This window comes from Macaca fascicularis, chromosome 6 (genome assembly GCF_037993035.2).
Source record: "Macaca fascicularis isolate 582-1 chromosome 6, T2T-MFA8v1.1".
Lineage (NCBI taxonomy): Eukaryota > Metazoa > Chordata > Mammalia > Primates > Cercopithecidae > Macaca > Macaca fascicularis.
This window is the reverse complement of record NC_088380.1, coordinates 104,262,061-104,406,239: the sequence shown is the minus strand read 5'-3', so window position 1 is coordinate 104,406,239 and position 144,179 is coordinate 104,262,061. Positions and strand designations below refer to the sequence as shown.

The 144,179-nt window shown below is 35.8% G+C and overlaps 1 long non-coding RNA gene across 1 annotated transcript; it reads right to left on the bottom strand.

The window, feature by feature from the left end:
- Window positions 1-47,153: 47,153 nt before the first annotated feature.
- LOC123573893 (uncharacterized) lies at window positions 47,154-129,193 on the bottom strand. The gene is made up of 3 exons (XR_006698600.2): window positions 128,951-129,193; window positions 88,402-88,539; window positions 47,154-48,508 (listed from the first exon to the last, which is right to left on the bottom strand). It is a non-coding gene; the product is annotated as an uncharacterized lncRNA (long non-coding RNA).
- Window positions 129,194-144,179: the final 14,986 nt, after the last annotated feature.

Here is a 144,179-nt window from a genome sequence, read left to right as displayed (position 1 = left end):
TATTATAGTCAACCTAATAGACTAAACTTTTGTAGTATTTGGAATAATAACTTATCAAAAACCAATTAAAATGTGTTACCACACAATAAGAGAAATTTTAATCTGAATGTGAAGACAATAAAGCTAGTCAAAAGTTATTGATTTTCTTTCAATTTTGTATATTTTAAGTGAATTTTTAATAATGTTTTATAATTACACAACAGCATTCAAGTTTAAAAGACTTTATACTCATGTAAATAAATAAGTTTTCACATAAAAATACAATTGATAAGATTATGACCTCTTGTATTACTTATGTCTACCATGAGAGAAAACATTTAGCCAAAAATTAAATAAAGAAATGAAATAAACAGTACGTGCACGAGAATGCAAATGGAAATCACCTACATAAGTATAGGATGAGGGAGAAAGAACTTAAAAGAAATAATTGTATAAAATATATATTAAAAATGCAACATAAGAGTTTTACTGAAAAGGCAGTACAATATTTATCGAAAGATTGTTCTGTAACTCACAAAATGAGTGTCCTCAAAGACAGTACTTACTAAACTAATTTCTATAGATAAATATGGTGATCTAGACAAGGTCCGTAATAGTATTATAGCGAGAGAGTCAATATCCTTAACTTGATAATATCTATGAAACCTACAGATAATACATTTACTTTTGTTTTACTACAAAAGTAGTGAATGCTTTTACTACTGAATGCTTTCTCCTTAAGATCAGAAACTAGACAAGGATGACTATGCTCACTACTTAGATTTAAAATTTTATGGGTATCTTGGGTAGTGCAATAAGGCTGGAAATAAAAAAATTATACGTATTTAAAAAAAAAAGATTATTCTCAGATGACATGAATATGTATGCAGAGAATCATAGGGATTATAGAGAAGAAACTACTAGAACTTATAACTGTGCTTAGCAAGGTCACAGGATTTAAAGTCAATATTAAGTATATTTCCATTTACTAGCAGTTAAAATATGAATATTAAATATATTTACCAGAGAACCTCAAAACATGTAATAGAAATGAACTAAATTAAACACTATATATTTTTAAAATTTTTGCATCAAAAACACTAAACTATTAATAAGAGAAATTAAAGAAGACCTAAGTAGAAAGATGTACCATGTTCATGAATCTACACAGTTATGTAAAGCCATCAGTTTTTGGACAAATCCATCTATAGATTCTAAGCAACAAAAATTAAAAACCAGTAAGCTCTTTGTAGGAACTGACAAACTGATTCCAGAATTTATATGGAAATGCAAGAGACCTAAGACAGTCAAAATAATTTGGAAACAGTTAGAAGACATATCCTACTTAAGTTCAAGACATATACCTTCATGCATTCAGGATGCTATAACAAAAAGACCATAGACTGGATGGCTTATAAACAACAGAAACTTATTTCTCTCAGTTTTGGAAGCTGGGCAGCCCAAGACCAGCAAATTCTGTGTCTTTTGAGGACCTGCTTCCTAGTACAGACAACTGTCTTCTCCTTGTGTCCTCACATGGTCAAAGGGACTTTGAAGCCTCTTCTGTAAGAGCAGTAATCCCATCCATGAGAGTTCTGCCTTCATGACCTCATCACCTCCCAAAGGCTCACCTTCTAGTACCATCATATTGGGAATGAGGTTTCAACATATGAATTTTGGGGGGGCACAAAACTTCAGTCTATAGCAACATACTAGAAAATGACCATAATAAAGATAGTGTAATATTGTTTTACAGATAGACATAATGTATGCAATAGCAATAAAATCAGATTATAGTAAATTGATTTTTAACAAAGGTGACAAAGTAATTAAAAGATTATTTATAGTTTTTACACTAAATGATACTGAAAAAGCGAAACATCTATATGGGGAAAACGAAATGAGCATAGACCACTACCTTATAAGCAAAAACTAACTTGAGCTAGATCATTGACTAGGCAGCAAAGCAAATAATATAAAACTTCTAGAAGTAAACAGAAGAAAAGTCTTTGTGGCCTTGGGAAAGATATATTGTTTTTATATAGAACACACCAAAAAATGAAGACCACAAATAAATGCTAGATTTAATTAAAATTTGAATGTTTTGCTCTTGTAAAGATACGATTAAAAAAATAAAACAGTAGCCAGGCACAGTGGCTCACACCTGTAAACGCAGCACTTTGGGAGGCCGATATGGGTGGATCACCTGAGGTCAGGAGTTCGAGACCACTCTGGCTAACATGGAGAAACCCCATTTGTACTAAAAATACAAAAAATTAGCTGGGCTTGGTGGCGCAACTGTAATCCCAGCTACTCAGGAGGCTGAGGCAGGAGAATCGCTTGAACCTGGGAAGCAGAGGTTGCAGTGAGCCAAGATTGTGCCATTGCACTACAGCTTGGGCAACAAAGCGAAACTCTATCTCAAAAATAATAAATAAATAAATAAATAAAATTTTAAAAATAAATAAAATGGTAAACCACAGACTGGAAGAAAAATGTAGACATCTGACAAATGAGTCGTGTTTAAAATATACAAAGAATAATTTAATAATAATTTTTAAAACTCAGTTCAAACTTAGAAAATTATTTCAGCAGACATTTCATCAAAGAAGATAAATGAATAAATGATAAGAACATGCAAATGTTCAATATTACTAGTTATCAAGAAAATGAAAATTAAAAACCTTAAGGAGACACCAACATGTAGCCATTAGAATGGCTAAAAAAAAAAAAAAAAAAATAGACAGACAATACAATGTATTAAATTCTCTTATATTGCTCCTGGGAATGCAGATTAGTACAGAGTTTTGTAAAGTGTAGCAATAAAGGAACTAGTTTTAAATCTAACCTAGATTTTCCAATGACCAAAATTAGAATAACTACTGGCAACTCTTTGTGAAGTTGTTAGTCCACATTATAAAATTTTGGGAGGGCTTATTTATAGAGTTGAAGTCTATATCACTCTTTCTGACAGTAAACTGCATATCATAGTATCTATTTGTTGAATATATTTCCTGTCTCTAAAGAAAACTTTATCAACTGATTTCAAGGCAAAGGTACATACCATGCCTAAAGCTGCAGACTAGATAGAAACTGAGCTACTTGATTCCTAATCCTGGCTGTATCCTTTGTGTCCCTGAAAAAGTAATACGAACAATCAGAGGTTTAATCCTTTACATTGCAGAGTAGTTCTAAGAAAAATTTTAAAATCTCTAAAATAATATTTTTATATTTTTTACATCTTGCTGAATAGTAAATGTCAGGCCTCTGAGCCCAAGCCAAGCCATCACATCCCCTGGGACTTGCACCTATATGCCCAGATGGCCTGAAGTAACTGAAGAATCACAAAAGAAGTGAAAATGCCCTGCCCAACCTTAACTGATGACATTCCACCACAAAAGAAGTGAAAATGGCCAGTCCTTGCCTTAAGTGATGACATTACCTTGTGAAAGTCCTTTTCCTGGCTCATCCTGGCTCAAAAAGCTCCCCCACTGAGCACCTTGAGAACCCCACTCCTGCCCACCAGAGAACAAATCCCCTTTGACTGTAATTTTCCTTTACCTATCCAAATCCTATAAAACGGCCCCACCCTTATCTCCCTTCGCTCAGCCTCCCTGCACCCAGGTGACTAAAAAGCTTTATTGCTCACACAAAGCCTGTTTGGTGGTCTCTTCACAGGGACACGCATGACAATAAACACACAATACCAGCTTACTACATACTTTTCAATACTTTACTGGAAAAGGAAAGAAAGATATAAACTAAGAGAAAGAGAACAAGATCAATTCCATTGAAAAATTACCTTGAGATTGTTGCATGAATCATAAAAATCTACTAGTTTCCAATGGCACAAAATTACCACAAAATCTAATTTATTGCACAAAGCAGGGGAAGTAGAGAAGAAAGGGGAGGAAGTTAATTCTACATCTGTGTGTGCCCCCCATTGGCTTAAGCTGAAGCTGGGTAAAGATACTCAAGGCAGGAGACCCCTAATGCTGGTGTCAAAGCCTTTGTTAAATCGTGTTGAAGGCCCACCCACAGATGATCACTTTGCCTTATTTGATATGCAGATGTTGGTTTTGGAATTAAAAACAAAACCAAAAACAAACCAAGACTTATTTTTAAATGAAGAGACCTGCAGCTATTGTTAGAAAAGGTAGAAAATAGTCCTCTTAGTTAGCTAGTAACTTTAATAATTCCCAGGAGCACTAGTAATTATCAAAGCCAAGAATTGTTAACTCTCCCCTCAGTCCATTTACAAAACAGCATCCTATATAAATAAAAATATCTGTAAATAAAACCATAAAATACATTGGTTAATAATATGGCTATTAAAACACACACACACACACACACACACACACACACATATCTAAGGTCCTTGTTTTGTATTTTATAGATCATAAAGTCAATTCCTTCTCCTGAGATGAGGTGAAAAATTAGTATCATAAAGTACTTAAATATGCTGAATTCTATCCTATAGGAGAAAACAGAAATCCATTATTTTACTTTCATTTTGTTCTAAAATAAAATTCAGGCTAAAATTTTTTCCGCTACTTTATAGTAGCATGCTACTACTATATATATGCAGCATTTAACTCATACAGCTGCATGTACAAAAAAAGTCATTGAAAATGAGTGTAATCAAGCACCACTTTAAGAAGAAGAAATTTATTCCCAAGGTGATACATTTAACAATGATAATATAAGCAAAATTAAGGTTTTTTTTTGCTTATAAACTGTCTGGCATATGCTTACATTTATCTTCTATTGATAATATGAAGTCTATTTTGTTGCCTCAAAAAAGGCAAGCTCAGTGGGAATTCTACATGTCATATTAAGGCTTTTATTTTCAAATAAAAATATTAGTTTTGATAAAAAGTTAAATATAAAAAGACTGTCACTGTGAAAGAGGATCTAAATTGACAAGCCATTCCAAGAGATGCACAATATATTTTTTACATAAACTCTAACTGCCAACAATGGATGTTTTTTAAGGAGGCAACCTTTTCTCTGAAAAGATCAATGCAGTATATGCTGCATTTAAGCATTTTCTGATTATCAGTTTGTCATTCATTTAGAGCACATCTAGAGAGTGTGAGGATCAAATAGATGGGAAATGACCCTGCTGACTGAGAGCACTGCATGCTTGCTTAACTGCAATCCATAGCATTGGGCAGAATCTTAGAATACATGTAGAAGGTGGGATGGGACGAGAAACCTCCAGGCAAGAAGACAGTGAGTCATTTATATAGGTGATTAGCTAGTAGTCCGTCATGATTTACAATAAGTACTCTCCTATACAACTACTGCAGCCTTAAATTTTCCAGCAAACCCAACCCAGCAGATAGTTTTTTCTCAAATAAGAGACTGTGTATAGGTAAGTGGAAAACTTCTTTCAAGGTGAAACAGTGATCTCCATCTGTTCATCCCTGGGGAAAAATTTCATATTTTTGTCAGCAGAAGCAATGAACTGGAAAAGTGTGACAATAAATTGGGGCTTACGCCACCTTTGATGACAACAATTTGTGTTCATTTGTTCCTCTGTCAAACTGAGTTCAATTAAAGAACTACAAGGTATAAAACTGAATAGGAATAGGTAGCAGATTTCAAAAATCTTAAAATTTATTTTTCTTAACCAAAAATTTTAAATTTTCTTCCATGTTCTTCAATATCAGATGTGTGTAGTGTACATTTCCTTCCCCCTTCTCTATTTCCTTATCTCCCTACCTACTTTGACCATGGCATCTTATGGCTCATTTATACTTCTTGCTGTTTCTTTCCATTGTATTTGTTCATTCAATTATCTCTCATGTGGCCTCACTCAAATATAAGCAGGCCTTCAATGTAAATATTTTTATTAAGATGATTTTAGCTACAAATGATAACTTTAAAATTTATTATAAAAATAGTCCTTCTGTATTGTGAATTTGACTCAGCAATTAATACTCTTCTATTAAAATAATCTATTAAGAAAGAAAATGCTTAAACAAGTTAATCCATACTTAAAATTAATTTTTCATGAGGTAATTCAATGGGGTAAAGGAATATTATTTTAATGAATGACACTGAAACAACTGGATATCCATATGGGGGAGAAAAATCCTTAACCCATACCTCACACCAAATACAAAAATCAATTTGAGTTGAATCATAGACTTCAGCATAAAAGCTAAATCTATAAAGCTTCTAGAAGAAAACGTTCCTTACCCAGGAGTAGGCAGACATAGAACACAAAAAGCAAGAATCATAAAAGAATACATTAATAATAAATTATGCTTAGTCAAAATTTAAAACTTTACTGCTTATTAAACAACCATTAATAAAATTAATAGGTATGCTACAAATTGGGATAAAGTATTAAGAAATACACCTCACAAAGGATTTATAGTCAGAATATATAAGGAACTCTCTATGTTGTATCTATATAGTAATCATGCTAGATATACTTTATGGCATAACATGTAGTAATAAAATATGTTTTGTTACTATAAATTAATAAAAAGACAATTCAACAAAAATAGGTAAAAGATTTTAACAAATGACAATGAGATAACACACACACACAAACACACACTACTGTCATAAATTTAAAAATCTGACAAAATCAAATGTAGATGAGAATATGGTGCAATTGGAACTCTCACACATTTGGTGGAAGCATAAATGATACAGTGCCTTTGGAAAAGACTTTGGCAATTGATTATAGTGAATCCATCTTGTGACCTAGCAATTCTGTTCCCAGGAATTTTACTAAGAAAAAAGAAAACATCTGTCCATATAAAGGGCTATACAATAAAATAATTTATGTACCTCTGCCTGCAAGTACTATTAACTCTATATAGTTATTCTTTCATTTATTCCACAAATATTTACTGAGAATCTCCTATGGTCAAATTACTTTACTGGCAACAAATAAAGAAATGTAAATCATGGTCTTGCAGATCATGGAGCTCACAATCTAATTAACAAGAAGAGGTTTACATATATGAAAATATTAATATAAAGCAGCATGTCATCCAGTATCAAATAAATGATCCCAAAAAAACAAAATGGCAAAGAATAAAAAGTGATTATCTAGGACATTTCTAAGAGTGTCAAAGATCTGCTAGATTTATTCCCTTTCCTTTACCTCTCCACACAAAACATCAAGCAATAATCTTTAAAAGCACCTCATTTTAATTTAAAATCCCACAATTTTTGAGACGAAAAGGACCTCAGGAATCATCTGTTCTTGCCTTTTTTTTGCAGATAGGAAAATTAAACTTCAGTGAGATTCCATGATTAGAATGAAATGTTACATCCCTGTGTAGTTTGACATAACATTGATGGGAAACTATAGACAAGGTGTGACAGATCACTTCTCTAGTTTTCTGAATTTTTATCTAATATGCACATTGAAGGAAAATCTGGAAGAGAAATAGGGCAGGGATAAGGGAGTTGATGATACATTTGATTTGGGATAGGTGATTTGAGTTATTTGTATGCCATCCAGGAGAAGGCATCTCAGAAGCAGATCAACTCATGGCTAAATGGTAGCCATGTTCAATGGGTGCTTTTATGTCAGACACTGTACTAAGCACTTTGCACAACACTGTCTCATGTAGCCTTCTCAACAGCTTTTTGTGATAAATATTATTACTGCCCTTTCTCATGAGGAAATTGAGGCTCAGGGAATGAAACAACTTGTTGACATTCACAGAGATGTTAAATATTTGAGTCAGGATTTCAATCCATTTCTTTCTGGACCCAGGCCATCATTATTCTCACTGTAAGTTTTCCCTTTAGAAAGCTCAATGTTCCAACTTCCAGCTTAAAGGTGGTTGGCATCATCTAATGTGGTATCCTAAAATTTCTCCTAATTGAAGTACTATAATGACAAGGAGGAAGACAAAATAAAGCATAATATGATAATGTCACAATCAATATTTCAAAAATATGCATACAATCTCTATTATAAACGGTGACATACTGAAATAAAAATTATAATTGGCTGCTCATCATTTTATTAAGCCAAAAAAGAATAGTTAGTATACACGTTTGTTGGCTCTGTTTCAGGAATTTGAAATTTCCACCAATCAGAATATTGAACAGGGATCTTTTTACTGTATGACTGCCTTTGCATATACCATGAACTCATGTGTTCACCTGTATCTGCATCAAATCAGAAATTGCACTTCCAAAAAAAAAAAAAAAAAAAAAGAAAGAAAAGTAAAATAAAAACTACACAGAAAGAAGAAGGAAGCCCAAGGAGGATATTTTAAACTAAATGTGTGGTATCAAATTAAAGTACTTTAAGTAGAATTGGGCAAAGAAAGAGACCTGTTAGAATGCATAATTGAGATTGGATTGTTTTAAATCATTTTCTTCAAGTAAGACAAGAAATACATAAATGCATACATATGCATACATATAAGGATTATGGCCATGTATTTCAGATGTTCTGAATATCAGAGAGCCAAACAATGGAGTTCTATTGCATTTCCATCTCAGGTGAGATGAGCCATAGAGGATAAAGGCTGACCTCTGAAACAAAACTAAGAGTCATACCCACTTGGAATGGGTATGGAAGACATACCCACTTACACACCATTCATCTATAGAACTGTGGAGAGATTTTACCAGCACCTAGGTGGGCAGAGAGGGAAAAAGGCAATGTGCAAACTAGCATGTGACAATCTGTAAATTCAGGATAGATTTCACTTAAATGCTTTTTGAGATACTGGAAAACAGTACAGTTCAAGGAAGTTTCTAATTAAACTCAGAAAAAAAATGATCTCTAAAAAGATCTAAAAAGTTTTGGAAAAACAACTTTTATCTTAATACGATGCTAAATGTTATAATCTCTAGGTAACATGAGCAGATATGCCTAATGCATAGGTAGAGATAAAAGACTTTCTTTTAAGATGAAAACAGTGATACTGGAAAAAATTACAGGGAAATTAAAAGCAAAATGCTGCATTGAAAGTCATGAAAACAAAACAGATTGTAGGAGATTGAATCAAATACATGAAAGACAAGCAAGCTCTCTTTAAAGGTAAGGAGAAAATTATTGACTATCAAATGATTAGATTGAAATAATAGAAATATGGGCTAGATAATTTATGCCAAAATTATAGGTATTTCTGAAAATGAGACTGGAACAATGGAATAGGAACAATAAGATGTTTAATAGAGAAAACTCTTAGTGATAATTAGAGATCTAAATATACAGATTCAAATAATTCATAAAGTTTCAGAAAATATCAAAGGAAAAGCATGCATATCAATATACATCTTGACAATTTTTAAAATATAAGAATAAATAAAAAAGGTAATTTCCAACAAAATAATATTGAAGTTTTTCACAGACTTCTCTGCAACTCTAGATTTTATACAAAAATGGTACCAGATTTACAGTGTTTAAAGTAAAAGGATGAAATTAGATTGGATACTTCAAAATAGCAACACTGAGAAAAAGAATTGAGTGTAAGTAGTTTATTTGGGAGACAATCCCAAAAACAACAACAATAAGTAGTAGAGAATTGAGATGGAAAGGTGGTGTTTGCCTTATCAAGCAAACTTTCTCCGCAGTTTATTATAGGCCAGTCGTTCCAGGGTATACTGAAGTGGTGTAAAACATGCACTTCACAGGTGTACCACTTTATTATTCCATTCTCACACTGCTATAAAGAACTACTTGAGTCTGGGGAACTTATGAAGAAAAGTGGTATAATTGACTCACAGTTCTGCAAGTTGAACAGGAGGAACAGCCGGGGAGGTCTCTGGAAACTTATAATCATGGTAGAAGGTGAAGGGGAAGCAAGGCACAAATTTACATGGCCAGCAGGAGAGAGAGAGAGAAAGAGAGAGAGAGAGAGCAAAGGGGGAAGTGTTAGTAAAGGGGTTACAGGCCCCATGCAAGTCCAAAATCCCAGCAGGGCAGTCATTAAATTGTAAAGCTCCAAAATAATCTTCTTTGACTCTGTCTTGCATCCAGGTCACATTGATACAAAGGGTGGGCTCCCAAGGCCTTGGGCAGCTCTACCCCTGTGTCTCTGCAGGGTACAGCCCCTTCCCAGCTTCTTTCATGGGCTGGTGTTGAGTGCCTGTGACTCTTATGGGCACATAGTGCAAGCTGTCAGTGGATCCACCATTTTGGGTTCTGGAAGACAGTGGCCCTCTTCTCACAACTCCACTAGGCAGTGCTCCAGTGGGGACTCGTGTGAGGGCTCAAACCCCACATTTCCCCTCTGCATTTCCCTAGTAGATGTTTTCTATTAGGGCTCTGCCCCTGCAGCAGAGGGGATATCCTTGGCATTTCCTGCCTGGATATCCAGGCGTTTCCATACATTCTCTCAAATCTAGGTGGAGGCTTCCAAACCTAAACTCTTGCCTTCTACATACCCATAGGCTGAACACCAAATGGAAATGGCCAAGGCTTATGGCTTGCACCCTCTGGAACAGTGGCCTGAGATGTATCCGGGGCCCTTTTAGCCATGACTAGACCTGGAGTGGCTGGGATACAGGGCACCATGTCCTCAGGCTACATAGAGGAGCAGGGCCTTAGGTCAGCCCACAGAACCAATTTTCCCTCCTAGACCTTCAGGCCTATGATGGGAGAGGCTGTTACAAAGATCTCTGCAATGCCTTGGGCAGATTTTCCCCATTAACTTGGCTGTTAACAGTCAGCTCCTCCTTACTTATGCATATTTCCATAGACAGCTCGAATTCCTTCCTAGAAAATGGCTTTTTCTATTCTACCACATCTCTAGTCTGCAAATTTTCTAAATTTTTATGCTACGTTTCCCTGTTAAATATAAGTTCTAGTTTCATGTCATTTCTTTGTCTATGTAGGTGAGCATAGGCAGCCAGGCCACATTTTGAATGCTTTGCTGCCTCGAAATTTCTTCTGCCAGATACCTTAAATCATCATGCTCGAGTTCAAAGTTCCACAGATCTCTTGGGCAAGGGCACAATGTGGTTAGTCTCTCAGAGTGACCCTTACTTCAGTTTCCAATAAGTTTCTCATCTCCATCTGAGAACACCTCAGCCTGGACTTCATTGTCCATGTCACTATCAGCATTTCGGTGACAACCATTCAAGAAGTCTTTAGGAAGTTTCGAAATTTCCCTCATCCTCCTGTCTTCTGAGCCCTCCAAACTACTCCAACCTCTGCCCTTTACCCAGTTTCAAGATTGCTTCCACATTTTTCAGGTATCTTTATAGCAATGCTTCACTTATCTGGTACCAATAATTTTCTGTATTAGTTCATTGTCACACTGCTATAAAGGCATAACTGTGACTGGGTAATTTAAGAAGAGAAGAGGTTTAATTGACTCACAGTTCTATAGACTATACAGGAGACATGGCTAGGGAGGCATCGGGAAATTTACAATAATGGCAGCAGTTGAAGGGGAAACAAGGCACATCTTCACCTGGTCAGCAGCAGACAGAGAGAGAGAGAGAGAGAGAGAGAGAGAGAGAGAGAATGAAGGGGAAAGTGCTACAAACTTTCAAACAACCAGATCTTGTGAGAATTCTGTCATGAGACAGCACTACGGGGATGGTGCCTAAGCCATTAGAAACCACCCCATAATCCAATCACCTTCCAACAGGCTCCACTTCCAACACTTGGGATCACAATTCAACATGAGCTTTGGGTGGGGGCACACAGCCAAACCATACCACCTGCCTAAGAGAAAAGGAGACTGAGGTAGATAAAACCAACTCCTAGCACTCATTGGTGGAGGGTTGCTTCTGTGCAGTGTTACTTTCAAAGAACTTCCCACTTGTTACATACACTGGCATAGTGAGCACGGTGAGCTCTCACAACCAGAGAAGTTCCTCATGCAAAGAGCTGCAGATGCTGACAGCTACAATCCTGGTTGATGTGCCAGAAATGTAATTGCTGAAGGGATATGGGTGGGCATCAACAGCAGCTAATGCAAAGTCAAGAATTTTAGAGTCACTGAAATTGTCTCTTACATTTAAAGATCGCAGGACATGTCCAAATAGTCAAAAGTTCAGAAAACACATCTTTTAATACAGTACTTGAAGTACTTTGTGGTATAAAGAACCGCAATACTGTCCCTTGAAGCTTTCAACAAGTAGTTCTTCTACCTTATTCACAGAAGGAACATTTCTAAACCTTTCCTGTTTTTCTAAATAATACTAATGAAGTTTCAATAAACTTCAATAAACTTTTGGCCTGTGTTAGACTGTTCTAAGCACTTGACATTTATGATCTCATTTCATTCGCTGAACAACTCTTTGAAGCAAACACTATTATTATCCATATTTCATAGATGATGAAAGCAAAGCAAAGTATAGGTAAGTAAGTTTCCGTGTTCTCTCATTAGTAAATAGCAGAGATAGGGTATACAGTCTTTGTACCTTGAAATGTGCTCGTTTCAAATAATGGCCTGTTCAATTCTAAGAGCAAATAAATTTCATCAGGATGCAGTGTCATCAAAGCAGGCACCATGTCTCTCGAGTTCACTGTTACTTCTTCAAGGTCTGGCAGAAAGCCTGGCATAGATTAGAACCTTCATATGTATTTGTCAAAAATCGATTTTCATTGTAACCTGTATTTCCCACCAATACAAAGAATACTATTGGAAATAAGAAATTCTTCCAGAAAAGACTTTTGTTTTCAGACGGTATACCACCACATTGCAAGTTCTAATTAATGTTAAAAGACTATACTAAAAGGAAAGTAAAATAAAACTATGTGAGAAAACAAATCTAGAAAAAAAAGAAAAAAAAAACAACTAAGTCTTAGTGTTGGTGAAATACAGTAACTTTGTAATTTAATTGTGTTTTCCTCAGTGGGTGTCAGAGAGGATTCTGTGCACAATAGAACTGAGAAATTCAGAGGTTCTTTGCAGAGCAATGAAAAAAACTGGTGATCTAACTGTCTTTGATTTAGACTTTTGAATTACAATTAGGTGTACCTGTTGTAGTTTTGGATCCTAGAGGCCGCAGCTCATAACAACAAATCCAGAAAGCCAAAGCAAAGTATAACTGAGTATCTTCGTGTGCACCTGCAGTGGCAAACAAAATCCAAATTTTGGGGGTTTACCATTATTGGGTATCCAGGATATTTGATTTAAATAATCTTGTTTGGGTTTAGTCAGGATTTATTGTTTTTAGAATGTGAATAGTGCCAATACCAAATTTGTTTAAAGGATTTATGTAAGTCTTTCTCAAAGTATCTTTCCTCCTTATATATTGATTCTTAGCTGGCCTGGAACTGAACTTCATTGCACTGAACTGAGGATTGGTTTCACTTGGCCTCCAAGAAGAATGCCAGCATGTAAATCATCTTTTGTATTTAATAAAGTCTATAACTCCCATAATGCTAGAAATTACAATTTTAGCACTAATCCTTAGTTATCAACACTAATATGACTGATACGATATTTTTACATTGTAATGATCCTTTTAGGTGGTATCAGAGAGAAGGTAATTAGACAGTTTCATTCCCATTGCCGACCTCTCCAGGAATCGTGATGTTTGTCCTCAAGGTAATGGGTCATCAAAATTACACAAGCTGCAAGTTGTTCTGTGTGTGTTTTTACATCCACCTTTGTAGGGGGGAACTTTTCACCAAATTTAAATGTGAATTAGCATAATTCATGCTGTCTGAGACTATACTAATAAAAATTACCATAAATTGTAAATGTGATCATCCTATGAACTTTACATCACCAAAGAGATATGAACAAATGGAGACAAAACAAAATAATATGATAATTGGAAATGAAACACATGAGAAACAACGGAAAGCAGTATGAATCAGAGACCAGATGTATTATTTCCAGAAGAAAAAAATTTACAGAATGAAAAATTATTCTAACATTTTAATAGTGATAGGACTAAAGGGAAGTCAAAAAGAGTAAATCACTGTAAATATTAAAGAAAGATTTAGACATAAACAGACACTTTTCAAAAGAGAACATATATGTGGCTGACAACGATATTTAAAAAGCTCAATATCACTGATCACTAGAGAAATGCAAATCAAAACCACAATGAGACACCATCTCACACCAGTCAGAGTGGCTAGTATTAAAAAGTCAAAAAATAACATACTGTTGAAGTTGTGGAGAACAGAGAACCATTACAAACATTCCCTGTTCATGGGAGTGTAAATTTGTTCAACCATTGTGAAAAACAATGACAATTCCTCCAAAAGCTAAAAACGAAACTACCATTCCACCCAGCATTCCCATTACTGAGTATATATCCAAAATAACATAAATCATTCTACTATAAGGAAACATGCACACCTATGTTCACTGCAGAACTATTCACAATAGGAAAGATGTGATACCAACCTAAATGCCCATCATCAGTAGACTAGATAAAGAAAATGTAGTACTTATACACCATGGAATACTATGCAGTCATAAAAAAGAACAAGATCATGTCCTTTGCAGGAACATGGATGGAGCTGAAGGCCATCTTCATTAGCAAACTGATGCAGGAACAAAAACTAAATAGGACATGTTCTCACTTACAAGTGGGAGCTAAATGATGAGAACACATACACACAATGAGGGAAACAACAAACACTGGGACTTAGCAGAACGTGGAGGGTGGGAGAAGGGAGAGGATCAGAAAAAAATAACTGTTGGTTAACAGGCTTAGTGCTTGGGTGATAAAATAATGTGTACAGCAAATCCCCATGACACAATTTTACCTATGTAGCAAATCTGCACATGTACCCTTGAACCTAATAGAGAAGAGAAGAGGAGAGGAGAGGAGAGGAGAGGAGAGGAGAGGAGAGGAGAGGAGAGGAGAGGAGAGGAGAGGAGAGGAGGGGAGAGAAGGGAAGAGAAGAGAAAAGAAGAGAAGAGAGCTCTAATTCCTGTCCCTGGTTCTATTCCAAACGTGGTGAAACCTTGCCATGGTTCAATTCTTTTTTTTTTTTTTTGAAAGGGGTGTGTATATGGTGAGGAGCTTTTGTTTATTACTCTACTAGAAAGTAAAGACTTTCACTACATTTATTAGAAAGTTAATGATCATTGCCTGCAATAGAATTGTCATTTTCTCTCTTAAGTTACATTCCCATCCACCGTTCTGGAGAGCTGAAACAGCGGAGGATCCACTCTCAGCTTTTTGAGGTCCCACCCTTCTTCCCCCAGCACCCCTTCTACACCACCCTGTGGTGATGAGATCAGGTGTTCTGGGACCTGTCAAACTTAGCTCTTTCTCTTAATCTTTCAAGACCCAAACTTCTAAAATTTCTATTTTTTTCCTCACTTTGAATACTTTTTACTATGCAACAAGGCAGGATGAGCATGGAGATGCTTTTCTTAAGAACTTTTACACATTCTTGACAAATATGGAGTGGAAAGCCTACATTAGTTCTGACCTAGATATTTGAACAAGCTTCTTTTTTTCTGTTTTTCTAGTTGGGTGGTATGATAAGATCTTAGGCTTTTCCGTGAGCTTTCCACATAGAAAAGGACAGAATAAGCCATTTGGCCTATATTTGTATTAGGGGTACGGCTGTTTCTAGCAATTTAAAAGATTTTTTGCCTGAGATTAGGCCTCTCTCCTTGGGTTCCACATAATCGTTTGGAACCAAGCCATTGTCCTCTGTACATCTGTTTTTTTTTTTTTTTTTTTTTTTCAGCTCTACTACCTTGCTGAATGAACTGGCAACAAAATTGAGGTATTTCTTAGACCTTTACTCAATAGAATCTTTAAAATTTTTTTTTACTTTTTATAGGTACATAGTAGGTGTATATTTCAATAACATCTTAAAGTCATCTTTTTGTTATGTAACAGTATTTCAGCAAATTAAGCAAGAATAACGCACAGGAAGCATTCAAAGACAAAATCCCGAGTGGAAAGCCAATTTCCAACATTGGGAGAAATATCTAGAGTTTCTGTTAACAAATGACAGGCCCAATGAACCCCATTTACAGTCTATGGGAACAAGCTCTCATTGGCTAAAATAAGGCTGTGTTTGGGGATGAGGGCACAAGGAAGATTCAAATAGCAAGAAGGCAAAGCCTACAGAATGGGAGAAAATTTTTGCAATCTACCCATCTGACAAAAGGCTAATATCCAGAATCTACAGAGAACTCAAACAAATTTACAAGAAAAAAACAAAACAACCCCATCAAAATGTGGGCAAAGGATATGAACAGGCACTTCTCAAAAGAAGACATCTATGCAGCCAACAGACACATGAAAAAATGCTCATCATCACTGATCATCAGAGAAATGCAAATCAAAACCACAATGAGATAACACATCAATCCAGTTAGAATGGCAATCATTAAACAGTCAGGAACCAACAGATGCTGGAGAGGATGTGGAGAAATAGGAATGCTTTTACACTGTCCATGGGAGTGTAAATTAGTTCAATCATTGTGGAAGACAGTGTGGCGATTTCTCAAGGATCTACAACTAGAATTACCATTTGATCCAGCAATCCCATTACTGGGTATGTACCCAAAGGATTATAAATCATTCTACTATAAAGACACATGCACACATATGTTTATTGTTGCACTATTCACAACAGCAAAGACTTGGAGCCAACACAAACGTCCATCAATGATAGACTGGATTAAGAAAATGTGGCACATATACACCATGGAACACTATGCAGTCATTAAAAAGGATGAGTTCATGTCCTTTGCAGGGACATGGATGAAGCTGGAAACCATCATTCTCAGAAAACTATCACAAGGACAGAAAATCAAACACCGCATATTCTCACTCACAGGTGAGAACTGAACAACAAGATCACTTGGACACAGGGCAGGGAACATCACACAACAGGGCCTGTCGGGGGGGTTAGGGGGCTAGGGGAGGGATAGCATTAGGAGATACGCCTAATGTAAATGATGAATTGAGTTGATGGGTACAGCAAATCAACATGGCACATGTACATCGATGTATCAAACTTGCACATTGTGGACATGTACCCTAGCACATGTACCGTAGAACTTACAGTATTATAATAATAATAATAATAATAATAATAATAAAAGAAAGCAAAGTTTAAATCAAGCAGAGCTTCAGAGGCTTAATTTGATTTTTAGTTTATTGGTGTCAAGCATTGGCAGATGGTACTACATTGGCTGCTCTGATATCCTCACTGTTAACTTATTTTGAACAACTGCATCTAGGTTAAGAAAGTCCACCAACCTGGGCAGCATATTAGACCCCGTCTCTATAAAAAATTTAAAAATTAATCACGCATTGTGGTGTGTGCCTCTGTTTTCTGTTACTCAGGAAGCTGAGATGAGGGGATCAATTGAGCCTAGAAATTCCGGGCTGAACTGAGCTATGATCATGCCCACTACACTCCAGTCTGGGTGACAGAGTGAGATCTTGTGTCTAAGGAAAAGAAAAGAAAAGAAGAGGGGAGGGGGGAGGGAAGGGAAGGGAAGTGAAGGAAACAAAGGGATGGGGAAGGGGAAGGGAAGAAAAATTCGTGATAGGGTTGTTCTCTGAGGGCTAATATGTTTTGTTTCAAGTCTTTCTGTGGTGTTCCCTCCAGGTGCTCTTAAGTTGGCTGTGAATTCTTCACTGCATGTCTTGGTCTGTGAAAATTTGACCCTCCAAGATTTTCTTATACTTCATTAAAATAGTCTCTACTTTTGAAATACCTGACTCAGTGTACAACACATCATCAGATGTGTTCATCAGATGGGGGAGGGAGACAGATACTGGGAAATGCACGAGAAATAAAAAGTAAAATCTGTAAGCCTCAAGGACTTGTCTCTGAAGCAGGAAACCTCTGTTCTCCAGGCACTTTCAGTAAAGCTTTCTAATTATCACCAAATAGCAATATTCCTCTATACTTAAAAACGCTACTGTATTATATTTTGAAATTCAGTCTCAGAGTCACTGGGAGAGATAAAAATGTAAGGCTTCCCTGTGGTATGCTCAGGAAATATGGGTCGTGTTCTGCCAGGTGACCATCTCTTTTTTTTTTTTTTAACTCACTCTGTTCTCTGCTCTTGTAGGTGAACAATGTGGTAAAGTAGGAAATAAAAACTAAAAAATATCACTGGATCAATTCTAAGGGATCTAGAATACAATTGAGGCTGCCAGTAAATAGCCATCTAAACTTGGAGCATTTGTAATACCCATAAGCCAAAGTTTGTTTAATCTACAAAACAAGACTAAGTACTTGTAAAAATCGAATCGAAAAACATAATAATTTAAGCATTTGTAAAATATCTGTATATTAAAAGTGATAAAAGAGTCACACAGTTCTTCTGATTTAAGAAATTACAATCAGGTTATTTTAGTGGACATATTTATCCATGACTATAAAATTTTAATCTATTTACTGGTTTGGTTTATAAGGATTGAGAAAATATGGCCATGCTTAGGAAAATAAATGTGTTGATATGTTACAACCCATTTTATCTTGCAGTAATATATTCAAGGTCAGCCAACAGCTATATGCAGAGGGGTTTTGTTTGTTTTACTTATATCAATAAATAAATATCCATGAGGAAAAATATTATCAAATATTAATAAGTATGGATGTTGAATAATATTCAGCATTTTAAAAAAGGTTATAGGCAAAAGAACAATGTCAAGGCTAATTATTTGTGGCTGACACAAAAGGATTAGAGTATAAAAGTAATGCCTGTAAAGAAGCCTAAAATATTCATTCAGTTACTCAAAAGAAACATGATGTTGGAACAGGAAGAGGTTAAATTCATTCATTTAATGAAGTATAAGATTAATGGCTCAAGAATTAAATAAATATAATAATCTAAAAATATGACATTATATTTAAAAGCACATTAAAAATGTAAGATTAACCACATAGTTACTTCTGCTTCCTTCTAAAATCTCACAAAATGACACTAGAATGATTATTTAAAGAGGCAAATTAAAAGAAAAAAGAACAAGCTAGGATGTGACATCAGTAAAAGTTTGAAACCTATAAAGCACAAGGCAAAAGCGGCAACTGACTTGATGAACTGGAGGAAAAACAAAGCTAAGTTCACAGGATTCAGGTATGAAGGTGAAAATCAGCATAGTAGTTACCCCTGTGCAGAGCTGATTGACAAGCAAGGGATGAAAGAACTTTCTAGAGTATGAATATATTCTATATTTTACAGTAATGGTTATATAAATGTTTGGGTTTTTCAAAACTAACTTGACTGCTTAAAATCTATGTATTTTCTTAACTATAAATTTTATTGCAATGAAAAAAAAAACTATATCTTGTACTGCTTGCCTTTTTCTCTCATCTCTAAAACAACCTGGAATAAAGCATTGTGCATTCAAAAAAGAGAATTGGTAATTACTTTTCTGCAAAATTTTCATCACATTTTTATTGAAAATCTACAAGTAATAGCCTCAGAGAGTCTATTACACATTCGGCATCAAGAATAGGATATTATAATGCTGTAAAATGTAGCATGCAAAAAAGAAAAGGTGTTCTTGAAAACTATATATGATAAAATTAAAAGTAAGCAAATAAATCTTAAGGAGGTAATTTATCAAATAAATAATTAAAGAGTATACAGAAAATAATTAATGGAAAATAAATAGCTTAAACTCAACCTTGAAGTATTGGAAAATATAACTAGTACATACTGTGTACTTTCTATATATCAAAAACATAATTAGGTGTCACCCATGTTATATTATTTAATTATAGCAATGACCCCATAAGAGAAAGAATATAAAAATAGGCCTGCATAAGTCACATTGCAAGTAAGCTGGTAAAGTGAAGAAGGTGGTACAGCTGAATAATTCTACTAAAATTTATCATTCCAAATTCAGCCTTTTACCAATATTAAAAGTTATTTTAGGTGATACCATCTCCTACCCAGAGAAAACCCTGAGCTCTTCTAGATGAGGAAAGGAATCTCAGATGAAAGTTGAGGACACTTTTTTTTTTTTTTTTTTTTTTGACAAGTATAGGAGGGAACACTTGATCTGAAAAATTTCAGCTCTGTCAGTATGACCTTATTTTGGAATCACAAGCTGTTGAGACACTGTGAGCTGTATAGCATATATGGAAAATAAAGTGACCAGATTGTAGAGATGCCTAAATACCAGACTAAGGGAAGCATTATCCTATAGTTACTTTAAAGTTACTTAAATAATCAAATTCTAATGCACACCAAAACTTTTCAAATTACCAAATATTTTGTAAATGTGAATGTTTGAGAACAGATATTTTTTTAATGGCTCACCTTTGAAATCAATTGATACAAACGAGTTACTGAATAATGTACAACCAAGTTCTCACAAGAGGTTAAATTTTAAGTAATCAATACAAATTCACTAGGATAGATTTTAAAAATAAAAGCTTTAAAACTACCAAAAGCAAGTGACTCCAATTATCCAGGAATGTAATTTGGTGGTCTTTTCTGAGGATTTTTTGAAAATATGTAGTATATCTTAACATATCATAAGCAATAAGCTAGCAACTTCGAGTGTAGGAAATACTAAACCAAATAAAGATGTATAAATATGTGCACCAATAAACATGTACAAAAATGTTCATAGTGGTATTGTTAATAGTAATGTGATACCAGAACAATCTAAAGGTGAATAATAATAGAAAAAAACAACACATTGTAGTATATTTATATAATGAAATGCTATAAAGTAATGAAAATAATCAAACTAATGCCACATTTTATATGGAAGAGTGTCATTGAAATAATGTTGAATGAAAGAAGCCAGACATAACAGTGAATGCTACGAAATGGAGATTCATTGTAAAAATTCACATTCTATAAAAAGACACCTGGTACTTTGGCCTTTGATTAAAGACAAACAAATATTATAAACAGGCACAAATGAGGTGATATGCCCAACATCTTTCAAATTGTATAATATATTGTGAGCAATTTCCTGTGTGATGTAGTCAAGGCCTAAAAAAATAAATGAGAGAGTCTACAAAATGCAGTGATAGAGCAAATTCTTACAAGCAGTTAGATTCTCTCATAACCTGAAATTGATTAATACAACATAGGCATTATCTTAGGTCATATTTTGGAAGAAATAGCTTTCCCATTGAGCTCACAAAGTAAAATCTACACATACATACATTTTATCAAATGAATTACATATCAGTTCAAAATATCTGGTCACCAATAATGTACCTACTTTATGATACTTTTGGATATCCACAATCTATACCAATATTTTTGGAAGTTTATATTATATCCATTCTAGAAAGATATTTTCAAAAAAAAATGCTGCTTATGAACAATTCTTCAATTCATCTACCTTTTAGATTAACTATTGCTGAAATAGTCATAACTTAGGAAATAATAAATAATGTGGTCTATGTAGTAACTAAATATCATAAAGCTTAAAAACTGAATTAATTTGAAAAGAGTAAGAGTAACATCTCCCTTTCCTCTCAGTTACAAGCAAATGCAACTCAGGGGAAAAAAAAACTCATGAGGTTCTTGAATAGGTAAAAAAAAAAGAAAAAATTACTTAATTTTGTTGTGGAAATATTTTCTTTTATCCCTCAACTTTTGGAAAAAATGCAGAACTTATTCATTTTTCAAATTATTGACATTGAACCCAACCTTAAACAAACATTTTAGAGAAACATAAAATGGAAAATAAATATTATTACTTCACCCATGATTTAATCTGAATAAAAGGAAGTAATGAGATATCTTGTCTCTCACATAAATTATCAATAATAAAAAAGCATACAGAAATCCCACCTAGGTCACAGGAGATGGGAACATTAATACACTTATAGTGAGGGTGTAAGTTGGTAACATCTTTTTGAAAAGGATATTGCCAGTATGTATTATTTTCTAAAAAAGTGTGTTGTCAGAATCAAGGACTTGGTGATTTTGGTTCTGATAATGTTTCCTGAAGTTATACAATGAATACAATTGTCAGAATACTCATCATGGGTTGCAAATAGAATACAGAAAGGCAATCTATGTATGTACTTAACAGTAGAAATTGGTTATGTTAGCCGTGGAACACTATGTAGCCATTAAGTAATGGGGTAGAAATGTAGAAACTATAGAAAGCTTTAGCACATAATTAAAAGAGAAAAAATAGGAAAGAAATATATGTGATATAATAATACTACAATGTAAAAAAATAAAATTATACATGTATTATCAATTTATTTACTAATTATTGAATAATAGACTACTAGGTATATATGATTTATTTATCAGTCAATTAGAAATAATGTTTATTGACTAACATTGATCATATGAATATAGACAATTTTATCTTCACTTTTTAAATTTATCCTGTTCTTCTATAAATGCAACTATTATATAATAAAAAATAAAATTATATTCAAAAGAAATTAATCAAAGAATGATGCTTTTTTCATTCATATAGAGGATATGTATTTGTACAATAAAGTGTCTTGAAATTGTAGATTCATGTATTATGCCAAAATAAATGCATTTCTATAGACATAGAAATAAGAATGTTCCCTATAATAGTCCATTATTTTACTTTTAAATATTGCTCCTTTTCTGCATTCAAAATGTTTTATACATGTTCTCATTAATCATCTTATTATTCCTTTCTGGTAAGTAGGTGGTAAAAGCTATTTAAAATCACTCACTGCAGAATAGGATAATTAGGACATGTATGAACATGAACTACAGATTAGGATAAGGAAATACAAGTGCTACAAAGCACGGTGACCAATTACTGACTTTTTATGAATTGCAAGTCTATTAGTAAAATATTGTTAGCTGCAAATATAAATAAATTTCCTTGTTTTTTTCACCAATATGATCAACTTGAGGGTTTATTAACAGCTGCCTGCAATGTGCAGAAAGTGGGAGGGGAAACTTTAGCCCATTTCTTTTAAAATAATTATACTCCCAATGATTACAATATAATGTTGGCTCACTATAATCTAACACACACACTCTGCCTCTCTTACCTTTCAAATCATCCACATAAGACAAAAAGCATCGGCCGGGCGCGGTGGCTCAAGCCTGTAATCCCAGCACTTTGGGAGGCCGAGACGGGCGGATCACGAGGTCAGGAGATCGAGACCATCCTGGCTAACACAGTGAAACCCCGTCTCTACTAAAAATACAAAAACTTAGTCGGGCGAGATGGCAGGCGCCTGTAGTCCCAGCTACTCGGGAGGCTGAGGCAGGAGAATGGCGTAAACCCGGGAGGCGGAGCTTGCAGTGAGCTGAGATCCGGCCACTGCACTCCAGCCTGGGCGACAGAGCGAGACTCCGTCTCAAAAAAAAAAAAAAAAAAAAAAAAGACAAAAAGCATCAAATTAAAGGAAAGTAAAAGGAACTCTGCCCTTTGAATGTAGTTTGCGATAATTTTCTACGGTGGCCTCTCACAAATAAAATAGTATTGAATGTCTATGTCTGTCTGTCTCTGTTTTGTGTCTGTCTCTCTCCCTTTTTTGTTCTACTTCTTTCACTTTCTCGTATGCAAAAGTAAAAACAAACATATACTGATGATAAATTATAAAATGTTACTTTTAGATGAATACTGGAGTTTCTCAGTGTGCCCAAAAAGAGTGAGAGTTAACATCTTCGTGTAAGTTGTATCTTTAGTCAAGATCTAGGAGAGTGACTTTTTTTAAGTGACAATATTTGCTTCATTTCTCAATAACGTTGTTCTAAATAAAAAGTGCCTAGAATAATTAAAATCTATATTAAGAATTTGATCTTTTAAAAATTAAATTTAAAGAACTTAGAGAAAACGTATACCACAAGTGATACATGGATATTTGCATAAAATCTTTCTGTAGGAAGGGGTGGTGCAGACCTCAGATTTTACGTATTTAGTGTTTAAGTCTGTTTAAATTGAAAAGCTGCCATAAATTATATTGCCCTCAGAGTGTTTTTTCCTTTCTTTTCTTTTCTTTCTTTCTTTTTTTTTTTTTTTTTTTTTTTTTTTTTTTTTTTTTTTTTTAGAGGGAGTTTAGCTCTTGTTGCCCAGGCTGGAATGTAATGATGTGACCTCAGCTCATCGCAACCTCAGCCTCCCAAGTTCAAGCGATTTTCCTGCCTCAGCCTCCCGAGTAGCTGGGATTACAGGTGTGCACCACCATGCCCAGCTAATTTTGTACTTTTTAGTAGAGATGGGTTTCTCCATGTTGGTCAGGCTGGTCTCAAACTCCCGACCTCAGGTGATCTACCCTCCTCAGCCTCCCAAAGTGCTGGGATTACAGGCGTAAGCCACCACACCTGGCCATCATGTTTTTAAAGTAGAATAAATTATCCTTCACAAAGCCTTCCAAAAGAGGGAAGAGGAAATACTTTCCTCAGCTCATTATATTATGAGACCAGTGTTACCTGGACACCAAAGCCAGCAAAGGAATTACAAGAAAGCTATGCAGATGAAAATATCTTGTGAATATGGATACAAAAATCCTCAACAAAAGCTAACAAACTGAATCCAGCAACATAAAGAATCATTATACAATGGATCAAGGATAGGAATGCAAGGTCGATTTAATATTTAAAAAAATATATCAATGTAATATACCATATTCATAGAATAAAAGATAAAAACTCATAATTTTTTTTCTCAGCAGATGCAGAAAAAATATTTGACAAAACCTAACATCGCTTCATGATAAAATATACAATAGGAACACAATGAAGCTTCCTCTACCTGATAAAGGACATCCTCAAACAACTACAATTAACATTAAAATTAATAGTGAAAATCTGAAAACTTTACCCTCATATTAGAAATAAGATAATAACGTCTATACTCATCACTTCTATTCAACAATATTGAAGGTTATAGCCAGGGCAATTAGACAAGAAAAAGACAGAAAACACATCCAGATGGGAAAGAAATACGTAAAACTACCTCCATTTTCAGATAACATGATCTTGTATATATAAAAATCATAAGGAATATACAAAAGAAAAACTGCTAAAATGAATAATAAGTTTATCAAAGTTGTGAAATATAAAATTAACATATAGCTGGGTGCAGTGTCTCACACCTGTAATCCCAGCACTTTAGAAGACTGAGGTGGGAGGATAGCCTGAGCCCAGGAATTTGAGACCAGCCTAGGCAACACAGGGAAATTCCTATCTCTACAATAAACTAAGAATGAGCTGGGCAGGGTGGCACATACCTGTGGTCCCAGCTACTCAGGAGGCTGAGGTAGGAAGTTTGCTTGACTCCAGCAGGTCAAGGCTGCAGTGAGCTGTTTGTGTCACTGCATTCCAGCCTGTGCAACAGAGTGAGACTCTGTCTCAAGAAAAAAAATAAAAAAAGAAAAGAAAAAATAATTAACATACAAAAGCAATTGTATGTCAATATAGCAATAATGGACAACCCAAAAATGAAATACAGAAGAAAAAAATCAATTTATAATCACAACAAAGAGAACAAAATATTTAGACAGAGGTTTAGCAAAAGAAGCATAAAGTGTGCATCCAGAAAACTACAAAGCACTGTTGAAGAATTAAAATTAAAGAAAGATGTAAATAAATGGAAAGATGTCTCATTTTTATAGATTGTAACACTAAATATTAAGATAGCAACACTCCTAAAATTGATATATCGATAAAATAGGATCCATTACAAAATCCTAGCTGGCCTTTTTGCAGAAAGTTCCAACCTGCTCCTAAAATTCATATGTAATTGTAGGGGACCCAGAAAAAGCCAAAACAATGTTCAAGGAGAACAAAGTAAGAGGATCCACACTTTCTGATTTCAAAACCTACTTAAAAATGACAATGATCAAGGTATTGTGCTACTAGCCTAAGGACAGACATAGAGATCAAAGAAATAGAACTGACAGTCAAGAAGTATTTTCTTACATTTCTGTTCAGCTGACTTTTGACAAGGGTAAAAAGACAATTCAATGGAAAAAGAGTAGTCTTTCAATACATTGTGCTGGGTCAAGGGGATGTCCACAAGCAAAAAATTAACTTGGAATGCTACTTCATATCATATATAAAATCAAAATTGATCAAAGATCTAAAAGGAAGAGCTAAAACTATAATATAAAACTCTTCCACAAAAGCATTGGGGAAAATCTTCATAACCTTGGATTTGTCATTGAGTTCTTAGATATCACACTAAAAAACACATCAATGAAAGAAAAAATACATAGATTTGATTTCATTAAAATTTTTAAATTGTGCTTCAAAGAAAACCATAAAGAAAAAAGACAACCTAGAGTGGGGAGAAAATATATGATTTCATGTAATACTGAATATATGGTAAGAACTTGTATCCAAAATATATAACCCAATAATAAAAGAGACAATGACACAATTTAATAATAGGCAAAAAAAATCTGAGTAGAAGTGTCTTCAGAGAAGATATATGGATGGCTAACAAATATTAAAAATGTTCAACCAACATCACTCATTATAGAAACACTAAAAATGAAAACCCCAGTAAGGTATAACCCCACACTCACTCAAATGGCTAAAATAAAAAAGACAAGTGTTGGAGAGGATGTGGAGAAATTGGAACCTTCATATATCACTGGCAAAATTGTCAAATAGTGCAGCCACTTTGGAAAGTAGTTCAGTAGCTCCTCAAAATGTTAATAATAAAGTTGTCATATTACCCTGTAATTCCACTCAAAGGTTTTCACTGAAGAAAATTTGTATTATCCCATTCTCACAATGCTATAAAGAACTATCTCAGGTTGGGTAATTTATAAAGAACAGAGGTTTAATAAACTCACAGTTATGTAGGCTGTCCAAGGAGTCACCACCAGGGGAGCCTCAGGAAACTTACAACCATGGAGGAAGGTAAAGGGGAAGCCAGCACATCTTACATGGTGGGAGCAGGAGGAATAGAGCAAATGAGGAAGTGTTGCACATTTTTAAACAACCAGATCTCATTAGAACTCAGTCACTGTCAAGAGAACAGCAAGGGAGAAGTCCATCCCCATCAGCCAATCACCTCCCACCAGACTCCTTCTCTGACACTGAGGACTATGATTCAACATGAGATCTGGGTGGGCACACAGATCCAAACCATATCATTCCACCCAAGGGCCTCCCAAATCTCATGTCATTCTCATATTTCAAAACACAGTCATGTCTTTCCAACAGTATCTCAAAGTCTTAATTCATTCTAGCATTAACTCAAAATTCCAAGTCCAAAATCTCATCTGAGACAAGGCCAGATCCTTCTGCCTATGAACCTATAATATCGAAATCAAGTTAGTGACTTCCAAGATGTAGTGGTGGTACAGACATTTGGTAAATGCTCCCATTCCAAAAGAGGAAAATTGGCCAAAACAAAGGGGCTACAGGCCCCATGCAATCCAAAACCTAGCAGGGTGATCATTAAGTCTTAAAGCTCCAAAATAATCTCCTTTGACTCCATGTCTCACATCCAGGACATGCTGATGCAAGAGGTGGTCTCTCAAGGCTCTGCCCCTGTGACTTTGTAGGGTACAGTCCCCTTGGCTGCTTTACTGGGCTGACATTGAGTACCTGTGGCTTTTCCCAGTGCATGGTGCAAGCTGTCAGTGGATCTACCATACCACGATCTGGAAGATGGTGGCCATCTTCTCATAGTTCCACTAGGTAGTGCCACAGTGGGGAACTCTGTGTGGGGGATCCAATCCAACATTTCTTTTCTGCACTTCCCTAGCAGAGGTTCTCCATGAAGGCTCCATCCCTGTAGCAGTTTTCCTCCTGGACAGCCAGGTATTTCCATACATCCTCCGAAATCTTGGCAGAGGCTCCCAAGTCTCAACTCTGACCCTTTGCCCACCTGCAGGCTTAACACTATATGGAAGCTGCCGAGGCTTGTGGCTTGCACTCTCTGGAGCAGTGGCCTCAGATATATTTGAGGCCCTTTTTGTCACAGTTAAAGCTGGAATGGCTGGAATGCAGGACACCATGTCCTGAGGCTGTACAGAGCAGTAGGGCCCTGGACCTGGCCCATGAAACCAGTTTTTCCTCCTGGGCTTCCAGGTCTAAGGTGGGAGGGCCTGCTGCAAAGGTCTCTGCAATGCCTTGGAGGCACTTTCCCATTGTCTTGGTTATTCACATTCAGCTTCTCTTTACTTATGTACATTTCTGTAGTTGGCTTGAATTCCTCCAGAGAAAAATGGACTTTTCTTTTCTACCACATGATAAGGCTGGAAATTTTCTAAACTTTTATGCTCTGCTTCCCTTTTAAATGTAAGTTCCAGTTTTAGGTCATTTCTTTGTTTATGCAGATGAGCATAGATTTTTAGAAGCAGCCAGGTAAAATCTTAAATGTTTGGCTACTTAGAAATTTCTTCTGCCAGTACCTTAAATCATCACTCTGAAGTTCAAAGTTCCACAAATCTCTTGGGTAGGGGCAAAATGCCGCCAGTCTCTTTGCTAAAGCATAGTCAGAGTGACCTTTGCTCCAGCTCCCAGTACATTCCTCATCTCCATCTGAGACCACCTCAGTCTGGACTTTCTTGCCCATATCACTATCAGCATTTTGGTTACAACCATTCAATAAGTGTCTAGGAAGTTTCATACTTTTCCTCATCTTCTTGGCTTTTTCTGAGCCTTCCAAATTGTTCCAACCTCTGCCCATTACCCTGCTCCCAAGTTGCTTTCATATTTTCAGGTATCTTTATAGCAACGTCCCATTTCTCTGGTACCAACTTTTTGTATTAGTTCATTGTCACACTGCTACAAAGATATACGTGAGACTGGGTAATTTATGAAGAAAAGAAGTTTAATTTACTCACAGTTCTGTAGGCTGTACAGGCAACATGGCTGAGGAGGTCTGGAAACTTACAATCATGACAGAAGGTGAAGGAGAATCCATCCTGTTCTAAATGGTGGGAATAGGAAATAGAGATGAAAGACGGATGTGCTACAAACTTTTAAACAACCAGATCTCATGAGAACTCACTCACTATCATGAGAACAGCAGGAAGAAAGTTTGCATCTGTGATCCAATTACCTCCCACGAGGCTCCTCCTTCATCACTAAGGATTACAATTCAACATGAGATTTGGGTAGAGACACAGAGCCAAACCATATCACAACTGAAAACATATGTCCACACAAAAACTTATAAATATTCATAACAACATTATTCGTAATGTTCATAGTAGCCAAAAAGTGAAGGAACCCAAATTCCATTATCTGATAAATGGATAAACAATGTGTGGTCTACCGATACAATGGAATATTATCTGAGAAAAAAGAAAATGAAGTACTGATATATGAAATATAAACATTATACTAAGTGAAATAAAACAGTAACAAAAGACCACATATTTTATGATTCCAAGAGTATGATATGTCCATAATATGCAAATATATACAGACGGAAAACAGATTAGTGATTTCTAGCACTAATTAGTATTAGTGATAATGGTACTATGTCCTAACAGTACTACAGGAAAGGAAGAATGGGAAGTGACTGCTAATTAGTGTGGGGAATCTTTGGGGATGATAAAACTTTTCTAAAATTAGGTAGTGATGATGCTAGTACACTTCTGTGAATATTAAACATAACTGAACTGTACACTTTAAAATGATGATTTCAACATATGTGAATTACAGGTGACATTTGAATAACATATTATTAGGGTTAGGGGCACTGAACCCCTACACATTTTGAAAATCCTTGTATAACTTTTGACTTCCCCAAAATTAATTACTAATGGTCTACTGTTGACCAGAAGCCTTATCAATGATATAAATAATCAATTAACTCATGTTTTATGTATGTACTATATACTTTATTCTTACAATAAAATAAGCTAGAGAAAAGAAAATGCTATTAAGATAATTATATAAGGAAGAAAAATGTGTTTACTATTCATTAGATGGAAGTAGATTTTCATAAAGACCGTCCTCCTCATCCTACATTGAGTAGACTGAAGACGAGGAGTCAGTCTTACTGTCTTAGGGGTGGCAGAGGTGAGAGAAAATTCACACATAAGTGGACCTGCACAGTTCAAACCCACGTTGTTCAAGGATCAAATGTATGTCTCAATTAAAAATAATTTTTTCTAGTCCTTTATTTAAACTGACCCTATTTTTGTCTAATTTTATTACTTTGGGGGAGGATATTAGGTCATGATGTCTCTATGCAGACACCATTGAAAGATTATTTCTTTTACTTCAGGAAAATCAGATTGTCTCAAGTCCAGGCTCCCCATCTATGACATAACATTCAAATTATAATAATAAAGGCATCTCACCATGGTCACTCTCTTATATAGCTGGTTTCTTTCTCCCCTTATGTGCTCCAGTGAAATCAAATTACTCAGTTTTTCTCAAATGTACCCACTATATTTCCGTTTGAGTGCATTGATTCACCATGTTTTCTCATGAGGAAGGGTTTCTTTCCTTCTTATCTTTTCTGTTGAAATTCTATTTTCAAGACCTAGTTGAAGTGTCATCTTCTCAATGTAGCTTTTTTCATTTCACCAAACATAATTGTTTTCAAATCCACACTATTATAAACACTTAGTACCACTCATTACACTCAGCAGATTCTGACTTTATTATCATGAGATACTCCGTAAATTTTGAATTAAATGGTAATATTTCTTATGAACACTTAAGAAGAAACTTAAGCAATTTTTAACCCTCTCACCTCAAAATAGAAAAAATACATATTTAAAAGAACACTGCTAACTTTTCTTCATCATGTTCTCACAGTTCCTAAGTGCTTAGGGAAGAAAGGCAGGTCAATTTTATAGCCACATTGACTGAACAATCATGTTTTTCTTCAGTGATAGCCAAGGCAGAGTTTGAGTGTAATTGTTCAGGGACTGTGTGACTGTTGTATTGGGTCAGTCATCTGTCTAAGAAATGAACTGGACAACCTTCAAATGGCAATGACTTCAATTCCTTTGAGATTTGAATTGTCCATAAAACTAACAATAAATTGTCGTGTATGTAGTGATTTCCTGTTGGCAAGTTTCATGTACTTTACAAATATGTCTCAACTTAGATGGAAAAGGTCGTTGTTACTGTTCAAAGATGGAGAAACTCTAACACCAAGCCATTAAATGTATCGAGCAAGGTCAGAGACTGAAAATGAGAATATCTCAGAGGTTCCAAGTTTTGGTCTACCTGCCAAAAGACATAATTCCTTGGTAAAAGTTTATTGCTGTACCCCAGTGTTCTGAGAGCCACAGGCAAGCTCTTTCAAAATGATGTTATGTGCCTAAAGTAAGAAGCTTGAAATTAATCTATAATATACCGGTATAATATTTTTATAAAAGTTACTCTCTAGCAACCAAAACTTACTGGAGCACTTCTGAGAAACCAAAAAAGCATCAGAAAATTAATACACTGAAGTTCAAACCCTACTTAAAAGGAATCCCTCAAACTATCATTCAGTATCCATTTTAGATAGTTCCAACCATCTGATAATCTTAATGTAATAATCCACAGAGAAGTAGTAGAAAAATTGAAAGTGAAAACTTATGCTTTTATCACCAGTTTCTGTCAGTTTTGCCTCCAAAATTTATACTTAACACATCTTGTCCTTCTCATTGCTAGACTAATATAATTTCTTATCCCTAGACTAATGCAATCCCTTCCTGACTGGTCTCTTTCTTCCCACTGTTACTTCTCTACATTACATTCTCCACAAGGCAACCAGGCTTATCTTTTTAAAGTATAAAAGTAATTATGTTATTTCCATGCTTACAGCAGTTTGATGCTTTTTAATTGCAATTGGAATAATATTTATCTCTTTATGGCAGCCTACAAGGTCTGTATGATATGTGTCATGACTAACTCTGTGTGTTCAGTTCTCATCACCCCATACTGCTTTATCAAGCCACGTTAGTCATCTCTTAAATCTTCAGACTTAGCTAACTTTCTTCCTCCTCACCATCTTTCCAGTGATCAGTTTCTGTTTCTGTTTTGCTCCCATAAACTTTGAATATAGTCAATGAAGTCATTAGAATATTTGAGCTGTAATTATAGAATCCAACTAAATATGGCTCCTACAATAGGGTTAATTATCTCCCACAAGTTTATTGGCAGGAGGATGTTTCAGTTTGGTTGGGGAAATGTTAGGAATCTGGATCTGCTTTTCTGTAATTCTCTTATTCTTAGTATGAGGTGGCTTCCAAACCTAATATGCTCCTCCAACCATACCCAAAGGCAAAATGGAAGAGTAAGTGGCTGACGTATGGGTGAGCAGTAGTGCCTCCCACACATAGCATTGAAATTTCTGTTGATGTGTCAATCTTTCTCACTCTTTTTGAAACTCTTAAAGACATATTTCTCATGCCTCTAACTATTATATCCTATGTGTTCAATAAATGTTAATCAAACAGATGTAAAACAACACTGCCTTACTGGAAGTGCTGGTGATATCTATTAGTTTCCTAGGGCTCTCATAACAAAGTACCACAAACTGGGTGACTTAAAACAACTGAAATTTGGCCAAGGGTGGTAGCTCATGTCTGTAATCCCAGCATTTTGGGAGGCAAGGAGTGGGGATTGCTTGATGCCAGGAGTTCGAAACCAGCCTGGGCAACATGGGGAAACCCTATCTCATATATATATATATATATATATACATATACATATTTTAGAGATATATATCTATATATTTATATCTATATCTATCTATATATCTATATATCTCTCTCTCTCTATATATATATGTATGTATAGAGAGAGAGAGAGAGGGAGAGAAGAGAGAGAGAGAGAGAGAGAGAGAGAGAGAGAGAGAGAGAGAAATTAGCCAGGTGTGATGGTGTGTACTTGTAGTTGCAACTACTCAGGAGATTGAGGTGAGAGGATCATTTGACCCTGGGAGATGGAGGTTGCAGTGAGCCATGATCCTATTACTTTATTCCAGCCTGAACAGAGCAAGACCCTGTCTCAAGAAACAGAACCCCAGAAATCTATTGTTTCATTATTCTGAAGGCTGGAAGTCTGAAATCAATGTGTCAGCAAAGCCATGCACCCTCTAAAGGCTTCAAGGTAGAATCCTTTCTTGCATCTTATAGCTTCTGATGACTGCTAGCAACATTTGGCATTACCTAGCTTTCAGATGTATCACTCCAATCCATTCATCTATCTTCACATGGACAGATCTGCTGTGGGTCTATATCCCTGTTTCCAAATGTCTCTTTTTCTATTATAAAGACACTAGTCATAAAGGATTTAAAGATCACACAAATCCAGTATGACCTTATTCTTATTTGATTATATATGCAAATAACCTATTTCAAATAAGTCACATTCGCAGGTTTCACATCCATATGAAATTTTGCAGGGGCAACATTCAACCCAGTATATCATCCATGGACCTAGTTATTAAGGCACTTGAGGGTTGGTTAGCTCATAGTTTCTCTGTGCATCTATATATATTTTCATGTTAAATCAAAAAAAGAATCCTTGGATCATATGCAGAGCAATTTTCTTTATTTGATCTGGAATTTCTGTGTGAGTTCAAATAATTTTGCATTTGATCAAAGTCATGATTTCCATATCATATATAAATAATAATCAGAGCAGATTCTATAGGAGCTAAAGACTTGAAAGAAGCTTCAGAATTCCAAAGTGGTATGGTTAAGCACATTGGTTTATTATTAAAGAGACTAGGACTAGTCATTTTTAGTTTACTTATATTAACGCTATTGAACATAATAGCTATCTAAAATTCTGCTGGATGACCATAAATGAAGAGGAACAAGATAGGGAGAAGAATGAAAATGAAGAAAAGGCATATACATTCAACACAGCCTGAATAAGAATTATGAAGTATTTATAGGCATCTACCAAGTGTTAAGTGATCTCAGAGAAAGTGACCGAAAGGGAATTTTGTTTGGGAAAGAAAAGTGGGGGAGACTACCCCAAGCCAAATAAACGGCATATATAAAGTTTTGGTATGCACTGGAACAAAGGAGGAGCATGTGGGTGCAGAATAGAGAGAAGAATATTGAGAAAGAAAGCATTGTAGCAGATGATGCTTTAAAGTGAGGATGAAGCCACATTGAGCCATATATGTGAAAAGTAAATCCATGGCCATGATCAAATTTTTTCCCAATAAATTGAGAATTCCTAATTTTATTTTTTTGCTGAGATCTGGAAAATGGAATGTTTGTACAGATGGTCTCCAACGTTCACAGAGAAAGAGTTTTATCATGTGTCACAATAATAATTAGGATCTTTGGTTTCCACTCATTTCTCAAATACAATCTCATATTGTTTTTGCAAACAGTGTTCTTTCTTCAAAACAACCTGATGATAATCTATTTCTAGTAAAGTATTGAGCAACAATATAATAAACTTGGTAAGGTCAAATTCATTTTGTTTGTTCGTTTGTTTTTTGAAATGGAGTCTCACTCTGTTGCCAGGCTGGAGTGCAGTAGCACCATCTCAGCTCACTGCAACCTCCACCTCCTGCATTCAAGCAATTCTGCTGCCTCAGCTTTCCGAGTAGCTGGGACTACAGTACAGGCGCATGCCACCATACCGGGCTATTTTTTTTTTTTTTTTTTTTTTTTGTATTTTAGTAGAGACAGGGTTTCACCGTGTTGCACAGGCTAGTCTCAAACTCCTGAGCTCAGGCAATCCACCCAACTCGGCCTCCTAAAGTGTTAGGATTACAGGTGTGAGCCACCGCACCTGGCCAATAATGTCAAATTTCAAGACATTTGAGTCCCAATTCCAACCACAACTAGAAAAAATTTACCTGTTTATTTTGTTTAATATCATAGTTATTTAACTAAAATCTATCTTCGGTATTTAAATGAAAATAAGTAGACCTGAGGTATTGGTGTCAAAACAAATCAAGCCACCCTTGAGTTAAAACTATGGTATTTACACTCTTTGGGTAACATAAGTATAAAATTTAAAAATACTCTATCACTTTAGAATTCTTCAAATTCTATTTTATGTCACTATGAAACTATATAATTTTGTTTTATTAGAAAGTAAGTATCTGCATCCCCTAAATGTTTAAAGAAATAAGCTACACAGTGTATGTACCTACTTTAATGAAAAGGATAAAATGGACAAAGTATTGTATAAGTCTTATTGCAATAATGCTGAGTAAAACTATTAGGTTATAACAAAACATGCTTTTTGCAATCAGAACAAATAATAACATGTCTCATGTAACTTCTGGCAAAGTAAGAAAAGAAAGAAAAATATGGGGAATCAGTTAAATGATTTATCTTTAGTTTAGAACAACATATTTTCTCTCGCTTGTGGAAACAAAATATATATTATTAGTTTTGGTTAAAAGCTAGAAAGTGATGAGAGTTAATTATTAAATTTAAATCTCTTCATGTAGTGAAATCGAACACATAAAGGAAGTAAATCTAGCCAGTTTAAAAGTGAAAATAAAAATGTACAATTCTTACTTTAAAATTATTTTAAGGAAGGATTTGCAATGAACAATTTTCCCATAAGCATACTTGTTATTTTCTGCAATTCAAAAGGCCTGACCCTTTCTCCATAACACCCTCTCTGCTTTTAAATTATATTGAGTCTCTCTCCATTATAGCAATCCAGATTGCTATTTGAGTTGCAAGCATGGGAGGCTTAAATGGCTTGCTCCTCATTTACTACAAAAATATGCTTGGAATTTTTCTTCAAGAAAGCAACAATATAAAAAAATTAATTTGGCATAGAAGAACAATCTATGATCTCTTACCAACACAATACAAAGTAATCATCTTTCTTATAAAGGCTTGAGTTCTTCTTTTAACACACTAAATTACCTAAATGTCATGGGGATTAGAATTTCTCATGCACCTTGGATGAATTTGATGCAACTGACTCATTGGCGTGTTAATGCAAAAGGAGGTCCTGAGAGCATAATATACTCAAGTGAATAGCAATTCCTTACCAACTCTGGGACAGCTGATTGAAGACTTTAAATAATATACATAGGGTCCAATTTACTCCTATGCACCTGTACACTGTGCATTGTCAATTCTCTTTTGAAAAAGCCATTTTTCATAAATGTGTTCTTGTTTCAATTCAAAACCAATATGTGATTTTGAAAAAAAATATATAATTGGCTTCTGGACATACAGATAATCATCACCTACTAGAAGGGACTATTCCATACACATTTTTTAACTTTAAAAAATTGGAAATACATTTTTCTTTTGTGATGAAAAATTAAATAGCACATTATTTCTTCCCAAAAATAAATTTGGAATGAAGCAGCAGAGAAATATAAAAGAAAAATAACGTACTGAGGCAGAGATAGGGAAAGGTGTTTGTAAAACAAAGACGATAAACATATTAATTGTGTGAATTTCCAACACAGGATAAAAGCCTGAAATTATTTTCAATTCAGTATGTCCTAGTAAAAGATAGCATGATTACTTTTTTCAATAGAAAAGCCTAGAATCTTACTTGTCATTAGAAAACTCTTTTCAAATACCTTGGGCATATATAATTATATATAAACATCTCTATGCTTTAGAAAATTAATCTGCACGTGAAATTGATTTAATAAGTGAATAGTTGGCATGCAAGGCTTCGAGTTCTCCAAAAGCATTTTTTTCTTATACTTCAAAGAAGCTTTAGTGATATTTTCTTGAAATTAACTTTCCCAATGGGGAGTTGTAACTGTGAAGTATGCAAACTCATTACATTATAGCTATTGTTTATACATACCAGCCTCATTCTCATCCAAGATTCTTTTAATTTTCTTTGTTTTCTAAAAGAAAATTGTAGAAAATTTTCCTTCTCCCCCTTTCAGTGTTTAATGAAGTGTCACTTTTCCAGTGTAGCCTTCCTTGGTCACTCTAGTTAGCATTTTTTACCTTACCTCCACACTCCCTATCACCCCTACCTGCTTTATCTGTGTTATTAGCATTTATCATTAATATGCCATATATTCTTTATATGTATCTATTTATCTTTCTATCTGAGGTTTTTCTCTCTTTTCCCATTAGAAGGCACATATATTTATCTCTTTTTTACAGTAGAACCTAAAACAATAGCTGGTGGAGTGGACTCACTAAATATTAGTGGCATGAACAGATAGGTCCCCTACTAACTCTGAAAGCACATCTGAGCCCTGGGGCCTCTTGAGCGATTCAAGATATCTTCTTGTGCACTGTTCTACTTAGAAATAGCAAAGTGATACACAAGTGCTTGAATAGTATAGTCACTAAATTTAACATTTCATCGTGCTCCTTATATATAAGGAATTTTTCAATTCTTGGCTTGTATAATTCTCAAAATATTCTTTTAAGGTAATGAACATACATTTTACAAACGAGATAATGAAAAGAGATAAAATAACTTGTGTAAAAGAGTAGTGGTGGAGTATGAATTTGATCTTTGACCTTCAAAATTCAAAAGCCAGTGCCACGTAATGACAATATTCTATTTACAGCTACTATATGACTGATCCAGAATTTGAGCCCCACTTTGGGTTCACAGTCTATGGTTTTTCAATTATACTGTACCACCCACCTAAGAAATGTTTACACATTGAAACTTGTTATAATATTTGTATTTACTTTGCTGGGGTTCTACAGAGTTCAGGAGTCCTCAAGACCTCCATCACTTTTGATACCAACTACAAGCTTGGAGGTCCCCCAAACTAGTTACTTCTGATATCAACTAGAAGTCTGGGCATGCCCAAGACTGCCCTCACCTGCCCTCACTGCTAGCACCTGCTGAAGATTCAGAAGTCTGCCCAACCATCTTGGGTCTGATAATTCACTACAAGAACTCACAGAACTCACTCAAAGCAGTTTTCCTTACAGAAATGGTTTACTACAATAAAGGAATACAAATTCAATGTATTAGCCAAAGAGGAGGCATACAGGCATACAGAGGAGGGTGCAGGAGTTTCTGACATGGAGTTTCCCATTGTCTTCTCCTAGCGGAGTTGAGTAGAGAGCATTTACTTCTCTAGAAATGATGTGTGACAATAAACACAGAGTATTGTCAGCCAGCGATGCTTACTGGAGCCTTGGTGTTTAGACTTTATGGTGGGACTCAGTTATCCAAATGTAGTTGACCACCTGCATGTCTGATCTTAGTCTCCAGCTTCCCCAAGGTCAAATTGATATCACATGATTCAAGGTCCCCTATCATAAATTACATTGTTAGCATAGACTATCTGGCATGTCCCGATGCTCCCAGGTAAACAGACACTTTTATTAAGTAGGACACACCAAGGGCTTAGAAGTTATCTCCCAGGAGTCGAGAGAAAGGGCCAAATCTCTCTTTGGGCAAAATTGTCTTTGTTGAACCGGCCTAGACTTCTGAAATCACTATTCCCAAGATCTGACTCACATTCCAGTAGGAAGATTTTCATGTCAAGTCATCATGAGCTGCTAACTGTTATCACCAGGAGGAATATCTACAATTGCATTATTTAATCTTCATTTGGAGTTTTTATAATATATACATTTGCTATTCTTCTATGGCATTCAGAGGCATGTTTTATAATTCAAATTTTAGAAAATTTTATTTTTCTTAGACCTAAAGACGGTCACAAATTTTGGAACAATTGAAAATTGTTCATATATTTTACAAAAATTCCTCATATATTTTACTATATTTATTATCTTGTATGATATGGCTAAAATAATATTAAGTAGTAAAATTAGGCCAGAATGTATTTTACTATCATTAACCTCTAGAGAGTATATATAACCTGCAGAATATGAGCCCTGAAATAATTAAATATGAAGTGATATAGTTTGAATATATGTCCCCACCAAATCTCATGTAGAATTGTAGTCTGCAGTGTTGAAGGTGGGACCTGGTAGGAAGTGTTTGAGTCATAGGGGTGAATCCTTCATGTTCTTCATGATAGTGAGTGAGTTCTCAGGAGACCTGGCTGTTTAAAAGTGAAACTCAGAGTCCATTAAACCTCTTTTCTTTATAAATTACCCAGTCTCAGACACGTCTTTATTAGAAACATGAGAACAGATTAATACACCCTCCCTTTGTTCCTGCTTTCACCATGTGAATTGCCTGCTCCTATTTTGTCTTCCACCATGAGTAAAATCTCCTTGAGCCCTCCCTAGAAGCCAAGCAGATGCAGGCACCATGCTTCCTATACAGCCTTCAGAACCATGATCCAATTAAACCTCTTTTCTTTATAAATTACCCAATCTCGAGTATTTGTAGTGATGCTAGAATGGCCTAACACAGAAAATTGGTAGTGAGGAATGGGTATTACTATAAAGATACCTGAAAATTTGGAAGACTTTTGGAGCTTTGTAATGGGAAGAGGTTGGAGAACTTTGCAGGGCTCAGAAGAAGACATGAAGATGAGGGAAAGTTTGGGACTTCTTAGAGACTGGTTAAATGATTGTGACCAAAATGCTAATAATGATACGGGCAGTAAAGTTCAGGCTGCCAAGGTCTCAGATGGAAACAAGAAACATATTGAGAACTGGAGCAAAAGTAGTGCACATTATGTCTTAGCAAAGAGCTTGGTTGTGTTCTTTTTATGCCCTAGGGATTTGTGGAAGGTTGAACTTCAAAGTGATGACTTAGGTGGCTGGGCACAGTGGCTCATGCCTGTAATCCCAGCACTTTGGGAAGCCAAGGTGGGTGGATCACTTGAGGGCAGGAGTTTGAGATCAGCCGGGGCAACTTCATGAATCCCATCTCTACCAAAAATACAAAAATTAACCAGGCATGGTGGCATGCACCTGTGGTCCCAGGTACCTGGGAGGCTGATGTGGGAGGATCACTGGAAGGCAGAAGTTGCAGTGAGCTGAGATCATGCCACTGCACTGCAGCTTGGGCAACAGAGTAAGACCCATCTCAAAAAGAAAAAAGTAGTGATGATTTCAGGTATCTCTTTTAAGAAACTTCTGAGAAACAAAGCATTCAGGATGTAGCCTGGCTGCTTCTAACAGCCTATACTCAGATGCAGGAGCAAGAAAATGACTTAAAGTTGGAAGCTATATTTAAATAAGAAGCTGAGTATAAAAATTAGAAAAGGTTGCAGGCTGGGTATGTGGTATAAAAGAAAAGCCCAACTCTGGGGAAGGAATTTAGGCAGGCTACTGAGCAATCAATTGCTAGAGGAATTTGCATAACTAAAAAGGAGTCAAATACTAATAGCCAAGACAATGGGAAAAAGGCCTAGAAGGCATTTTTAAGATCTAAGATGAAGGCTTTCCCATCACAGACTCTGAAGCCTAGGACAAAAGAATGGTTTCAGGGGCCAGGGCCCAGCTGCCCTGCACTACTGCCCACATTCAGGATGCTTCAGCTCTAGCCTCAGCACAGAGGACTCCAGATATAGCTTGGGCCACAGCTCTGGAGGCCACAAACCTTGAGACTTGGCAGCTTCCATGGGGTGTGAAACCTGCAGGTGCACAGAATGCAAGAGTTAAGGAGATGGGGCAGAATTTCAGATATTCAAATTTCAGAGGATATATGAAACAGCCTTGGTGTCCAGTCAGGAGCCTGCTACAGGGGTAGAGCCCTCACAGAGAACCTCCACTAGTGCAGTTCAGAGAGGAAATGTGGGGTCAGAACCGACAGATTCATAGGTAGAAGGAACTTCTCTTGTCTCAGATGACACTTTGAACTTTTGAGTTAATGCTGAAATGAGTCAAGATTTTGGGAGATGATTGGGAAGACATGATTTTATTTTGCAATGTGAGAAAGATATGAGATTTGGGGGTCAGGGTTGGAATGATTTGAATAGTTTGAATAGATGTCACTGCCAAATCTCATATTGAATTGTAATCCCTATGTTGAAGGTAGGGCATGGTGGGAGGTGCTTGGGTCATGGTGGTAGATATCTCATAGCTTGGTGCTATTCTCGTGATAGTGAGCGAGTTCTCAGGAGATCTGTTCATTTAAAAGTGTATGGCACCTCCCGCCTGTCTTACTCCTGCTTTCACCATGTGAAATGCCTGCTCCTTCTTTGCCTTCCACCATGACCAAAAGCTCCTTGAGTCCTCCCTAGAAGCTGAGAAGAGGCTGGTATGAGGCTTCCTGTACATCCTGCAGAACATGAGTCAAGTAAACCTCTTTTCTTTATACATTACCCAATCTCAAGTACTTCTTTATAGCAATAGAAGAAAGGCCTAACACAGAACACCCTTAAAGACTTCACAAGGAGGATTAGTGTTGGTACTACTCAGAAAGTACCCTGGTATCCATACTTCTACTTGCTTTAGATCAATTTCAAGTCCTATCCTAACCAGAAATGTTCTTAGCTTACCGAAAGCTGAGATGGAAATATCCCACCTTTTTTTTTCAGCACAGTGATAGAGAACATCATTATATAATACTGAGCTCTTAGAGAGAAAACTTCAGGGTCCTATACAAAGAGAGGAAGCTGGTCTCAGCTAAAGCATATTTAAGAGTGGATAACTAGAGGTTTTGCTGAAAGTTAAAATATTTAATAAGCAAAATAAAGATGTGAAAATTTGTCTTGGAATTATTAAAAATAACTTGATAAAAGAAAGCAGCATCATAAACAAGTAAAGAAGAGAATTTGACAGTGGTGTAGCTGAGTAGGTCAAGGTGAGATAGAAGAGGAGTAGCTGAGGTGAGATAATATAAGAAAAAAGTGTGCCTCTCTGAACCTATCCTGCCATATCCAGGGGCTTCTTCACTAAAAAATGAATAAATAAACAAATGACATTTGTTTGAGTAGAAGAGAGACAATTCTCTTGGCCATGCCTAGAGAAAGATTTCACAACTTCTTTTATAATGCATCATCTGGAAGCATACTTTAGCTAACCATAGAGAAATGCATGTATATATTCTTGTTGTTAGTATGGCTTACTCATTTACAGTTAATAGGCTAATGGGCCTAGATATTTTATATATATATACATACACACACACACACATATACATATGTGTGTGTATATACACACATAAATATGTATGTATGTATTCAGTAGTATATGTATATATGTAAATATATACAAATATGAACATATACATATATACATATATAACTATACACATATATAATGTACACACATATGTAGATATACATGTACATACATAATATACACACACATTTGTGTATATATTATATAAACATATATTAGTGTGTGTATATATGTATATACTATTGAATCACCTCAGGTACGTCAAAGATGAATTTATTCTGACAGGCTAGTTCTTCCAAGATGTTGTGCAGAGAGGGAAAACAATGTGGAGCACTTATCGAATGTTAATTGAGGTGATATATGTCTATAACAGAGTTCTTGAAATACAATAAGTAATGCACATGTGGTGCATATTACCACTACTCAAAATTTAAAATAGAGAATTATGTTTTTCTACCAAAGAATATCTAATAATAGCTAACATTTGTTTAATCAACAAATAGTTTCGAACATGTATTATTGTTGGATTTTTTTTTTTTTTTTTTTTTTTTTTTGGCCAGGCAGGGTGGGAAGGGAGTTATTTTACTTCCCTTTCCTGCACAAGTTTTATATATTCAAATATTTTAAAGAGTGCTGCTTTACTGTGATCACTGTTGCACCTACTGCTTTCTATGAATTATCTCAGGTAATTATTCCACAATGCTAAGGTGTGGGCTTGAATCCAGACGAAAAAAATTGAACAGATGTCAAAATTATGTATTGTTAGTGGCAGAATTGAGATAAGAAGAATGGATTCCCTAACTTAAGAGCCCAAGCTTCTAACCAAGGAATCAGTGATTACTTCCTCTTTACAATGCCACTTCAGGCAGAAAAAGAGACCTGTAATAACTTTGGGTTCCATGGCATATCAATTACAGGAAAATACTATGTATATGGAAGCTCCCTGCAAAAGTTTGTAGCCCATTACTGATACACACTAATATTTTCACATTAATTTGTTGAATTAATCAAATCCATAAAGGCATAAAGAGACATACATACATTTTCCATGACTAAATAATTTTCTGAACAAGCGAAATCCTTATTCATGTGTTAACAGGTATAAACCAAAATCTGTTTGGTGTGGATAATTTGTAAAGACTTTTTTAGTATTGTTTCTCCATGAAGGCATGGTTTTATGAACCTAGATGCTGCTTTCTGCAAACTCCTCAGTGTAAAAAAGCAATTCAGAAGACCAGATCACAACTTTGAAGCATAAGAATGACAAATTCATTGTTAAATGAATGAGTAATCAGTCTCTTCTTGTTCTGGGCTAAATTGTGCCCTCTCCAAGTTTCTATACTGAAGCCCTAACTGCAGTACCTCAGAATGTGAATATGGAGATAGGCCCTTTAAAGAGATGAGTAAGTTAAAATTAGGTCTATAGGGTGAGTTCTAATATAAACTCACTGCTGTCTTTATAAGAAAAAGAAAATCAGACGTGCAAAGAGACACCAGGGAGATGTACGCATAGAGAAAAGTCCATATGGGGACACAGCCAGGAAGTGGCCAAACTGCAAGTCAAGGAGAGAGGCTTCAGAAACAAACAACCCTGCTGACACCATGCTCTTAGACTTCCAGCTTCTAGAATTCTAAAATAAATTTCTGTTGTTTAAGCCTGCAAGTCTCTGGTATTTTGTTGTGGGGGTCCTAGCAGATGAATATACTTCTTTGCTGTCATTAACCAAAATTAAAATTCCTTATATCTGTACATTTAAAAAAATGGATTGATTAATTAGGAAAAGGTAAAGTGAGGGAGGACATGGTGGAAAAGCCATTGCACTAATTCCATACCATATATGTCAAAAGAATCATTTCCTAGCTAATTGTTTCTCTTTTTTCAACTGGCTTTATTAACCTTTAAAATTGAATCCAGGGAATGTTATTTTGTTTAAAAAATACAAATCTTATACAAACAAAATTTGATAAATCCAGGCTCTGTGAGTGACCAAGTAGGCGAGATATCTCTGCACAATTTTATTAAAATCTCTCAACCGAGCCCTTTAAGGTCATCAGAAACACAACTCTAACAGTTAACTCGATTTTGATTTTTTAACTCTGTTAAAAGCAAAACTTCAGCTGAATTAAATTTAAGGGAGTTGAATTGAGCAATAAACAATTCACAAATCAGGCAGACCCCAGAATCACAGCAGATTCAGAGAGACTCCAGCGGTCCCTTGTGCTCAGAACAAGTTTATAGAAAAGTAAAGTGATGTACAGAAATTGGAAGTGAAGTACAAAAACATCTGGATTGACTACAGCTCGGCATTTGCTTTATTTGAACACAGTTTGAGCATTCAACAGTGTATGACTGGTTGAAGTATGGCTCTTGGGATTCACCCAGACTCAGTCACTGTTACAGGCACATACTTCTAAATTAAATTTTCAATTTTATCTACCTATTATGTTAGGTTGCAGTTCATCCACAAGAACTCAAATATAGAAGTATGGAGTCCTTCTGAGGCCATATTTAATTTGCTTTAACAACTCCTACTGTAAATACAGAAGAGCATGGCACATTAGAACAACCACTACGGAAAACAGTATGGAGATTCCTTAAAAAACTGAAAGTAGAAACAGCCATTTAATCCAGCAAGCCTACTACTGGGTAGAGCTACCCAAAGTAACTGAGGAATGGAAAACCAAATATATGTTATCACTTACAAGTGGGAACTCAACTATGAGATGCAAAGGCATAAGAATAATGTCAAAGACTTTGGGGACCCAGGGGCGAATGTTGGGGGCATGAGGGATTAAAAAACTACATGTTGGGTATGGTGTACACTGCTCAGGTGCACTAAAATCTCAGAAATCACCACGAAAGAACTTATCGACATAACCAAAAACCAACTGCATTCCCAAAAGCATGGAAATAAAAATTTTTAAAAATCAGCCGATGTAATTTTGACATAAATTATCACGTTCTCCTGGCAAGTTTTTTTAAGGCTTCTTTTCATAAATTTGTCAAATGAAAATGTAATGTGATTAGAAGAAACCCTTCTAACTGCAACTAAAATAAGTAAAACATTGTTGCTGCTGTAATAAGGTAAGCCAAAGGGTGATGTGAAAAAACATGTACTCATAATACCCTACGTAGAGAATTAGATATGTATTAGAATTAGATAATGAGAATTAAAATGCTCATTAAACTTATATGTTTGGAAGAATTTTCAGGATTTCTGGGAATGAAGGAGTATTCCAGTGAGTAACAAACAGCCGCCTAAAATATGGTGATGAAACCAATATGAGTAATTGAGGCATAATAAATCTTAAATCATCAAGGTTTATTGAACCAGCCTGAGGGTGCACCTGGGAAAAACTCAAGTCACAGGCACATGTGACTGTTTTGTCCAAAGAGTTTCTCCAGAGGTTTAGTATTTGTACATTTTATTTTAAAAGAGGGGAGGAGGGCAGCAGTGAAAGGAATAAAAACATACGTGTGAGACTTTAGCTGGTGTTTGCTAAATCTACGTTTTGCATAAGATAAAGTGAACATTTGAAGAAAAGGAAATAGAGGAAGTGGACATCTCAGGGAGGGATGAAGGAAGAATGAATCTAGTTTTGTCTTTGTTCTATACCTGGTAAGACTCTTGAAAGAGCTGGTTTCTGTTTAGCCCTGAGGGAAGAAAGCCTAATGACAGGTAGCAAGGGAGTGGGGATATAACGCATGTCTGCTCCCCCATCCCACCATGGTCATGAACTCAGCTTCCAAGGTTTCCATGAGGTTTCCCTTGACAAAGAGAGGCTTGTTTTCATCATCTGGAGGCTTAGAATTTTATTTTTGTTTCTCAGTGGGAAATTTGAAAAGACAAAAAATTGTATTACGTCAAATTTTCTTTCTGGGTGACTTTGAATTCAACAATGTCAAAGCAAAGTCTCTTTTCAAATATTTCTCTATTTTTCAACCTACCTAGGACTTTTATTAGTAAGACTAATTAGATGAATATCTCTGTTTTAATATGCAAGTTTCTCTTCTTTCATTATGTTAAAAGCTGAATAACATTTGGATTTTAGTGTATCAGAATTAAAAATAAATGTTAAATAGGGATTTTAGTCAGTTTTCAAGCAGATTAGACAATGAATATTACTCATCTAGAAATGCAACAAAGTAAAATACTAGAATTAGGCTTTCTGAAAAAGGATATTTTCAGATAACAGACAGCAGTTACAGGATATACACATGAAGGGTCAAAGCAAGTGGAAATTGAGAACCAGGTACAAAAGGTATCTAAGAAAACTTTGTGATCACAACATAGAAGAATTAGTTCAAAAGTTCAACTGTGTGGCAAACACCATTACACGAGCAGAGGTTCCAAAATACAGGCCACACAAGGAACACCACTTACAAAAACCAGAGCAGAGCAGTTAAGAATATAGAGGTGAGGTAGCAAAAAAGATGCAGTTGCCTGAGGGCTGAGAGATAATCTTGCAGAAAATTTCTCTATCAATTAGCTAGTGTCTTTTTTAGGTAAATGACAAACGTAGTTTCAGAATTTCCATAAATCAGTATATGGTGCGGTTAGGTAAATCTTGAGCACAAGGACTATGTCATATGTTCTATTTAATCCCCAGGGTGTATTTAGCAAGGTGCCTATTACATAGGTAGTGCTCAATAAATGCTTGTTAAATAAGTGACACCAACCATGAACTTCTTGATGTCATAGTCCGTGTTATATGCCACTGTGCTATTCACAGCCCCAAGCACTGTGCTTGTCACAGCTCAGTGAATATTTGTTGAAGGGATGACAGTGGTGGCAGTCTTCAAATATTGTCATGAAAGATTAATTTTGCAAGGTTTTCAGGGTGTCAAGCTGCCCTAGCCTGCTCTGAAATTGTTCACAAGGTTTGTAAATTCCACCCATTCTTATAGTGAGTTTTCAGTTCTTAATCTCCTATTGAAAAGCTGCTTGTCAAAAATATATTTATCTTTAACGGGCTTTTTAACACTTGGGCTTATTAGCCATGCTGTTTATCAAATAAGAAAATTAAATTTTACATTAACTCTTTTCTACCAGTAAATTTTTTTTTTCTAATCCACCTGTAATTGCCTTATACTTAGGATTTTTTGGATTCTAAAAGTTGTATTGATTGCAAATTATTTCTTGGATTAGAAAGTAATGCCACTCAGAGCTATATTCAACCACCTTAGACCAAAGTCCAATTTAAAGGCAGTTCTACAAAGCTGAGGTTATGAGTTTTGGGCTCAATTTTCACTTTAACCAGCTAGTTTCACACTTCACCCTTCAACTCAGGCATCTTTTTTAGCAGCTATGTATTGTTTATCATCAACGACTTAAGGTATAAAGTGTGAATGTCAGTAGTGAACATCCATTTTCAGTAAGGAAAAAAATCAAATTGAATGTCCCACTGATGTTAGAGCAATAGCTTCATTTAAATAAATGAAGTGCTGCACAATGTCTTAAAAGCACATTTATTCTGTTTGCACTGAGCTTATCAGTTTATTGATAGACCTTGGTACAATATGAAATACAGGAGGACTCAGCAGATGGGCAAAATAATTAATGAAAAATGTTTTCTTTTACATAAGTAAATAATGCTATAAATCTTCACAGTAAATTGGAAGCACTTTCTCTTTTATATGAAGAAATGAGTAAACCTTGGAAAAGTCATTTTATAAAACTGTTTTCTTTGGTGCTGTTTGTTTTACATTCCATAAAACAGTGCATTTTGCTAGCTAAAGAATTACTAACACTTCCTTATTTTTCAAAGATTCTAATATTCTCCTAAGTACATATTCAACTCACGTGTATGATTATATCCTGCCCAAAGTCTCTAATTAAGATGCTCAACATTATTCCAGTTCCATTATCCTTTAATTCTATATATCATTCTGATTCTTTTCCCTGTGTCAGGACCTATGAGCAGATCTGACAGTGAGATGGCAAAGGCAGGCTGGCTGTACTTAAGTAAGTCAGCTTGTCTATGCTGAGAGCATCCTTTGCCAACCTGCACAAGCATGGTTTGGTGAGCGTTGGACAATCACTTGTCAGGCATTACTTTCAGTGTGCAATGAGGCAGAGATGAGCCACTTTGTAATATAAAAACAAATGATTAACTGGCAAATAAGCCCAGAAAATGAAATAAACCAAACCTGACAATAATACAGTGTAAGTGGATCAGGTAGGAAAGACAGCATGGCATGTCATATTATTGATTTTAATTAGCAGATAGAGTGGACTGAAAAGAAACAAAAGGAACTTTCTTCATAAACAAAAGGTTTTGCTACAATGATTGGTTAAGATTTGCTCCCATTTTGTAAGGCCAACATCTAGGGCACATAATCTATGTTGTCTTTCTTCTTTCTCTCTTTCTTCCCCCTCTAACTTTTCTTTCCCTTGTACTTTTTCAAATATAGCTAATTGGAGGATGAAGTAGTGGGCACGGTCACAGGGGGCTTCGAAGAAAAAGACTGTGCTATGTATCTGGGTGTTGTGGGTTGGTCTTATTCTGTCTCCCTGCCCCTCACAAAATTCATGTATTGACGCATTATTCTTGAATAGTTGAGAATGTGATGGTATTTGGAGATAAGGTCTTTAAAGAGGTAATCAAGTTAAAATGAGGTTATTAGGGTGGTCCCTTTTTCAATATGACTACTGTCCTTATAAGAAGAATACATTTGGAAACAAATACACAGAGAAGACATGAGAAGACACAGAGAGAATACGGCCATTGGCAAGCCAAAGGGAAAGTTCTGGAACAGATTCTTCCTCAAGGTCCTCAGGAACCAATCCTGCCAACATCTTGATCTTGGATTGTTAGCCTCCAGAACTGTGAGAAAATATATTTCTGTTAGTTAAGCCGCTGAGTCTGTGACACCTTTTTTATGGCAGCCCTAGCAAACTCATATACTGTTTTGGTTTTTTTTTACAGAATTATTTATCCATCGTCAGTTAAGCTCTATAGTTTTTTCAAGTGAGATTATCTCCATCTGAGAGTCAAAGTATGTGCTTCCAATGCAAAAAGCACTTTACCCTCTGCTGCCTATATTGAACTGCTGAAGGCATTTTACAAGTGAGGCGTGTGTTAAATTTCTGAATATTAGTTATACCCTCATCCTGGTTGAATATCTCTTTGGAAAAAAATCTGGTCATTTAAACTTGCCAGTAACAAAAATGGAGAAGGTATCCACATAGACAACAAAATCTAAACAATTCTTCTGCCTCTAGGAAAGTAACTAAACCAGGAGTGGTTACTGTGGCAGGTTAAAGATGGTTGCAAATTCTTGACCATCCCTACCACCCAGAGATGGAGATTGCTTGTGTACTTACCAAATCCGGCTGAGCAAATAAAATATGATGGAAGTGACCTTATGCCATTTCCAGCCCAGTCTTTTGGAGGACTGGAGGCTTCCACTTCCTCCTTCTTGAACGGCAGTCACCATGTAAGAAATCCAACTCCCCTGAGACTGCCATGTGGTGGGAAGCCCACCCTAGCTTCACAGGGTGACAGAAGGGCACATGGACAAGCCTGAGTTGCCACATATGTGAGAGAAATCTTTGTGGTTCTTCCTGCCATCACAGTCATTATCCAAGGTCAGGGGAGTGACAGATTGTAGCCAACAGCACAAACTGAGGTCACACATATGGCCCTGCCTTTGTCAGTTCAGGCTACTATAATGAAAGACCTTACACTGGGTGGATTATAAAACAAACATTAATTTCTCACAATTCTGGAGACTGAGAAGTCCAAGACCAAACTGCTGACAGATTCAGGGTCCAGTGAGGGCCCACTTCTCAGTTCATACTAATTACCTCCCAAGAGCCCTGCCTCCAAATTCCATCACAATGGGAATATGATTTCAATATATAAATTTTGAAAAGACACAAACATTCAGTCCATAACAGGCCCCAAGTAAACATTTTAGTCAATCCACAACTGTATGACTCACCCCAACTGACCTCACTTGACTCTATGAGGCAGAGGTGAGCTACTCTCCATGTTTCTGACCCTCAGACTTGGGGGGGAGTACTTTGGTACGCAGAAAAAAGGTAATTGAAACAACTTAAGCTATTGAGGCTTTATAAAGATGTATTTAGAAACAATTTTTATGCCATGCATCTTGAATATAAATAGTTTTGTATCAGAGAAAAAGAAAGCATCTGTGAAACCAGATACATGTTGACAGATTAGGAGCTCTCAAGTAAGTGAGAATTTTTATTTGATTCAGTTTCACTCTTGGGGTTCTACAGTGTTAAATAGAACTTTCTATAGCATTATAGTTCTGTCACTAACTTGGGAACCTCTCCGGAGGGGAAGTTCATTATGGATCCCTTTGGTCATGACCACAGTCCTTTGGACCAGGTGGGCAGCTTGGAGATTAGCTAGCTCAATTTTTTTATTTTATCCAGCATAAAGGAAGGCTCAGAGAGTTTAAGTGACTTGCCTAATGTCATAGGACCTATAGTGGACCTGGGCAGAGCACAGAATCTGCAATACGATTTTAATGAAACTTCTAAATTATTAAAGATGATCCTTTTAGTAATTCCCATATTTTAAAAATTCTACAAAATTCAGCATTAGGATCCGCCAAGATCTTCATCTTTGTCCAGCATCTTACTGCCACTATATGTGTGCATACATACACATACACATATATTTCAACATATACTTGCTCCTAGTTTAACTTTTGCTTGTACATATATAAACATATGAATTGTTCCAATAATATGAACATGTTTTCTGTGCATAATGTATTAGTGTCATGAAGTAGGGTACAAACCTTGGAGAATTTCTGGAAAGAGTTCAATACAATGGAGATTGGTAAGCTATTAATATAATAAAGTCCACTTGTATCAGGCATTACTGAATGGGAAAGACCTGCCCCATCAGTTTAAACCCAGTCTTCAGAGGCTGCCAGCCATGTGCAACCAGAGATGATATGTTCCACTGTGTGGCTGGAGCTCTGCCGATACTGTGATGGGAGTCAGTCGGGACCTCTGTGCAGACAGACTGAAATTACTTCCACATTACAGTGAACACAAAAGAACAAACCTTATTAAACACAGATTTAGCTCATTATTGTATAAATCTCTCACTGAAAACGAAGCTAATCCTTTGTGCCTGAATATTGAACACAGCACTGATATTACAGTGAAGATAGAGATAATACCCTCCTCTATGTCTTGGCTCACCTCTGTCATATCAGTGAGGAAAACATGTAATTGCTGTGGCTAGTGCCTATGAATAAGAGGGACCGCCCACTAGATCTGGAGTCAGATTCCTCTATCTGGTTAGCTACACCCTCTTTCCTGAAAAATCTTTCCAGACTAATCTTCACTCAAAAGGCCTTCAGTGCAAGTTAATCTGGGGTTTCAAGTTGCAAAGGTCTTGGATGGCAAACGTTATGTTTGTGTTCTTCAGTAATTATATTTGACTGAAAACACATTTGCAACTGGCTCTGCACTCAGATTAGGAACTCCCCAGGGCCAGTGTCAACACCTCAGCAAGGCCCCTCAATTCACACAGGATTGGGGAGTAGCTTAGATCTGTGCACATCTGCCTTTTTCCCAATAAATGCATTTGTTCGTGGATATAACAGAATCTTCTCTATTTTTGATGTTATGTGCTTAAACTTTTGTTAAGTACTATTTTTCCCTTTTAGAGACTTGAGCTGTCCAGTAAAACTTAGGACCTGGGTCTCTTCCCAGACAAAGTTGAAAATGGAAAAAGTATAATTCTCATAATAATTAGTAATTGCCTTCATCCCTTAAATATAAAAACAAAATTTTTGATTGATAGTTTGTATAAGTGGTGGAGAGAAAGGAAAATTAATAACAATCAAGAGATAGAGAAAGAGAGCAACAACAAAAAGGAAACAAGATAGAATTAACGAATAAGGGCTAGAAAACCAAGATGTTCTTAAACTCTAACTATGCTTGTTTTCCTGTTGTCAGCTGCTTTATTACTGCCAAACATTTTCTCCATCTGATTTTTTCCATAAAATATAATTGGTAACACAACACAATAGGACCGGACAGATGAGGCTGATTTTATTCCCTTATCTAAATTCATACTCAATGTTCTAACAGCTGGGCTCATACAAGTTAATCAAACAAATAATGGCTCCAAATTTTTATTTATTTATTTTTTCAGATTTGAGATGGAAGGCAGCTTGCTAGAAACCAATCATGGATATTGAAATCACATGTCAGAGTGGGCGAAAATTCCAAGTGTTTTTACTAATGTTGCCTCTTTACCTATAAACCAATATAGATATAAAAGTAAATTCTCCTTATCAGGCTATTGCCATTTTCACAGAAGAATTTTCATTTTATGTTGAATTATGTCCTCTATTTTTTGATACTTATTTAGGAAGAAGGTGACTTCAGTGAAAACTGCTGGTATTTCTACATTTTCCAGGCTCAAGGTTACTGTGCTTTTAGACAAGTGAGATCAAGTAAAGTGGGAAGAGAAAGGCCTCAGTCTGTATGTTCAGTGACACTGCACATGGAGTAGCTATACTCATTCATTCAGTTATCAGTTTCTTCCTGTTCATCTAGTTGGGGCAGATACCTGTGCCATTTTCCCATGTATATATTACCTTTCCCAACTACCTATCTTCCTCTTCTCAGCTACTGTCAGTTTATAAACATCTTATCAGTTTTGAAGGACTATTTTAAAAATAACCTTTTCATTTAATTATGAAAGACTTTTTTTAATCATCTGGATTCTTATAATACGCAATAAAAATCATTTTTAAATTTTTAAAAAAATTCTTAAATGTTGCAAATGATATACCAAAACAATTCAAATCAAATAAAAATGTCAAAAAGAATATCAAATCCAGAAGCTAAAAATCAATAAATTAAAATGTAAAAAGACATAGAAGTTCTCTCTGGAAAGTATATCACGTATCACAAAGTTTCACTTTATTTTTTCTATTGATGTTGTAAAAATTACTGAGAAACTTGAATAATTCAATATACAACTATGCAAAAGTATGAAAAACTAGTTAACAAAAAAGGAATTTGTGTAATGAACAAAATATAAATATTACTTTACCTATGAAAAAAGACCTAACCCAAATTGACCTATTGTTTTCATTTGCCGTATTAGTCAAAATCCAAAAGTTGATAGTATATACTCTTTCCTGCACTGTTAAGCAATATGTTGGGGTGGTTAACACCATACAGCTGAACTGTTTGTGTTCATAGTGTAGCTTCATTATTTATCAGCCACATGACTTTGGCTAAGTGATTTAGCCACTCTACTGTGTTTCAGATCCTTCTGTTTAAAATATGGAACTGGGCGTGGTGGTTCACGTCTGTAATCCCACCACTTTGGGAGGCCGAGACAGGAGGATCACCTGAGGTCAGGAGTTCAAGACCAGCCTGGGCACCATGGTGAAACCCCGTCTCTACTAAAAATACAAAGAAATTAGCCTGGTGTGATGGCACATGCCTGTAATCCTAGCTACTTGGGAGGCTGAGGCAGGAGAATCCCTTGAACCTGGTGGGCGGAGGTTGCAGTGAGCTGAGATCGCACCATTGCACTCCAGCCTAGGCAACAGAATGAGACTCTGTCTCACAATAAATAAATAAATACAAATTTAAAAAAAAAAATAAAATAAATATGGGTAGTGATATAGTGTCTAATGCAGCATGAGGATTAAATGAGTTAATAAATGTCAAATGTCAAGTATAATAAGTTGTAAGTGTTTAGCAGTGACCACTCTGGAAAGTTAGCTAATGCTGTCCACTTTGGGGGACAAATTTTATACAGCATATGTACAAAAATATTAGCCATGTTCATAAACATTTTATATGACAACACTCCCATACCTAAGAACTAAACTTCTGAAAACTTACCACATACATTTGATAGAAAAACAAAAAATGAGATCAGAAAAGATAGATTGCAGCTTTCTCATTGTACAATATAAATCCAGTATTATAGCAAATAAATGAGATGAAATGTTTTGTTTAAATAAGTTGAGACTTTTATGTAATGGAAAACTATGCAGACTGAAGCTTTCAAAAAATGTGATAGAACCATTTATAAGATATGAAAAGAATCCCCAAAGTGTCATTAAGAATAGATGTATAAGACATGTGCATGATCTCTTTTGTGTAAATGGAAGGACACATATTATACATCGTGGTATGTGCCTGTTTTTATTTGGAAGAATAAACAGCAAATTAATCCTAGTTAGCTTTGCAGACAAGTACTAAGAAGGTGACAAAGATTTTCTTTTCATAATTTTATACTTTTCCTAAGTTTTTGAATTCTCCAATCAGTAAAAGTTCACACTTCAACTTAAAATCAACAGAGTTTATCTGGTAGGTGAGATTATAGTCTACTTTTATTTATCATTTTCATATTAAAATATATTTGAAGGCAAAAAGAAATCTACCTAAACAACTTAAAAATTCTGAAAATGTGTTACGTGACAGTACCACATTTATTATTCTCTTTTAGAAACATTATTCAGTCTTTTCAGTTTAAATTTTTATAAACTAAGAATATTATGTAATGTTATATGCAAAAAAGCAATATATAAAGTTACATGTAGACTGATTACAACTAAATGGAATATTCATGTTAAAAAATGAATACTTGTTTAAAAATCATCTTAAGAAATATATAAATATATGAAGAAGTTATATGCAGAGTAAAAATTTATTACATTGGAGTAATAAAATATTTTTTTATTTTTAAAAATAAGTATTTTTAAAATAATTATTGCCACACAAATATGAAAAATTGTAGTTATATGTTCATATAATTTTATTGGTATGTCTAAATTTAAGCCAATTCCTAATTAGAAAATCAATTAGTAAGAATAATGAGGCTATTTTGATAACAAAATTTGAAATCAGACATTATTTGATGACAGATAAGATCTCATATCAACCTCAGCATTTATGAAATGTATGCAACACATTGGTGGTTTAAGCCGAACTTTGATTTAACTTTCATGGAATTGTTGTGTTTTATAAAACCGACTTTAACAATATTTAGTTTGTACTCTTCAGATGGGCTTTTGGTCAATATCACAGTCATCACAGTCAGGATATTTGCATGTTCACTTCTTCCACTGGCTCATACGCTCCTTGAAGAGAGCAGAACAGAATAAATGCAAACATGAACTTTGGAGCCATAGCCAGGTTTGTATCCTGGTTCCTTCCTTTTCTGGAAGGGGTGCGACCATGACCGGATTGTTAACCTCTCTTAGCCTCTCATGGAGGGACATTAAGCCTTTCTCACAGGATTTTCTAAATACTAAATGAAATGATATGTTAGTAGAAAAGCAATTAGTTCAAAATAAAGTACATACCCCCAAAATCTCAAAACCTTTTTCCCTTTAAATATGTTGACATTGTCCCAAAGTCTTTTTAAATTATTAAACATAGTAGGTATTTAATTCATATTCTCCACATGATAGAATTAAGGGATTCTGTAGAGCTTATATCTCTTTTATATTCAAGAAGCATAAAGTTACCTTGGATCAATGGCAAACAGTAAACTAATTTTTTAAAACAAAACACCTATTCCAAAAATTGCTTGGCAATTTGATAAGCTGGCTGAAGAAGAGATGGATTGGATGAGAAAAAAGGAAACTTTCTACAAATTTGAAGAGAAATCCAGATGCTCTAGCCAGTGAAACTGTTGTCAATGATTTTGCCATTCATACTCCACCCCTTTAATGCATACCATAAAATGACAAAATGGTGAATGTTGTTTTCTTGAAAGTAATTAACTGTAAGTCCTGCATTGATGTTTATATTAGATTCCCCAGACGCTAACAGAGGTAATACTGGAGTGGGGAAGGTAAAGAATGTGTAGACATGCTAAGCGTCAGTAGTGATAGCCACATTTTCAGTAATGATCGTCTCAGTTCCTGCATTCACTGAAGCCAAAGCAAAGGAGTATGTGGGATGGAAATCACTGGACACAGTCGAAGTCTCTTTATTGATTGTTTTCTCAAAAGAGTCTCAGCTTTTGGTAATTTTTATAACAATAAAAGAAGTTAAAGAGCGTTAATGAACACAACCAAAAATGCAGTTCATTGCATTGTCTTAAGCACAGAAACTAGAGCCTAGAGACTTCACTAAATAGATTTTCTCAACTAAAAACACCGCATGCATAGATATTTTTTAAATAAAGATTAGTATCCTTCCTTCCTTCCTTCCTTTTTCTTTCTTTGTTTCTCTTCTTTCTTTCTTTTTAAGAAAGGTTTCTCAGAGCATGGGTGTAGACTTTTATTGTGTTTAATCTCCATATTCAGAACTAATATGCTTGTATTGCTATTTTGGATTTACATCTATACTCTGTCACCCATGCTGGAGTGGCACAATCATAGCTCACTGCAGTCTTGAATTTCCGGGCTCAACTGACCCTCCTGCTTCAGCCTCTGGAGTAGCTGGCACTATAGGTGCACACTGTCACACCCAGCTAATTTTTTTTAATTTTTGTAGAGACAGGGTCTCACTTTGTTGCCCAGGCTTAATTTCTATTTTCCAAGCCAAAAAACAAATTTTTATTCTCACTGAAATATCAACTTAAATGTTCTGAAATTATAATTCTGAGTGATTATCTTTCATTAAAATATACAAAATGTGAGACTAAGAAGCAGGAGGCCAAATTGCTGTATTAAAGATTACTCTCTTAATGTTTTTATGATTGAATGTTTAGGCATAGAAGCTGTCTCTTAACTTATCAAAATAGATATTATAGTGATCATTCTGTTTGGAGCTTCATTTACTCTCTTCTCTAGTAGATTGCTATGCATAAATTATTTTATCATTAAATTGTAGAATTTAAATGTTTGAAGGTAACCTGAAGATCATCTATTAAAGGACTCAATTTCAGAAGGAAGAAACTGAGCTCCAAAGTAGGTAACGTTTTAGAACTGTCGGTGGTGTGGCAGGACAAACACCAGGATCACCTCTCTCTTACTTTTATATTATATCTTTCCTCAATGCATTATTTTATTTAATTCTTTGAGACAGTCCTTTCAACTCTTTAAAAAGCCCGACTATAGGCCAGGCATGGTAGCTCACGCCTATAATCCCAGCACTTTGGGAAGCCGAGGCAGGTGGATCATCTGAGGTCAGGAGTTCGAGATCAGCCTGGCCAGCATGGCAAAACCCTGTCTTTACTAAAAATACAAAAATTAGTCAGGCATGGTGGCACATGCCTGTAGTCCCATCTACTCAGGAGGCTGAAGTGGGAGGATCGCTTGAACCCAGGAGGTGGAGGTTGCAGTGAGCTGAGATCACACCACCGCACTCCAGTCTGGGTGATAGAGCAAGACTCCATCAAAAAAAAAAAAAAAAAAAAAAAAAAACCTGATTATAGTTTAGAAAACAGGTTTTATGTGATTCCAACAGAAAGCCCTCTATGGCTATGGATGCTGAGTAAATTAAAGCCTGCCATTAACTTTTCCCTTGTTGAAGTTTGAGAACATAAGGCGACATTTTTGATGAGAGAAGCTCGGTTTGGATCAACCTCACTACATGTAGATGTCTAAGCTAGCCTCCACCTGCAGGCTTAGAAGAATTCCTCCATAAATTTGGACAGAGCCACACTGTTAGCTAGCTTTCACCTCAGGTCATCAAACACATGTTTTAGGCAGAAAACTCTTAAGGAGGTTTTTTAAAAAGAGGAATTTTTAGTCAATATTTTGGGATTTGTTTTCACAGCATTGAGAGTTAGAAAGATACTATGCAGCCATAAAAAAAGGATGAGTTCGTGTCCTTTGTAGGGACATGGATGCAGCTGGAAACCGTCATTCTCAGCAAACTATTGCAAGAACAGAAAACCAAACACTGCATATTCTCACTCATAGGTGGGAATTGAATAATGAGATCACTTGGACCCAGGAAGGGGAACATCACACATCGGGATCCATTGTGGGGTGGTGGAAGCGGGGAGGGATAGCATTAGGAGATATACCTAATGTAAATGAGGCATTAACGAGTGCAGCACACCAACATGGCACATGTATACATATGTAACAAACCTGCACGTTGTGCACATGTACCCTAGAACTTAAAGTATAATAATAATAATAATAATGATAAAAGAAAGAATCAAGGAAAATCTTTCTATCTTTTCAGGCTGTTGAAAAAAAATTAGAGAGTGAATTATTGCTTCTTACCTCCCGAATGTCGCTAACCCTTCAGGTTGCTCCATTTATATCACCACGTGATCTCATGGATGAGTCAGACTTGGGCTGTAAGCAAAAATTGAAAAAGACAAAACAGTCAAAAAAGCACTGCCTAGCCAAATTACAACAGTAAGTATTTCTCAATGTAAGTATCAAATAGAAAAGAAAAACTACAAAAAAAAAAAGGTCACAGAGATATAGAATACCAATATTCTGACTGAAGAAAATTTGGATGTAAGCCTGATTGCATTCACACAATATAAATACATCTTTGGAGATTTAAACTTTGGAAAACAAATTTTTAACAAAATACTATTAACACTGTTAAACCAGGCCATCCATATAGCTATTAAAATTTAATTAATGCAAGAAAAGCTTTAAAGTAATAACAAATATTTAAATATATTTCTCTAGAATTCTTTGATGCAATTTCTACACTAATAGCTCCCTCTTATACAGTACAAAACAAAATTGTTCTCTAAAAAAAGTCATTAGGTAGCCTAATTTGTCTCAGAGACACTTGTGGCATCTGAGAGTTCATTGTTGACTTTTTCTTAGAAATTTCTTTTTAAACTAGGGTTAGGGTATTATACAGTATTAAGAAAAATGTACTCATAACGTAAGACTATGTGCTCGGTATTCCTAAGACACAAGTAGTAGGTAGGCACTGTCCAAATGTTTAGGATTCTAGATGTTGCCCCTTGCTTTCATTAGATTACAGTCTAGCAGGAAGCCTGACATGTAAATAATGAATTCAGTGAAGTCTCATGTCAGAAGTATGCCCAATGGACAATTATGTCTAAAATTAGAGAACAGTTGAATATATCTGTCTTTTAACTTCTCTCAGTTCAATTTTCCTCAACTATAAAATAAGATTAGATTCCATCAATGCTTGACTCTAACCTCAACTCTAGTATCTGCTAGTTTTATGAGTAAGTATTTCCAGTTTTACATAAAATTAGTCCAAATAAAATATAGCTCTTTATACATTAGACATGTCCCTGTGCGGACCAATTTTTCATCAGAATAGTTCAGAAACCTAATATTATCTTCTTGAAAGGGAATGCTTCCTCCATCTATGACTATATAACTTTATTTATTACATATCAGGGCTAATACAGACAAGGTCACAGGTATGTTCTCCACCTTTAAGCCAGTCAGTTTCATTTGGTTCACAATTATAAACCTTTTGTTATCAGCCAACTGACTTACATATGCATGCCCATAGTGTTATAAAAATGACCTTTCAGGGAAATGAAGATGGATTAATGTCACTCTCTTCCCATTTTCAGCAAAAGCACTGTAAGTCATGTCTCTACTTCCAGACAAGTGGAAAGTTCTCCCTGTTGTTGATGTTTTTGTTTGTTCTATTATACATGAAAATGGTACAGAAGAAAAAACTTTGGTGTACATAATTGCCATGATTCTGTTTAGTCTAGAAATTATTTGAGAAACAAGTCATTATGTTAGTCAGTGGAATTCTGTTTCTCCTATGAGTGTACTTTAGAGCAGGCAAATATGCTCTCTAAAATTGATAAGTCCAAAATAGCAATATAAGCATATTACTTCAGAATATGGTGGTTAAACATCATAAAAATCTAGACAGTTGAAATTTGTTTAATCTGTGGGGAGTAACTGGGGCTAAATTAAGGTAGAACAATGAAGTTTTGCATTTAAATATGAGACTTCAGTATTATTTTATTTTAATTGTGTGTTATAATGTAATACAAATTACATTATGACATTGTATGTGCAAATCCACATACACTATCAAGTAAAGAAGTAGAATTTGACCAATAAAGATAGAAAATAAGAAAATACTTGGTCTTGCATAAAAATAACAGAGGTTAATCCTTCCTAAATTAGAAAAAAAAAGGGGGTGCTGTGTGAGGGAATTTAACCTAAACCCCAATAGAAATTGTTTAAAGGCAGGCACTTAAAATATAAATAAGCAGATGAGGATAGCCCACTGTAAACCAGCTTGAGCTATATGAAGGGGAGAAAAACACTTTTATTAATTGTAATGTAATAGGCTATCTCATAATACTGAGAATAATATCAAATCAAGTTTAAGGGACTAAATGATGAGGGAACTCCTAGAAATCTCTACAGTAGAAATTTGTGGATCTTCATTTTACAACAAGCTTGTCTATCCCATGTCCCTTGGCCGGCACGTGGCCCAGGATGGCTTTAAATGCGGACCATCACGCATTACTAAACTTTCTTCTAACATTATGAGATTTTTTTGTGTATGACTTTCTTTTTTTTAGCTTATCAGCTATCATTAATGTTCATGTATTTTATGTGTGGCCCAACACAATTCTTCTTCCAATGTGTCCTAGGGAAGCCAAAAGATTGGACACTGCTGCTCTGCAGCCTTGCCTTTACTTTGATTTAGGTACAAACAAGAGTTGTTGTGAAAGACAACCAGAGAAAGAATGAGAGAACACAGAATGAACAATGGCCCAAACTTTTACTCAAACCTGCTTAGGACCCAGATTGAAGCAAAGCAATTCAAAAAGATAGACTGAAAAAAATGAGAAAATTTTTAATGCTATCTAATATTAGATAATATCAACAAATCATTTCTTATTTATTTGTTTATTTTTTATTATACTTTAAGTTCTACGGTACATGTGCACAACATGCAAGTTTGTTACATATGCATACATGTGCCATGCTGGTGTGCTGCACCCATTAACTAGTCATTTACATTAGGTATATCTCCTAATGCTATCCCTCTCCCTACCCCCACCCCACAACAGGGACTAAATGTCCAGTGTGTGATGTTCCCCTTCCTGTGTCCAAGTGTTCTCATTGTTCAATTCCCACCTATGAGTGAGAACATGTAGTGTTTGGTTTTCTGTTCTTTCAATAGTTTGCTGAGAATGATGGTTTCCAGCTGCATCCATGTCCCTAAAAAGGACATGAACTCATCCTTTTTAATGACTGCATAGTATTCCATGGTGTATATGTTTCACATTTTCTTAATCCAGTCTGTCACTGATGGACATTTGGGTTGGTTCCAAGTAGTTGCTATTGTGAATAGTGCTGCAGTAAACATATGTGTGCATGTGTCTTTATAGCAGCATGATTTACAATCCTTTGGGTAAATATCCAGTAATGGGATGGCTGGGTCCAATGGTATTTCTAGTTCTAGATCCTTGAGGGATTGCCACACTATCTTCCACAATGGTTGAACTAGTTTATAGTACCACCAACAGTAAAAAAGTGTTCCTATTTCTCCACATCCTATCCAGCACCTGTTGTTTCCTGACTTTTTAATGATCGCCATTCTAACAGGTATGAGATTGTATCTCATTGAGGTTTTGATTTGCATTTCCCTGATGGCTAGTGATGATGAGCATTTTTTCATGTGTCTGTTGGCTGCATAAATGTCTTCTTTTGAGAAGTGTCTGTTCATATCCTTTGCCCACTTTTTGATGGGGTTGTTTTTTTTCTTCTAAATTTGTTTGAGTTCTTTGTAGGTTCTGGATAATAACCCTTTGTCAGAGGAGTAGATTGCAAAAATTTTCTCCCCTTCTGTGGGTTGCCTATTCACTCTCACAGTAGTTTCTTTTGCTGTGCAGAAGCTCTTTAGTTTAATTAGATCCCATTTGTCAATTTTGGCTTTTGTTGCCATTGCTTTTGCTGTTTTAGACATGAAGTCCTTGCCCATGCCTATGTCTTGAATGGTATTGCCTAGGTTTTCTTCTAGGGTTTTTATGGTTTTAGGTCTAACATTTAAGTCTTTAATCCATCTCGAATTAATTTTTGCATAAGATGTAAGGAAGGGATCCAGTTTCGGCTTTCTACTTATGGCTAGCCAGTTTTCCCAGCACTGTTTATTAAATAGGGAATCCTTTCCTCATTTCTTGTTTTTCTCAGGTTTGTCAAAGATCAGATGGTTGTAGATGTGTGGTATTATTTCTGAGGGTTCTGTTCTGTTCCATTGGTTTATTTCTCTGTTTTGGTACCAGTACCATGCTGTTTTGGTTACTGTAACCTTGCAGTATAGTTTGAAGTCAGGTAGCATGATGCATCCAGCTTTGTTCTTTTGACTTAGGACTGTCTTGGCAATGAGGACTATTTTATGATTCCATATGAACTTTAAAGCAGTTTTTTCCAATTCTGTGAAGAAAGTCATTGTTAGCTTAATGGGGATGGCATTGAATCTATAAATTACCTTGGGCAGTATGGCCATTTTCATGATATTGATTCTTCCTATCCATGAGTATGGAATGTTCTTCCATTTGTTTGTGTCCTCTTTTATTTCATTGAGCAGTGGTTTGTAGTTCTCCTTGAAGAGGTCCTTCACATCCCTTGTAAGTTGGATTCCTAGGTACTTTATTCTCTTTGAAGTAATTGTGAATGGTAGTTCACTCATGATTTGGCCCTCTGTTTGTCTGTTACTGGTGTATAAGAATGCTAGTGACTTTTGCACATTCATTTTGTATCCTGAGACTTTGCTGAAGTTGCTTATCAGCTTAAGGAGATTTGGGGCTGAGACAATGGGGTTTTCTAAATATACAATCATGTCATCTGCAAACAGGGATAATTTGACTTTCTCTTTTCCTGATTGAATACCCTTTATATCTTTCTCCTGCCTGATTGCCCTGGCCAGAACTTCCAACGCTATGTTGAATAAGAGTGGTGAGAGAGGGCATCCTCTCTGTCTTGTGCCAGTTTTCAAGGGGAATACTTCCAGTTTTTGCCCATTCAGTATGATATTAGCTGTGGGTTTGTCATAAATAGCTCTTATTATTTTGAGATATATTCCCTCAATATTGAATTTATTGAGAGTTTTTATCATGAAGGGCTGTTGAATTTTGTCAAAGACCTTTTCTGCATCGATTGAGATAATCATGTGGTTTTTGTCTTTGGTTCTGTTTATATGCTGGATTACATTGATTGATTTGTGTATGTTGAACCAGCCTTGCATCCCAGGGATGAAGTCCACTTGATCATAGTGGATAAGCTTTTTGATGTGCTGCTGGATTCGGTTTGCCAGTATTTTATTGAGGATTTTTGCATCGATATTCATCAGGGATATTCGTCTAAAATTCTCTTTTTTTGTTGTGTCTCTGCCAGGCTTTGGTATCAGGATGATGATGACTTCATAAAATGAGTTAGGGAGGATTCCCTCTTTTTCTATTGATTGGAATAATTTCAGAAGGAATGGTACCATCTCCTGTTTGTACCTCTGGTAGAATTTGGCTGTGAATCTGTCTGTTTCTGGACTTTTTTTGGTTGGTAGGCTATTAATTATTGCCTCAATTTCAGAGCCTGTTACTGGTCTATTCAGGGATTCAACTTCTTCCTGGTTTAGTCTTGGAAGAGTGTAAGTGTCCAGGAAATTATCCATTTCTTCTAGATTTTCTAGTTTATTTGCTTAGAGGTGTTTATAGTATTCTCTGTTGGTAGTTTGCATTTCTGTGGGGTCAGTGGTGATATCCCCTTTATCAATTTTTATTGCGTCTATTTGATTCTTCTCTCTTTTCTTATTAGTCTTGTTAGCGGTCTATCAATTTTGTTGATCTTTTCAAAAAACCAGTTCCTGGATTCATTGATTTTTTGAAGGGTTTTTGTGTCTCTATCTCCTTCAGTTCTGCTCTGATCTTAGTTATTTCTTGCCTTCTGCTAGCTTTTGAATGTGTTTGCTCTTGCTTCTCTAGTTCTTTTAATTGTGATATTAGGGTGTCAATTTTAGATCTTTCCTGCTTTCTCTTGTGGGCATTTAGTGCTATAAATTTCCCTCTATACACTGCTTTAAATGTGTCCCAAAGATTCTGGTATGTTGTATCTTTTTTCTCATTGGTTTCAAAGAACATCTTTGTTTCTGCCTTTGTTTCGTTATGTACCCAGGAGTCTTTCAGGAGCAGGTTGTTCAGTTTCCATGTAGTTGAGGCGGTTGAGTTTCTTAATCCTGAGTTCTAGTTTTATTGCACTGTGGTCTGAGAGACAGTTTGTTGTGATTTCTTTTCTTTTACATTTGCTGAGGAGTGCTTTACTTCCAACTATGTGGTCAATTTTGGAATAAGTGCGTTGTGGTGCTGAGAAGAATGCATATTCCGTTGATTTGGGGTGGAGAGTTCTGTAGATGTCTATTAGGTCTGCTTGGTGCAGCAATGAGTTCAATTCCTGGATATCCTTGTTAACTTTCTGTCTCATTGATCTGTCTAATGTTGACAGTGGGGTGTTGAAGTCTCCCATTATTATTGTGTGGGAGACTAAGTCTCTTTGTAAGTCTCTAAGGATTTGCTTTATGAATCTAGGTGCTCCTGTATTGGGTGCATATATATTTAGGATAGTTAGCTCTTCTTGTTGAATTGATCCCTTTACCATAATGTAGTGGCCTTCTGTGTCTCTTGTGATCTTTGTTGGTTTAAAGTCTGTTTTATCAGAGACTAGAATTGTAACCCCTGCCTTTTTTTGTTTTCCATTTGCCTGGTGGATCTTCCTCCATCCCTTTATTTTGAGCTTATGTGAGTCTCTGCACTGATGGGTCCCCTGGATACAGCAAATTGATGGGTCTTGACTCTTTATCCAATTTGCCAGCCTGTGTCTTTTAATTGGAGCATTTAGACCATTTACATTTAAGGTTAATAATGTTATGGGTGAACTTGATCCTGCCATGATGATGTTAACTGGTTATTTTGCTCGTTAGTTGATGCAGTTTCTTCCTAGCATCGATGGTCTTTACATTTTGTCATGTTTTTGTAGTGACTGGTACCAGTTGTTCCATGTTTAGTGCTTCCTTCAGGATCTCTTGCAGGGCAGGCCTGGTTGTGACAAAATTTCTCAGCATTTCCTTGTCTGTAAAGGATTTTATTTCTCCTTCACTTATGAAACTTAGTTTGGCTGGATATGAAATTCTGGGTTGAAAATTCTTTTCTTTAAGAATGTTGAATATTGGCCCCTACTCTCTTCTGGCTTGGAGAGTTTCTGCTGAGAGATCTGCTGTTAGTCTGATGGGCTTCCCTTTGTGGGTAACCCGACCTTTCTCTCTGGCTGCCCTTAACATTTTTTCCTTCATTTCAACTTTGGTGAATCTGACAATTATGTGTCTTGGAGTTGCTCTTCTCGAGGAGTATCTTTGTGGCATTCTCTGTATTTCCTGAAGTTGAATGTTGGCCTGCCTTTCTAGGTTGTGGAAGTTCTCCTGCATAATATCCTGCAGAGTGTTTTCCACCTTGGTTCCATTCTCCCCGTCACTTTCAGGTACACCAATCAGACGTAGATTTGGTCTTTTCACCTAGTCCTATATTTCTTGGAGGCTTTATTCATTTATTTTTACTCTTTTTTCTCTAAACTTATCTTCTTGCTTCATTTCATTCATTTAATCTTCAATCACTGATACCCTTTCTTTCAGTTGATCGAGTCGGTTACTGAAGCTTGTGCATTTGTCACATGGTTCTCGTGCCATGGTTTTCATCTCTATCAGGTCGCTTAAGGACTTCTCTGCATTGGTTATTCTAGTTAGTCATTCATCAAATCTTTTTTCAAGATTTTTACTTTCTTTGCACTCTGTTCGTAATTCCTCCTTTAGTTCAGAGAAGTTTGATTGTCTGAAGTCTTCTCTCAACTCGTCAAAGTCTGTCTCTGTCCAGTTTTGTTCCATTGCTGGCGAGGAGCTGTGTTCCTTTGGAGGGGGAGAGTCGCTCTGATTTTTAGCTTTTCTGTACTGCTTTTTCCCCGTCTTTGTGGTTTTATCTACCTTTGGTCTTTGATGATGGTGACGTACAGATGGAGTTTTGGTGTGGATGTCCTTCTGTTTGTTATTTTTCCTTCTAATAGTCAGGACCGTCAGCTGCAGGTCTGTTGGAGTTTGCTTGAGGTCCACTCCAGACCCTGTTTGCCTGGGTATCAGCAGCGGAGGCTGCGGAAGACTGAATACTGCTGAACAGCAAATGTTGCTCTCTGATCATTCTTCTGGAAGCTTTGTCTCAGCAGTGTACCCGGCTGTGTGAGGTGTGAGGTGTCAGTCTTCCCCTAGTGGGGGATGTCTCCCAGTTAGGCTACTCGGGAGTCAGGGACCCCCTTGAGCAGACAGTCTGTTCGTTCTCAGGTCTCAAACTCTGTGCTGGGAAAACTACTACTCTTTTTAAAGCTGTCAGACAGGGACATTTACATCTGCAGAGGTTTCTGCTGCCTTTTGTTTGGTTATGCCTTGTCCCCAGAGGTGGAGTCTACAGAGGCAGGCAGGCCTCCTTGAGCTGCGATGGGCTCCACCCAGTTTGAGTTTCCTGGCCGCTTGGTTTACATACTTAAGCCTCAACAATGGCAGGCAATCTTCCTCCAGCCTCGCTGCCGCCTTGCAGTTAGATCTCAGACTGCTGTGCTAGCAATGAGGGAGGCTCTGTGGGCATGGGACCCTCCGAGTCAGGCACGGGATATAATCTCCTGATGTGCCATTTGCTAAGACCCTTGGTAAAGCACAGTATTAGGGTGGGAGCGACCTGATTTTCCAGGTGTTGTGTGTCATGCTTTCCCTTGGCTAGAAAAGGGAATTCCCTTCCCCCTTGCATTTCCCGGGTGAGGTGATGCCTTGCTCTGCTTGGGCTCTCGCTCCTTGGGCTGAACCCACTGTCCTGCACCCACTGTCCAACACACGTCAGTGAGATGAACCTGGTACCTCAGTTGGAAATGCAGAAATCACCCGTCTTCTGTGTGGCTCACGCTCAGAACTGGAGGCTGGAGCTGTTCCTATTCGGCCATCTTGGTGCAGATCAACAAATAATTTCTTCAATTTTACAAGATGTTAATAATGTCATAGTGGTTATGGTAGAAAAGGTTTTTTTTTTTTTTTTTTTTTTTTGGAGATACGTACTGAATTATATATGGATATGTCATGATATCTGGTATGTGCTTTAAAATACTGTAGCCCAAATGGAGAAACTAAAAAATCATAATAATAGAGAAGAAAAAATAAACTTTAAAAACGTGGAAAAAATGTGATGGTTGAATGTAGGTGAGTTGTATATAAGGATTATACTATTTTTGTCTATGTTTGCATATTTTAAATTATTTATAATACAGCATTTTTAAAATCTCACTGAAAATGAGCCCAGATACTAAATCAATAATTCAGAAAGATTGAATGCTAATAAATATCTCACCAAAATCACAAATAAATAGCCTTCATAAAACTGGCTCTAAAGCAAAAGGAGTAAGAAACATGATCGGAATTGTTGAATATGAAAAATCATTTTTAAAAACTTTTGGAAATAAAATTAAATCACAAAATCAGTAAGCAGGATAAATTCTAGGCTGTAGACTATATAACACAAAGAAGTAAAATAAATTACAAGAGAGTATGAAAGAATTAATTTTGTAGGAATTCCAGAGAAATTAAAGTTTCAAGAGCAGTTAAGAGACAAGAATAAAATGGGAGGATTTTAAAATTAGACCAAAAAAAAAAAAGATCCAACAGAATAAAATGGACAAAATGGCAGAAAAACAGTGTTTGAGAATACAAGCTTAAGAACCATTATAGAAAAGCTAGAGTGAGGACTCACATTGAAACATGACTCAGAATCAAATGATATAAATAAAATGACATATAGTGAGAAGCTGCAACCATCAAAGATAAAGAGAAAGAAAAATCCTTAAAGTTAGCATACTGCAAAGGTATATTCCTGATTGTATCAGTTAATCATTATTGAATGCATTTTTTTATTTTTGTTGTTTTTTCTAAAATAGTGACTCTATCAAATAAGGCTTTAAAAAATCATTTATTTCAGTAGGAATGAGATATATAGAAGTAGGCAGTACAGGTCTAAATAGAGTGGGTTCACAATGCCATTAAGTATCTAGCCTCCTTAAGTATGATTTTAAAAAGAAAACAATAAAGGGTATTTTGAGAAAATATGCAGTACCATTAATAAATTAAATAATTATGTAGAAGTGTCAGAGGCATTGGAACGAGAGCATGTGACTCTATTTTTAATAGGGGCTGGGTAAAATGAGGCTGAGACTTGCTGGGCTGCACTCCCAGCAGGTTAGGTATTCTTAGTCATAGGATGAGTTAAGAGGCCTGCACAAGATACAAGTCCCCAAAACCCTGCTGATAAAACAGGATGCCATAAAGATACCAACCCAAAACCTGCAAAACCAGGATGGCAATGAAAGTGATCTCTGGTCATTCTCACTTCTCATTACATGCTAGTTATAATGCATTAGTCTGCTAAAAGAGACTCCCATGAGCACCATGAAAGTTTACAAATGCCATGGCAACATCCAGAAGTTACCCTATATGGTCTAAAATTGGGAGGAACACTCAGTTCCATTTCTCACCCCTTTCCAGAAAAACTTATGAATAACCTACCCTTTGTTTAGCATTTAATCAAGAAATAACCAAAACAATAGCTAACCAGCAGCACTCAGAGTTACTATGTCTATGGAGTAGCCATTGTTTTATTCCTTTACCTTAATAAACTTGCTTTCACTTTACTCTGTGGACTTGCACAAAATTCTTTCTTGTGTGAGATCCAAGAACCCACTCGTGGGTTCTGGATCAGGACCCCTTTCCAGTAACAGAAGTGAATATCATGTTTGGAAAATAATAGGACTAAAAATATAGTAATAATTATTCAGTAGGTGCCTACTGGAGTGTCTGACATATAGTTAGCTGTTTAATACATTGCAAAAATTGTTATAATGTTCTTCTCCAAATATTTAAAAAGACCATAAATAAACTACATTATTTATAAAATTTGGCAAATAATTTTCTTAAAAGAAATCATTAAGAAGAGTTGCTTGGCCAGGCAAGGTGGCTCATGCCTGTAATCCCAGCACTTTGGGAGGCCGAGATAAGTGGATCACTTGAAGTCAGGAGTTTGAGATCAGCCTGGCCAACATGGTGAAACCCAATCTCCACTAAAAATACAATAAAAATTAGTCGGGCGTGGTTGGGTGCACCTTTAATCCCAGCTATTCAGGAGACTGAGGCTGAAGAATTGTTTGAACCCAGGAGGCAGAGGTTGCAGTGAGCCGAGATCATGCCACTGCACTCCAAACTGGGGGACAGAGTGAGACTTCGTCTCAAAAACAAACAAACAAACCAAAAAAAAACCAAAAAAAAAAAAAACAAACCAGGAGTTGCTCAAAGCCATGTATTTGCTATCAGAATAGATATTAAAGGAGAAAGTTTTGATTGTGGTAGAGTCTTCTTAACTAAGGCCCAAATTCCATTTTTTCATCTCACATCATTCCAGTAACCAGCATGGCTTTCTGCTAATAGTATATAATGTATCATAGCTACACACTATGGTACGGACAATAAGTCTACGTTTATTTCAGAGGAATTTAAAGATAAGCATCATTCTTGTTTTTTTATTTTTTTCATTCTTCTTTAACTTTAAGCAAGCATTGAATTGAAAGAATGCTGCAAACCCTAAGATTGTAAAAGAACATTGACAAGCAAAGCTTGCCAAAGTTGGTTTTCTTCAATGAATCAGTTTCATTGTGCATTTTTTTCTTTTGATTTCTAAAATTTAAAACTGGAGTTATCTGAGTGTTAGCAGTGAGAAATCACTGTCGGCCTGCGGCAACTTGATTCTTACCTCCTCAGAGGAAAGAATTTGACTGAGGGGCATAAGGCAGAGTGAGAGACTGAGACAAGTTTAAGAGCAGGAGTGAAAGTTTATTGAAAAGTTTTAGAGCAGGAATGAAAGGAAGTAAAGTATACTTGGAAGAAGGCCAAGAGGGCAACTTGAGAGATCCAAAGGCACTGTTCAGCCCTTGACTTGGGGTTTTATACATTGGCATGGTTCTGGGGTTTCTGTTTTTCTTCCCTTGATTATTTTCTTGAGGCAGGCTGTCTGCATATGCAGTGACATGCCAGCACTTGGGTGGGGCCACATGCACAGTGTGTTTACTGAAGTTGTGTGCATGCTCATTTGAGGCATTTGTCCCTTACCAGTTGAGCATTGCTAGAGGAAGGTCATATACTGGTTAAATTCCCCCATTTTGCCTCTCAGTGTGCATGCTTGAACCCTCTTGCCCAACTCCTGAGATCTTTTCAGGAAGCTGCTGATCACCAGCTTCAGGTGTTTTCTGTCTATTGGGAGACTGCCTTTCCTTGGTGCTGGCTGTGACCAAATACTACTTTTAAGAGACAGTATAACAACTCCCTGACCATTACCTGATGGTCAGCAGATATTCTGGGAGGATGGGGGACATCGCCTGCCCTGCTCATATCTGCTTAGTTTCCTATGTAATAAGAGATTTCTTTTGTTATCGTTGCTGCTGTTGTTCTGATTACTACTATTGATTTACATTATAAAAGTTTCTTGTGCCACTTTAGACATTATTTTGTAACCTAACACAAACCTTAATCAATAATTGAAACATTTAACTAAGCCATATCTCTAACTCCATTTTTACTAGATTTTTAAAATTTATGTTTGCAAAATCTATTATGATAATAATGTCAGAGCTCCTTGTTCATATTTGATTATATGAGATAAAAGTTTGAATATTTCATGCTTCACGTAATCTCTTATGCTGACAGGTTCATGAAGCCCCAGTTTGCAGGCCAAATAAATAGTAATCCAATCAGAGGTTTTAAACAGATGCTTCCAATCTCAGACTATCTGATTTTTATATATATGCAAATTACTATGTTTTAATGATACTACAGTGTACTAATATAATACATTAGTCTTTTTTTATTGGCATATTGCTTTCCAGAGCTCATAGGATAGGGAAATTTTTACCTATTTATTATGGAAAATAAAAATGAGAGTGATAAACGGAATATACTTCAGTTTTAAGTTTACCTTACAAAATACTAGCAATATTTTCTTAGAAGCTATAATTTAGTTCTAACATAGGAAATAATCCATACATTAAAACTAAAACATAAAATATTTAATCTTTTCCGATTTTTGACATTAGAACAGTAACTGTAACAAAAATATAGCCTATTAAGAAAACAGTATATGACTTTCAGTTTCAGCTCTAACATATGACTTGGAAGTCGTCACTCCTGTTCTTAAGCAGGAACAAATTGGATAAACTGAAAATCAATGAGTTTTCTTGAACCTATCAAAGAACTGAGATTTCAGTGTGGCTTCTTCAAACATCTAGAGAGACAGAAGCATCCAGAGAGTTATAACAGAAGCCACTTCTAAAGCCATAAACTGGTAGGAAAACAGAAATAGCAATTGTGATAAATTTCTGCAGACTAAGTGTGGACAAGAATGAGAGTGAGAAACTCTTGGGGTTGTAGTTGGAAAGGCCCCCCCATACTTCTGTGGGCTTTACTTCTAGTAACTTCACTGATTTCTTATAGAATTGAAATCCCCTCATGGCTTTGGTTAGGTGAGGGGATAATAAAGTAGTTAAAAAATGTACCAACAGCTTCTCCATAACAAAGGACTACTCTTTGGGGAAAAATACTTTGCCAGAGCCTTATCTCAGCTGGGAAAGGGAAGTCATCAGGTTTAAGTCTCCCTGAACTTTCCTTCTCCATCTAGGGAAAAAAACGCCACTATAATCAACAGACATTAGGGCTTCAAGGAAAAAGATTAAGAAGGTTGCAGCCAGCCAAGAAAGTAAGAAACAGGAGAAGATAAAGCGATACTACTGCAGAAACACTTATGAAGTTCACAGCTCCAAGACGCAAGGTTCACATAAAGACTGAGATTTAATCAGAATATTACAAAACATTCTCCTATTTCTTGCCTTACCATAGCACTAACAAAGTTCCACTATTATAATAGCTTATTATAGCTGAAAGAGCTTCTAGCACAAGCTCTACTTTGAGAATACAACTTAGGGAAACCTAAGTCAAGATGCAGGAGAAAAACAAGAACGCTAAGTAATTTGAAGTATCTGACACCTATAGCTACAACACATTTAACTGTTCAACCAGCAGCCAGATTGACAACTGCTATTTAACTCAGTTTTTATTACTTGATACAGTATGCCCTGCTCTCAGTAAAAAAATTATAATTCATGCCAAAGGTAAGAAAAATCACAGTTTAAAGACACAGAGCAATAATCAGAACCAGAATAATATGACACAGATATTAAAATTACTAGACAAGGAATTTTCAATAACTGTCATTAACATAGTGAGTGCCCTAAATAGTAAACATCATGTAAGAATAAATGGGTAATGTAAGCACAAAAAATGATACTCTAAGAAAGAATCAAAAGAAAATTATAAATTATTAGGGGTCCTTTGTGGCTCCATTCAAATTTTAGGATTTTCTTTTATATTTGTGTGAAGAATGTCATTGGTATTTTGATAGAAATTTCATTGAATCTACAGATTTATTTGGGTAGTATGGCTATTTTAACAAGGTTAATTCTCTCAATATATGCATGCGATATCTTTTCATATTTGTTATTAGTATTATCTTCAATTTCCTTATCAGTTTTTATTGTAAAAGTTATTCATTTTCTTGGTTAAATTTATTCTCAGGTTTTTTTTTTGTAGCTATTGTAAATGAGATTGCTTTCTTGATATCTTTTTCAGATAGTTTATTACTGGCATGCAGAAATGCTACTGACTTTTGTAGCATTTTATATCCTGCAATTCTACTGAATTCTTTTATTTGTTCTTTTTCAGTGGAATTTTTAAGGTTTTCTACATATAAGATAATGTTAGCTGCAAATAAGGACAGTTTGATTTTCCCATTTCCAATGTAGATGTCCTTTATTTATTTATCTTGCTTAATTGCTCTGGCTAGGACTTTGAGTACTGTGTTAAATAAAAGTAGTTCAAGTGGGTGTCCTTGTCTTGTTTCACATCTTAGAGAAAAACTTTCAACTTTTTTCTGTTCAATATGAAGTTAGTTGTGGGTTTGTCATAATGGTCTTTATTCTGTTGAGGTATGATTCTTCTATACCTAGAGTTTTGAAAGTTTTTATCACCAAGTCATGTTGAATTTTATCAAATGCTTTTTCTGCCTCTATCGAAATGATCGTATAATTTTTTGCTTGATTATGTTAATGTGATGTGTCACATTTATTGATGTGTGTACAGTGAACCATCCTTGCATCCCTGGGATGAATCTCATTTGATCACAGTGAATAGTTTGTTTAATGCACTGGTAAATTTGGTTTGTTTATAGTTTTTTGAATGTGTCAACTCCCAGAAAGAGCTTGCTGGCCATGAGAAATCAATGCCCACAGCTAAAGTTGATTTTGCTCTGTCTCTTCTCTATGTGAGCAAAGCATTATTCTATTCAGTGCTTGGCTGCATTGTGTTTGTCTTGGCAACTCTGATACCAAGATGTAGTAGGTAGAAGTATGCAGACTTCTATTTGAGGTACTTCTATTGAGAGGTACTCAGCGTGTGGGCACGCACACACAAACACACACAAAGATGTGCTTATGTTAAAATGACAAAAGAGGCAAATGAAAGAACTTCCAACAGCCAAAGCTGGATCAATTTGAACAACAAAATAAATGAGGTAATATTTATATAAAATAGTACTATTTATACAAAATATACTAATATACAAAATATATATGATTCATACTGATATAAGTATCATTCAATGAATAAATAAAGGAGATAAGACAAAACTCCCATGTAGAAGAATTTTTGAATAATTTATGGAGACACATTGTCCTCAACTCCTTAAGTGTGCGCTGCACATAATGCCTTCTTTTCAAATAAGTATAGAAATGAGAGAGGAAAGAGTAATTTTTCATTGGAGAAACCTGACAAACACTACCACAGCCAGGTGATCAACATTAACATCAACAGCGGTGAATCATGTGGATAGTATGTAACTTTGATATGATGTGATAATAATGGCACTTTACCTCTGTGGTCTTTTTCCCCAATACCCATAACCCCAGTCTATTCATGAAAATAATATTAAACAAATTGCAATCGAGGGACATTCTACAAAATACCTGATCAGTACTTCTCACGTTGCTAAGGTCATCAAAAACTAGGAAAGTCTAAGAAACTGTCATAGTCAAGAATATCCCAAATATAATGTTTGATATTCTGAATCGAGTCTTGAAACATAAAAAATAACCATATGTAAAAACAAAGAAAAATATGAATAAAGTATCACTAATGGTTCTTTACTTGTGAGAAATGTATCATACTAATGTAAGATATTAATAATAGGGAACACTATGTGTCTGGTATGTGGGAACTCTCTGAATTATCTTTGCAACTTTTCTGTATATCTAAAACTACTCCAAAATAAAAACTTGACTTTAAAAATACTATATGTACAAAATACATTGAGAATGTGCTTAAATTATGTAATGTATTTGACAAACTAAAGAAAATTTTTCCTGAAGTTAAAAATTCTGAAATATAAAATATATTTAAATGTAGAAATATAGTAATTGACTTCATTAACTTGTAACTTATTCTAATTGAATGGTATTATGTCTGTAGAAACTAGCGTTAGCAGATAGAATTTTTTTTTAATTGTCAGTTTTAGTACTCAGATAATATTGACCAGTTTTTCTTGAATTATGGTATCAAAAATGTTTGATATGAGTTGCAATGGGAGTAATTATTTCATCCCTTTTTTGTGTGTTTCTCGACATAAAATACAGTGTTGCTTCTTTCTGACATTAATGATAGTTTTATTTCTTTGTGCCACAAGTAGGGTTGCCTTCCCTTAACTTGCTTAAATGCCCTACAGAAGAGAAGACAGACAGAAATGTATCCAATACAAGCATTGATGATTGTGATAAAATAAAATTTATTTAAGTAAGCCTTACTGGGAATGAGTCACTTTGAAAATATCTATATTATTTGCTTCATCTAGGTATCTGTTTAACCAAATAATTGAATGCACAAACCTTTTTTTCAAGACTTAGAGTAAACTTGAAATTTTAAAATTAAACAATAACTAATTATACATATCTATTATATTAATCATTAGGAAAATATTACTGCTGTAAAATAATACATTAATTTATAAAAGCACTTTACCCTTTATTGCAAGATTTTGCTTTAAATTTTACCTAAGAGAAAATGCTTAAAATAAACATATACGGATCTCTGAAAAAATTTTCATGAGAGTGTCTACCTATTTCAGTGTAACATAAAGACAAGAGCAATTCTCATATTACTGTATTACTGTAGATTAATTCATGAAACCTTGCATAATGCAACAGAGCCTGTAAGCATTAGAGCTGAGATGTGAAACCAGGCAGTCTGGCTCCAGAGTCTGTGCTTTCAACCACTCTACTCTCTCCAGGACACAAACTGATTGCTGTTAAGTCTTAAAGTCTTGTTAATTAAGAGAGATGACAAACAAAAGACAGGAAGAAACATAAAGCTCATATTTTAGGGGTCTTTCTGGGTATGTCCTGGGGTTGATAATGTATGATTAAGGCATCCAAATGTTCTTTCCTTGGAAACCCATTCTCAGTGTTTCTTGAAGTGATTCTTAGGGTTTGACGGAAAGTAGGGGGTATTCCATTAAGGCTAAAATAATCAGGACATTTCAGAGCCTGACTGAAAAATGACAAAATTCTATTGATTATAAAGAATCAGAATGAGTTGTCGGCATGAGACATGTGATATATGTAACAAAGAGTGCACATGCTGTCATCCTCACTTGGGTTACAGCAGGAAGTACTGACAACCTTGCCAACATGAGGTGTACTTCATGTTATTCTTTTGTTATCAAGTATCAGGGGAAAATCTCTGGATAGCAACATCATTTATCAGCTGAAGTTTTCTAAGTGTGAGGGAACATCTCAGGCCTAAATTAACATGTAAGCTCCCTCTAGTCTGACCCTCTTGTATTCCCTTGATGCTATAGGTTAAATGTTTGTGTCCCCTCAAAAAATCCAGATGTTGGAATCCAAACCTCAAGTTGATGGTGTTAGAAAGTGGGACCTGTTGGTGGTATTTGAGTTATGAGGGTGGAACCATCATAATTGGGATTAGTGCCTTCATAGAAAAAGAGAGACCACAGAAAGCTAGCTCACCTCTTCCAATGTGTGAGGACACAGATAAAAGAATGAGAAAGGGCACCTTCACCAGAAATTGAATCTGCTTACACTTTGATCTTGAGTTCACAGATTCCAGAACTGTGAGACAACAATTTTTTGTTGGTTATAAGGGACCCAGTTGATGGTATTTTGTTATAGCAGCCTGAATAGACTAAAATATTTCATGTTTATGGCAACACCTCAGTCCTTTTTGGTCTCTTGAATTTCTTCAATTTCTATACTGTTCAAAAGGCATTTTAATCACTTTGACTTCATTTCTTTTTCTCCAGTTAAAATGGAGTTTTCATTCCTATACACCAATAACAGACAAACAGAGAGCCAAATCATGAGTGAACTCACATTCACAATTGCCACAAAGGGAATAAAATACCTAGGAATGCACCTGGCAAGGGATATGAAGGTCCTTTTCTAGGAGAACTACAAACTACTGCTCAAGGAAATGAGAGAGGATACAAAAAAATGGAAAAACATTTCATGTTCATGGATAGGATGAATCAATATTGTGAAAATGGACATACTGCCCAAAGTAATTTATAGATTCAATGCTATCCCCATCAAGCTACTATTGACTTTCTTTAGGGAATTAGAAAAAGCTACTTTAAATTTCATATGGAACCAAAAAAGAGCCCACATAGTCAAAACAATTCTAAGCAAAAAGAACAGAGCTGGAGGTATCATGCTACCTGACTTCAAACTATACAACAAGGATACAGTAACCAAAACTGCATGGTACTGGTACCCAAACAGATATTTAGACCAATGGAACAGAACAGAGCCTTCAGAAATAATACCACACATCTACAACCATCTGATCTTTGACAAACCTGACAAAAACAAGCAACAGGGAAAGGATTCCCTATTGAATAAATGGTGTTGGGAAAACTGGCCAGCCATATGCAGAAAACTGACCTCTTCCTTACACCTTATACAAAAATTAACTCAATATGGATGAAAGACTTAAAAAAAGACCTAAAACCATAAAAGCCCTAGAAGAAAATCAGGCAATACCATTCAGGATATAGGCATGGGAAAAGACTTCATGACGAAAAGACCAAAAGCAATGGCAACAAAAGCCAAAATTGAAAAATGGGATCTATTTAAACTAAAGAGCTTCTGCACAGCAAAAGAAACATCTTCAGAGTGAACAGGTAACCAAAGAATGGAAAAAAATTTTTGCAATCTATCCATCTGACAAAGGGCTAATGTCAAGAATCTACAAAGAAACAAATTTACAAGGAACAAGGCAACCCTGTCAAAAAGTGTGTGAAGGATATGAATAGACACTTCTCAAAAGAAGATATTTATGCAGCCAACAAACATGTTTAAAAAAAGGCTCTGGTCATTAGAGAAATGCAAATCAAAACCACAGTTAGATACCATCTCACACCAGTTAGAATGGCGATCATTAAAAAGTCAGGAAACAACAGATGCTGGACAGGATGTGGAGAAATAGAAATGCTTTTACCCTGTTGGTGGGAGTGTAAATTAGTTAAACCTTTGTGGAAGACAGCGTGGTGATTCCTTAATGATCTAGAACCAGAAATACCACTTAACCCAGCAATCCCATTATTGGATATATACCCAAAGGATTACAAATCATTCTTCTATAAGGACACATGCACACATATGCTTATTGCAGCACTGTTCACAATAGCAAAGACTTGTAACCAACCCAAATGCCCATCAATGATAGACTGGATAAAGTAAAGGTGGCACATATACATCATGGAATACTATGCAGCCATAAAAAAGGATGAGTTCGTGTCTTTTGCAGTGACATGAAGCTGGAAACCATCATTTTCAGCAAACTAACACAAGAACAGAAAACCAAACACCACATGTTCTCACTCATAAGTGGGAGTTGAACAATGAGAACATAAGGATACAGAGAGGAGAACATCACACACCAGGGCCTGTCTGGGGGTGGGGGGCTAGGGAATGGATAGCATTAGGAGAAATATCTAATGTAGATGACGGGTTGATGGGTAAAGCAAACCACCATGGCACGTGTATACCTATGTAACAAACCTACATGTTCTGCACATGTATCCCAGAACTTAAAATTTAAAAAAAAAAAATTTTAAATCGAGTTTTGTTTTTTGTTTGTTTGTTTGGTTGTGTGTGTTTGTTTTGTTACCCAGGCTGGAGTGCAGTAGCGTGATCTCAGTTTACTTCAATCTCTGCCTCCCGGGTTCAAGCAATTCTCCTGCCTCAGCACACACTAGTAACTGGGTTTACAGGCATCTGTCACCACACCTGGCTAATTTTTGTATTTTTAGTAGAGACAATGTTTCACCATGTTGGCCAGGGTGGTCTTGAACTCCTGACCTAGGTGATCCATCCGCCTCAGCCTCCCAAAGTGCTGGGATTACAGGAGTGAGCCATGCGCCCAGCCAAGAATGATTCTTTGTATTTTCCACAGAGCCTAGCCTAGTGATTGGTACATAGCAGATCTAAATAAAAAAGCCTGTATAGCAAGGTAATGAAGCAAATTCTGAATGACAATTTTGCTATTCAAACAATTGCACACAAATAGCTCTTAAATGAATTACTATTATAAAAACATATAGAAAGTAAAACCAGTAGTTGTTTGATTTTCATCAAAATGCTTTTTCTGTATTTCTGTAAAAAACTCAAATATTTTCTTTGAGTTGAGTTCTTATTTTGGTGTTAAGATTACTCTAGATGAATAAATATTGAATTAGATGAAGTATAACATCAGAATAGCTGCATTAAGAGCATAGCTTGTATCAGTTTTATAATTCATCTTCCCAGAACCCTGATGAAGGGCTAAATAGCCAATTCCGTTAGTCCTGGCAGTCATAGCCAAAGTACAATACTATCTGTCCCTGACAAGGAGCACATTATCAAACTAGGTAATAAACAAAACAAAAGGCACTGGCTCGTGGACTTTCAACAAATCTATTGTTAATCTTGTTAAGATTTTAATAATTTCCCCATGCCAAACTGGCCTGGTTAATTACCTTTGATTTTGCTGTCAGTTCCATTTCTAACAAATGTTAGTCTCATTTGCCATTTGATTATTGTTGCTTTGATGGAAAATATTTAAGTTCCCTTGGGAAGATTACGTTGGCAGGAAAGATAAAAGCATTGAAAAAATAATGATTAGTACTAGAAATCCATTAATATTGAGAATATTGAGTCAAAATGAATCAAAATAACAGCAATTAAAAATTTTAGTAAAACATAATCAGCTTTTTACATGAGCTTTGGAAAGCAGTGACTGTTTCTGAGAGTAAATATACAACCAGGCAACAGGAGGAAACACAATGGTACATGCTTCAGTTGAAGCAAGGTTTTAAACCCTTCAAAATAGAGGCGATGTCAGAGACTTGTCTGTCTAAAACTGCCCTTGGTTCAACCCTCCTCCTGGGATCCACTAAATGCTTGCTCAGTGCTATAAAGTGAATAATTCATTCCCTGGGCTTCCCCTCACAGTCAACATGGAAGTGGAAAGGTCTTTGAAAGTTCACTGGTTAGTGAATAATGACACTACTTACAAGTGCACCAGTGAATAAAATACATCTGAGACACCAGCAAGTGATGGACTAACTCAGGACTGTCCAATAGAAATACAACGCAAGCCACATATAGAATTTTAAATTTTCTAGTAGACACATTAAAAATTACAAAGAAACAGATGACATTAATTTTAAGAATAAAATATTTAATTCAACGTATACAAAAGATTATTTCAACATGTAATCAATTTGAAAACTATTGATTACTGATTCAATCTCCTTATTCTTTATTAATCAGTTTAGATTTTTCTATTTCATTATAATTCAGTCTTGGTACATTGTAGTTTCTAGGAATGTATACATTTATTCTAGCTTATCCAATTTGTGAAACATAATTGTTGATATTACTTTCATATGATCCTTTTTATATCTGCAGTATCAATTGTAAGGTACATAGCAGATCTTAATAAAAGCCTGTCTAGCGACGTAATGAAGCAAATTGTGAACGACAATTTTGCTATTCAAAGAATTGTACACAAATAGCTCTTAAATGAATTGCTATTATAAAAACATATAGAAAGTAAAACCAGTAGTTGTTTGATTTTCATAAAAATACTTTTTCTGGCTGATATTTTCTCTCTTTTATTTATAATTTAATTCATTTGAGTTCTCTCTTGTTTTTACTTGATTAGTCTAGGTATAGGTTGTCCATTTTGCCTATCTTTTGCATAAAACCTACCCAATTTGGTTTATATTTTCTATTATTTTTCTATTCTATTATTTATTTCTGCTGCAGTCTTTAGTATGTCTTTCCCTCAGCTAATCAGGGGCTTGGTTTATTCTTTTTCTAGTTCCTGAAGGTGCAATATTAAGGTTTTTCTTTCTTTTTTATTTTTACTTATTTTAAATTCAGGGGAACATTTGCAGGTTTGTTATATAAACACTTGTCTAGGGTGTTTGTCATGCACAAATTCTTTTGTCACATGGATATTCGGCATTTGTAGCTATAAATTTCCCTCTCAGGACTGCTTTTGCTACATCCTACAAGGTTTTATGTGTTGTACTTTTATTTTTTAAAATATTTTTTGTTTTTCTTTTGATTTCTCTTTTAACACATAGGTTGTTCAAGACTGTACTATTTCCACATTTTTGTGAATTTTCTAATTTTCCTCTTATATTGATTTCTAATTTTACACCTCTGTTGTTGGAAATAATACTTGACATGATTTCAAAGTTTTTAATTTGTTGAAATGTATTTTGTAGCTTAATATGTGATTTATTATGTAGAAATGTTCTGCGCATGCTTGAGAAGATGGTATATTTTGTTGTTGTCAAGGATAAAGTTCTGTATATATGTTAGGTCCATTTGGTCTATAGTGTTGTCCAAATCCATGGTTTACCTTTTGGTGTTTTCACTCTTTATTATATACCTATTGTTGAGAGAGGGTATTAACATCCCTTACTACTATTGTTTTGCTGTTTATTTATCCTTCCAGTTCTGATAGTATTTCCTTTATATATTTAGGTGCTCTGATGTTCAGTGTATAACTATTTACAATTGTTATATTTGCTAGGTAAATTTACCACTCTTCATCATGTAAGGATCCTCTTTGTCTCTTGTTACTATTTCTCACCTAAAGTGTATCTTATCTGATATAAATGTAGCCATCTGTGCTCTCTTTTGGTTACTATTTTCATGGAATATCTTTTTCCATTCTATAGTTTTAACTTACATGTGTTCTTAAGTCTAAAAAAAATCTCTTGTAGCAGCATATCAGTGGATCTTGGTTTTTAATCCATTCAAATACACTATGTCTTTTGATTGGATAATTTAATCCATTAACATTTAAAGTAAATATTGAGAGATAAGGACTATTGCCATTTTTAGAATAGTTTTCTGAATATTTTATACTTTAATTGTTCCTTTATTCCTTTTACTATCTTTCTTTGTGATTTGATGATTCTTTTAAATTTTTATTTTATTTTTGGTGGTATGCTTTTATTCCTTTTTCTTAATCTTTTGTGTATCTACTACAGATATTTACTTGTGGTCACAATAAGGATTACATAATCATCTTACCATTTGAACATTCTATTTTAAATTGGTAACAACTTAACTTTGATTGAATGCAAAACATCTATACTTTTACTTCCTCTCTCATATTTTATATTATTAATGCTGCAGTTTACATCTTTTTATTATTTTGTTTTTCCATTAAAATTATTATAGTTATTCTTAATATGTATGTTTTTAACTTTTATATAATAAATGAAAGTGGCACCACCACTACAATATTACAGAATTTTGAATTTAACTATATGTTTACCTGTACAGTGAGTTTTATACCTTCATAGGATTTTATGTTGTTAATTAGAGTCATTTCACTTGATCTGAAGAAATCCCTTTGGCATTTCTTGTAAGACAGGCCTAGTGATAATGAACTCCCATCACCTTTTGAGTTTTTATATTTATTTCATTATTGAAGGACAGCTTAGCCAGATATAATATTCTGGTTGCCAGTTTTTTCTTTCACTGTCTTAAATATATTATCCCACTCTCTCCTACCTCCAAGGTTTCTGCTGAGAAATACATTGGTAGTCTAATTGAAATACATTGGTACTTTGGGCTGGGCTTGGTGGCTCCCATCTATAGTCTCAGCACTTTGGAGGCCGAGGTGGGTGGATCAGGAGGTGAGGATTTGGAGACCAGCTTGGCCAACATCATGAAGTCCCGTCTCTACTAAAAATACAAAAAAAAAAATTAGCCAGGCATGGTGCTGGGCACCTGTAATCCCAGTTACTTTTGAGGCTGAGGCAGGAGAATCACTTGAACCTGGGAGGTAGAGGTTGCAGTGAGCCGAGATCATGCCACTGCACTGCAACCCGGGTGACAGTGTGACTCTGTCTCAAAAAAATAAAAAATAATAAATACACTGGTACTCTGGTGGTCTTTTGCATATCTTTTTTGATGCTTTCAAGATTTTCTTTGTCCCTGACTTTGTTAATTTAATTATAGTATTTCTTGGTGTAGGCCTTTTCAGAGTCAAGCTATGTTGGGACATTTTGTCCTCATAAATCTGCACATCCATTTTCCTCCTCAAATTTGAAACACTTTTAGACATTATTTCTTTAAACTATATTTTTGTGCCATTTTCTTTCTTCTCCTTTTGGGATTTCATATGCAGATATTGTTTCACTTGAGCATTTCCCATAAGTCCCAGACCTTTCCCCACTTTTTTAGTTCTTTTATTCTCTTCGCTCTCTTGACAGATAATTTCAAATGACCTGTCTTCCAGGTTGCTGATTATTTCTTCTTGATAAAGTCTGAAACTGTCCTTTGAGTTTCTTAGTCCAGGCGTTGTAGTTTTATTCTCTAGGTTTCTGTTTGAGGTTTTTTTTTTATTATTTCTATTTCTTTGTTGAACTACTCATTTTGTAGATACATTACTTTCCTAATTTCATGTAGTTATCTATTATGCTCACTTGTAGTTCACTGAACTTCTTTAAAATAATTAGTCTGAATCATTTGTCAGTCAGTTTGTAGATTTCCATTTCTTCAGATTCCATTATTGGAGCTTTATTAGTTTACTTTGGTGATGTCATATTTCCCTGACTCTTTATTATCCTTGTATCTTTGTGTTGTTATCTACACATCTGAGGAAATGGCCATTTCTTCCAGCCTTTACAGGTTTGCTTTGGCGGGGAAAGACTTTTGCCAGTTAGTCCAGCCTAAAGTTCTGAATAAGTTAGCTGGTAGTATCTGTAGGTAGGCAAAATTACTATCAGAGTATCTAGTTGGGCATAGTCACTGTGCTATGAAATCAGGAGTAAAGTCTGAAATCCATAGTTGGGTGGTCTGCTAGCTGTGCTTCAGATTTAGGCTGTGCTCTTGTGGCCAGCTGGGGTCACTACTGGGCTTCCAGTTTAGGAGGGGCTATAAGTTGTGCCCTGCATTTGTAGGGGGCTATAGCCTGGGCTCCTGAATCAAGCAGAACAACAGGCTATCCTCTGTATTTGAGTGGAATCACTGGCTGTGCTTTGTGCCTGGGCTGTGCTCTGTAATTAGGCAGGGCCTTAATTTAGGCTCCACAGGGAGGAGACTGGGCTTTGCAGCAAGGCAGGGCTTTGCTCCATGGCCAGGAAGGTTGCTTACCAGGTGTATCAGTCCATTTTCATACTGCTATAAAGAACTGCCTGAGACTGTGTAATTTATAAAGGGAAGAGGTTTAATTGACTCACAGTTCACAGTTCAGCATGGCTGGGGAGTCCTCAGGAAACTTACAATCAAGGTAGAATGTGAAGGGGAAGCAAGTCACCTTCTTCACAGGGCAGCAGGGAGGAGAAGTGGCAAGTGAAAGGGGAAGAGCCCCTTATAAAACCATCGGATCTTGTGAGAATTCACTCACTATCACGAGAACAGCATGGGAGAAACCAGCCCCATAATTCAATTACTTCCACCTGGTCTCTCCCTTGACATGTGGAGATTATTGGGATTACAATTCAAGATGAGATTTGGGTGGGGACACAGCCAAACCATATCACCAGGCTTTCTTATTAGGTGCATCTGCAGGCTATGCTCCTCGATTGAACAGGGCTTCTGGCTTGGCTTCCTGCCAATCCAGAACCACACTCTGGGCTCTGAAAATGGGCAGAATTTCTCCTTGGGTTCCTTGGTCAGGCAGGACTACAGTCTATATTCTGCAGTTGTATAGGGTTGCTGAATGGGCTACCTGCTCAAGAAAAGCCAGTAGCAATGCTCCAAGGTTGGGTTGGACCATTGACTAGGGACCCCAGCTGGGAAGTACTGAGCCACTGAATCAACTCTGAGGGTAGGCAGAGCTATTGGTTGCATTCTGGCTACATCACCTTGCCTGCAGGGATACAATGCCTCTGCCAAGATCCTTGTGCTGACTGCTGTAAACCCACCCCCTTTCTTTGTTCCTACGTGACTGCAAGTATTCTAGTTCCCCCAGTGCTCTCTGTGAAGGATAGAAGTGGCCTTTCCAGAAGGTATGTCAATATGCTTGGAAAACTGTATATTATTCTTGGGCTTTCCTTTCCCCACTGGACAAACTCTAGGCCTAAGGAAATCTCTCAGTGTGGGCTGTGCCAGACTGGGGCAGGGAAAACACAGTGAAGGGGGAAGTATTCCTCTCACTTTTCTAATGTGGCTTTATGGGGCTTTTTGCAGTTTTAATGATGCCTCACCCTCAGATTCTGGGATTTTCATAAAGGCATTATTGTCAGTGACTAGTTTCTGGTTGGTATTTCTATGAGGAGAATTAGAGGTAGGACCTTCTATCCCACCATCTTGCTGATGTCACTCTCTAATGGTTACCTCCTAAAAAGTGGTTATGCTCATGAAGCATTTGATAAAATAATAATCCAAGAGATTTTCTGGAATATGTTTATCATATGCTTCTACTTTTTAAAATTAGTCTACATGAGGCCTTAAATTACACCCAATTTTTAAATATGGGAAATTGAGAACAATTAGCATAGAAATATTGGCAAAAATACACCATGTGAGTGTAAAGTAAGACACAGTGTGCTAACCAACTCTTGCTCACAGGCAAATGGAAGTAATTATAAGCCACTTAATCAAGACCTAAATCCAACTTTAAGCTGGGGAGAACAGAGACTCAGAACCAGGGATACAGCACGAAATATTATTACTAGAGTTGTCTTATGAGCAAGGATAATGCCTTAACTATAATATTCATGAGTTTTAAAGGGCATCTGGTGGAATTAATTAATCCAGAGCTTCCATCTGACAACAATTAAAAATCACAAGCTAAGGAGATAGAAGTTGAAATTCAACTATTATAAAGAGGAACAAAAGAAAGGGGAAAAATGGCAGTTAACTGGAGAGAAGATCAATTTTAAAAGTCTCATTCTTCCTGAAGAATTTAAAATTTCAGAGCTTGAGCAGGTTTTTTAACACAGAGACCAAAAATTGACTCCAAGCAATCAAGGAAGGCAGGAACCAAAGTTGAAGATGGTTCTTTCTTTCTTTCTTTCTCTTTCTTTCTTTCTTTCTTTCTTTCTTTCTTTCTTTCTTTCTTTCTTTCTTTCTTTCTTTCTTTCTTTCTTTCTTTCTTTCTTTCTTTCTCTTTCTTTCTTTCTTTCTTTTTCTTTCTTTCTTTCTTTCTTTCGTTCTTTCTTTCTTTCTTTCTTTTTCTTTCTTTTCTCTTTCTTTCTTTCTCTCTTTCTTTCTTTTCTTTCTTTCTTCTTTCTTTTTCTCCTTCCTTCCTTCCTCCCTCCCTCCCTCCCTCCCTTCCTTCCTTCCTTCTTTCTCTCTTTCTCTATTTTTTTTTTTTTTTTTTGAGACAGAGTTTTGCTCTTGTTGCCCAGGCTGGAGTGCAATGACATGATCTTGGCTCACTGCAACCTCCATCTCCTGGGTTCAAGTGATTCTCCTACCTCGGCCTCCCAAGTAGCTGGGATTACAGGCATGCGCCACCACAACTGGCTAATTTTGTATTGCTAGCAGAGACGGAGTTTTGCCATTTTGGTCAGGCTGGTCTCAATCTCCTGACCTCAGGTGATTCACCCACCCTGGCCTCCCAAAGTGCTGGGATTACAGGTGTGAGCCATCATGCCCAGCCAATGAAGGTGTTTTCTCAAGCTACGGATCTGACTGGTTCAATAATTTGTTGTACTGTGAATAAGAACACCCCATGCATTTGGGAAATTAGAAATATAATGTCTAAGATGAATAAAATAGTTCCAATTAGTAAAATGACACCTCTATTGAGAAAATAGAGAAAGAGAGCAGGAGAATAGACAAGAGAGAGAGGTCCCATTACTGAGATTTTGCATTTCATTTAGTATTTTTAGTTTCTCAACAATCTGAAAAGTTATATACTTTGCTTGTTTTAATGACAAGGAAACAGAAGCTTAGAAAAGGTAAGTGAATTTCTCAAAGGTAGATAGCAGATCTGCCTAATGCTAGACTCTGTGCAACCTTGTGAATGTATTACATAGTAAAACCACAAAGTCTTGCTCTAGCAGAGTGAAAAGAAATCTTTATCGTTTATAGAGATTGGCATGTGGCAGAACTGTTAAGAATTTGAGAAATGAAATAAATAAATATCAAAGCTTCTGACATTTATTAATGCTGAAGGGTGAGCACCTAAAATAAATAATTGTTTGCTTAACAGAGCAGCTTCATTAGTTTGGGGTAGTATAAAATCAGATCCTGAGCTTAGAGTTGGTGAAGTGAAGAAGTGCGTAACTCTGCATAAGAAAGAAATGGGGGCCGGTTGTGGTGGCTCACGTCTGTAATCCCAGCACTTTGTGATGCCGAGATGGGTGGATCACCTGAGGTCAGGAGTTCAAGACCAGTCTGGCCAACATGGTGAAACTCCATCTGTACTAAAATTATAAACATTAGCCAGGTGTTGTGGCACACACTTGTAATCCTAGCTGCTCAGGAAGCTGAGGCAGGAGGATCCCTTGAACCCGGGGAGGTGGAGGTTGCAGTGAGCCGAGATAGCATCATTGCACTCCAGCCTGGGCAACAAGAGCAAAACTCCATCTCAAAAAATAAATAAATAAAATAAAATAATAAAAAGGGGATTTTAGCACTTGGAGGAGGGATTCCTGGAGAGAAAGATATTTAGCAACTTAAGAAAATGTAAGTAAGAGTTACGGCTTAAGAAATCTTGAGAAGTTTTGGATTGCATTTTAGGGTGGTAATGTTTAATATTCCACTGCATATTATTGCTTGTAATCCTCTTCTGTTGCAATTCTCTTCCTACCTTTAGGAAAAGTTCGTTTAAAAAAACTTTGTATCAGTAAAACTTTGTGAGAATAAAAGAGCCTGAAGAACATTCTGACTGATTTGAAAAAACACGTGAAACAATTAGCATCTTAAGGGGCAGAAGTAATAACAGGTAGGAAGCAAGTCAGACTAGACTGACCCGGTAGAGATGACACCCTAGGAAACACTAAAATATTAGATGAGACTTTCTACAGCATGAGACTGGGAGATACAAGGCAACATCTTAGAACACTAAAGCAAAGAGCAACCTCAGAAGGCTGAAGGATACAGAGATATTTGAGCTACACAAGAAAAGGTGCTGCCACCCTAAGGTAATTGTCTAAGTGTTGGAAATGAATTTTTGAAAGATAGGATCAATATTACCTAGTTCTGGGCAATAGTCCAGTTAATGAGGGGCTGATGCTGTTTCTGATGATGCCTCATTTGCCAGTCTGCAGAACTGAGATTATGAGCCTTTACGGCAGACCTCACCATCTCAAACATTTAAATTTTTCCAGTCATAAATTAATAGTATTCTAAGAATGTTTCACAATATATCATTTCAAAAATAGATGCAAAAGTGATAACATAGATGTAAATTTGTATCACTTCTTTTGTAAGAAAAAAATGAATTCTTAAAAATACTGTCTATGAATATTTCTGAGTAATGCTCATGGAAGCCCTGAGGTAAATGAATTTTGGTTTAGAAACCAAAAACTCTTCTGTAATATGCTTTTTCAAAATCTGTGACTGTTAACTACATAGGAGAAATTATATTAAAAATGAAAAGGTTATTTAACAAGCTAGTGAGTGGCTTTTTTTTTTTTTTTTTTTTTTTTTTTTAACTGATGAAGTCTGTCTTTTGGGAACACTGCAGGGCAAACAAACTTCTGATTGATTAATGACTGATGCAATAAAATTAATACACTCCTGTAAGTTACATGAAGCACAGGTCCAAGGAACAGATGGTTGAATACATCTGTGGAGCCACACTGACAAACTGCAGATAAAGACTCAATGAAACTATTAAAATAAATTTATATATGTCAAACATCTGCTCTTTTACAGCTAGTACAATAAGTAACAGAACAGCAATGGAATCAATTTTGTCCCCAAAATAATTGTTGCATTGTTTAAATTTTGACATTGGACAGATGTTTAAAGGTGGTCTCTTGATTAACATATATAAATATATAGGATTATTCCTTTTTCAAAAACTTAAATAAATTAAAAGAATCAGAACAAAAGGTGGTAGCTAATTTTTCTCATCTGTGTATTTCTCAGATACTCAGTGCTATATTTTATACAAATTACTCACAAAGCAGTAACAGTTTTGTCTTCTTACCACATTAAAAACATTTCATCTTTTGCAGAACTGACTTTACCACTCTTTATGCTGTTGACTTGCAGGCATAAGTGTCTATTGGTGGATATCAAGTTCAGTCCATATGGTCAAAGATAGGTGATAGATTGTTTTAAAATTCTAAATGAATTCAAGAGAGATTTGTTGTCAAAGGGAAGATAAAAATTTACCGTAATTGTATGTTTTCACAGTTCTGTTACTTTTCACAATCTCTTTAAAAACTCCTATTAATTTATGTGAATTTTAAAGTATACTAAAAGAATATCTCACTAAATATGTTGATGAGTACAATTGAAATACATTATGGAATTTTATCCAAATGTATTACCATTTTCTATAATAATGTGAATTTGGTTAGGAAGAAGCAATTAGAGTATATTCAGAATATTTACAACATAGTTCATTATTTGTTTTTATACATTAGGTGATTAGTTATGCCTCGTGACACCTATTATATCTATTTTATCAAATTTTGAGGGGCAGATACTAAGTTGCCTAGCTACAGCCTTCAATTAATATATTTTCTGGGATAGTTCAACCTAATTAGCATGATGCTAAGAGATTATCAAAAGCTTTTCTGTTTTGCTAATGACTAAAATTTAGCTAACTCTTTTCCACACTGCTAGTAAATTGAAAATGGCAAAATAATCTATACATTGTCCTATTAATGAGATACAATCACAAGCAACTGATTTCCAAAAGTGTCAAATTCTTTTTAATATTATTCCAACATATCTACAATTTACTAGAGTTAATTTTACAAAATAATATTTTGGAAGACAATTTTGATAGAGTTCTAAATAATTTAATAAACAAAAAATTTTAGAATATATAGGCAATTTTTTAAAAAGTGGTGTTTCTACCTTTCATACTGTTCTACAGAAAGAATGATAACTTTCTAAAACAGCCTAAGAGTATAGGCAACAATATTCAGTGTGAAAAATATGAAAGATATATTTTGATGACAAATCCACATCTCCCATTGCATTTGTTAGCCATATTTCAACACTACAAATGTCATACAAATACCATGAGACCACACTATACAACACATACATCAATAAATAAAGGAAATGTGGAGATTGATTTGATTTGTATTTTTAGTTTAATCTCCTCAAAAAATTTTCCTCTGAAATATGAGATAAAAATAAATAAATAAATCCAAAACTTTATCTTTTAACTGTTACTATAAACCTATATTTTTTAAAAATGGAGAAAAATTAGTAAGCTAATTTCTATGTAAAATAAATATTTAAATACCCTAAAAATTAAAACAGAGTAACTTTAAATTGGCATATTCTGTTATTTTTCAAGATACCATTTTTTTCTGGATTTTTAAGGAAAGAATAAATTGTGAATTACTTTAGAGTTATATCATATTATTGTACACGTTTTTAATGCAAATGAAGTATCTTTGTATAGTGTAACTAATATTAAAAGGCAATCATTTTAATTAAATTCTATATTCCTTTAAATTTCTAAACAGATATGGATTTTCTATATAATGAGAAACAAAATTTCAAAAAATATTTTCTTAGATTTTTCAATCTTATTAAAATACTTACTGTTACAAATTCACAAATAATACCTTAAAATAGCTTGCAATTTTAAAATATTCATTACCCTGTTAATGATCTGGAGCACATTGACTAGATTTAAAGATTATACATTGAAATAATGCTATTTTTCAATAGGGTAAAGGCACATTTTTGATGATTTAACCACATAAAAAAAGGAAACCAAGCAATTCAGAATTATAAATAACATTTTAGTGCTCTTTGCTCTGTATCTTTCTGTTTGTCTGATTAAACCTTTGTATAGCTAACCAACCATCTGAATAAACAAAATATGTATGACTAATGTCAATATGACAGTCATGAATAAAACAAAGCACCAGTAAATATATTCACTGAGCTATTATGAAGCTCATATAAGATAATGTACATGAAAGCACTTAGGAAACTGTGAAGCAGTACATAAACGTAAGGTGTTATTATCATTATTATATGCTTCTGACTGTACATGAGAAGAATAGCAGTCAAATCTATTGTAAAATTGCATTCTTAGAAGACAATGAACTTAATATTCTAAAGCTGATTCACAGGTGTACTTTTGTATTTGAAACACTAGACAGAATGAGCAATCCGAAAAAAAAAAAATTCTGATAAAACTCACAGACATCCCAGAAACTCTCTCTTATTGAAAAGAACATGTGTCTTTATTTTGTTACAGTATAATGGGAGTTTTACAGGTCTTTTTCAATGCTTTTATAAAGCTAAAAAAGAGTCCAAGACAGGGAACCAGAAATCTGAAATCTGGCCCCAATTTTACTCTAGTTTACTACATGATTACAAGGAGACTTAATCTCTCAGACTTCAGTTTTTACATTATAAATGTGTCTAAAATGGCTTTCTTAGAAGGTTTGATAAAATAAAACACTTGAACACCATCCACTGATCTGGTGTGTAATATGTTTTAAGTGTAAACATTTAAAATAATCTTTAAAAATTTCCCCCTCCTTACCAGCCTCTTATGAACCATATTACCCACATATTAGCATGTATTCACCAAATATTTTGGGCACATTGTCTCCCACTTGCTCACACATGGCATCCCACCCTACAACATTTCTCCAAACTATTTCTGGAAATCTTTCCAGGCATCTTGTTTGGCAGCAGTGGAAATGCATAGATCTGACCACTCATGAGTTTTCAATAACCAGACATTTTTCTGTGTTCCTCTGGTCAGGACACTCTCCCGTACCTCACAGCATATTTTTCCGTGCTCCATTTTCTTAAGCAATTGAATCAATTACTTCCCATCTAACTTTTAGTAGATGACATTTTGTCTGACTTTGCAAAGAAAGTAGAGACAGAAGGAGGGTGAGTAAAGTTAACAATATTGCATGCTACACTTTAAAATAGCTACAAGAGAGGATTTTGTTCTTACCACAAAGAAATGAGTGTTTGCAATTTTAAAAATGTTTAATACCTGGATTTGATCATTACACAATATATATATATGTATCAAAACATCTCACTTTGCTTCAAAATATTTATAATTATTATGTCTTTATTTAAAAAAAGAAAAAGGAAACTAATACTACTTTCTTTTTCTTGTACTGTCCTTTTCTCCTTCTTCTGGCTTAGAATGAAGTATTTGTTGCTGTTATGTGAGTGCAATCTTTCTACCTGCGCTTTAGAGCAGTGTTTCTCAAATTATCTTTAAAGAACCAAAATTTTAAAATTCTCAGTCAATACAAGCTGACATTTTTATTAGATTCAACTAATACAAAATGACTGTGTAAAATTAGTATAAACGTTTCTGAATGCTTATTTTCCATTTCTGTACCTCGCCTCACAAATCAGTAACAAACAGTTGATGAACCAAGACCAGTTCTGGGACCTGACTTGAGTAGCATTTATTAGTGTGCAGCACCTCCCATCTTTTTAGGGACATTGAAGTATGAATTATCCCCTCTCCTGCATCATTCTCCTCCTCTGTTGACTTCCTTGTTCACATTTAAGCATGCTCTTGTTTCTTCTCTCTTCAAGCTACCATTCTATAGCTCAGCTGTACTTTTCATCTAACAGTTTTAAAGAGTGATGTGCAGTAACCACAGGGCTGCACTCTTCTCTACCTCACTCCTAAGCTTACTGCTCTCTGGCTTCCATCTCAGTTGTGCCACTGGAACTACTCTTGCCAAACAAATAATCAGGAATTTTTTTTTTTCTCCCTGAGACATCTGGCAATGGCTGAAGCCATTTTGTCACAACCGAGGGATACTACTGGCATCTAGTGGGTAGAGGCCAAGGAAGCTGCTAAACATCCCACAATGGACAGAACAGTTCCTCAAAATCAAGAATTACTGTGTCCAAAATGTGCTGAGGTTGAGAAACTGATTTAAAAGCAAGTGCCACATTTCAATCCTAATATATCTTGACATCTTCCAGGATTTGACACTGTCAAATAATCTCTAATTCCAGATTCAGAAGCATCATCCAACTGGCTGAGTTCAAGTCATTCACCTGGGCTCTAGCTGATGAGCAACTAAGAGAAAGAATATCTGCTCCTCTTAGCTCTTGTGTTTTCTTTCCATCTAGAGATTCCCCTCTAATTTGTATTCAGATGATAGATAAACGAAATGATGAAGGTTGACTATAGTGTCCCAAACCAAATATGCATTTCCTCAAACCATCCATGTTTAACTCATTGAAATGGCCCAAAATCAGAGTTGCCATACCAAACCTGATTCTTTTTTTTTTCTCTTCTTCCTCCCTACCATCTAATTACCAAGTCATGCTCACTCCGCTTGCTATTATCTCAAATCTACTCATTCCTCTTCATCTCAATCTCCAATTTCATTGTCAATAGGAAGGCTGAAGAAACAAACTTCAAAAATGGGCAGAAACCAAGGGTCTCTGAATATGGAATGAGTGACCCAAAGAAGCAGGAGATGAGTTAGAAGTCATTCCATCACTGACAGTGGCAGCAGTGACTCCCGGCATCTTGTGTCAGTGATGCTGGGTTATCCAGTCTCAGTGAGACTCTTTGTGTTACATGAGTATTTATGGAACATCATTTTGCTCCTATACTCTCATTAAAGCAACCTGTATCCCGATTTCTTGCTCTTAACCTCCTCCCAAAACATTGTCAAAATTGCATTCGCAGTTGTCTGTCTAAAATACAAATCTAACCAATTCATCCCTCTGCATTAAAACAATTCAATGGCTTCTAATTCCCCTGTGGATAAAGACAACCTCCTTATTAAGGTTCGTCGAGCTTTGTGATCCAGCACCTGACGGCTTCTCTGTTCTCATCTTTGATTCTTTAGATTCCACATATGTGTGAGATCATACAGTATTTATCTTTCTGTGCCTGCTTATTTCACATAGCATAATGCCTTCCAGGTTCATCCACGTTAATGCAAATGATAGGAATTCCTTCTTTTCAAAGGTTTAATAGTATTCCATTTTTATTCATTCATCTGTTGACAGACACTTAGATGGGTTCCATATCTTGGCTACTGTGAATAATGCTGCAGTGAACGTGGAAGTGCACATATCTTGAGATAGTGATGTCATTTGCTTTGGATACGTACCCAGGAGTGGGATTGCTGGATCATATAGTGGTTCTTTTTCTAATTTTTTGAAGAACCTTAATACTACTTTCCATAATGGCTGTACCAATTAATAGTCTCACAAACAGTGTATAAGGTTTCCCTTTTCTCCACATCCTTGCCAACACTACTTGCTCTCTTTTTATGTTATCAAAGAATACACAGTCCTTCTCTCTTTATACTATTACATTATATTGTATGTACACATTTTATTTATCTGTATTTTCTCCCTTTATGGAGAGATAAACCCTTTGAGAGCATACATTTAATCTGTTATATTCATTGCTTTATCTAGTGTCCCTAGTTTATCACTGGGCACATGGGAGGTGCTGAATAACTAGGTTTTGTGACAATAATGCCTGGATTCTGTTTCCTTCCAGTGCTGCTCCTTCTTTCCTGCCAAGGTCTATGTTTCCTTGTGCCTTGTCATGGTCTCCTTGCTTACCATGGATTCCCCAAGAATAACACTACCTTTCCCAGGGCATGCTTTGCCCATTTTTACCCAATGCAAAGCATGAAGGTTAGGAGTCAAAAGACTTTGCTACATTCCCTCAATTCTTCACTGAATCTGAGTCACACTGGCTCTCATGGAAATGGCGAAAATGCCTCTCTTCCTAGTATAATCAAACAAGTCCCTGAATCCAGGCTTGGACTACATGCTGTTCCTTCCATTTCTGTCTGTCTTCCACTCCCACCTTTTATTTTGCCTCAAACAATATCTTCAGAAAACATTCTTCTCACATGTCTATCCAATGCCCTCCATATAAATTATCTATGCAAATGAACACCAGCTTACAGCTTACACCGAACCAGAACTATCTCTAAGAAAGAATATACAAAATTATATTCTTACTCATATTCTTTGATTGTTATAAAATATCCTCAACGGGAAGAATCAGAAATACACCCCCAGTTGAGTAAAAGTTAAAATGTAGGTATAGCAGATACAAGAAATATTATTTTTCACATGTTTTGCACACACTAAACTTCCATTTCCATTTATAAGAATCACTTAAATTGGAAGAATGGACCATCAGTTGACTATAGGGGTCAAATGTAAAATTGTAATAGATGTGTTGGCTCTTGGAAATAATCAATGAAAGAACTTTTTGATAAAAATAAATAGCAAAGTTTCTAATAGTGTATACAATAAATAAAGCATTTTTATGATACTCTAAAGTATCCCTTCCATGTCACTCACTCCAGAATGTTCACTAATTCTGTATTCTTAAAGCAGAAGTAAAAAGCCGAGATGGGAGCCAGAATTTGTGATTGTTATCTACCATGTAACTTCATTATTTAATTTATAATATGAAGAACTCTAATTTTTCTATTATAAAAAGACATTTAGGCCGGGCGCGGTGGCTCAAGCCTGTAATCCCAGCACTTTGGGAGGCCGAGACGGGCGAATCACGAGGTCAGGAGATCGAGACCATCCTGGCTAACACAGTGAAACCCCGTCTCTACTAAAAATACAAAAACTTAGCCGGGCGAGGTGGCAGGCGCCTGTAGTCCCAGCTCCTCGGGAGGCTGAGGCAGGAGAATGGCATGAACCCGGGAGGCGGAGCTTGCAGTGAGCTGAGATCCGGCCACTGCACTCCAGCCTGGGTGACAGAGCGAGACTCCGTCTCAAAAAAAAAAAAAAAAGACATTTATAGAATTTCAGTCCTAAGTTTTCAGGAAAAAGAAATGATAGCTTTCAATATTTAATTGTTGTTATTTACAAAAATATCGCTCCCACTCATGGGTACTAGGAGGGAAAGTATTTCCATAAGAGATGTAAATTATCTGTAAATATATTTATCCATAATGGCATATCAAATCATGAGAGACTAGTAAATCATTTGTCAAGGCACATACAATAGTCATATTGAGGAAAAACTCTTCGATGTTCATACTTCATGCAAATTTATTCCCACACTCTGGTGAGATCTTTTATTTGTTCTTCTGCTTGCATGTGTTGCAGGATTGCTGTTCACCATCTACTTCTTTGTCTGTGTATAATTTTCACATTGTTCTAATTGTCCTGGAATTTACTGAACTATTGAATTTATAGTTTTGACTCATCTGTACAACTTGGGAAATTTTTTGAGGCAGAAGCCAATTCTCCGTGGATATGTTCCTTCTTCATTTTGCGTACTACTCTTAGTTTCTCTTAATCTTTTTCCTGCTGAACCGTATCTTCCCTGATTACCATGCTATCTCAAAAGCAGAGGAGTATGTTTCAGATGTTTTTATGTAAATAGAGAGACTAGCATTCTTATCTATTAAAATTATTTTTGTTTATAAACCAAAATTGTTTTCCTCCCTCTCTCCCTTCCTTCCTTCCTTCCTTTCTCCCTCTCACTCTCCCTTCTTCCCTTCTTCTTTCTTGTGTGCATGTGTGTGTGTGTTGTGTGTCTTTCTTGTCTCTCTCTGTTTCTTTGTTTCAGTGTGGGAATTTGTTTTCTGATTGCATTGCCAATATGCACTTGCTCACTATATTAATTCTTTTGTATGCCTGTGATTAAATCCAACTCTACTGTTTATTTGTGATTTGCTGGTCTTTTCATTCATATGTGTGTGTGTATATATATATATACACACACACACACGCACACACACTCTCAATATATTATATATATACACTCATTCATTCATATATATATATATAATCATGTATGGTCCTTTGAACTAGGTCTCAAAAACTACAGATACATGATTATATGCATATATATAATATATATTTTGGCCGGGTGCGGTGGCTCAAGCCTGTAATCCCAGCACTTTGGGAGGCTGAGGCAGGCAGATCACGAGGCCAGGAGATCGAGACCATCCTGGCTAACACGGTGAAACCCCGTCTCTACTAAAAATACAAAAATTAGCCGGGTGCGGTGGCGGGCGCCTGTAGTCCCAGCTACACGGGAGGCTGAGGCAGGAGAATGGTGTGAACTCGGGAGGTGGAGCTTGCAATGAGTGGAGATTGCGCCACACTCCAGACTGGGCGACAGAGCCAGACTCCGTCTCAAAAAAAAAAAAGAAAATTATATATATTTTATATATCCATGATGTATGTTGTCCTTTTCATTCATATATTATATATACATATTCATATATTATATATACATAAGTATATGCATATATTATATATATTGATGAATGTATATATGTACATATATAAAATCATGTATGGTCTTTTGGACTAGACTTTAAAAACTACAGATATCAGATTGCATTCTCCCAGTTAGCAGATGTCGATATGACATCTACAGCTATAGAATAAATGTTATTTTATAAACCAGGTTATTAGTTGAGAGTTGGAACTTTCTTTCTTTGTTTTTCAATTTTCTCCCAATCTAATCTTTACAAATATGTTCTTTTATTTGTTTTGAAGTCTCAATTTCAATTTAACAATTCAGGGTACAAACTATAAGAAAGTTTTATATGGTTGAAGTGTTTTTCATGTTATATAATTAGCATCTCCATCCCTTAATTTATTCTTACAAATGATTGCTATGGTGTACCTATGTGTTTGGAAGAATTCAAGTTGCTTTGTATGATCCCCCAAGCACTTCAGTACTTTCATTTTTACCAGCATGGGTCTTCTTTTGTCATGCTTGCCTTATATTGAGAATTTGGCATGACTTCTTACTTGTTTTGACATTGGCAAACTTTTACATGTATTTATTTTAAGCTATAGTTTCCTCGTAGGCTCAAGACAAAAACCCTAAGCACCGTATTTGATTTCTCTTTCTTTCAGTCCACTCTTTACAATCCCTCAGAACTGTCTACTGAACCTTCAAAATACACTCCATGTCTTAAACTTACCTTTTACCTCCTCTAACTGCTCCCCAGTCCAATTCACTATCATATCACATTTGAATCACTACAGCAATTCAGTACAGGTCTCTCTGTTTTCCTTCTTGTTCTCCTGTGCCTATTCTCAACCCAGCAACCAGACAGATCTTGATAAACCTTCACTCCTGTGCTAAAACCTACGAAGGGCTTCTAACAACACCTATAATAAAACAGGAAGTCTTTATGAGGAGCAGAAGGCCCTATGCAATAGGACTTCTGGCTACCACCTTATCTTCAGCTTCCAGAATTTCCCTGTCATATTCTGCTCTGACTACACTAGCCATTTTGCTTATCCACAAACATGCCAAGTTCCTGCCTGCCTCAGAGCCTTTCCCATAATGTCTCTTTGGTCCGAAATGCTCCATCACCAGGTCCTCATATGGCTCCTCTTTGTATCATTCAGGCCACTATGGTCATACGTAAGTTCTATATCCTACCCCACATCATTCTTCCATCCCCTTATCTTGCCTTATTTCTCTTGTAGTTTTTATCATTTCCTGAAAATACATTGTTGGCTTATTTTTGCATTATGTATTGTCTGTTTTCTTCTTTAGAATGTAAGTTTCATTAGGGAAAGGACTTTTTCTGTCCCTCTCTGTGTCTCAAGCACCCAACAGTAACTGATATATGGTATACAAGGAATGGATATGAAATAAGTATCATGTGAAATAGGCATTCTTATTATTCTTATTTTAAAGCTATAGAATCCAAGGCTCAGAAAGGTAAAGCAACTTGTCTGGTGTTAGTTCGCTAGTAAGTGTCACAGGCCAGGTTAGAATCTGAGCACTCTGCAGTGTGGTTTGTTATTCAGAATGATAAATATATCCCCTTCCAGCCACTTAACCATTCTGCAGGCTCTGGTCATTATGTGCAGTTTATTCCCATCCGTAATATTAAAAAATAAAGAACTTAATCCTAACTCCTATGGCAGCCCATTCACTGGACACTGTGCATGATAAACACAGCCTTCTTTCTTGGTCTCAATATTGTACTGAACATTTTTCATGTCCTTGTCATCAAAGAATTACAGACTGTGTTCTAGATGTGATTAACTCATTAATCTTCACAAAACCTACTAAGCAAGGTTAGTAAAATTAATTATTCTTATTTTACACCCAAAGAATGGTGACCCACAAAAATTATTAGGTGTGCTTAAGGTTATATGGTAAGTTTAGGCCAAGAACTCACAGAGTTATTTCCACATGTTTATTAGAGAAGCTTTTAGTCTATGAGATGGCATAATATTTAAACTAAGAGCAGCAATTTTATTTACAAAAACACACTATGACTTATTAACAATCAAACATAAGATTAAGTCATACCTTCCCTTTGATTAATCCCATGAAAGAGATGTGGAGTGGGAGCTGATATTTTCTATAGCCTCTTCTAAATCTATGTTTCCCAGATTTACTCTGAGTATTTGAAATGTGGGGCTAGTTGAATGGTGTTTTCATTTTTATTCCTGAATGTAATTTCAGTAAAATCCCAAAAGGATATTGACGTGAATTGCTATTAAAGTGCAATGATATTGGTGAGGCAATGCAGTGCAGGATTTGCAATTACCCAGTCCCGGGTTGATATCCTAGCTCTGTTATGCCTTACCTTTGTCCCTAGGTTAGTATTTAAATCTCTTAATCTGTTTCTTCATCTGGTAAGAGTGAATAGTAGTAATACTGATCAGAGAATACTTTGGAGTGTTCGTGACATAGTACACTTTCAGGACCTGGCACTCAGTCAGCTTCCAGTAATAAATGGCACTTACTATTATATTTATATTATATTTTATTTATGTTATTATTAGAAGAAAGGAGCTGTGATTATGTCATATAAACAGAACAAAAATTAACATTTTACTATGTGTGAATAATGTTTTGAAAAGCAACCACACTGGGAAAATGTGTGCAGAAGTGTTCAGCTTCCTCGTGAGTGAGCCTCTTTTAATCACTTTATAAATAAGCATCTATTTGCTTCCACTTGTATGTTTTGTATAGGACATGTATCTTTTAATGCAGCCAGCAGGACTTACTACTGGTAGCAATATTCACCATTAACTTCAGGTAACCATGGTAATGTCAAGGTATTAAACCCATTTTTATTGATATTATTTTTAAAACATTAAGTGATTATTTTCATCTATTTGGAACTCCTGAGAGTTTGCACTTTGGGTATCAGAGTTGGTCTTGAGAATAGTTTGGTTGCTGAACAGAAACTAGCTTAAAGCAGATTTGGGGTAAGGGTCTAAGAACATCTAAAAAGTCTCAATTGCCGTAGGTCATGTGAGATCTCACTGGAACTGATGCATTGTTAGGCAGCTACTCTCTCTCACATCTCATGGAATCTCATGCCTGCTCATGTGTTCATGACTATGCATATGTTTGTGTTTGTGGATTCCATTTGCCTCTGTGAACCCAGCTTCCTCAGCAAAAGATTCATTTTTTTTTTTCAACTTTTATTTTAGGTTCAGTGGGTACATGTGCATGTTTGCTACCTGGGCATATTGCATAATGCTGAAGTTGTGTGATCCCACAACCCAGATACTGAGCATAGTACTCAATAGTTAGTTTACCAACCGTTGCTTCCCTCTCTCGCTCTCCCTTTTATTGGTCCTGCATTTCTATTTTTACCGTGTTTATGTCCATGAGTATCCAATGTTAAGCTCCCACTTATAAGTGAGAACAAGTGGTATTTGGTTGTCTGTTCCTGTGTTCACTTGCTAGAATCATGGCGTCCAGCTGCATCGATGTTGCTGCAAAGGACACGATTTTGTTCTTTTTTATGGCTGCATAATATTCTATGATGTTTATTCACAATAGAAAAGATATAGAATCAATCTAGGTGCCCATCAACAGTGGATTGGATAAAGCACTTATTTTTTGCTTCCCCATTACTTTTCAAGTGACTCTGTGTTGCCAGGTCATCTAATCTGGCCTGACCTCACTATGATCTCTCAGTCTCAGCACCTAACCCCATTGAACTGATTCAGTACCTGGAGGTTACTTTCAAATTTCTTGGAGACTGCCGTGGACTTCTGTGTCCTCCCAGAAATCCATATACTGAAGTCCTAATGCCCAATGTGACGGTATTAGGAGGTGGGGACTTTGGGAGTTAATTAGACTTAGATGACATCATGAGGGTGGCACCCCATACTGAGATTAGTGCCCTTATAAGGAGATTGAGGGACTAGAACTATTTCTCTCCATGTGAGGATACAGCAAGAACCAGAAGGAAGGCTTTCACCAAGGAACCAACTATACTGGCAACCTTATCTTGGGCTTTTAGCCTCCAAAACCATGAGAAATGACTGTTTGCTGTTTAAGTCACTCAGTCTATGCTATTCCATTACAGCAGCTCAAACTGAGGCAGATATATAATCTGATTGACCCAGAAATGCTCAGTTTCTCTCTGCTAGTGTAATTATCCACATCAGTAATGAGGTATCATCTCTAAAATGGTGTAGCAGGGAGGAAATGATGAGCATCTCTACTAATGATATATAAGATAACAACTTCACAAATGAAATTGACTTGGTGGTTTGGCTATTTTTCACCTATATTTTTATAGGACCATTGTTTACTTCTTTCATAAATATCTGGTTTCTCCAGTATCTGCAATTTGAAAAAAGATCATCTGATGAATTGATATCAATCCTGCAACTACACACTGGCAAATTTTATGTGTCACATTCTGCACAGTCCTATGCAGAAACAGGGATTTTAAAAATACTGCTAGTTATCTAGGTTATGCAGTAGAAACTGGATGAAATGTAAATAAGTGATTTATAAGTCAGATGTTTTTATGCAAATAGATCATTGATTTTGCTTAATCATTGAAAAAGCCTTGGATTGCTCAAATGACTGATGAAAAATAAAGTATCCCAAGATAAAATCATTTTGAATTGAGGATAGGCCCTGAGTCCAATGACTGGTGTCTTCATAAGAGAAAGGAATAGGAAGTTTGAGACACTGAGTCACACAATGGGAAATACCATATAAAGACCGAGGCAGAAATTGGAGTTCTATAGCCACAAACCAAGGAACACCATCAGATGCAAAGAAAGATTCCCTTTTAGAGTCTTTGAAGCAAGTGTGGCCCTGACGACACCTTGAATTTGGACTTCTGGCCTCCAAAACATTTACTCATGTAACACCCAAGACACCTCTCTCACAGAACTGTGAGAGAATAAATTTCTTGTTAAGTCACCAATTTTGTGATAATTTGTTGTGGCCATTAGAATTATCCCACATTGTGGTTAGAAAACAATCAGCAAGATAAATACACCTAAAGTTATATAAAGTAATGTATAATTTTAATTACACATGCATGTATATGTGTAAAAAGTTATATAAAGATATGCACATGCAATACGTGATGATTGATTTAATAAATAAAAGTAATAACAAAATGATCCCCAAATGTTTAGGCTATTGGCATTATGTATATCAGTATTTCACAAACCCAACTGTGCAGTTACTTGTGGAGCTTTTTAACAATACAAGCTCTTTGGGCTCCAGCCCAGAGCTATTAAATAAGATTTTCTAAGGATTGAGTTTAGGCATAGATATTTTAAATCTCCACAAGTAAGAAATAAAAAACCATGCCAAACCTCCTATGACAATGTTCTGAAAGTGCTGAGCAGCATTTATACATATCTTATAAAATGCATATTATTGTCCAGAAACAAAAGATTAATGAAAGCAGCTCATAACATTAAAGTTTCAAAGAAAACATTCAGAGAATAGGCACTCTTTTAAAGACTTGATTTATATTTTTAAAAAATGCTTTCACTGGTACGTTTCTGAAGCAAGGTTACCAGAAACATCTAACTATTACTTGTTAAATAACTGACTTGCAATTACAAATTACAGGTCAGGCTGTACTCTCCAAAAAAAAAAAAAAAAAAGTCATATTTTGTTTAACACTTGATGATTCAAAATCATCCAGATTGCCTACTTCTATTTCTGTCTCAATTAGAATTGTCATCCCCCAAGTAGTTTCTTATCTTTTCAAATATCCGTAGCCAAGTAGAAGGCAGACAAGTAAAAAGAAAAACAAAACAAAACCAAAAAAACTCAATTTTAAAGATGGAAGAGAGATATGTAAAATTCTAACCCCTGTATGGTTAAAAGTAACTTTTCCAGATCATTTTTAAAAATCCCCCGAAAGACAGGAGAATTGCTTGAGCCCAGGAAGAGGCAGTTTCAGTGAGCCAAGATCGTACCATTGCACTCCAGCCTGGGCAACAAATGCGAGACTCTGTCTCAAAAAAAAAAGAATAAAAGAAAAAAAAATCATTTATTTTTGTTGAATAGGACCACTAATTGTAAGAATACATAAAAAGAAAAAAAAAAGAATAAAGCAAAGAATAATCGTGGACAGACAACTGAAGTCTGTTAACTTGGAGCACATAGCCAAATAGTTGCATACTAGATAGGGAGGATTTGGATATGAATTCTAAGATAATTCTACCAAAATTCATGGTGTTTTCAAATTTTAATTAAGGAAATGAAATTTCAGCTCAAATATGTAGACATGGGAGTAGAATTACTAACATTCTTCAGGAATTTAATATAACTTGACTTATTCTTTCCTCTGATGTATCCATATTTGCTCATGTAACACCTAAGACAATATGGACGAAAATGAAGAGTAACCTAAATTCTCAGTCTGTGAAGTATACTAGACTGATAATCAGCAAGATTAAATTGAGTGTTCTGAGCTGGATAATACTTAACTATACCCAAGTAATCTTTGCATCATGACTACTATATATAAAATAACAGAAAAACTACTATCAAACATTTTCATTTGTTAATAATTGCCTTCAATTTATGTTAACTTTTATTTTCCTTTTGGTTTTCTATGTCTTCTACAGCTTTCCATTTTACCAGGCTCACCCTAACTTGTTTTATGTTTAAGATCAGATAACATTTTCTTTAAAACTCTAAGTATATGTTTCAAATTGAATGAAAATTCTTCAGAGAGATAAATAAAATTAAACAATAGGACAAAATCAAATGCACTTTCCCCACCTCTCCTTCATCTTAAAGATATGTTTGTGAGGGCACTCTGATGCAATCAATTTCTCATTGAATCCAGTGATCTCTGGAACTATTAAAAGACAGATAAAAGATATCTAAAAGATAAACAAAAATAAATTAATAAATTACATAAAATAAAAAATTTAGATACTAGTAGATATCTAAAAGGCAGAAAACTAGAGAGGAAAGGTGATGGCACTGATAAACAAAGGTGAAGTTAGTTAACACTTGCCGAAGTCACAGACAATTTTGGGGAAGTTAATAATTTTAAAGTATATTTCCAAGGCTCCATTTGGACCTAGCATCTATTCTGTCTGTTAATATCACCGACACCATCACTATCACTCTTTCGTTGATAGTATAAAGATCTTCCATTTTATGTTTAAGTAATGTTAATTCCATACCTGGATAATTGTAAGCACTATTTAATGCAATCGTATTTCAGGAGAAAAAAAAAAATTGATTTTTAAAACAATGCCTCCAGCTCACTGCCCTTAACTAATCAGAAAGGTTAGATTAACTAGCTACCAATAATTGAAGTACAAAATACACAGCTTTACAATTTGTGTAAGAGATATTGATGAGATGTTTTAAATTAATTTTCCTTTTCACTTCTGAAGCACCTATCATTGATCTCCTCCATGACATGACAACCTTAAACAACAAAAATATGACCCAAGGAAGAATAGGGTGTGAAAATGCCTGACCGTGACTCCTCCATAAATTCAGTAGAGAAAATAAACCTTGGAAAATGCACTTGCAGGTAAATGTTAGGTGTCATCAATACTAAATAATAGAATAAATATTTACTTATCTAATGAAAAAGTGTGAGTTTCATGGTTGAAATTTTTATTTTATTTTATTTTATTTTATTTATTTTTTGAGACGGAGTCTCACTCTGTCACCCAGGCTGGAGTGCAGTGACTCGATCTCGGCTCACTGCAAGCTCCGCCTCCTGGGTTCACGCCATTCTCCTGCCTCAGTCTCTCGAATAGCTGGGACTACAGGCACCCTCCACCATGCCTGGCTAATTTTTTTGTATTTTTAGTAGAGACGGGGTTTCACCATGTTAGCCAGGATGGTCTCCATCTCCTGACCTCGTGATCCGCCCGCCTCAGCCTCCCAAAGTGCTGGGATTACAGGCGTGAGCCACCGTGCCTGGCCCCAAAAGAGTTAATTTTATATATAATTTTACTTCAGGGTTTTTCAAAGGAACGCAGCATATAGCAATGTCAACTTTGGGCAATTTATGCATAGAAAATAAATTTTCTGAGTGATCTTGGAAAATCTTTTACTTTTTATAAAAGATATGTCAGTCCAAAATAAAAACACGAAAATTCAAATATTACCATTTAAATAAATTACATATTTAATTATTTTATTTTATTTTATTTTATTTTATTTTATTTTTTGAGACGCAGTCTACCTCTCTTGCCCAGGCTGGAGTGCAGTGGTGCAATCTAGGCTCACTGAAAGCTCCGCCTCCTGGATTCATGCCATTCTCCTGCATCAGCCTCCCGAGCAGCTGGGACTACAGGCGCCTGCCACTGTGCCCAGCTAATTTTGTTTTTGTAATTTTGGTAGACACGGGGTTTCACCGTGTAAGCCAGGATGGTCTCGATCATCTGACCTCGTGATCCACCCACCTCGGCCTCCCAAAGTGCTGGGATTACAGGCGTGAGCCACCGGGTCCGATCCCACATACTTATTTTTCTAATTTTTCTCCCAATCCTGTGCATTTGTATTCATTCTCATATGTAGTTGTAACATCATTCTTTGAAGAATGTTTGTAATTGATTACCTAGTCTTTACAATTCAACTAAGTTGGCATAACATTATTTATATTACCACATCCCAATGTTTGGGCATTTACTCTTATGACAACTTTTTGGACAAGGTTGGCCTTACCAATAATTGCCTTGCCAATAATTTTATATTCCAGGGAGAAACAATAGTAAGTGTAATGTATTCCTGTGAAAATAATAAAATCATGATTAGTAGAGAACAGTGCATTGACATAATGGGATTCCTGAGCATATCTAACTATGGACATTGTTTTGTGCTATACTCTTTAAAAAGTTCTGAATTATCTTCTGTCTTAAATTACATATGTCTTGTTCTAACAGCAGAAATTGTCAACACTTAACTAGATTTAAACAAGCACAATCTTTTATATAAACCAGACTGTATTTCAAACACTGAAAGGCATTTATGCCTAGAGAGTATTTGCAAAATCACATCAGGATTTAAGTCTTCAGTTACAATATTATAAAAGGCCACAGTATTGATCCTTTTATTTCATGAGGTTATTTTTCTCTGTCTGTATTTCTTTCATTCTCTCATTCAACAAGCATGTGCTGAGTTTCTAATGTGCATCAGGCACTGAGCTAAACCCACTGTGTGTGTGTGTGTGTGGATCATTCACTGTCTTCTGTTTCCTTCCTTCTATAAAATGGTTTAAGTATGTGTGTTTCTGTTTCTCTGCTTCCAACTTATCTCAGAATCTTCCATCCACTTTACATGCTTTTCTATCCACCCATTTTCTATTTTCCTTCCTTGCTTTTTATTCATCTGACATTCTTTTTTATCTAGCCATTCCTTAATTCAAAGATGTGTTTGGTCTTTGTATTTAGTGAATAGTTTTGTAGTTTCCATTCTTAATTTTCAAGAATGATGTTGGATATTTCACACAGTTCATTTTTTAAGGTAAATGGAACATATACATTTATTTAATGCAATTAATCATATAATGGCAATCTAAAATAACTATTATATAAGATAAATAATATCTAATAACAAGTAAAAATTTACTGAATTTTTAAGTAATTAATAACATAGTCTATAATGTGAATTTTATTATAAACCAAAAGTCTGTACAATATTGGACTACATAATTATACCATCTTATTTTTTGTTTAAATAATCTATTTTAAAAGATAGGCTTTACCAAAATATGTGTATATTATTTTGTATTCAAATGACATTTCAATATTTCTAATTGAGATTGTAAAATTTATTTAAAGCAGGCTATTTCCTATCCTGCTTAGTGCAGAGATATACCTGTCCTCTTTTTTCCACATATAACAACATTAATATTAGAAAGAAAATAGATAGTAGCACAAAGTAAATGCTATAAACATAACTTGGGGAGCATAGAAGAGGTCTAGGTCTTCTCTAAAAAGATGAGCATTTCACAGCTTAAAAGAAAGGAAGAGAAAAAAGCTGCAGGTGATGGAAGCCAGAGGTTAGTAAGAAAAAAATAAATAAACAAGGTGCCGCCTCCAATCTGGTCCACTCCATCCACTGACTTTGCCAGAGTCTCAGGATCTGAAACAGAATCCACAGCATCAGCTACCACTGACCATGCATTGATAGAGGCAAAGAGCCATTTCAGACTTGATTCAGGTGTCCTATGGTAAAAACTTCTCACTTTGCCGGCTCTCCCTCAGGAGTGTCTCCTGTCTCTGCCCAAAGCTTATCTCGGCCCCATTCAAATTATTCTGGACTACTTTTCAATAGCCCAAGATACTCATAATCCTCTTAAATGGAGGGTGGGGCCCTAGACACTGAGGCAGGTAGCAAGACTATGGAAGGGGAGCCTCCGTGTGCCTTAAGAGGACAGAACAAACTTAATTTTCCCAGAGCTAGGACAAAGATGGAGGAGGGGCATTCAGTATAGAGGTGTAAGTGGCATAAAAGACAGAAACAAAAAAACCAGGTTCTCATTTCTACTTCGAGGGACTTAAATCTAGTCCTCTGGATTTTTCCTTTCTCTTGTCTCTCTTTTCACTCCTTCTCCTTAGTTGGAAGCACATTGGCAGAGTAATCAAAATCAATGTTGGTTTTTTTTTCCCCCAAGTATTTCAAGGTTTCTACACAGGTGATCGATATAGAAAATACTGCAAACTTCAACTGTAGATTTCTCAAGGATAAATTTCTGACAGATGTCAATCAAGTGGTGGGGATTTGAATTCAGTACAACAAAAATTTCCAAGAGTGCTAGATAAAAATGGCATTTTGTAGCAATTAGCATCTCTCCCTGAAAGAGCTCAAGTACTCACTAGAAGATAATTACTATCTCATATTCAAATCCCCACTGGTGTGAAGATGAAAATGATTTCATGATTGGGCAACTGATTGTTTTGTTTTGTCTTGGGAAATAAAAAAGTGTGTTACTTTCTGAGATCTAACACAGAACACCTGTTTCCTACCAAGCAGAGACTGGTAAAAAGTGCCTTCTGTAAGAACTTGGTACTTTTATTTCATAATCTAAAATGTATATTGACAAATAAAAGAATAAACATTTTATATTTAATATTATTATTCTGCCAATCTTGAAAAATTTGAATCTTTATAAAGAAATAGGCATATAGGAACTGGAATATTTATATTCCATAACTTTAATTTTTTACTCAAGAAATACAAAAAATATGTAATTACAGATATTAGCATATTTCTCTACCTAAATGCTCAGACACTTCTTTGTATCACATACAAATACATCCACACCAATACATACATAGTTATCTATTCAATTTTTTTTTAATTCCATTATACTACATGCCTAAAACTAGTCTAGGCACTGGGAATACTGTGAACAACCCAAAAAAATTCCTGATAACACAAATTTTATGTATTTTTAAGTAAATACTCATGAAGCTTTGTACATTATTCTATTAAACAAACAATAAACTTCAAGAATGACAATAAAGATGTTTCCTCTGTTGATATAAATTTTCTTTAAATTGGTATATTTATAGCAATTGTTATACTATAACAATTATAGTTGTGCTCATATTTAATGGTATACATAGTCATGGTCCTAATGGGATTTAAGCATATATAGGAGGTAGCTTACTCAAAAGGCTGAGATGAATATTTACTTTGTACACAAAAGTAATACCTAGTGTTCTCATTTGGGTCATTCACTATTTAAACTTCAAATTTTCAGTGACCCCATATATTTGCATACTCTTTAAGTTTCATTATAATGTATACACCACACACAAAAGCATGCACGCACATGCACACATACACACAGATTTCCTGATCTTTCTTACCAGTGTAGTTTGAGTGTAGGAAGGCTCCTATTATTTCCTTTAATATATACCTCTTTATAAATTTATTAGAGAGTTTTGGCAGCACCTACTAATCCTGAGCTCTGTTTCCCTGGTTGTTGAAATGCATCAAACCACAGATCACTGAGCTATGACTGGCTTTCTCTTTTTTAATTTTTATTTCAATATTTTTGGTGGTACGTGTGGTTTTTGGTTACATGGATATGTCATTTTTGTTAACTTTTAAGTTCAGGGGTAAAAGTGCAAATTTGTTACCTAGGTAAATGTGTGTCATGGGGTTTGTTGTACAGATTATTTCATCACCCATATATTAAGCCTGGTACCCATTAATTGTTATACCTGATCCTCTCCCTCCTCCCACTTTCCATCCTTTCAAAAGGCCCCAGTGGGTGTTGTTCTCTTCTATGTGTCCATGTGTTCTCATGATTTAGCTCCCACTTTCAAGTGACAGCAAGAAGTATTTGGTTTTCTGTTTCCATATTACTTTGCTAAAGATAATGGCCTCCAGCTCCATGCATGACCCTGCAAAGGGCATGATCTCATTCTTTTTTATGGCGAAATAATATTCCATGGTGTATATGTACCACATTTTCTTTATCCAGTCTACTATTGATGGACATTCAAGTTGATTCCATGTCCTTGCTATTGTGAGTAGTGCAGCAATGGACATATGCCTACATGTCCTACATAATAAATTATATTCCTCTGGGTATATATGCAGCAATGGAATTGCTGGGTCAAACGGTATTTCTGTCTTTAGGACTTTGAGGAATCACCACACTGTCTTCCACAATGGTTCAACTAATTTACACTTCCACCAACAGTATAGAAGCATTCCTTTTCCTCCACAATCTCACCAGTATCTGTTGTTTTTTGACTTTTTAACAGTAGCCATTCTGACTGATGTGAGATGGTATCTCACTGTAGTTTTGATTTGCATTTTTCTAACGATCAGTGATGTTGAGCTTTTTTTCATATGATTGTTGGTCGCATATATGTCTTCTTTTGACAAATGCCTGTTCATATCATTTGCTCACTTTGTAATTAGACTGTTTTTTTCTTGAAAATTTGTTTAAGTTCCTTATAGATGCTGGATATTAGACCTTTGTCGGATGCATAGTTTGCAAAAAATGTTCTTCCATTTTGTAGGTTGTCTGTTTACTCTGTTGATAGTTTCTTTGGCTGTGTAGAAGCTCTTTAGTGTAATTAGATTCTAATTGTCAATTTTTGTTTTTGTTGCAATTGCTTTTGGTGTCTTTTCATGAAATCTTTGCCCCTGCCCATGTCTTGAATGACATTGGCTAGGTTGTCTTCTAGGATTTTTATAGTTTTTGGTTTTACATGTAAGTCTTTAATCCATCTTGAGTTAATTTCTGTGTAAGGTGTAGGAAGGGATCCAGTTTCAATCTTCTGCATATGGCTAGCCAGTTCTCACAGCCACGTTTGTTGAATAGGGAATCCTTTCCCCATTGCTTGTTTTTGTCAGCTTTGTTGATGATCAGGTAATTGTAGGTGTGTTGTTTTGTTTCTGAGTTCTCTATTCTGTTGCAATTGGTCTGTGTGTCTGTTCTAGTACTAGTACCATGCTGTTTTGGTAACTGTAGCCCTATAATATAGTTTGAAGTCAGGTAGTGTGATGCCTACAGCTGTATTAATTTTGCTTAGGATTACTTTGGCTATTTGGTCTCTATTTGGGTTCCACATGAATTTTAAAATATTTTTTTCAGTTCTGTAAATAACGTCAATGATAGTGTAATGGGAATAGCATTGAAGCTATAAATTGCTTTGGGCAATATGGTCATTTTACCAATATTGATTATTCCTATGCATCAGCATGACATGTCTTTCCATTAGTTTGTGTTATCTCCAAATTTTTAGGTAGCGGTTTGTAGTTCTCTTTGTGGAGATTTTTCACCTCCCCAGTTGGCTGTAATCCTAGGTATTTTATTCTTTCTGTGGCAATTATAAATGGGAGTTCGTTCGTGACTTGGCTTTGGCTAGACTGTTGTTGGTGTGTAGAAATGTTAGTGATTTTTGCACATTGATTTTGTATGCTGAGACTTCACTGAAGTTTTTTTATCAGCTTAAGAAGCTTTTGGGCTAAGATGATGGGGTTTTCTAGATATAGGATCACATCATCTGCAAACAGGTATAGTTTGATTTCCTCTCTTTTTATGTGAATGACTTTTATTTCTTTATCTTGCTGGATTTCCCCAGCTAGGACTTCCAGTATTATGTTGAAAAAAGGGGATGAGAGAGGGCATACATGTCTTATGCTGGTTGTCAAGGGAAATACTTCCAGCTTTTGCCTATTCAGTATGATGTTGGCTGTGGGTTTGCCATAGGTGGGTCTTACTATTTTGAGGTATGTTCCTTCAATACCTAGTTTATTGAGAGTTTTTTTTAACATGAAGTAATGTTGAATTTTATTGAAAGCCTTTTCTGTGTCTCTCGACAGAATATGTGGTTTTTGTCTTTAGTCTATTTATGTATGAATCACATTTATTGAGCTGTGCATGTTGAAACAAACTTGTATCTCAGGGATGAAGCCTACTTGATCATGGTGGATTAGTTTTTTGGTGTGCTTCTGAATTTGGTTTGTCAGTATTTTGTTAAGGATTTTTGCATGGATGTTCATCAAGGACATTGGTCTAAAGTTTTCTTTTTTGTTTGTGTCTCTGCCAGGTTTTGGTATCAGGATGATGCTGGCCTCATAAAATGAATTAGGGAGTAGTCCTTCCTTTTCAATTTTTTAGAATAATTTCAGTAGGAATGGTACTAGCTCTTCTTTGTATATCTGGTAGAATTCAGCTGTGAATCTGTCTGGTCCTCGGGGTTTTTTTTTGTTTTGTTTTGTGTTTTTTTTTTTTTTTTTTTTTTTTTTTTTTTTTTTGGTCAGTAGGTTATTTATTATGGCCTCAATTTCAGAACTTAATATTGGTCTATTAAGGGATTCAGTTTCTTCCTGATTTAGTCTTGGGAGGGTGTATGTGTCTGGGAATTTATCTATTTCTTCTAGATTTTCTAGCTTATGGGCACAGAGTTGCTCATAGTATTCTCTGGTGGTTATTTGTATTTCTGTGGGGTCACAGGTAATATCCTCCTTATCATTTCTGATTGTGTATATTTGAATATTCTCTCTTTTCTTTATTCTCTAGCTTGTGTTCCATCTATTTTATTAATTTTTTTCAAAAAACCAGCTCCTGGGTTTGTTGATCTTTTGAATGGTTTCTCGTGTCTCTATATCCTTCAGTTCAGCTCTGATTTCGGTTATTTCATGTCTTCTGCTAGCTTTGAATTTGTTTGCTTTTGGTTCTTTAGTTCTTTTAGTTGTGATGTTAGGTTGTTAGCTTGAGATCTTTCTAATTTTTTATTTGGGCATTTAGAGCTATACATTTCCTTCTTATCACTGCCTTAGCTGTGTCCCAGAAATTTTGGTATCTTGTATCTTTCTATTAGTTTCAAAGAACTTCTTGATTTCTGCCTTAATTTCATTATATACCAAAAAGTCATTCAGGAGCAGGTTTTTCAATTTCCATGCAATTGTATCATTTTGAGTGAATTTCTTAGTCTTGAGTTCTAATTTGATTGCTCTGTGTTCTGAGAGACTGTTTTTATTTCAGTTCTTTCGTATTTGCTGATAAGTGTTTTACTTCTGACTATATGATTGATTTTAGAGTAAATTCCATGTGGCTATAAGAAGAATGTATATTCTGTTGTTTGGGGGTGGAGTGTTCTGTAGATGTCTATCAGGTCCATTTGATCCAGTGCTGAGTTCAGGTCCTAAATATCTTTGTTAATTTTTTATCTCAATGGTCTAATATTGTCAGTGTGGTATTAAAGTCTCCCACTATTATTGTGTGGGAGTCTAAGTCTCTTTCAAGTCTCTAAGAACTTGCTTTATGAATATGAGTGCTCCTGTGTTGGGTGCAAGTATATTTAGGATAATGAGATCTTGTTGAATTGAACACTTTACCATTACGTAATTCCCTTCTTTGTCTTTTTTTTTTTTTTTTTTAATCTTTGTTGGTTTAAAGTCCGTTTTTTTCAGAAACTAGGATTGAAACCCTTGTGTTTTTCTGTTTTCCATCTGCTCAGTAGATTTTCCTCCATTTCTTTATTTTGAGCCTATGTGTGTCACTGCATGTGAGATGGGTCTCTTGAAGACATATACCAGTATGTCTTGGTTCTTTATCCAGTTTCTCACTCTGTATCTTTTAATTGGGACATTTAGCCCATTTACATTTAAGATTAGTATTGATATGTGTGGATATAATCCTGTCATTATGATGTGAGCTGGTTAGTTTGCAGACTTGTTTATGTGATTGGTTTATACTGTCACTGGTCTGTGAGCTTCATTGTGTTTTTGTAGTGGTTGGTAATGGTCTTCCTTTTCATATTTAGTGGTTCCTTCTGGAGCTCTTGTAAGACAGGCCAGGTGGCAACAAATTCCCTCAGCATTTGCTTCTCTGAAAATGATCTTATTTCGTCTTTGCTTATGAAGCTTAACTTGGTCAGATATGAAATTCTGGGTTGGAATTTGTTTTCTTTAAGAATGTTGAATATTGGTCCACAATCTTTTCTGGCTTGCAGGGTTTCTGTTCAGAGATCCACTGTTAGTCTGATGGGCTTTTCTTTGTGGGTGACCTGACCTTTCTCTCTAGCTGCCTTTAACATTTCTTCTTTCATTTCAACCTTGGAGAATCTGAGGATTATGTGTCTTGGGCATGAGCTTCTTGTGAAATATCCACTGTGATTCTCTGCATTTCCTGAATTTGAACGTTGGCCTTTCTGGGTAGGCTGAGGAAGTTCTCATAAATGGTATCTTGAAATATGTTTTCCAAATTTGTTCCATTCTCCCATCTCTTTCAGGTACATCAGTCATTCATAGATTCAGTTTCTTTATGTAATCCCATATTTCTCAGAGGTTTTGTTCATTCGTTTTCAATATTTTTTCTCTATTCTTGTATGCCTGTCTTATTTCAGAAAGGCAGTCTTCAAGCTCTGAGAATCTTTCCTTTGCTTGATCTATTCTGCTATTAATACTTGTGATTACAATATAAAATTCTCATAGTTGTTTTCAGCTCTATCAGTTTGACTTCATTCTTCTTTATACTGGCTATTTTCTGTCAGCTCCTGAAATGTTTTATCGTGCTATTTAGTTTCTTTGCACTGGGTTACAATGGACCTCTTTAACTCAGTGACTCAGTGATCATGAATTCCACTTCTGTCATTTCAACCATCTCAACCTCAGCCCAGTTCTGAACCCTTGCTGGAGAGATGATGTGGTCATTTGGAGGAAAGAGGGCACTCTTGCTTTGAGTTTTCAGCATTCTTGCGCTGATTCTTTCTCATCTTTGTGGGCTTATCTACCTTCAAACTTTAAGGTTGCTGGCCTTTGGGTGGGTTTGTTTGTTTGTTTGTTGTTTGTTTGTTTTAAACTGGCCACTTTCCCACAGGGCTTCTGTGTTTTGTGTGGGTCTGCTCTAGTCCCTAGTCACCTCAGATATTCCAGTACATGAAGGTATTGCCAGTGAAGGCTATGAAACAGCAAAAATGGCAGCCTGCCCTTTCCTCGGGGAGCTCCATCCCAGGGAGGTACAGACTTGTTACTGGCCTGAATGCAGGCCCATAGGAGGTGGCTGGAAACCCCAGCTGGGAGGTCTCACTCAGTCAGGAGGCACAGGACCGGGGGATCTACTTAAATAATCAGTCTGGCCATGTTTTTGTACAGCAGCTGTGTTGTGCTGGGGTACTGCTTCTGCTCCTGGTCAGCTTGGGCTCCCCAAAGCCTGGAGGCTGGAATGGCTGAGTCACCCAAGCAGCACAGATGGTGGTCCACCTCTCCCTCTGGGTGCTCTGTCACCGAAAGTTTTCAATTCTCTGTTGGCCAGAGAAAACTGGCAGGGTTGGCAGGAAGCCCCAGTTGGAAACTTTCACTAAGTAAGGAGGAATGAAATAGAGGACCCACATAAAGCGGCAGTCTAGTTATGCTTTCATAGAGCAGCTGTGCTGTGCTGGAGTGCCGCTTCTGTCCTGGTTGGCTTGGGGTCTCTGAAGCCCGCAGGCTGGAACATCTAAGCAGATTCCTTCCTCTAGGAACTCTGTCAGGAGAGAATTCAAGTCTCTGATCAGCCAGAGAACACCAGTGGGGGTGTCTGGAGGCCACGGTTGGGAGATTTTGCCCAGTAAGGAGGAACTGATTAGGAATGTGCTTACAGAAGCAGTCTGGCCACATTTTGGTAGAGCAGCTGTGCTGTGCTGGGGGGCCCTTCTGCCCCCATTTAGTCTGGACTCTCCAAAGCTCACAGACTGGAATGGCTGAGTCATCCAAATAGCAAAGATGGCAGCTTATCCCTCCTCCTGAGAACTCTTTCTCAGGGAGGCACAATACTGTTGCCAGTGGCTGGCTGGAATTCCAAGCCAGTGGGTCTTATCCTGTAAGGTGCCATGGACGTGGGGCCTGCAGACCATTGTTGCTTGGCCCCTAAGAGTCAGTCTCTTTCCTAGGGGTATGTAAAAAGGTCCAACCTCCCATCTTGCCAAAGTTGCAGCTACTTTTGCTGGGAAGCTCAGAGCCAGAGTATGTAAAGCTCCTGGAACTCTGCATATGCCTGAGTGGCTGCTCTGCCAAGACTCCACATAGCTTTGTACGTTAGACTGAACGCCCCGGTGAAGTGGGTTCTTGAGGGGATCTCCTGACCTGAGGGGCTGCAAAGATCCATGGAAGAAGCCTGCTTTCCCAGGGATGCACATTCACTCACCACTTCCCTGGGAGGGGGAGGTTCCCTTGACTCTGTGTCCCTCCCAGGAGGGCTATCATTTTGACTTGCTTTTCTTCATTCTCTTTGGGTTGAGTTGTTTCCTTTAATAGTCCCAATGCAAGTACCTGGATGTTTCAGTTGAAGGTGCTATATTAACTCACTGCTTTCATTCCTTTCTCTGAGAGACATGCACCATAACTGCTTCTAGTTGGCCATCTTGGCCACTCGCAATAAATACTTGAATGGTGATTTCTGACAGTTTAGTCCACCTGCCACCCAAGAAGTGTACACTGTATCCAATGTACAGTCTTTTATCCCTCACCCCCTCCCAACATTTCCCCTCAAGTCCCCAAAGTCCAGTATATTATTCTTATGCCTTTGTTTTCTCATAGCTTAGTTCCTACTTACAAGTGAGTACATACAATACTTGTTTCTCCATTCTAAGTTACTTCACTTAGAATAATGGCCTCCAGCTGCATCCAAGTTGCTGCAAAAGACATTATTGTATTCATTTTTATGGCTGCGTAGTAGTCCATGGTGACTATATAGCACATTTTCTTTATCCATTTGTTAGTTGATGGGCACTTAAGTGGGTTCCATATCTTTGCAATTGCAAATTGTGCTGCTAAAAACATGTGTGTGCATGCATCTTTTTCATATAATGACTTCTTTTTCTTTGGGTAAATACCTAATAGTGGGATTGCTGGATTGAATGCTAATTCTTTTAATTCTTTAAGGAATCTCCATACTGTTTTCTATAGCTGTTGTACTATAATTTACATTCCCATCAGCAACGTAAAGTGTTCTCTTTTCACTAAATCCATGCCAACATCTATCATTTTTTGACTTTTTAAATTATAGCAATTCTTCCAGGAGTGAGGTGTATCTCATTATATCATTATGGCTTTAATTTGTATTTCCCTGATGATTAGTGATATTGAGAATTTTTTCACATGATTGTTGGTCACTTGTATATCTTCTTTTGAGATTTCTTCTATTCATGTCCTTTGCCTGCTTTTTCATGAGATTATTTGTTTTTTACTTGCTGATTTAAGTTCCTTGTAGATTCTGGATATTAGTCCTTTGTCGGATGCATACTTTGCAAATATTTTCTCTCATTCTGTGGGTTTTGTGTTTACTATGCTGATTACTTCCTTTGCTATGCATAAGCTTTTGAGTTTAATTAGGTCTCATGCACTTTTTTTGTTGTTTTTGCATTTGCTTTGGGGGTCTTAGTCATGAAATCCTTGCCAAGTCAATGTCTAGAAAAGTTTTTCCAATGTTATCTTCTAGAATTTTTATGGCTTCAGGCCTTAGATTTAAGTCTTTGATCCATCTTTATTTGATTTTTGTATGGGTGAGAGATTACAATACAGTTTTCTTCTTCTACATGTGGCTTGCTAATTTTCCCAACACTATTTATTGAATAGGGCGTCCTTTCTCCAATTTACATTTTTGTTTGCTTTGTCAAAGATCAGTTGACTGGAAACATTTGGCTTTATTTCTGGACTTTGTATTCTGTTCCATTGGTCTATGTGCCTACTTTTAATGCTAGTGACATGCTGCTTGTGTAACTATGGCCTTGTAGTACAATTTGAAGTCAGGTAATGTGATGCCTTCAGATTTGTTCTTTTTACTTAGTATTGCTATGCAGACTCTGTTTTGGTTCCATATGAATTTTAGGATTGTTTTTCCTAGTTCTGTGAAGAATGCTGATGGTATTTTGATGAGAATTGCATTGAATCTGTAGGTTGCTTTAGGCAGTGTGGTCATTTTATACAATATTGATTCTCTCTATCAATGAGCATCGATGTTTTCATTTGTTTGTGTCATTTATGATTTCTTTTAGCAGTGTTTTGTAGTTTTCCTTGTAGAGATCTTTCACCTCCTTGATTAAGTATATTCCTCAGTATTTTATTGATTGATTGATTTTTGGAGCTGTCGTAAAGGGATTGAGTTCTTTATTTGATTTTCAGTTCTGTTGTTGTTCACATATAGCAGTGCTACTGATTTGTGTACATTGACTGTGTATGCTGAGACTTTATTTTATTTGTTTATCAGATCTAGGATCTTTTTGGATGAGTCTTCAGGTTACACAATCATATCATCTGCGAATAGTGACAGTTTGACTTCATCTTTTCCTGTTTGGATGCCCTTTCTTTCTTTCCTTTGTCTGATTTCTCTATCTAGGACTTCCAGTACTATGTTAAATAGAAGTGGTGAAAGTGGACATCCCTGTCTTCTTCCAGTTCTCAGGGAGAACGCTTTCAACTTTTCCCCATTCAGTATGATGTTGGCTTTTAAATAATAAAAGTCATACATGGCTTTTATTACTTTGAGGTAAGTCCCTTCTATGCCTATTTTGTTTAGGGTTTTATCATAAAGGGATACTGGGGTTTATCAAATAATATTTTTGTATCAATTGAGATGGTCATATGGTTTTTGTTTTTGATTCTATTTTTGTGATGTATCACAGGTATTGACTTGTGTGTGTTAAACCATCCCTGCATCCCTCATATGAAACCCACTTGATCACGATGTATTTTCTTTCTGGTATACTGTTGGATTCAGCAAGCTGGTGTTTTGAGAATTTTCACATCAATCTTCATCAGGAATATTGGTCTGTAGTTTTCTTTTTTTGTTATGTCCTTTCCTGGTTTTGGTATTAGGTTGATACTGGCTTCGTAGAATGATTTTAGGGAGGATTTTCTCTTTCTCTATCTTTTGAAATAGTTTCAGCAGAATTGGTACCAATTCTTCTTGGAATGTCAGATATAATTCAGCTGTGAATCCTTCTGGTCCTAGGCTTTTCCTTTTTAGGCATTTTTAAAAATTACTGATTCAATATTACTACTTGTTATTGCTCTGCTCCAGGTTTCTATTTCTTCCTGATTTAATCTAGGGAGATTTGTATATTTTCAGGAACTTAACCATTTTCTCTAGATTTTCTAGTTTGTGCACATAAAGGTGTTCATAGTAGCCTTGAATGATCTTTTGTGTTTCTGTGGTATTGGTTGTAATATCTCCAGTTTAGTTTCTAATTGAGCTTATTTAGATCTTCTCTCTTCTTTTCTTGGTTAATCTCACTAATGGTCTGTCAATTCTGTTTATCTTTTCAAAGAACCAGCTTTTTGTCTCATATGGCTGGCTTTCATTAGCTGGCATTGGCACTATGGGGAGTGGGGTAAAAGACCTCTGGATCTCCAGCTGTGTGACATTAAGGGCAGAAGGATAGGAAAGACAGGAAAGATTAAGATTAAAAGATAGGAAAGAGAAAGGAAGAGAATTCGGACAGTTCAATGGTTCTAAGTGGCTGTCTAATATTTTCCTTCTAAGAGCCAAAATGAATAATGCAAATTTGTCTTCAAGGCTATTCATTCACATGACTTTGAACACTAAAAGAAGTCTTCTTAGCTGAGAGCTGCTGCCACACCTGTTTGACAGGATCTGAAATTCCTTCAGTGCCGTTTTCATAGATGCCAATGTCCACAAGGCCAGGTGGGAAATGCAAGTAAGAGCAGCGGGGTTGGAGAAACGAAAGAGCAAGACCAGCACTTCACCAATAAGAACATATTATTGGAAGAAAGCAAAAAGAGGGCTTAAAACAGCTGTCTTAGGTGTATGGCCCTTCCTGCAAATTACTAGTTTTGGCTGATCACTTTTAGAATTAAAACAAAACAAAACAAAACAATACAGCTATGTAATATCACACTAATTACATTAAAGTATTTTAAATTACAGACATTTTACCAAGGAAGAAATTTATATAGTTTGTTGGCCAGGTGTGGTGGCTCAAGCCTATAATACCAGTATTTTAGGAGGTCTAGGCAGGCAGATCACTTGAGGTCAGGAGTTTGAGACCAGCCTGGACAACATAGTGAAACTCTGTCTCTACTAAAAATACAAAAATTAGCTGGGCATGGTGGTATGTTCCTGTAATCCCAACTACTCGGGAGACTGAGGCAGGGGAATTACTTGAAGCAGTGAGGTGGAGGTTGCAGCAAGCTGAGATCACACCACTGCACTCTAACCTGGGCAATAGAGCAAGACTCTGTCTCAGAAACAAAACAAAACAAAACAAAACAACTATATATATATATATATATATATATATATATATATATAGTTTGTATAAAATATCTTCATTTTTAAATATTGGCACGTAATTCAAATTACATTTAAACCATTATGTACCAATATCAAAGGATACAAAACTTAAGTTAGATAAGAAGAGTAAGTTCAAGAGATCTATTGTACAACATAGTGACTGTAGTTAATAACAATGTATTGTATTTTTGAAAAATGATGAGAATAGATTTTAAGCGTTCTCACTACAGAATTGCTACATAAGGTAATGCATACATTAATTTACTTGATTTAGCCATTCCACAATGTATATATATTTCAAAACATCATGTTGTACACAATAAATATATACAATGTTGTCAGTTAAAAAATATGTTAAACAATAAAAATACATAAATATAGAAAATGATCAAGTAAGTTCAGTAAAAAAGATATTGTTTACCAAATATGACGCATGTTCGTATGGCAAGTTGCTGTTTTATGGTCCCTGCTTTAATAATAGCTTTTAAAAAGTTATTTTAGTCAGCATTAAGTAGCTAGAAAGTGCTAAGAGATTTAATAGAGGAGAATTAATGTGTTTCACTCTGAATATAAATGACTACCAGTCCTTTTCTGCATGAGGACATATACTTAAAGAATGAGAAGGGAATGGAGAGGATATTATTATATAGAAGAAAGGGTTACAGAGAACTGTTGAAGACTACAATAACTAATCGGTAGCTTTCACAATTCTGCAGCCAGTTCTTCGACCCTTCCTCAACTCTGTGTGGAGCAAGGAGTAAGAGCTGGTCCAGAGTGAGGTTACTTTTGTGTAGGGTGCACCCTATCATCTTAACAGAAAGAGGTCTCACTGTATAATTACTTCATGGCATATTTTGTGTCTATAAATATTCCTGATACCAAAATATTTCACTCTGCTTTCCAACATCCAATTACATTTAAAAGAAGTTCCACCTAAAAATAACTGAAGCATGATCTTTGAGAGTTTATCTAGTCACAAGTATTTTTAAATGTTCCACAGACAACTATGAATCTCACTAACGTTGGAAAATTATTGCCCCATAACTTCACAAAATTAAACAATGTAAAGCTCACGGGGTATAATGCAGTTGTTCCTGCTATAAAGGACTCATGAAATGGGGAAGATAGAGGTGACTGGGGAAAACAAGGTGGGAAGGAGTCCCTGGGTGCGAAGAAGGACACAATGTGAAGGATCAAAGTACTTTCCCTTCTGCCACCTGCCTTCAGGTCTCCTATATGTATATATGGTCTTTTTCACAGAGTCCAAATTTCCAACCTTTATCATTGACACTGTGTTCTTTTAGCCAACCTCCTTGATTTGACACTTCAGCCTTATTTTCTCATGGTCTTTCTCACTGTAGTCAACTTCCTCTAATTAACCACCTCAATCATTCCCAACTCATCATTTTTCTAAAAAATTTAGAAACAAACATCCCATTTTAATATTCCATATCTTTATCATAGTGGTGGCTGTACAACTCTGTGTGTCTGTCAAAACTCATAGAACTATATATCTAAAAGGTAAATTTTACAATATGTTTAGTATACCTAAATATACCTGACTTTAAAAATAAAGCATATTTTTAAATGTTCTATTTTCAGTCCCAGTCATTTCTTTCAGACTATATAAATAAAAGGGAGAAGAGAAGAAATATAAAAGAAGTGGGCACAAATTTGGGAAGGCTTATGGAAATAGCATACTATATGTGTGCTGTGGTATACCTTTACCAAGTTGAGTAGTTAATGTAGCTTTTATTTTAATCTCAAATTAGGACTGTTGGCACAACCAGTAGAGTATGGCTAATAAAGCATAAATTAGCGAAAAAGTGGTAAGGATACCTTTTTACTATTTTACAGTTTGAGGTTCAAGTTTTTCCTGGATAGAAAGAAAAAAATAATCTTTTTATCATTGCCAACTTTTCCAGTGGATAAAAATTACTCTTTTTAAGTAGAGATCAACTGGAGTATGCCTTTGACAGTAGACCTTCCCTTAAGGTCTCATCAGTAGAGCTCTTAGATGGTCAAAGGATAATACAATTAGCAAAATTTGATAAACATGCTTCCTCCTCAGAACTGTTTCATTAAGTGCTTTTCTCACTAGAATTATAATGAGAGCTGTAGAACTATAGTAACAGAGATTGGGGGTAATGATTCATCAGGTTATGGAGCTCTTACAGAAGCCCAATCCCATAAATTTTCTTTAGTACACTCTCTTGGCTGAGTTTTAATTATAATAGGTCATGTTAACTTGATCAATGTTTCTAAGTCCATGGAGATACAGAGCTAAGGTATCGCCTGGAAATATTAGTTTAAATCTCATTTGTGTCCACATACTCTTATGATAAATTGCTAATGAAATTTCTTAATATTATAATTATTTCTGTTGAACACTTGATAGATTTGTTTCAGTGCTTGCCACCTCTTTTCCCTCTGTGTAAGTCAATATTTTAAATCTATATTGTGCTTTTATTTCTCTTGTGCCCACATCTAATAGCAACCTTATTTATAGGTTTTCTGTCAACTGCCTTTATCTCCCAATAGCATGGCATCTATCAGAAGAGAGAAGTGATAACACTCTCACTGACTCTTAATCAAGAATTTTCCCTGTTTGGTTTCTCTTCATAATTAGTAACTTCACTCATCTATGTTTCACAATTGCATTTCAGATGGTCTGGGCTAGGGTAATAGAAATACAAGGAAATGTGGCTACCCAGCTACCCAGCTAAATGGTGGCTTTGTAAACTGGAAAGTAGATAGTTTCTGATATCATGCAATTTTCAAATTCTGGAAAGACTCTTCTTTCCAAACTGGCTCCTTATTTATGAAATTTCTTTCACTGGTCACCTAACTTCATGGAACTTCAAGCTAATCCTCTTTCAACTCTTGAATACTTTCCTGCACTTCTGTGCTTTAAGATGGTCCAGAAACTATAACTTCAACATTTCAGATATTTGTTGAAAAAGTTTTTAAAATCAAATAACTTTAAGGAGAAATACCATTCATTGATGCCTTAATGTGAATGAGTTTTACATTCGAAGGTAGAGTGGAATGAGGGGTAGAGAAATATAAGATTATTTTACAGTTCAGAAAGGTTGATTTTCATCTAGGATATAAAGGCTCAGGTTAACCAGAGGTCTATTTATCTCACACTCAATCTTAACTTTAAGATTTCTATTTCTTTACTGAAAAAAGCATTTATACATAAACAACAGATAAAACCTGCAGGCTAAAGGGAAGAAGGTCCTCATGTAAGAGGCCTGGTGTAAGAAAATGGGGAGCATATGTTAACCATTCAGAAAGTTTTTGAGCGATGAAATAGTGTATGGCATAAAGATCCAGAAACAACAAACAGGATAGAATTCTTATTAAGATTGTGAATCCAATGGGTTTCCTTTTCAGATAATTCAGGTACTGTTTGAAATAAAGTTTTCAAAACTGTCCATAAAGGTTAACAAATTAGTTTTGATTTGAAATATCACAACCATTTTTTCTTGCTTTCTTGAGATTAAGGCTGAAAGAGTTTCATTGCATTTTTATTAGAAATGAGCTCTTTCAGTGTGCTCTTTTAAATGCTATTAAGGGCTACCTATGGTCTGAATAATCTATTTTTATGAGAAAAAAATAATATATGGGTAAGTTACCAGATAATGGATTTTCAGATCTCCATTAACAGCCATCTGCCAAGATTTCATGTTACTACTTTAGTGTCTATGTTTAGGACACTGTTTAGTGAATCAGACTAAGAGGCAGCTCAGTTTCACAATCTAGGTCATGTGATCACAGCGGTGGAAGAGAGAAGTGGGCATCTGACCCATAGAGAGGTCCTTTGCCACCATTTCCCTGCTAATTACATTATACATAAACTGTCTCAATTGAAAAGCTCTGATGCAGGTTTTTTTGAAATACTTGTTTGTTTCCACCTACTTTCATTGGAAGCAGCTAAATAGGAGCCCTCAAGCTGGAAATCTGAAAATTCTCTTTGATTTTCATCTATTTCTCATCTTTCACTTCCTAACAATTGCCAAGTCAATATAATTTCATCATTACTTTCTTCTCATATTTTATCACTACTGTGTTTAAGAAACTTCCCAGTATCAATGAAAAAAAGAAATATTTTTATGTATATATTTTCTTATAAATTATATATATGTTACTATCATTTCTACTACTTTTGGAGTCAGATAGGTCACTTCATCCCTCCACATATCCAGCACCCCAGACATGCTAGGAGACTCTCTGGTACCATTGTTGGTTCTTTCAAATCTTAATTCCTGCTTTTCCCTGGGCATGAAAATTCATCTCATCTTGTCTGGTTATTGACGTCATACTCATGCTTCAAGATTCAAGACTTTTCATTAAACATTTCAATGAACAACTCTGTTTCACATTCCTACTTGAGCACATTAGGCTGCGTGCCAAGTGCTGGGTGCTCACATGCGTGCTTCTCTGTCAAGTCATCTCCACACTTCTACATCAGAGATAAGAGTGACTCATAAGTGGAGTTGAACAATGAGAACACATGGACACAGGGAAGGGAACATCATACACTGGGGCATGTCACGGGGGTGGAGGGACTAGGGGAGGGATAGCAGTAGGAGAAATACATAATGTAGATGACAGGTTGATGGCTGCAGCAAACCACCATGGCACGTGTAGACCTATGTAACAAACCTGCACATTCTGCACGTGTATCCCAGAACTTAAAGTATAATAATAATAATAATAATAATAATAAAGAGTGACATTGTCTGCTCCCTTCCAGCTCTCATTTCACCTCAACTTGTGTTAGAGTTACCTGTTCAAATGCTTGTCTTCTTCACTGTATTGGAAGCTCTTAACAGAATATTTTTAAGAACTACTATGATCCTTTATGTATGAAGATTCTTTTGTTGAAATAATAAAGAAATTAATGAATAATGATTAGAATGTAGGTGAATGGACTACCAATATCCAAATATAGATTAGACACTCAAGTTTACTCTGCCTACGTCCCACCAAACACTGAATGATTGTAAAGTTATTAAATTAAGAATAAATTCGTTAAAACTCTGAGAATAGAAGGAAGAAGAAAATCGAACTAAGATTAAGGCACATTTCAGGAAAAAGAAACATTCCCATCAGAGAAAAATGCAGCAGAGGAAGGAAGTTTTGTGTGTGTGTGTGTGTGTGTGTGTGTGTGTGTATTTTAATTTTATTTGGTTTTTGTTTGTTTGTTTCTCATGACGAAATTCGTGGTGTTGATAAATATAACAAGTCAGAATAGGAGACAAAGCACAAAATGAGATGGTTGATCAAGAACTGCAATTGCATAAGCTACACAAATCAGTGTCCTGAACAAATGCAGTAGCCATATTTACCCCCTGGGCTAACACAAGAAACATACTAAGGAAATTGAGCAATTGATACGGGTGAAGCTAGAACGTTCTAAGACTGGAGAGTTATCCCTGTTTCAGTTATCTATTACTGCATGATAAAATGTTCCAAAAGTTAGCAGTTTAGCTCATAAATATATGGACCAGGATTGGGGGCACTGAGAGTTTTCCGCTGCACAAGGGTTATTCAGTCAGCTGCAGCTGGCTTGCAGCTAGGCTGGACTAGAAGGTCTGAGAAAGCTTAACTCACATTGCTTCCTCAGTGCGCCTCCATGTGGCAGCCCTCTCTATACATGGCTAGCTTGGGCTTCTCGATAGCATGATGGCCTTGAAACAGTGGCTCTTTTCAGAAGGCCATTGGCTTCCAAGTGGTAAAGGCAGAGACCATAGATTTTTTAAGGCCCAGACTGGGAAGTTTTACACAGTCACTTCTGCTATATTCTGTTGGAAAAACAGATAACAAGGAAAGCTCAGATTCCAGCAGAGGGGAAATAGACTTCATAATTAATGAGGTCAAGGTAAAGTCACACTGCAAAATAGCCTATGGGATAACAAGTATTTTGGGAACCAATTTTGGAAACACACCTTCTGCCTTCAGTCCACAAAAAATTTCCTCTCTCATGAAAAACACACTCGTCACTTTCCCCCCAAATTTCATTCTATTACATCAGACCTAGGCTTGAGGACAATTTCTTTATCTAAATTGGGTCCAGGTGCAGATAAGTTTCTTCAGGTGTTATTCTTTGGGCACAGCATCTTATCTTCAGAGATGAATGGATAAAAAATTAAAAGACATTTTTCTTGACCCACACCCAATGTATATGGGGAAAATAGAGACAGAATAACTGCAACAGCCCCTGTCATTCAAAAAAGGAGGAAAACAGGAAACTACACAGTAGTCAGTCATCCACAGCAATTTTGAAATCCACCTAGCATATGTCGTCAACCCCTGCTGCTCTGGGGAAAATAAATGTACATAATTAAAGTCCAGCTCTGCTCTCCAGAAGCGGGTCTCCTGGCAGTGTAGCTATACCATGTTGCTGTACCATGTTGTAAAAGACATTGCCCATATTTGCAGCTGAGTGATTTTCTCAACTTGTTTCCTATGTGTGAAAGTTTGGGGGCCCATAGGCCTCACTTCATTTTGAAATCTCTTGTCCATTTCAGTCCAAACTGGTACAGTTTCTATCAAAGATATGTGTCTTTCCTATACATTGAATTATAACCCCACTCCTTAGACAAAAGACATGTATGTGCCCCTCTGCTTCAGTTTGTGAATCAGGGTGTCATGGGACAAATCATTTCATATCCTTAGGTGCCCTTTATTCAAGCAGAGATCAAAGCAATATACCACTAATTTTTTTTTTTTTTAATTTCTTCACAAAGCATCTTCCAGGAAGATCTTTGACTTAATATTGACCCCAAAGCCACATTTTACAGGCAGCGTCTTGGATTTAATTTTGGCTCTGCATCCATTTCCTAATTTGGAGACTATGCCAGCTGGAGGAGCTGGGAATGAGACATAGTTTTATTTTCTAACCTGGCACATCCTAAGTTAAAAATAGTTCCTGTAAATTCTGCTTGAATATGAAACAGCTCCTTTTTTGGTTGATTTCTCTCACTTTATAATGGACAATTAAAAGAGGTCAGTTAAAGTTTCCAACATTCTCCCTGGAAACTTCATTAGCCATATTCACTCAAAGGCTAGGCTTCTTGTGGGCTGCTCATAGCCACTATCTGAATGTGGTAGGGATACTAAGGTAGGCCCCTCCATACAGTAACAAGTACATCTAAAATTAAAGAGTTGAAACTACAACCACTGTATTTTGTTTATGATTCTTTGGATTGGGATTTGGGGCAGAGCAGTGCTTCTGCTCCATGTATTTTGGTCTGGGATCAATCTCTCAGCTGGTAACTGGGCTGGGCAAAAAGATCCAAAAAGGCTTTGTCTGCATGTTTGTCATCACCATGCTTCTTCATGTAGATTTTCTTTCTTTATGTGGCTGAAGTGATTTTCTTCATGGTCATCTCAGGGTATTTAGACTTCTTTCATGGCATCTCATTTCCAAAAAAAAAAAAAAAAAAAGCCTTATTAGCAAATGATATGGAAAGAAATTGCATGATCTAAACCTCAGTCTCCTGTGTTACGCGTAGTCATTTTTGTTGCATTCTCGTGACCGAAGCAGGTAACACGGCCAGCACAGATTTCTGCAGAGCGGAAATAAACTCCACATTTGATGGAGGCATGTGTGGCAAACATAAAAGTGAATTGCTCAGCTCTTCAGCAACAGGGAGAGTGATTGGTTGACCTCTCCAGCTGTTGCACTCTGACTGTACCACCATAGTACACTCAAAGACCACACTTCCTCAGCCAATGACTGAGAGTGGCAAGAACGCAGAGGCAGGCTCAACTTACAAGATGCAGAAATTCTTTAACTTGCTACTTTGTCCTGAGAGCTTCCCAAGAGCCTGGCATAATATTTCTAGGAACTATGCTGCCATCTGAGATGACCTATTCTGCCTTCCTTCCTTCTCTGTCTTCACAGAGGTCAGGCTTGTTTCATGGTCAGAAAACTCTTTGCATCTTATCTTCCTTCTTATCATTCCTGTTCCTCTAATGGGTGTTTTCCCCAATTAATGTTTTGCACCTCTAATCTTGGTATCTCCTTCTCAGGGGACCCAGACTAACCCAGCCTGAAAAGGTCACAAGAGAGCATGTGGGATGAGACCCTGTTGTGGCTTGCACACTAAGAGAACCAAAGGGTTTACCTGAAACCTCACAGTCAGCATGCCCTGCCAATACAGAGAGCGGACTATCAGAGAAGAAATCAATAACAGCAGAAAAGACCCATTAATCTACCTAATTTTTCATTCATAAACATGAATAAACAGCCAAACCCCACCAGACACTTGAAGTAGATCAGCATCAGAAAGGCAAGGTCTATGATAAACAAGATAAAGATGAGAATTTTCATCAGAATTTTTCTTTCCTGTGTATTGTTTTTGAAAACAATTAAGGATATACTTCTATAAACTGAAAAATGAATGAAGAGAAGCAGGGATAACTATTTTGGGGGAAAAAGGTCTAGATCCCTTAAGGTGGCCTAGAAGGCCTTCTGCAGGAAGGGCCTGGATTCACTTTCCAGTCCTCAACCTCAGGGCTGGTCTCCATACATCCTGGTGCATGACCCTCATTAAGAGCTTACAGTTTTCTCCAAGATCAGGGCTGTTCTGAGTCTCAATGTCTCAGCTCCTCTCTCATGGTACACATATGTCTTGAAGTTGGAATTAGACAGTAAACACTACACTCACTCAACTCTGTTTCTTCTTCTTCATCTTTTCCTCTCTTCTGGATATTGTAGAAATTTCTATACAAACCAGAATTCAGGAGACCACAGTATTCATTTATATTATATAACATTTTGTCTGAGACTTTAAAAATTGAATGTCATGATAAATGTATTCTCATGAACTCAAACTGTGAAGATTCAGTCTCTTCATCAGTAATATTGGTTTTATTTTATGTGTAAAAAAGCAGATCAATGTGGCTTCACAGATATTCAGCACTTGGGTTATATTATCTTTTGTTTTTAACATTTTCTTATACTTCTTATCTCTATGGCATAAAAGTTGCCCTCCTGAATCAAGTTCCATCTACCATTTCCAGAATAGTTAATTTTTTTTCTGGTTCTTAGTAATACATTGGTTAGTTGGTTTATATTCCTAATGTTGGAAGGGAAACAATGTAAGCTTTTTATTTCTTTGACTACAAAAGGAAGTTAACTAGAGAAATGGAAATGGACAAATTATTCTAAGTCAAAAATAGGAGAGTGGCTTATATTATTAGTATGACTTTAAGTCCTGTCAAATGAAAGTCTTCTCTAGGTATGTATTGTAAAATGATGGACATAACATGAGAAAGTTTCAGAGTGATAAGCTGGACAGCTAGAAGTATTTGAGTATTATTACTTTCCCCTTAAAAACTGGAAAAGTACCAAGACAGGCCATTAAAACAGGCAGAGTGAGAAAGAAATAAACCATTGTCTTTATAGAAATGCACATATTACTTTTATGAATATTATTTTTAAAGTTGAAAGTAAAGAATATCAAAGAAAATGAGTAAAGACCAGCTGGACTTGGCAGAAGCCTAGGGATGTGCCTTCCTTCCATCTGAGATGAGGTTCCATTCTCCAGGAACGATGGCTATCAATCTTACCTTTCTGGCTCTTTGTGTCCATCTTTCATATGGGGTTGAGACTATAAAATCGCCCAGAATCCTTGCAGTCCACAGTTTAAGAACATTATGAAAACTCCAGTTGGGCTGGATCTTTTCCTTTCATTTATTTCAAAGCTATAGTTAGATTCATGTAGGTGCCAGTCAAAAATGCAGTCTATTCAACCCATACATATGAAATCAGCAGAGTGCCTCTAGCAACCACACTGCGGTAACCATACTGTCCACAATCTCAATTCAAATTCCAATGTTATGCTCAGACAAAAAGTGCTCTTCTTTTTTGCACTTAAATATAAGAGCAAACCGGTAGAGTGGGAAAGAACATGTTTATAAGCCTAAAAAATCCTCTTATTGTTCTAATTAGCATATATACATAAACATGAATTCATCTCAATGTGTGACACCTAATTTACGAGTAAAAATGCTATGTGAAAGTTCCAAATACTTATTCAAGTGAAATGTTTTACATATTGATACATTTTATTGTTTTTTACTTATTCATGTATAAGTGATTTGGAAAATGATTTGGAAAACATTCAGCATCTTAATGGAAATAAATACCAGAGTTTTGCCTACAGGGATGATTTTATATTGACAGAGAAAGAGAGAGGAAGGAAAGGGGAGAGGAGGAGGAAGGATGTGAGAGGAGGCAAGGAAATGGAAGGCAAAACTGCAGTGCCTGAAGCAAGTCTGTCATGATTCTTATTCCCACATAATTTTAAAAAGCACTAACAGTTGTGCTTTGTTATTCAATAACATAATTACTTTACAATTACCTGTATTCTAATTTTACCTCGAAAGAGTGTGTAACTAAAAGAAACAAGGGTGGCATTGGTGAAAATAACACACAAATATACGTTTTAAAAATATTAGATACATTTGAAATCAAAGAAGTGAAAATGCTTAAGAAATCTGTTTATGCACCAAAATCTATGTGCATGAGAGCACATGTGAAAAATCAGGCTGTGATTCCAAGTTGTGGTTTAACATCCAGAATTTTATAAGGTTATTAAGTTGTACCACAGTATCTATTAATTACTGACCTTTGCCACAGAAACTTGGCATGAACTGTTCTCTTCAGGAAATGGATACAGCAAGAGACCCTCTGGTTTCTGTTAGATTTATACAGAATATTGAGCTGATCAAGTCATGTTTATGGTAACTGTCCAAATAAAGACTATAGAAAAATATGATAAATTGGCCTTAAAGTGGAAAGTCTGAGTGATATTGATTAAGTGGCCTGAAAATTTAATTTCAATTAAACCATTCTTAATGAACTTCCTGGCTATTAGGCAGTTCTTTGCTTTGTTTACCCTATTAGTGTAAGAAAACTAGGAAAATGCCATAATGATACAGGAAATGCCAAACATACCATAATAGAAGACATAGACTCTGGATGAGATTTTTTATATGGTATCATTTTTCTGCTTTACATTTTTCAACAGTAAACTTGGCATCTGTCCAATACTTATGATGTTTTATGTATGTGCAAAATCATTCCATTCTCAAAAGTATCCGATGAGCCTGCCAGCATTATTATCCCTATCTTTTATATAAAAACATTGTGGTATGGAGAGGTAAACAACTTGTCACTAGTCACACAGCCTCCCAGTAGCTTTGTCCGAAATATCTTTCATAACACACAAGGCCCATTCTGATGTGGTCTCTGGTATATATATAATTTTTCTGGTACATATATGTGGCCTCTGGTCTCCTCAAGAGCCAGGCTTCCCTTCTTTTAAAACCCTGCCGGTCACCATGCTAAATTTCTTCAGTTCTTTGAACAAGTGATACCCTATTGGAGAATAATAAATTATTTCTGCCTTCATCTTGCAATGGTTATAATAATATTGAATAATTGTTCGCTATGAAATAATACCAGATGGATTTGTCTTTCTATATAGCAACTTTCAATTAATAGGTCAGTATTATTATGTGGTCCCCTCCTTACCATGCTGAGATATAATAGTATAAAATTAATTAAGTAGACATATTTAGAAAAAATATAGAAAAAGGAACATTTCCATTTTCTTGAGTGAGTTGCAAATAACTCTACCAATCCAAAGTGTGAAAGAAAGTATTAACTGATATTTATCAAGCCTCTAGACATCAAAAGAAAGTTTAATGTATGGAAGAAGAATTAAAAGACTAACTAGATCTCTGGAAGCAAAATATATCCTAGCAATTCCCAGACATAATTTATCATGAGTATCATGCATGACTTACAGAAATGTTAATAGAATAAACTGATTTCTGATTGCACCAGCAAGCCTACTTATAGAATCAGATACCTTTAAATGTTTTAATATCTATGGCTGATGTATGTCAACTTCCTAGAAACAATTTCAAGTTAACAAGTATTTGTATGAAAGACCTCTATATTCTAGGATAATATGTCCAAAAAAGGTGGCCAGTACTCCGAGAAACACAATATTCAAGAATAGCTGCACATAATAATAAGTCATCACCAATATGCTACATCAATTATTTTGGCTTAACTGAGTCATCTTCCTCTATCTCCCGAAAATGAAGAGATATTGGCAGTGACTAGAATGACTCATAACCACAATAACAAATTTCACAAACATTCTCAAGAGCTTGAGCCACAATTCATAAGATAACAGCTATTAACATGTAAACCAACAGTCCCTTATAACAGAGAAGCCAGATTGTAAAAAGAAGCTGAATTATACAACATTCTACTGGTCAATACATAAATGTTTACAAGTATCACTTTGGCTGTTTAGTTAATCATTGCTTTAGTTTCAAGACGAGTCTTTCACTTTTCAATCTCGAATTAGGAAATCCTTTCATTCTCTTTTATTGTTTTCTGAAATATCCTTTTAAAATGGTTTTCCTAGTTTTTAAAATTCTGATATTTTATATATTTCTTGGGTTTGCAGTCTTAAATATTTGAAGACATTACTCTACACTTGGTCTAAGAATTTTCCGCCTAAGAAGGGACATATTTATTTCAATTTAAAATAATTCTTTAGAATCCAAAGACATAATTGAAATTATTTCACATGGGAGGAAACAAAACCTCTGTCTAATATATTAAATCTATATTCACCATATTTTCTTCAAAACATCTAAATTATTATGTATTTTAAAACATTTAAAATCAAGGAAATCTGTAGTGAATTAAAAATTTTTCCCATTTTTTTCTGGATCTAAGAAGTTTTTATTTGATAAAATAACACTGCAATAAACCAAATCAAATGTGGGCACTTCTATACAATATCACATTTTAAATTTTTAAAATCAAACTTTTAATTTTTTAAAATGTATACTTTTGTATATACATAGTATTAAAATAATCAAAGTTATAAATGAAAAAGTCTGTTCAGATTAAAAATGGGTAGGATAGAACCAATATACAACCTAGTAATAATATTAATTCCTACATATGGGCTTCCCTACATATAGTCCATTTCTCCTTCCAAATCCAAATCCTTCCAAATCTATCAAGCATGTATCCTGGGAAGCTGATTGACATAGATGACACAAATGGTTTTCTTTACCCCATGGCTTCCTCAGTAGTAGGCACTGGCAGGAGAATAGTGGAGGGTAACTATGATAATTTGAATGATGTCCCCTCAAAAATATCCATATTCAAATCCTCAGAATATATGAATGTTACCTTACATGGCAAAGCAGACTTCGTAGCTATGATTAAGTTAATGGTTTTTGATATGGAGAAATTATTCTGCATTACCTAGTGGGCACAATCTAGTCATAAGTTTCCTTGCAAGAGGGAGGTAGGAGGATCAGAGTCAGAGAGAGAGTGAGAAAGAAGGTGTTGTGAGGATGGAAGCAGAAGTCACAGTCAGGGAGAGACATGAAGATGCTACACTTCTGGCTTTGGAGATAGAGAAAGGGAGCATAAGCCTAAGAATGCAGGTGTCCTCTAGAAGCTGGAAAAGGAAAGGAAGCAGATTGGCTCCTGGAGTCTCCAGAAGGAGCACAGCCCAGCCCTGTAACACCCTGACTTTTAGCCCACTGAGACCCATGGGGGAGTTTTGACCATCAAGAACTGTAAAGTAATAAATGTTTGTTGCTGTCAGCCACTAAGTTTGTGAATACTTATTACAGCAATACCAGGAAACTAATACATAGAGTAAACACAGGGCAGTCCTTCCCTCAGCCCCTTGTCTGCAGATTAACCATGAGCTGAACAAGTTCTTCTACTGAAGGCCAGCTCTGGTCAAGTGGCCCTCTCCATGCAGATAGCTTCTCTGGGATCTGCAATCGCTCTATCCCTCCATTTTTAGGTGTCAGGGCCACCTGCACTTGTTAGTTTCTAATTAATCCCTTGTTAGTTTCATTAATACCTGCCCAAACCAATGTAAGTAAGCAAACTGTCTAATTACCTGAATTTCAGTGTGAGATGTTTCCTGCTGAGACTCTGAGATCCTGCAACATGCAACCAAGCCTTGAATAGAAACTCACTCAGAGTTAGTCCCGCCAAGTATTCCTCTATGTACTTTATTTATGTGTGCATTATGTCACATTTTTCATGGGATTCCATATTCATCTGTTCAAATTCATTCATTTAACATGTATTTTGGATTGCCAACTATGTGCCAGCCTTCATGCTAGTTAGTGGACATACAATGTTGAGCAAAAGTAGGCAAGAAATTGTCCTAATACAGCTTACAACTGTATAGAGGAGGGCAGACATTAATGAATGAATCACAAAATAAATTAATATTGTATAAGTGCAATGAAAGAGAAGTGTTATAAGAACTTAGAAAGAATTTTCCTAGCCAGGAAAGCCAGGTAAGATTTATATGAGGAGGTAACATGTAATTGAAAAGCTTAGGATAAAGAGGAGGAGGAGGAGGAGGAAGGGCCACATCAGGCAAGGTGAAAATATGTGCCAGATCCCTATAGCAGGAAGGAACATGGTGAGTATCAGGTCACGAAAAACAGATTGCAGTGGATGGGACAGACAGTGAGACAGATATATGACCAGAAAATGTGAAGAGGCCAGACTATCAATGTTTGTGTTAATGAGTTTTCTGGTAAGTGTATATGTAATGGGAGTGGGGCAGATGGGTAGCAGTTTGATATGTTTGATAAGGCCTGCTTCATGTTTTCAAAATATCATTCTGAAAGAAAAGTAGAAAACTCTTTGGAAGTAAATAGAGTACATTCATTTATACATTCATTTAGTCATCAACAAACATAATTGAGATTTTCTTAAGTAGTAAGCATTCTTGTAGTTATTGGTAATATAAGGAGGAACTGGGCTGTCAACGGTCCAGTCGTATAAAGCTGAAATTCTAACGAAGGAGACAGATACTTTGACAAGTATGTATTGAGTAGATACTATATACCAGTGAGTGCTCTAGGTACTCAGGATAAATCAGTGATCAACACAACAGAAAACCTGCCATCACTGAGTGAACATTCTAGTAACAATAAAAGAATACAGGTTATCATATGATGTAATATTAGAATTCATGTACAGAGAAGTGATACAAAGGAAAAAAAGATATAAGGTGTACTTATAAGGGTGGACACAGAGGATGTGCTGGAGTAGAAAAGATAGCAGGCGATTACACCATCCAAATAAAATAGGGAGTACCTGGAACAATAGTTTGAATGACATGAACATAGAGTGAAGTAGTTTGATTCAATAAACATTTGGAGGAATTTTTGCTGAGTTGGCAGCAGCTCTGGTATGAGAGTCAATAAACAGGAGGTTTTGAATATGACTGCTAGATGTTTGGGGCGATGCCATTCACAAAGATAGAGAATACTGGAAAAAGGCTAGGTTTGCATGAGAACATTATGTGTTTATTTTTATATGTGTTTAATTTGCACAACCTAGTTGTATACACAGATTTATTGTTTGGAAAATAGATCTGGTCCAGAGAGATGAATTTGTGAATGTTCTCATCTAAGTAGTAAATGAATCCAGAAGAATAAAGATCATCAATGGAGAAGCTATACATTGAGATAGATTTTTATCTTGAGTAACTACACATTTAATTTTGAAATAAAGAAGGACAAATTTCCTAAGAAGCCAGGAAGGTACAGTCACAGAAGAAGGAGAGAACAGTGTCATGAAATTCCTGAGAAGAAAGGGCTATAAATCTATCTGTCCTTCTGGGATCGTGGTTCATTGAAGATAAGTTTAGGTAATTCATTTTCATATCATTCCCCAGCTGCAGACACATGGCACAGGGGTATGCACATAGAAGATATTTTTAAAAATTATTTAAATACACATGTCACTATGTCTATTTACTCTAACCGATTGGTGCCTATACAGGAACGCTTTCATTCTGGTGGTACCAACCAGGCATGCATGTGGCAGGCTCTCTCTCACTTCCTCTCTGCATTTTTCTATTATAGAGTGAAAAATAAAATAAATGTAAGCAACATTAAATATTTATAAAAATGAACATCCAGCAAGTCATTAAATGAAATAATCATTTTTGTTTTAAATAATTTGCTGCTTTCTAAGTCAGCATATGCAATGAACTGAATATTTGTGACCCCTCCAAAATGTATATAGATATAAATTCTACCTCCCAATGTAATATATTAAGAGGTGAGGACTTTGGGAGGTAATTAGGACATGAGGGTGGAGCCCTCCTGGTACATCAATACTCTTATAAAAGAGACCACAGAGAGAGTTTGCACTCTCTTTCTACCAGATAAAAAGATACAACAAGAAGTCAGTAGCCTGTAACCAGAAAAGGACCTTTGCCAGAATTCAATTATGCTGACACTCTGATCTCGGGCTTATCAGCCTCCCTGCCTCCAGAACTATGAGAAATAAACTTCTGTTGTCTAAACCCACCGTGACTAAAACAGCAATACAGAGACACTTTAATAATAGTAAAGCAGCTTCCCCAATCACCATTCCAGAATTGCGAACAAGCTGAAATTTCAATAAAGGCAGACTGTCCTTATGGTTCTTAAACATATGCTTTAGAATTGCTCTAAATTCCAACCAAATTAGATAAAGGTCTACCTTAGAATGCTAATGTCATAACTACATCTCTGAATACTCTTTAAATCGAAATATCTATTTACCCATCTATGTTCATGAATTGTTACAAATAAAAAATAAATCTGTAATCTAGGCCAATGAATAACATACATTTTGTTCACATAGTTAAAAGGATGAAAAAGTAAACAAGGAAAGCAGCATGAATTCCTACATACAGAGGACAGAAAGGAGTGAGAATTTGGGCAGTAAATCTCCATTTGAATGAATTATTTGCTTAATTTACCCAGACATAAGTCAGTTAGATAGCTTTTTCAAAGAGCAGGGAAAAAAATTAGATATGAGATTCCTGTCAAGTGCATCTTCAGTCAATTCCTGGATGTTTTCATGAGATATTTTGCAACCTACTTTCTTGTTTTAATTTTATTTTGTTGCTCAGAATCTCAGATCAGATTTAATCAAGATTTTTATGTCTTATTTATGCAAAGAAAGGGTGAGCCAATTTTTATAAACATTCCATCAATAGCCAGCCTAAGTTACCCTAAGGACTGAGAAATATGAGATTTTTGTGTCCATATGGGGAACTGAATGGCCCTAATCAGAAATGGCTTCGTCAGACTAAAATTTAAATTGGCTAGAAGGGATAAAATTGGTAAGGTCATAGACCAATACCACGCATTTTCAGTCCACATGTTTCAAACTGTAGTAAATAAATAGGTCTTTAAGCTGGTGCTTGCAACAAGTAAAGAGCAAGATGGTTAGTTAATTTAAAAAAATGCTGACTACTTATAACTCAGAGTGTTCTAAATACATAGCGAGGATTCGTTTTGAGCAGGTATAGTAAGACGCACAGACACAAAAACCATTGCCACAAAGGAAGAAGTTGTTATTACAGTCACAGTCTCCTAGAAACACGAGGCATGGCGCACCTGCAGAGCCACACAGGGAAGCACTGAAGGGAGATGAGCAAGTGAAGAGAGAAGGGGATTTTGTGGGAGAAGCCTTTGTTGTGGTTCCTACTTTTCAAGGGAAGGAATGGACAGAGCAGACTAAACACATGTTAAAATTTACCATCAGTGACAGACTGGATTAAGAAGATGTGGCACATACACACTATGGAATACAATGCAGTCATAAAAAAGGATGAGTTCGTGTCCTTTATAGGGACATGGATGCAGCTGGAAACCATCATTCTCAGCAAACTATTACAAGAACAGAAAACCAAACACCGCATGTTCTCACTCATAGGTGGGAATTGAACAATGAGATCACTTGGACACAGGAAGGGGAACATCACACACCGGGGCCTATTGTGGGAAGGAGGGAGGGGGGAGGGATAGCATTAGGAGTTATACTTAATGTAAATGACGAGTTAATGGGTGCAGCACACCAACATGGCACATGTATACATATGTAACAAATCTGCACGTTGTGCACATGTACCCTAGAACTTAAAGTATAATAATTAAAAAAAAAATTAAGATTGGATGACTTGAATGATTTCTGTAGAAGTCTGAGAAAAGGAGATGGGTGGGGATGTGAATTCAGGGTGGATTGGCTTGCATATCAAAGGTACATTGGCAGGCAAGTTGTTTGTTATCTCTAGGAAGCAGTTAATCCTGGGAGAGGCAATTTTCTGTGTTCGCCAGGCTTCAAATGCCAGAGCACCAGGGATACCGAAAATGAGAAAATATACTTAAGACACAGAGATAAGAAAGAAAAGGAAGATCCTCTTTGCTCCATACCCAAGAAAATATACTTTGGCATAAAATCCAAAAATTGAGATGAAGAATAAGGGCACATCAGAATGTCCATATCTGGCCATTTGTGGTGGCACACGCCTATAATCCCAGCACTTTGGGAGGCTGATGCGGGAGAATCACTTGAACCCAGGAGTTCAAGACCAGCCTGGCCAACATGGTGAAACCTCCCCACATCTACAAAAAAATCCAAAAATTAGCCAGTTATGGTGGCATGCACCTGTAGTCCCAGCCACTTGGGAGACTGAGGTGGGAGGATTACTTGAGCCCAGGGAGGTGGAGGTTGCAGTAAGCCGAGATTACGCCACTGTACTCCAACCTGTCCAACCTGGGTGACACAGAGAGACCCTGTCTCAAAAAAAAAAAAAAAGAAAAGAAGAAAGAAAGAAAGAAAGAAAAGAAAGGAAAGGAAAAGAAAAGAAAAGAAAGGAAAACAAAAGAAAAGAAAAGAAAAGAAAAGAAAAGAAAAGAAAAGAAAAGAAAAAGAAAATGCCCATATCTGAGAAAGCATTTTCTGTGGCTACCTTGTCTCCTAAATTTTGTTCCTTGATTTCCATCCATAATGGTGACCCCAAACTCTAATCTTTGTCTCTTCAGTCCAGCAAGAATGCACTGCCAAGCTTAAACATTGTCCCCCTTGCCCCCAGAAACTCTAAAATACTTTCAGGAGAAAAATCATAATAAATATGAAGCTCACCTAATGCACTTTAAACTCTTTGAAGGATTACAGCCCTGCTGTTCTGTTTTATTATCCTTTGAAGTCGAACAATTATTTTCTTTTGGTCTTATTTTCTTGTCCAGCTTTCATAATTTGCTATCATACATAAGTTAGTTCATTTTGACTTCTCATCTTCCTTTTTAAAATACATTTTTCATTGGATATGATATTCTAGGTTATTTTCTTTCAATACTTTGCAGATATTATTCCAGCATTTTCTGCTTTCATTGTTTCATTGGAGTAGTCAGTTGTTGGGACAATTATTACTTCTTTGAAAATAGTTTTTTTTTTCTCTCTACTTCTTTTAATGTCTATTCTTTCTCTTTCCTCTCCCCAGGAGTTTTACTATGAAGTGCTAAGGTATAGATTTCTTTTTACTTGTATTTCTTCTGATCTTTTAGGTCTTCTTCAATCTGTATCTTGAAATCTTTCTTCATTTTTAGCAATTATCTTCTCAAATATTCATTCTATCATTTCTCTCCTCTCCTCCTAGAACTCCATTTACGTGCACGTTAGACCTCTCTGCAACTTTTACTCTTTCTTTTCTCTATTTTCCATTATTTTGTCTCCCTATACTTCATTCTATCAATTTTCCTCAGTTTTGTGTTTCAGCAATTTCTAACCTGTTATTAACTTTATCAGTTAAATTATTTCTTTTGGTTATTTCATTTCTTTTAGTTCTAGAATATGTATTTGTTTCACATTGCATTTTTTTTGTTCTCTACTGAAATTCTCAGATTTGTCTTTTAAGGCCTTTATCATATTAAGCTAGTTATTCTAAAGTCTGTAACTGATAATTATATTATCTGAATCCTCTGTGTCATTCTTTATGATTGTACTTGTTTCTCTTGATTTTCTCACATGATGGCTTCTTTCCTTACAGGCCTCATATTTTTTTTTTTTTATTAAGTGCTTGATATTGCATACAATTAATTAGAAAAGTAATTTTTGAATCACAGGTCAATGTTTTCTGCCTTCTTGAGAAGATTTATATTTGCATCTGACAGATGTTCAAGAGTCCTAGTAATCTGGAATCACACAATCGATTTCAAAAATCGAGATGGTTGAACTGTGAGATTTAGTGCTCATGTGGGCTGGCATATTTCCACTTTTCCTCTAAATAATAGACATCTCAAAGGGAAAAGCTGTTTCAAATATTATGCTCATCTATCTATGCTTTGTTCTTCTCTAGACCTTAATTCTGTTGCCTTGCTGGATTTCTTATGCTTCAAGCAGCTATTTTAAATATGTTTTATTTAGTTTTTATAGTTGTTCTCTGTGACTGGACTAGTTTGATTTGCCAAGTAATAACTGGAATTATGGGGTATGTTCATTTCTCATGGCGTCCTCAGAGCCAAGTACTGATCATTTCCCTGGTACCCAATGTATATTTGAAATGGCTATATTTAGAAGCTGGCAAAATCCTCACAAGGCAAAATCTTGACCTGCTGGGTAAGAGCCATGTAAAAACCCCTGAAATGCCTTCCCTCTGGTAAGGTAGTGATACAATAATGTGTCATGGAGGAATGCTGGTATTAATGCTCTTCTCAAAGACTTTAATATAGCAGTAGTAGCCCCATTCAATTTACCAGCCTGGTCAGTCCAAAAATTTAATGAATCATGGTGGATAATAGCAACCTACTGCAAACTTAACCAATTGGTAGCCCCAGCAGCCACTGCTGTGTTAGATGTGGTATCTCTTCTAGAACAAATTAATACAATTTTGTTTACTTAGTATGTGGCTATTGATCTAATGAGTGCTTTCTTTCCTATAACCATTAAAAGAAAAAAATCACAATCTTCTGCATTCACCTGGGAGAGATGACTACATATATTTCTGGTTTTCCTGAAGACTATATTATTTCTCTTGCTCTCTATTAGAATTTTGTATGAAGGAACAAGAACTATCTGGGCAATGAAAATAATCCATTCAGTAGATAATATATTAATCACTATATTGATGGTATTATGTAATTGGTCCTGATGAACAAGACATGGCAAGTCCTCTAAATACCTTGATAAGACACATGCATTCTAAAGAATGAGAGGTAAGCACTGCAAGAATTTACAACCCTGGTACATCAATGCAGCCGAAGCAAAAGATGTTTTGTGCCTTGCATCTCATGTAACTAAGAAGGAAGCAGAACACTCTGAGATTTGGAGACAGCATATATCGCAGTTGGAAATACTGCCCTAACCTGTTTGTTGGATGAGACAGAGGGTCCTGATTTTGTGTGGGTCCAGAACAGGGCTCTGCCATTTAGGGCATATGACTTGAAGGTCCCATGGTAATACATGTATCTGAGGTGGAAAAAGGACCATGTGGAGGATCAGGCAAATCCTAATAGAAGATCTGCAATACAATCACTTGGATCCTGTAGCAAAACCATGCCATCCACAGTAGATAACTATACATTATTTTAAAAATAGCTTTTGTTTTGCTAATGATCTCTGATAGAAGTTGACTGATCAAAGGACATTGAGCAACTATGCAGCCGGGACTATTCATTATGAAGTAGGTATTATCAAACCCTCCAAGTCACAAGGTCAGGGATGAGGAGACACTGTGCAACAATCTATCATGATATGTAAATGATATATCTAGAATTATGATTAATTCTAGAGAGCTTAAGTAAGATGTAACACAGGAGGCCAGAACCCACCATGTTTTTACTACTCTTTCACTGATGCTTCTCTCAGCTCGCGGCCCTAAGGGAGTTTCCCTCTGATGAGCTTACCGAGGAGGAAAGAGCCCAATCTTAGTTCATGGAAGGATCTGCTTGGCATGTGAGTGCAAGCCAAAAATGAACAGTTCCTGGACAAAACCCCCATTTAGGAGTGGCCTGAAGGACCACAGTGAAGAAAAGACCTTCCAAAGGGTTGAGTTTGGACAGTAAATCAGGTCATCCACTTTTTTTGGAGAAAGAAGTGGCCAAGGTATACTCAGATTCATGAGCAATGGCAAATGCCTTAGACAGTTGACCAGAAACTTGGAAGGAATAATATTGAAAGACTGGGGAGAGACATGGATGGAACTATGGGAGTGGGTACAAAATGTGAGTGTTTTTCCATGAAAGACTATCATAAGAAGAAGAGTCACCAAACAAACAGGTTGATAGAATGAGTTTACCAGCCTTATGCCTCTCTTTACTCCTCTTTTTCTGAAGAGTAGAGAGAACTTAGACAATAAATTATGTCAATAAAAATCTTCACCTCACATTCTGACCTATGCCAGGGTAGATAAAACCACCCGACTGTCAAATAAAGATGAAAAACTACTTCTCTTGGACTAAAATTTGAGGAGTAAAATAATTCTCCAAGAATTTGGGGCCATCAGCCTTCCTTCATATGGGCTCAAAATTTATACACATATTATCTTTATATGGAAGAATCCCAAAATAAATATCAAAAAATTCATTGTATGTAATCCAGGTTGGTAATAGTTCCATGTGCCTCAGCCCTTTTAAATACAAAAACAAATTCTTTCTGCAACGATGTATGCTCAATCAAGGTCTAATATTTTTTCCACATTAAAAACCTGATGACTAGGAACTCATGATCTCCAATAACGAAACACATGAATAAACAAGCTGTCATGTGTGAGAAACAATAAGCGACGTAACTAGACATTCTAGGATATTATATATTTGAAGCACCTCATGCAAAATAATTAAACATAGATGTTTAAAATATTTAAATCAACTAAAGATGTAACACAAATAAGCAAAGAATACAAGACTATGAATAAATAATGAAGATTTAAAAATATACCTTCCCTCTCAAAACCAGGACTTTGGAATATCTCCATTTCTGTCACATTCGAAATCATTGGAATTAAAATAAAAATGAATGTGGATTTCAACAAACTGACCCTGATGTTTATATATAAAAGTAAAAGAAGCAGAATAGCCAGCGTAATACTGAAGAAGAACTAAGTCAGAAGATTGACACTATCCGACTCGCCTAACTTCCAGACTTGCTTACTAGAAAGCAATAGTAACAAGATAGTGTGGTAATGGCAAAAGAATATACAAATAGATCAATGAAACTGTTTAAAGGGCCTCAAAATAGACTCACACAAATATAGCCAACCAATCTTTGACAAAGGAGCAAAAGTCATCTAAGGGAGAAAGTCTTTCAGCATATGGTTCTGCAAAAACTGGACATCTACATGGAAAAATAATAAATAAATAAGAATCTAGACACTGACTTTACAACCTTCACAGAATTGACTTGAAATGAATCAATTACCAAAATGTAAAATGCAAAATTAAAAAACCTTCTGAAAGATAACTTAGGAGGAAAACTAGATGATCTTGGGTTTGGCAGTGAGTTTTTAGATAAAACACCAAAAAACAGGATCTAGGAAAGAACAACGGATAAGTTGGATTTCATTAAAATTAAAAAATTCCGTTCAATAAAAGTCACATAAAGAAAACGAAAAGACAAGCCACGGACTGAGATAAATATTTACCAAACACTTACCTCATAAAGAACTTGTATTCAAAATATACAAAGAGCACTTAAAATTCAACAATAAGGAACCAAATGACCCAATTAAAAAGTGTTCAAATATCTGAACAGACCCCCATTAAGAAGATATGCTGATGGAAAATAAATATATAAAAAGATACTTCAACTCATATTATCAATGAATTTTAAATTAAAATAACAATGAGATACAACTACAAATCTATTAGAATAGCCAAAATTCTAAACATTGACACCAAAATTTAGTGAGGATGTGGAGCAACAGAAACTCTCATTTGTTGCTTTTGGAGATACAAAATGGTACACCCATTGTGGAAGACAATTTTACAGTTTCTTACAAAGCTAAATACAATCTTGCTATACAATCCAAAAATTGGGCTTCTTGGTATTTACCGAAAATATATTCACACGAAAAGCTGTGCATGAATGTTTAACATAGCTTTATTCATAACTGCCAAAATGTGGAAGCAAACAAGATGTCCTTCAATAGGTGAGTGAATAAACAATCCACACGATTTACATCCACACAATGGAATATTAATTATTTAGTGACAAAAAGAGATGAGCTATCAAGCCATGAAACAACAAGGAGGAACCTTAAATACATATTGGCAAGCCAGTCAAACAAAATGCCCTGTGTGATTATAAGACATTTTGTAAAAAGCAAAACTATAGAAACATTAGATCGGTGGCTGCCAAAGGTTTGGGGAGAGGGCAGTGAGGAATGGAGAAGGATAAATAGAGAAGAACGATATTTTAGGGCAGTAGAATTATTCTGTCTGATTCTGTAACAGTGGACATATAACATTAGGAATTTGTCAAAATCCACAGAACTGTATAACATACAGAGTAAACCCCAATGTAAACTGTTGTTAGCCATTGTTGGTTCATCAATTGCAGCAAATATAACATATCAAGGCAAGATGTTAATAATAGGGGAAATTGTAGACAGAAGGAGAGGAAATCTATGGGAATTCTGTTTACTTTCTGCTCAATTATTCTATAAACTCCAAACTGTGCTAAAGATTATCTCTTAAATAAAAATTAGGTAATTAATTAATTTGAAATAATCTCAATGGACAATTAAATATCAGATTAGATATAGCTGAAAATAAAATTAGTGAACTACAAAATAGACCTTTAAAATTACACAGACCATAGCAGAAAGATATAACACTATAAAAATATTAAAATAGATGATTGAAGAGATAACATAGAATGATAAAATCTTCCATATGCACCCTCTTTAAGTGTAAGCAAAGAGAATAGTGATAT